The sequence below is a fragment of the Neomonachus schauinslandi genome, chromosome 13 (assembly GCF_002201575.2).
Source record: "Neomonachus schauinslandi chromosome 13, ASM220157v2, whole genome shotgun sequence".
In the NCBI taxonomy this organism is placed as follows: Eukaryota; Metazoa; Chordata; class Mammalia; order Carnivora; family Phocidae; genus Neomonachus; species Neomonachus schauinslandi.
The window spans coordinates 55,988,024-56,130,648 of NC_058415.1; the positions used below are offsets into that span (position 1 = coordinate 55,988,024).

At 44.2% G+C, this 142,625-nt stretch overlaps 5 protein-coding genes, 2 non-coding genes and 1 pseudogene across 9 annotated transcripts in view; 4 read left to right on the forward strand and 4 right to left on the reverse strand.

Annotated features, from left to right (window-relative positions):
• Positions 1-3,107: 3,107 nt before the first annotated feature.
• SPINK4 (serine peptidase inhibitor Kazal type 4) lies at positions 3,108-69,290 on the forward strand. Of its 2 annotated transcripts, XM_021691682.1 has the most exons (4): positions 62,312-62,366; positions 66,418-66,458; positions 67,839-67,951; positions 69,190-69,290. In XM_021691682.1, exons 1-4 carry the CDS (start codon positions 62,312-62,314, stop codon positions 69,233-69,235), a joined length of 255 nt encoding a protein of 84 aa, XP_021547357.1. In that variant the 3' UTR covers positions 69,236-69,290. The 2 variants fall into 2 exon arrangements, 1 of the variants encoding a protein (XP_021547357.1); XR_002480399.1 differs by lacking the exons at positions 62,312-62,366; positions 69,190-69,290 and adding an exon at positions 3,108-3,125 and having other exon boundaries at positions 67,839-67,879.
• Positions 40,513-40,619, reverse strand: LOC123326546. Its single transcript, XR_006541167.1, has one exon. It is a non-coding gene; the product is annotated as a U6 spliceosomal RNA (small nuclear RNA).
• LOC110581785 (60S ribosomal protein L12-like) lies at positions 47,980-48,495 on the reverse strand. The gene has a single exon (XM_044920583.1). The coding sequence runs from the start codon at positions 48,439-48,441 to the stop codon at positions 47,980-47,982; it is 462 nt and encodes a 153-aa protein (XP_044776518.1). The 5' UTR covers positions 48,442-48,495.
• Positions 69,291-73,706: 4,416 nt separating the features above from the next.
• Positions 73,707-85,824, reverse strand: BAG1 (BAG cochaperone 1). The gene is made up of 8 exons (XM_021691646.1): positions 85,733-85,824; positions 85,076-85,584; positions 83,346-83,474; positions 81,107-81,189; positions 79,259-79,372; positions 76,189-76,296; positions 74,962-75,024; positions 73,707-74,441 (listed from the first exon to the last, which is right to left on the reverse strand). Exons 1-8 carry the CDS (start codon positions 85,822-85,824, stop codon positions 74,352-74,354), a joined length of 1,188 nt encoding a protein of 395 aa, XP_021547321.1. The 3' UTR covers positions 73,707-74,351.
• CHMP5 (charged multivesicular body protein 5) lies at positions 85,752-99,952 on the forward strand. The gene is made up of 8 exons (XM_021691681.1): positions 85,752-85,999; positions 86,748-86,852; positions 88,144-88,190; positions 90,391-90,484; positions 90,618-90,689; positions 94,640-94,748; positions 96,405-96,517; positions 99,248-99,952. Exons 1-8 carry the CDS (start codon positions 85,931-85,933, stop codon positions 99,296-99,298), a joined length of 660 nt encoding a protein of 219 aa, XP_021547356.1. The 5' UTR covers positions 85,752-85,930; the 3' UTR covers positions 99,299-99,952.
• On the forward strand, positions 93,475-93,578 carry LOC123326519. The gene has a single exon (XR_006541142.1). It is a non-coding gene; the product is annotated as a U6 spliceosomal RNA (small nuclear RNA).
• Positions 99,953-105,277: 5,325 nt separating the features above from the next.
• Positions 105,278-105,485, reverse strand: LOC110581806 (annotated as a pseudogene).
• A 3,823-nt stretch (positions 105,486-109,308) lies between these two features.
• The window catches only part of NFX1 (nuclear transcription factor, X-box binding 1), a 72,888-nt gene continuing 39,571 nt past the window's right edge, over positions 109,309-142,625 (forward strand). The window contains exons 1-7 of one of the 2 annotated variants that reach the window (XM_044920798.1): positions 109,309-109,376; positions 113,324-114,325; positions 126,453-126,611; positions 129,635-129,712; positions 133,153-133,258; positions 134,984-135,055; positions 136,799-136,938. In XM_044920798.1, the coding sequence (XP_044776733.1) occupies positions 109,352-109,376; positions 113,324-114,325; positions 126,453-126,611; positions 129,635-129,712; positions 133,153-133,258; positions 134,984-135,055; positions 136,799-136,938 (1,582 nt within the window). In that variant the 5' untranslated portion in view covers positions 109,309-109,351. The remainder of the gene's footprint in view (positions 109,377-113,323; positions 114,326-126,452; positions 126,612-129,634; positions 129,713-133,152; positions 133,259-134,983; positions 135,056-136,798; positions 136,939-142,625) is intronic. The other variant, XM_044920797.1, reaches the window with a different exon arrangement.

Sequence of the window (142,625 nt, forward strand, 5' to 3'; positions counted from 1 at the left end):
CTGAGAAGGACTCACGGAAGTGCTGTTATTAATGTGGATGGAGAAGCTGAGGGCTCTGGAAGCCAACTGAAGTGGAGGGAATGATAGCAATAACTAGCATAGCTTGGGAGTTTATGCCAGTCAAGCACAAGCCTAATTGCTTTATATGCGTCGTCTCAATCCTAACAACACTTTCAAGTAGGTTCTTGTTACCATCTCCATTTCGCAGATGAGAAAACTGAGGCTCAGGAGTTGACTCTTGGCTGTGATCATACAGAATACTTTCCTCACTTGGCCCTGGACACCAGGCTTTCCTGATCTTCCTCACTTCACTAGTCACTCCTCTGTCTTCCTTATGGGCTTCTCCTTCTCTTCTCCAGTTGTTGAAGGCCCCAGGCCATAGTCCATGATGCTCTTTTCTGTCCGTTCAGACTCCCTAGGAGTGATTTATAATATCTGTATATAAATGATACAAAATTTCTGTCTTCTGCAGTTTTCCAAGGCCTCAGAACATAGCACATGATGTTCTTTTCTGTCTACACACTCCCTAGAAGTAATTTATAATAATCTGTTTGCTGATGATTGCAGAATTTCTATCTCTAGCCTAGATCTTCAGACTTATTTTCAAGTGCCTATCTTACCGGCATCTCAAACTCAATACATCCTGCCCGCCTCCCCGACAACCTACTCCCTATACTATACCCCACTCTCATTCTTAACCTACCTCAGAGAATGGCACCACTGTTCAGCCAGTTCCTCAAGCCAAAGCCTAAAAGGTGTCCTTGATGTGCCTCTCTTATGCTAAAATGCCATTTCCAGTCCCTCAGCAAGCCTTGTCAGTGCTACATTTAAATCATCAGAATTAACCACTTACTAATTCTGCTATAACTGTCTTGGACCAAGCTACCATCATCTTGGCCTGGGTTATAATGGTAGCTTCCTAATTGGTCACTCTGCTTTCACCTCCTCCCTGTCCCCTCCCCAGTCTGTTCTCCAAACAGCATCTAGGAAGATCTTTGTAAGCATAAATCAGATCGTGCCGTTTTATTCAAAACAAAATCCAAATGTGTAGGAGCCCTATCTAATTGGTTCCTATCTCTCTTCCCCACCCACATCTGTCACTCTCTACCATGTTCTACCTGCTTTAGCCACACTAACCTAATTCCTATTCTCTGGAATTTGCTTATTTCTTCCTGCCTCAGGGCCTTTGTACTTGCTATTCACTTAGTCTGAAATACTCATCACCCTTATTTAATTCAGATCTCCCAAATGTCACCTTAAGAGAGAGGTCTTCTCAGTCCATCCTATGTAGAATAGTCCCCCACCCAAATCTACTTAACCTGCTTGATTTTTTTCAGAGCATGTATCACTACCCAACACTATATTTATTGTTGTCTGTCTCCCTCACTAGAAGATCAGGTCCATGAGTGCAGGAACTTTCTCTCTTCACTACTATATCCTCAGCTCCTGGAACTGAGCTAGTACATAGTGGACACTGAGTAAATATTTGTTAAAATACCTGTTAAATGAATGCTTACGATCATCTTGATTATGTGGGAAGGGGAGAAGGGAAGAACTATTGCTAAGTTATTTTACTTTATTTTATTTTCTCTTATTTTAAGAGAGAAAGCGCGTGCACACAGGGAAAGGAGGGCAGAGGGAGAGGGAGAGAGAGAGAACCTTAAGTAGGCTCCACACCCAGCACAGAGCGTGACACAGGGCTCGATCTCACGACCCAGAGATCGTGACCTGAGCCAAATCAAGAGTCCGATGCTTAACCGACTGAGCTACCCAGGCACCCCGCTACGTTATTTTAACTTTATTATTTATTTATTTATTTTAGAGAGAGAGTGCATGGAGCGGGGCGGGGGGGGGGGGTTGTGGAGCAGAGGGAGAGAGGGATAATCTTAAGCAGGCTCCATGCCCAGCACAGAGCCTGACATGGGGCTTGATCTCACAACCCTGAGACCATGATCCTAAGATCATGACCTGAGCTAAAGTCAAGAGTTGGATGCTCAATGGACTGAGCCACCCAGGCACCCCATCCCGCTAAGTTATTTTAAACACATAAGTTAAGAGTTGTTCACCAGGGAATTGGTCAAGGTGAAGCTGATCTCAACAGCCTATGCCTAGAAGAAAATGCCTGTCCAATGAGTGAGGGTGGGTCTAAATAATCCCCCATCTGAAAACTGAGAGGAGGTGGAGATAGAGATACGTCTTCCACGTATCCATGTAATGGCCCAGAGACAGGATGGAGTGTAGGGAGGTTAGGGGTCACAGACTTATCCCAGGACCCTCTTTGTGGCCAGGAAGCAAGGAAAAGAAACACTTGCTGTTGATTCCTTGGGACCATGCAGAGCCAGTGAGGTTCCCACCAGCCTTATCAGCACCCCCACCACCATCTAGAGGTGCCTACAATCCGTAAATTTTTTGCTTCAGAAGGTCCAGAAGGTCAGAAACGTTCAGAACAATATTGTCCAGCTGTCCAAACAGGAACTGGTCTTAGAAACAGAGACAGACCCAAGGCAACCTTTGCCACCTCTTCCCCCTTTCCACTTTGTCAGGTGGAAACTAATCCGCATCAGAGGAGATACCTGGAGAGGAAGTTGCAGGGCTGACTGGCCAAAAAACTGGAATCTGGGTTTTGTAGTTTGCCTGTTCAGTGCTGATCTGCCCAGAGCCACCCAGTTCCTGCTTCTCCCTGCAGGCTACCTTCAGCTGGTTAGTGGCATTTCCTCTGCGCCCTTATTTGCACCTGTCAGTTTACATTTCTCTTTCACCTCAGTAGATCAGAAGGACATGGAATAGTGCCTGGCACGTGGTAGACCGTTATTTCAAGGATCTGTTGCTGCATAAGATAGCACCCCAAAACTTAGTGTCTTCAAACTAACAGTTTCTTTCTCCTCATCGTGTAGGTTGACTGGCAGTTCTGCTTCACATGGCCACAGGCACAGCTGGAAGTTCCAGAATGGCTTCCCTCACATGGCAGGCAGTTGGTGCAGGCTAGAGGCTGCCTTAGAATGGTCGTGGGTCAGGGGCCTTGGCTCTTCTCCACTCGGACCTCTCCATAAAGGCCTTTCACATGACTGCTTGAATTGCCTCACAAACTGGAGGGTGAGTTCCAAGAAGGAGCATTTCAAGACAAGGTAAGAAGATGCAAACCCCGTAAGGCCCAGCCTTCAGCATCACTCATTTGGGTATTTTAGTTAACTTATTGGGCAGTCTAGATTCAAAGGGAGTAGATGTGTCTTCCTCTTGTTGGGTGGAGGAGTAAAGAATCTTCAGCCCTCTTTTTTAAACCACTGCAGTTTGCCCAGTGGCCACAAATTATTTAGATTTCCCCCACATGTAGAATACATTAATCTCCTCCCAGATCCCCCAAAGGCTGAGCCTATTACGACTTCAGGCTCAGGCTCCAGGTCAAGAATTTCATCATCTGAATCAGGTCCAGATGATTCCTCAGGTTCAGAGTCCTGTAAACTATGAAACAAGTTCCCTTCATCCTCTTTCTGAGCAATTCAGTCCAAAAGCCATTAGGTAGGGATGAGCAAGGTAGGAGTCTAAACCTCATAGACAGTGTGTCAAAGCCCAATCAAATGAAGAGAGGATGGGGTGATGAGTGGGGAGGGTGGCAGCCTTAAGTAGGGTACAGGGTGCAGTGTGTCAAAGCCCAAGCAGAGTAGAGGGCATCCATGGGGGGTTAGGGTATTAGGGGTTTCTGTGAATTAGGGCAGCCCAAAACAGGGGGTTAGAGCCCAAGTGGGATGAGGAGATTGTTAAATACAGGGAGACTGATTAGAAGTAACTATATGGGGCGCCTGGGTGGCTCAGTTGGTTGGGCGACTGCCTTCGGCTTAGGTCATGGTCCCAGGGTCCTGGGATCAAGCCCCACATTGGGCTCCCAGCTCAGCAGGAAGCCTGCTTCTCCCTCTCCCACTCCCCCTGCTTGTGTTCCCTCTCTCACTGTGTCTCTCTCTGTCAAATAAATAAATGGAATCTTTAAAAACAACAACAACAACAAAACACTAAAAAAAAAAAAGAAGAAGAAGAAGAAGTAACTATATATATGGCTAATGAGAGTCACCTAAGTTTCTGACTGTCAGAGAAGGGAGTTACAAATATAGACAAGGACAAAACAAAAATGAACTCTTTGACACTTTATTGGAATTAGAGAAATTGGTGTGAATTCATGGTTTTCAATATATAGATAGATAATGAAATAAATACAGGGGTGTGTGTGTGTGTGTGTGTGTGTGTATTACATGTAAATATGAGTAAATACCTGGGAGAACTGCTGGGAGCAGAAACTTCCCAATAGCAATGAGCATATTTAACCCTCAAATCTTGGTTTCTAAAAATCATTTTCCAATAAAAGGAACTAGGTATTCTTGGAGAAAAGGCTGATTTCAGGAATGGACCAGGGATATTACAAGATGAGCCTAGAAAATCATGTACCAAAAAGTAAGAAGGGCTCAAAGAATAGTGAGTATGTGTCAAAATAACACACAAATCAGTTTGAAGGAGCTCCCATTGGCCAAGTATGGAACAATTTGAGCATGAAAATAAATATTGATAGGAACAGTTTACAGCCAATTGAACGAAATAAGAAACCATGAGTTCATACTGATATAAATAAAGAAATGAACATTTGATGAGTAACAAGATATTTACATAATTTCAAAGTATCTCCTCCACAAAATACTTACAATTTCAATGGGAAACATAGAAAAATCCAAATTTTGAAACATTCTAGAAAATAACCATCCTGAAATCTTAACAAATATCAAGTTCATGACAGTCAAGGAAAGACTGGGGAACTGTTCCCCACTGGAGGGTACCAAAGAGAAATGACAGCTAAATGCAACACTGTGATTCTGAAGTGGATCCTTCTGCTGTAAAATATTTTGAGGATGACCAGTGAAACTTGAATCAGGACTAGGGATAAGATGATACTATTGTATCAGTGTTAATTTCCTGATTTTGATGGTTGTATTGTGGTTATGTTAGAAATATACATATGAGATTTGGAGGGTAATATGACATCATGTCAGAAGCTTACTCTCAATCCCAAAAAGTATTTGTACTAAACTTGCAAGTTTTCTGTAAGTTATCTACCCTCCACCCATACATCCAATATACAATGGGAAGACCAGGACAGAAAAATCACAGTAGACACTCCCACTTAGAAAGGAGGTAATAATAGGCACTGGTCCTTAGGAAATCTGAGATCCAAGTGTGCGTGTCACCAAGTCCCCCTTCTCCAGAGGCAGGGAATGTGATAGCTCCCATTTCTACTGTTCTTCATGTTTTATGGTTGATTTCCTGCCCTGTCCTGATCATTCTTCTTTGACCAGGTTCCAGTCTGCCTATTTGCTTCATAAAAGACTAGTGCCCAGGGGCACCTGGGTGCCTCAGTCGGTTAAGCGTCTGCCTTCAGCTCAGGTCATGATCTCCGGGTCCTGGGATCCAGCCTCGCTTCGGGCTTCCTTCTCAGCGGGAGTCTGCTTCTCTCTCTCTCTCCCCACTGCTTGTTCTTTCTCTCTCAAATAAATAAATAAAATCTTAAAAAGAAAAAAAAAAGAAAAAGAAAGACCAGTGCGCAGGACTGGATGCAGCATTCCAGCTGGGGTCCAAGCGACAGAAGAGAGCAAGATCCTCAGTTGCCTTCATAATTCCAAATATCATACTTTCATAGATGCCTTCTAACACAACGTTTACTTTTTGATATTCATGTTAAACTAAAAGGCAGGGCTGAAAACAGAGCCCTGAAACAGTGGAAACACCCTACAAGTTGACTCGGATCCTTTAAATACAGTCATTGTGCCAGTCGGTGTTTTTGACTGCAAAACAGTCACTTACACCACGGCTTGGCCATGACCACCACTGCCAGTGAATACTCAACACCACCACTTCAAGACTGTTCAAGCTGCTGCTGCTGTCACCATGTATACTTTCCACACTACCCTTGCCTCTTAGCATCATCCCCTAAAAATTCAAAGTCCCTGGTGAGAGTGGCTGGGCCCAATTCACACGCTTCAGTCCTAGCTGCCAGGAAGTGAAAAGGAGAACCTTCTTTCTGCTTCCACGGTGGGACCCAGGTCATTACAGTCCTCCAATATTGTATTATTTTTAGAAAATTATTCCAAAAAAAGGGATTGCATATTGAGTGGACAAATATAATGGCAAAGGTTTACTCCAGTCATTTAGCAGGTTACTTTTCCTCTTAATTGTACTATCATCCAACTCATTTTTCCCATTTTATCCATAAGGATCTCATGGCAGAGATTGTTAAAGGCCCTGCTGAAGACCCAGTTTGCCAACAGACTATCAAGTACATCTCTGTGATCTGTCAGGTCAGGGACCTGCCATAAAAGGAAATTTGATTGCCCTGGCCCTGACTTATTCTGAGAAATCTCTACTTCCTTATATCTTTAAAAATCTATTCCTGGGTAAATATAGTTTGCAGAATCAACTTTTTCTCTTTGTAATGGACTGGTGTTAATTTTGTCTACTCTTTATTCATTCCTCCTTATGGTAAGAGAAGGTCCACTCTTCCACTGTGTGGTTGGGATAGGCTAACCTCAGAACTCAAATACCATATAATTAATTGGGATAGGGCTCCTCAGTGGACTTATATTTGGCCAATCAGAGCACTGTTTCCCTCTGGCCACAGTGACTGGTTCAGGGATTGACACACGGTCCAAGGAGGCCAAGAAACAAAGATCGCATCTTCCCTCAGGAATTCTGATTGAGAAATATTGAGAAATACTGAGAAAAAGTCTCTTCCTTTCCTCTGGGGTGGCCATCCTGGAGTTGCCAAGGGTATTAATATTAGTTTTCTAGGACTCTGTAACAAATTCCCAAACACTTGGTGGCTAAAAACAACAGAACTTTATTCTCTCACAGTTCTGAAAGCTAGAAATCCAAAATCAAGAGGGCAGCAGAGCCTAGCTCCTTCTGAAAGCTCTAGGAAAGAATCTTTCCTTGCTTCTTCTTGCTCCTGGTGGCTCCCAGCAGCCCAGCATTCATTGGTTTTTAGCTGCATCACTCCATTCTGCCTCTGTCTTCACATGGCCTTCTCTGTGTATGCTCCTCTTCTGTCGACGTGTCCTCTCCTCTTTTTGCTAGGACACAAATCACTGGAAATAGGGCCCACTCTAATCCAGTATGACCTCATCTTGACGTAACCAATTATATCTGCAAAGACCCTATTTCCAAACAAGATCTATTCTGAGGTTGTGGGTAGACATGAATTTGGGGCGTACACTATTTAACCCCCTACAGCTATCGTGGAAAGAGCCTGCCTGAGAATTAAGCCAATACGGAGGCAGGGATATGTGCCCTAGTATGGCCATATTTGATGGCCCCTGGACTGATGAATTACATGAGTTGGCAAGTTTCCCTTCTTTTCCTCAAGTCTCAGCTTGAAGTGACAGAAAGAAACTACCACCCTGACTTTTGCAAAATTAGAAAATCATTTGCACATGACCAATGTTCCAAACTTCTTCCTACTGCACGCGTCCTCCAAAAGTCTCTGACAGGAATTGTGCAATCCCACTTGGAAGTGGAATGGATTTACTTCATTTACTTCATTTGGCCAGGAAACAAATTTATTTTAAGCAGCTAGATGATTTCTTACAATGTATTCCACCATTATTCCTTTTAATTTTTATTATGAAAAATTTCAAAAATACACAAAAGTAGGAAGAATAGTATAATGAACCTCAATGTTTCCATCACCCCATGTTTGCTTCCTCTATACCTCCAACTTCCCTCCACCTCCTGTAGGATTATTTCAAAGCAAAACTCAGATACCATGTAATTAATTCATCTTCTTCAACCACTATTCTAAGTTTTAATCCCCTTATTACTGCATTTGAGGAGTTTTGTCCCTTGCAAGACAATGCAAGGCACTTTGAACATAAAAAGTGTATGCCAGACGTCTGCTGAATGGAGACCCTGCCATCAGAATTTCTAGTCTATTAGGAGAGATAGGACAAGAAGCTCCTCCAGTGCTTACCAGACTTTAATGAAAATCACCTGGGGAGATGTTAAAATGCGGAAGCTACTCAAATATGTGGGAGGGGGTGGGGAATTCTGCAGTTCTAATAAGAACTGCAATGCTGGGGCGCACCTGGGTGGTTCAGTTGGTTAAGCGACTGCCTTCAGCTCAGGTCATGATCCTGGAGTCCTGGGATCAAGTTCCACGTCGTGCTCCCTGCTCAGCAGGGAGTCTGCTTATCCCTCTGACCCTCCTCCCTCTCATGCTCTCTGTCTCTCCTCTCTCTCAAATAAATAAATAAAATCTTAAAAAAAAAAAAAAAAGAACTACAATGCTGTTGGTCTGTCAGTCTCACTTTGAGTAGCCAGATCCTAAACCATAAAACAAAGGAGAAAAAGACAGAGTGCTGTGTAAGGTAGAGGTGATGGGTCACCAGGCTTAAGAACTAGATTTTTGAATGGTTTACCACAGTTACCCAAATTAATTTTTACAATATTCAAGAGTGAGAATAACACTGAACCAAGCACACAGGGACCCACAAAAGAAATTTTATAAACTCTGCGAAGGGAAGGCACAGTTACCTATCAGTTCTAGGAAATCTATATGATAGAAAGTGAAAGTGTCTAGCCAGCTTCTGGTGACTCTTTTTCCAAAAACCTTGGCCCTCCTGGGACTGGTCCTCCATATCCATTTTTGTACTGCTTGAACCCACCTACCAGCCACAGCTGATTGGACCAGAGGTGAGCATCTGACCTAAGCTGGGCCAGTGAGAGGGTCTCTCTTGAGAATTTGGTTTTGAGATTCAGGATGGTCAGTCAGACCCTAGGTATGGCTGGAATTGAAATTATGTAAATATTCCACCTTCTGCCAATACATAGAGAAGCAAAGAAAACTGATTGAAAGAAAGAGACCACAAAGAGTACCTAGAAATGAAGAGAGCACTACCTACATTCCTTCGGCTTCTTGCCCCATTCTCCTCCCTCCTGAGGCCTAATAGCATTTCTGTGCCTCAGAACCCAATCTCCTTATACTGAAATCCTCTAGGTGTTGCATTAGTGAGTTTCAGATCTTTGCAACCAATGAGACTGACAGACATGCTCATGTAACAAGTGGGGACAAAGCCAGAGAGGGAGAAGGGTAGAGCTGCTGGGCCTAGGACTGCAGGTCAAGTGGGTTTACCAGGCAGGTGGGTAGATGAGAGGTCATCCCTGGCAGGAATGAAGTCTCAGGAACCAGAAAAGAAACTTCCTGCAGGCAGTGGCCTGGGCCCTGCCTCTGGCCTCCTTTGAGACCACCAGGTTCATGCTGCCTGTTTGGCTGCCACATCTCGCCTGAGAATTTGCCTCAGCCTTCCTGATTGTGTTTGGACTGGCCACACCATAAGGCACCTTGTTTCCACTAATCTTTGAGGGCTGTGGTGTCCCTACTGTAGAGCCCCTTGATGGTATAGTTGGTTCCTCCCAAGTGTCTGGGAAGAGCTGCTGCTGGCTGGTTGTTATTCTGCCCATCTTCCTCATCAGCATGCCACTCTGTGAATCTCTAGCCTGGGAGGTGCAAGAAGGAGTTTAGTCCTGAAGTCTGTGGCAATAATTCAAGCCCAGCCCTTTTGTTACAGATAGATTGGTAAACTTACTTCTGTTTGCCCAGGACCATCCCATGTCACAGGACCCAGTTCTGGAAAACCAGGGAGCATTAGTCATCCTAATTTTAAAGCCCTCGGGTCGTCAATGGAAACCTGTTTTAACACTGTGCCTTGAAAGCATCATCCCCAGCCCCTGGGTGGCTCAATTGGTTAAGTGTCTGCCTTCAGCTCAGGTCATGATTCCAGGGTCCTGGGATCGAGTCCCATGTTGGGCTCCTTGCTCTGCAAGGAGTCTGCTTCTCCCTCTGCCGCTCTCCCCACTCATTCTCTCAATCTCTCTTTCTCTCTCGCTCTCGCAAATAAATAAATAAAGTCTTAAAAAAAAAAAAGAAAGAAAGCATCATCCCAGTTCTGGTAACTCCAGACCTCCAAACCCCACCATCCTGAGGATTCCCACACAACTGGAATTTCTGAACTGCTTTCTGAAACCACTGCATCTCTACTTACACCCATAGACCATATGGCAAATTAAGAGCACAGATTCTGAAGCCTCCCATTCACTAATTGGGTGACCTTGGGTAAATTATCTAAACTCTCAGTGCCTCACTGGAAAGTAGTACCAATAATACTATTCCTACTTCATCGTGTTGTTATGAGAAAAGTGAGAATAGCGCCTGACTGTATCAAAGTTGACAATTATTATCATGCCCTTACCCCGAGCTAGTCATTGTCTCCTCCCACTAAGGAGACCCTCACCCCTGGGCATTCTTTCCAGTCTCAGTGGCATGGCACAGACCCAGACATAGGGCAGTGGGGGACCCAGGCTGTCTACAGAGGCTTCACCTGGTCCTCCTCTCCCTGGGCTCTGATGCTGGTCCTCAGATCAGGGTCTAGTTTCTCTCATTTCTGGGCACAGTCCCTGAAGGGGAATGCTCATGGGGCCCTTTAGAAGGACCTAGCAGAAAGGGACCAGGAAAGGACTTCAATGGCTTGGCTAGCCCTCTGGTGTGGACAGAGGATCCCCATGTCTCTGATCCCCTGGCACGGTGGTCAGCCTAGTCCCTCAACCTGCTTTCTCAGCAGCCATGCTCTCACACCTGTCAGAAATGAGAATTCCAGAAATGAGAGATTCCAAGCCAGGAGGGACATCTCCTGAGAACTCTGCACACAACTACAGAATGCCTTGAGAACATTTTGTGTGTGCGTGTTGGGGGAAATATAGGAAGTCCCTGTAGCCATCTATCCCACATGACCATTGACAACTGGAGGTAAGGTCTGTCTGCCCACAAAGGCACCTGACCCATGTTGATTTCTTCCCTCTGTTCACCACGGGAAGTGTATGCACCAACGCAGGCTTTGGATGTCACGACGAAAGCAAATCCCAAAGCCCCGGTGCTGGGTTTCAGGCCCTCTAAGGAGAAAACCCCAGGGGTGCATGGAGGTCTCACCACCTCCCCTTGGGCCAGCCATGCCAGGCCAGCTCTCAAAGGTCTCTTGTGACTGTCCTTTCTCTCATCTTTCCCCACTGTGATAAATGTCCTGGGATTAGCCCTTCTGTGTTTATTGGATGAGCAATTTGTGTCTGTCTGAAAAGCTATGTCTGAATAACGTTTGGCACGAGCTAAAGAAATGTGAGCCTCTGCATTCCCCTCCAGCCAGCTCTCTGGAGCCAGCCCGTCTCCTGCCAACAGGGTTAGACAGCTCTGCAGCTGGGTCCGCAGCCTAAACATGTTTGTAGGTGGAGAGAGGGGGAGTTGGTAGGAGGGGGAGGGAGGTGCCTGCGGTAGGACCAGAAACCCAGAGGGACGGAAGAGCAGAGCAACTTTAGCAAATCTGGTGATTGTTCTGGAGCCCCTGTAATAATTTGGGGACATCACAGATGCCCATGGTAGTCACCCAGGCCTGAGGACTGGAAAACCAGGGCCCCCTGTGCCACTCAGGAGCCTGGGTGATTACCTGGGCCCAGAGTCCCAGATGTGAACTACAGCAAGAGATACTCAAGGGAGTTCAGTGGGTAGCATGAGGATCCCAGGTCTAGAAAGGAAATTAGTGCTGTGTGCTCTTGAGGTTTGTGTGGGTTGGGGCCAGGTAGGGGGTGTTAGGGTATACTGAGGCTGTTTAAATAGGTCCTGACTCCATCCATTTGGGTCCTGAAACTGGGGAAGAAGCTTGCAGCAATCAGGCGACACAGTTAGGACCAAGAGGGAATTTGGCAGGTGTGGGTGGGTGTGTCAACAACCCCCACCCCCTCACTCCTCCAGCAGCCTTCTGCTGTTCTCCCTCAGCATTCTCCTGCTCTTCTCTTAGGGTGCACATCACTGCTCTCTTGTTCCCTGTGACTCAGCTCGCAGTCTTTCTCCACCTCCACCTCACTCTCCCCAAGTCGGTGATCAGACTGAAGGCAGGACATCATCCATGTGCCCCTAACAGCGAGCACAGAACTGGCCATCAAGGAGGCATCAAAAATGGTGTATTGAGTCTTGATTTTGGCTCAGGTCATGATCTCCTGGGTTGTGAGATTGAGCCCCACTTCAGGCTCCGCACTGGGCATGGAGTTTGCTTAAGATTCTCTCTCTCTCCTGCCCCTCCCCCTGCCTAAAAAATGGTTTACTAAGTAAAGGAAAGAAGGCAAGGCTGGGAGCTAAGACTTCAGTGGTCACAGACTCACAAGAAGATAGCAAATAACAAGTGAGACAGAAGTAACAATGCAGGAAATCCATTCAGGAGTGAGAACATGGCCACAATAACACCATCCTTGGAGTCTGGTCTGGGTCGAGGCTTATAGACTAAGTCATCTTATCAGGAAAGGCCCCTCGAGGCTCTTCTGTATCTGTACACTCATCTTGGTGTTCCACATCATTTCATCCATTTAGTTAATGTGTTTTGAATCCCTACCTGTATCATCCTCTGTAGGATACCATCTGTCTCCTCAAATAGAAAACAAACAAAACAGGACAAAAAAACAGGTGTACCCATACAAGGTAGGAGCAATCTATGCTCTCATGGAGGTGTAGAGAGAAGGTTATAAACATTCAGGGAAAAAAAAAAGAGGTTAATTTAACTTGGAAGAGCAAGGAAGTTTTCATGGGGATGAAGGAAATGCATTAGACCTGGACCTGGAATAGAATCTGCATATGTACCCCTAGTGTGCTGTTCATCCCCACCCCCTTCCCTGCTGTCAGTACTCACTCAATCTGGTGTCTATGGCAGATTTTGCTAACTGATTCTTTTACTCTTTCACTAAGCCCAGGTATAGCCACAGAATCCTTCTCAACACAGCAACATAGCCAGATGGTCAGAGCAGGCCCATGAGAGAAGAAAGGCATTTGTCATCACACCTTGGAAGGTGTATACTGTTGAGACATGCAGGGATCACCAACAGAAGGAACAGAGTGAGGAGGGGCACAGTGGTGGGGAGACACTGAATGTGTACAATGAAGGTGAGTGGGTTGAATAGGGAGCAGTGGATAATGTGGCTGAGATTATCTGGATTAGTATCTTGCCAGGTTAAGGAATGGGGGTTTCAACCTGCAGAAGGCAGAGGCAGAGGCTTGCACAACTGAGCTGTGTTCAGAAAGACAGTCTGGCAGCAGTGGACAGGGTGGACTGGGATGGGGAGAAGCTGGAGGCGGGTAGACCAGCCAGATGACTGTCCCAGGCAACCAGTAATGGAGCCTCCTGTGAGCTCTTGCAGCACTTGGCAAAAGCATCTGTTTAACACTCACCCTACTGTCTCTCTCGGAGCCGTCTTTTGACAGCTGGACAGCCCTACAAGCTGCAGGATCCTTGACATCAGGAACTGTTTACTGCCTCTCTGGGGCCCCAGGCCTGACATGGTTCTTGGCAGGTGCTCATTATATATTTGTGAATTACTCAATAGGGCAGTGAAAATAGGACAAGGGGTGTACAGAAAAGGGCACACATTTCTGGGATCACATCCTGTTTAGCAAGTACAGTTCCTTAGGCCTGTACATTGGTACAGCTGTCTTTTGATGTGCGTGGAGAAGTAGAAACACATGCAGGCAGCATGGGCAAGGAAGGAGTCACAGCTGACTCCAAGAAACTAGGAATTGCCTTTTCTCTCTCTCTCTCTCTCTCTCTCTCTGTGTGTGTGTGTGTGTGTGTGTGTGTGTGTCTTAGGCTTGCCAGAGCTTTTGGCTTTTTAGAGAGAGGTGGACAGACAAATGGGAGACCTCATAATCTTTACTGTCCTAAGGTGCCTTAGGAAGTATATTAAAACCCTTTTTTGGTGGCAAGTGGCAGAAGTTCAATCAAGCAAGCCTAGGAGGAGTGGGAAGCTTATAAGGTGCATTTGGGGACCACCAGAATGAAGGAGTCCAACAATGCCAGACTCTTTCCATCTCTAATGTCTCCTTCTCTCCACATGTCTGTCAGCCTCATTCTCACAACCTGGCTTCCCCCACAGGCTGGAAGCATGGCTGCCAGGAGCCTGGGTCTCACATCTGACAGCTCCCCAGCCAGAGAATCACTAAATGCTTCCTTTCTCATGTCCCAATTTCAGAGATCCCAGGAGAGGACTCTGATTGGCTTGTGTCGGGACCATGCCCCTGGCCTAACACCTAATGCATCAGCTAAGGAAGCAGGGTCATCTAAAAAGGAAAAAGCTTCCACCAAAACCTTATAGTTGAAGTGAAAAAGGAGTATTTCACAGAAGTGGAGCTAATAATAATAATCCTGCAGTGCCTGGCTGTTTCAGTCAGTAAAACATGTGACTCTTGATCTTGGGGTTGTGAGTTCCAGCCCCACATTGGGTGTAGAGATTACTTTTTAAAAAAATCCTGTCTGAGTAGGCATAAATTAATTCTTCTGCACAACAACCCCAACAGGTGTCACTGTTGTAGTCATTATTACCCTTGAGAATTATTACTTCAGGAAATCAAGGCACAGAGAGGGTAAGTAACTGTCATAGATCACACAGCTAGTAAATAGAGATGGAGCTGGGATTTAAATCCATTTAATCTAGCTCCAAACCCTATAACTTCCTATTATGTTATGTTGCCTATTCACTACAGAAGGAAAGAAAGCAAGGTGTTGGGCTGTGAGGAAGGAACCTTGACAATTTCTCCTGGGAAAATTCAAAGCCCAAGCTGAGGAACCTGTGAGAAGTGATTGGTCCAATGCCATGGGAATCTAGAATAAGAAACACCACCACCCATCTTAATCTCACTGGAGATATCTGAAAAGGACTGTTTCATTGTGACTTTTTTTTTTAAGATTTTATCATTTTTTAAGTAATCTCTACACCCAATGTGGGGCTTGAACTCACAACCCTGAGATCAAGAGCCACACATTCCACCGACTGAGCCAGCCAGGCACCCCTCATTTTGACTTCTTTTTCCCTCCATCTTTATTTACTTGAAGTAGAATTAGATAAAGCCAAGAAAAGCAAATGTGAGAACATTGAGGTCCCGTTTTCACCTATTAAAAATTTAAGCAGCAGTATAATAGCCATGCTGGCAAATGGTGGGAAGATGGTTTGCTTCTAAATGACTGGTGACTGGATAAAGTGGTCCAGCCAGTGGAGAACAATTTATTTGGCCATGGGGGTCAAGAGGTATAGAAGCTTTCTTTAACTTTGACCTGGTAACCTTACTCTTCAGAAACAGCTCATTGAATCACAAAATAAAACCCAACTAGTGCTGTGTGCAAGAGATATATCTAAAATAGTGTTCCTCAGAAATACTGAAAGTAAAAGAGTAGGAAAAAATAGAAAACAAGAACAAATGCCATACATGCAAATACACGCAACAAGAAAACAAAGGTTTTGGTATTAATATTAGACACGGTTGAATTCACAGAAAATCAGAAAATAAGATACAGGCAAAAATATTATAATGATAAAGGCAGAGAGCAACAATGAAGATCTGTCATAAATATTTATGCACAAAATAATGTAACATCAGAATTCATAAAACAAAAACAATAGGAAATACACGGAGAAATGGATATAAATACAGTAACAGTAGAAAATTTTAATTCACACCTCTTAGCCCATGGTCAATAAACCATACAAAAAGTAAAGATATAGAGGACTTGATTTGCTAAATTAGCAAGGTAGATTGAATTGAAGCTATCAAGCTCCATACCTTGAAAACCTGGAATTTGCACTTTGTTAAGTATCCATGGATCATTAACAAACAACCACACGTAAGGCCGTAAAAAACGAACAAAAAAACCTCAATACATTTCAAGAAGTAGAATGAATACAGATAACAGTTTCTTTTCACAATGCACTAAAACTAGGAAGTGATAGCAAAAACAGAAACTGTAAAGCAATAGAAAAGTTGAAAATTAAATAAAAAACAGTATCTGGGTGGAATATTATTCCGTGTTAAAAAGGAAGGAAATTCTGACACATGCTACACAGGACATTACATACACTAAGTGAAATAAGCCAATCACAAAAAGACAAATACTGTATGATTCACTTATAGGAGGTATCTAGAGTAGTCAAATTAATAGAAACGAAAAGTGGAATTGTCATTTCAAGGGGAAGCAGGAGGAGTGGGGAATGGGGAGTTGTTTAATGGGTACACAGTTTCAGTTTTGCAAGATGAAAAAGTTTATTTCGTATATTGCACAACAATGTGAATATACTAAACATTACTGCACTAAACGCTTGAAAATGGTTGAGATGATAAATTTTGTGTTATATGTATTTTAAGAAATTCCCTTAAATAATTCTCAGAGTGTAAACTATCTTATGAAAAAAAGTGATCACTCCCAAGAAAACAGTGCAAAAGACAGGTCAAAGGAATGAGTATTTTCATGGTTCCTGGCTACGTCTCACATAATCTTCAGGAGAGAATTCAGAGGGATAAATTTTGAACAGTGGAAGCCCTGAGACGGACATACTGTGTTTGAAAATGTTGGTTTTCTTCCTGCATTATTTAGCCAGCTTGTGTGCAAAGCCCTGTATTAAGACCTAGAGAGACCAGAAAGCGTGGAGTTTATCTCTACTAGTTTATCTCTACCACAGAAGCAAAGGCCCAGAAAACAAAAGAAAATTCTGTTCAACCCCACCAGGTAGTTCCAAGTAAAAGGAGAGGCAGAGGGAGTTCAGATGGCCAAAGATTAGGTTCTTCTCTGAAGCTGAAGCTGAGCCCTTCCTCACCTGAGCTTCGGATTGTGGCTTCCTTGTTGTGACCATAGGTAAATCATTTTACCTCTCTGAGAGCCCCCTTTCTCATCTACAAAATGGAACTGATAGTGCCACCTGGTTTTCAGGAGGAACAAATGAGGGAAGTGTGTGAAGAGTTTAGAGCCTCGCATCTATTGAGCACACAGGAAATGCTGGTTTGCTGCTGGCGCATGTATTTTATAGACGAGCAAGTGTCCTCCAACTCAGCTACATTACTTGTTCTCTTTGAGGGTTTTGATATGCCTGGTTCTTCCCTTCCTAAAGTTCTTCCAAGATTCTGACTACACACTTCTACATCAGGTTGTCAGCTCCCTGAGGAAAGAGACAAAGTTGACTCTCCCAGGTATCTTCAGGACCTAACACTTGGTCCAAAAAAAAAAAAAAGACTCTGTAGCTTCAAGCACCTCATCAAAGTCACAGCTGCTCTGGGGCACCAACCACTATGCCATGAATACCTGGGCCTCAACAAACATGGCAGATGAACACGTCTATGAATACTTGCTCGTGGTCAGCAGCAAGTCCATACCGTTTGGAGGTTTTCCTTCTCTCCCTGCACCTGGCAGATAGCATCCTTCATGCTTAGTAACTTAGTTTATTTTTTAACTAATTTATTCATCCATGGCAGTATGTCAACAATTAACAAAAATTACACTAGAGATCTGTGTAAAATGCAGTGGGAACTAGGAGGAGGCACAAAGCCTCACTGGACCTATCAGGGCAGGCTTCACAGAGAAGTAGCATGAGCTGGACTTTGAGTGATCTATAGGAAAAGGGCATGGGGGTTAATGAAAGAATATACAGTTAAAGAGTAGAGCTTGGAGCCCTTGGAGTTTTCTTGCAAGGCTGAGCAGCTGTTTCCCATGAGGCCATGCCCAATGGCAGGAACGCAGCAACTGTTAAACTCTAGAGGGCTCTCTCCATATCCTCTCACTGCCTCAGCCCTCCGGGCCTTACATCATTGGCCAGAGCTTTCCCCTAGGGAGAACCAAGCTCTGCCAGAGTCCCATTGTGAGCAGTAATGGAACAGAGATTAGGATCTGACTGAGTGATAGTCCTAGCTTTTCTATTCTTAACTCCTAGGCTTTTATGGAGCTCTGGGGGCTGAGCTGCTTTTTAAAAGCCCACACATGGAAAGCATGGTGGGTACAACTGGCTCACCATTAGGAAAAAATTTAAGTTTAGAGTTCCAAGTCATGGCTGACATTAGAATAAATTCCAGATGGCTGAAAGATTTGAATGTAAAACATGAAATCACAAAAATAGTAAAAGAAGAAAATAGATGAATATTTATAATTTTGGAAGGGAGGGGGAGTACGGAAGACCATTTTAAGTTTAACACCAAAGACAGATAATAAAAGATTGGTAAAAAAAAAAAAAAAAAAAATATATATATATATATATATATATATATATATATATTCATGTACAAGAAGACAGGCACGAAAGTAGAAATGTTAACAAAGAACTGCAATTTCAGAGTTAATGGGTATAAAGAAAAGAGGCCCTAGACCATTCCTTGGAGTGGTTAATTAGGAAAATGCATTTGGAGTATCCGATGTGGTTAATCCCTTCCTTCTCCTCACATTTGACTAATCAGACAGCTGCAAGAGGGATTTTCCCCAGACCAAACCATTAAGTATGGGCTCTTGGGCCAGACGCAAAGCCTTGCCCCAGACAACAACTAATGCCCAAGAGGGGAAGAAAACTGCTGTACTCAAAAGACAAGACAGGTCCTCTTCTTCCTTTTATACACCCCCACATCTCCAACCAACCAGCACATTCCACTCCTCCACGAAGTTACTACACGCAGCCTCAGTAAACAGGACAGACAAGAACAAGAATGCACAATTTAAAAATGAACAAATGTCTTAAAGTACTAAACATTTGAGAAAAGTCAGAACAATGAAACAAGGCCTTCAGAATCTATCATCAGGAACTCTAACATCCAAGAAACAGAGTTAGTAACTACCAACGAACAAGACTTCAGCTTAAGTGTAAATAATGTCTTCACAAGAAATATGAAAGGATATTTCATGTATTATAAAGATTTAAGAACTTGTTTTTCCAAATAAAAATTCAATGGGCTGAATCACAAAATAGATATCAATGAAGAGTCAACAACAGAGTTGAAAGGTCAAGTGGAGAAATTCTCCTAAGATGCAGTTCAAAGAAACAGAGGTCACAGGTATAAAAGAGAAATTAGAGGCAGTGGCAGGTTTGGCCCATTGACTAGAGTCTGCCAACCTCTGTTCTATGGCTCTCACTTCCCTCATTTGTAAAATGAGGGCAATCACTGTGCCAACTTCATAGGGTTGTTGCGGGAATTAAGTGGGGCAATGTGTCAAGTACTTTGCCCATTGCCTTGTGCACAATAAGCAGTCAATAAGTGCTAGTTATTATTGATTGTATTTGTTCGGATAGATGCTAAGAATGAAGAGAAGGAGGGGCGCCTGGATGGCTCAGTCGTTAAGCGTCTGCCTTTGGCTCAGGTCATGATCCCAGGGTCCTGGGATCGAGCCCCGCATCGGGCTCCCTGCTCCACGGGAAGCCTGCTTCTCCCTCTCCCACTCCCCCTGCTTGTGTTCTCTCTCTTGCTGTCTCTCTCTGTCAAATAAATGAATAAAATCTTAAAAAAAAAAAAAAGAATGAAGAGAAGGAGGTCACTGTGCACACGGCAGGCCCAAGTCTTAAAGGGACTTAAAGGACTTCATTTTATCATTTTTATTAGTCACTTAATAAAAATACCTCATGTTGGCATAGGGGAAAAAGAAGTTAGGAAGCACAGAAAATGGATCCAGAAGTTCTGTCATCCTATTTGATAAGCATTCCAGAATAAAAGAACAGAGGGAAGACCTAGGCCTAGATTAATTATGATGAAATATCAGAACACCAGATATAAAGGAAATGCCAAGCAATTCCGTTCCGTTCTCTTACATTTGTGAGTGCATTTTTCCAGGAAGAGGATCCGAAACACGGATCCAGTTCTTAAAAGAGCAACCAAAAAGGAAGTCTAAGAATTGCTGTCCTCTATGAAGAGAACGTCTCCAAACAAGGAGGCTGGTGAGAAGGGGCTTGACCCTTAATTAAGGTTGTTCTACATCTCATGCCTTTCACTCTTTTTTTCTTGCACACTTGCAGAAGGAAAGATTGATCAGCTCAAAACCAGACTGCCCTCAACTCAGCACATCATTATACTTTCTTCTCTCTGGGAGAAACATCCGCAAAGGTTTTCACTCAGGAATGTGTCTGGTTTTAAAAAGTCTCTAAGACTCAACAGTGCTGGTAACATTTCCTCCTGTGAACACCTTGCTGGGGAAATGGGAGGAAGGGGAGCCCTGCGAGCCCACTGCAGCCCTGCAGCATCGGGGTCCCAGAGACGTGGGCCTGCTCAGTAGGCAGCCCAGGTCAGGGGAGCTGGAGACCTGGATCCACACTTTCCAACTGTGTGATCCAGGCAAGTCACTTTTACTTTCTGAGCCTCTGTTTCCTGGTCAGTGAAATGGGAACACACTTGTTCTGCTTCTCGGGATAGTTCTGAGGCTAAGATTTTTACCAGTGAAGACTCTCTGAGAAAGCAAATTCTAAACTAAGAGTCACTGATGCAAATGCCTTTAACTTGTGAAGTGACCAGGGTATGACATGAGGGAATGGTGCAGACCTTGACCTAACAAACGTGTTTGGGAGCCAAATTTGGCCCTGGCTCACCAACTTGTGACCCTGCCTTAAACAAAAATGAGGGTAATTACAGCAAAGCAGCTCTCAAAATTGATGGAAAATAAAATTTTTCTCTACCCTGTTATGGGTTGCATTGTGCCCCCCCCCCAAAAAGATAAGTGGAAGTCCTAACCCCAAGTACCTCAGAATGTGACCTGATTAGGAAATAGGGTCATCACAGATGTAATTAGTTAACATGAGGTCATACTGGCATAAGACTGACTCCTTATAAAGAAGACAGCCATATGAAGACAGAAAGACACAGGGAGAATGCCCTATGAAGACAGAGATTAGTGATGCATCTATAAGCCAAGGAATGGCAGGATTGCTAGCTCTCATGGGAAACCAGGAGAGGGGCATGCAACAGATTCTCTCTCAGAGTCCTCAGAGGGAAACAACCCTGCTGACGTCTTGATTTCAAACTTCTAGCCTCCAGAACTGTGAGAGAATAAATTTCTGTTGTTTTAAGCCACCCAGTTTGTGATACACTGTTATGGCAACCCTGGGGGAAACTAATACACTTCCCTGAAGGAAACTTGAGTCACACATCAGGCTCCCCGCTCAGCGGGGAGACTGCTTCTCTGCCCCCTCCCCTAGCTCCTGTGCATTCTCTCTCTCAAATAAATAAATAAAATTGTAAAAAAAAAAAAAAGAATTTAGGATTAAATACCATTTTAATAGGGAAATGGGAGGGGAGGATGCAGGGCTCAGAGAATAAGTGATTTTGGGGAAAGTTGAATTGGCCCCTAGGAGGATAGGAGATGTAACAGTGTGTCACAGAGTTTGTCTATGTGTGGTGTGGGTTTCTAGCCTGCTCCCTTGTGATGAGAGTCAATCTTCCCTGCTTGATGAAACTCCCTGGGAGATTTATGACAACTGAGTTCCTTTTGGGGGATTTAGGCAGAGAAGGGGATTTCATTTGCTCCCTGCATTTGCTGTTTTTCAAGTACCTAGAGCTTAAAATAATCAACATACCAAAGTGGCATAATTTGGGGTGGCATGTCCTGAACTCCTGCAGTCCTATTTTGGGGTGGCATATTCTGCTACCCTTCAGCCTCTACCTTAAGTAAAGAGGAAGTATTCTGAGATTGTGAGAAATACATGTTTGCTCTGCCCTAGGTTAAAGTGGCTGGAAACTATATTTTATAATCAGCTCCAAAGCACCACTCGAAGATACTAGATAACGCGTTCAAGCAGGACTACCGCCACACACTCCAGCATGGCCATAGATAGGCTCCTGGCTCTCGAGGAGGCACTCTCTCTGAAGATCAGCACTTGCAGAAACCTAAGAGGAACCGCCTCCCGAAATTCTGGACCCTCAGCGCCTCACCCCAGTCCTGGCCCTGCCAAGGCTTAAGCTGGGAGTCCCACTGACTCATGCTGAGAAGGGACCAACGAGAACCAACAACCTGCATGCCAAATCAAGCTCTCAGGACATAAAATGAGACAAACTTTACCAGTGAAGTTGGAACTTCAGGATTAAGAACTCAGGATTAAGGGCACCTGGGTGGCTCAGTTGGTTAAGCATCTGCCTTTGGCTCAGGTCATGCTCCCAGGGTCCTGGGATCGAGTCACACATCGGGCTCCCTGCTCAGCGGGGAGACTGCTTCTCCCTCTGCCGCTCTCCCCACTCATTTCTCACAATCTCAGAATACTTCCTCTTTACTTAAGGTAGAGGCTGAAGGGTAGCAGAATATGCCACCCCAAAATAGGACTGCAGGAGTTCAGGACATGCCACCCCAAATTATGCCACTTTGGTATGTTGATTATTTTAAGCTCTAGGTACTTGAAAAACAGCAAATGCAGGGAGCAAATGAAATCCCCTTCTCTGCCTAAATCCCCCAAAAGGAACTCAGTTGTCATAAATCTCCCAGGGAGTTTCATCAAGCAGGGAAGATTGACTCTCATCACAAGGGAGCAGGCTAGAAACCCACACCACACATAGACAAACTCTGTGACACACTGTTACATCTCCTATCCTCCTAGGGGCCAATTCAACTTTCCCCAAAATCATTTATTCTCTGAGCCCTGCATCTTCCCCTCCCATTTCCCTATTAAAATGGTATTTAATCCTAAATTCTTTTTTTTTTTTTTTACAATTTTATTTATTTATTTGAGAGAGAGAATGCACAGGAGCTAGGGGAGGGGGCAGAGAAGCAGTCTCCCCGCTGAGCAGGGAGCCTGATGTGTGACTCGATCCCAGGACCCTGGGAGCATGACCTGAGCCAAAGGCAGATGCTTAACCAACTGAGCCACCCAGGTGCCCTTAATCCTGAGTTCTTTTTTTTAAAGATTTTATTTATTTATTTGACAGAAAGAGACACAGCGAGAGAGGGAACACAAGCAGGGGGAGTGGGAGAGGGAGAAGCAGGCCTCCCGCCGAACAGGGAACCTGATGCAGGGCTCGATCCCAGGACCCTGGGATCATGACCTGAGCCAAAGGCAGCCACTTAACGAATGAGCCACCCAGGCGCCCCCTTAATCCTGAGTTCTAAGCCACCTTGGGGAATTATTAATTTTTCCAGGGGTATCTCCCCTGTATATATATGAGATATATATATTAATAAACTTCGGTTTGCTTTTCTCTTGTTAATCTGTGTTTTATTACAGGAGTCTCAGCCAACTCAGAAGGATAGAGAGAAAATTATGAGGATGGGATCACTGAAACCCTACCCAGATGGAATTCTGGGAAAACTGGCAGAAGGGTAAGAGTTCTTATTAAAATCAGCTCTCCTGGATCTCTGTCTGTAGTGCCCAACTGAGAGAGGAGGGTAAAATTTTATCTTGTCCCTTCATCTTCAAATTCAGATTTGTGTGAGAAAAATATTTTTAAGAATGAATTCTTTGAACTGTGACTCTTAGGAATTTGGTTTTTGGGATACCCTTGGGTTATTTATCCTTTCCCTCCCAAGGACAGCTATTGCTTTCCTGTTTGTCTCATTTTATGTCCTGAGAGCTTGATTTGGCATGCAGGTTGTTGGTTCTCGTGCATACAAGTGAGTAGTTCTGGATCTTGTCAGGGTTGCATCTTTTGCACCCTCTTTAGGGATACCACCTGTATCCATGTTAAGTCACAAAAGGCTTATTAGTCTTGGTTTTGAGCCACTTGACAAGTATACCTTCAGTTTAAAAGAAAAAGGAAAAAAATAATTTATTTCTTTTTTAAAGATTTATTCATTTATTTTAGAGAGAAAGGAGGAAGGGGCAGAGGGAGAGAGAGAATCCCAAGTAGCCTGACTTCCTGCTGAGCAGGGAGCCTGATGATGCCAGGCTGGATCCCATGACCCTGAGATCATGACCTGAGCTGAAATCAAGAGTCGGATGCTCAACCAACTGAGTTACCCGGGCACCCCAGGAAAAAAATAATTTAAAAAAGAAGTTTAATACTGCCAGAAATAGTTACTGTTTGTTCCAGCTGATAATAATATATTGAAAGGATTAAGATTTTATTTATTTATCTGACAGAAAGAGAGAGAGAGAGAGAGAGAGAGCACAAGCAGGGGGAGGGGCAGAGGGAGAAGGAGAAGCAGGCTCCCCGCTGAGCAGGGTACCTGTTGCCAGGCTCCATCCCAGGACCCTGAGATCATGACCTGAGCCAAAGACAACTGCTTAACCAACTGAGCCACCCGGCTGCCCCTGAAAGGATTTTTAAGAGCTGTATGGTCAGAAAATTGGCCTAATTCGAAGCCGTACTCAGAGACTGATAGGAGCTGTTTTCCCTTGATCCTGTTCCTCTTATGGGGATTTCTCAGTCAACTGAAACCCTCTTCTCAAACCCCTGCTGACTACATGCTCCACCAACCCTACTTCCTTCATGTTGGCATGATTTTGCTGAGGATAAATTTGGAACTCCATTGGCTTCTTTGGAAAACTTAAGATTTCCCCAAATTGGCTCTTTTAAGACCTCTTCCTTCCCACTGTTCCTTCTTCCTTTTGCCACTTTCAATCTTCCATTCCATTCCCTTTAATTTTTTGACTCTGCCTACCCTGCCACACTTCTCCCTTCCCACTTAAGCCTTCAGCTCCCTATAGACACTTGAACTTTAAGCCCCCTACTCTCCATCAGGGGCTGTTGAGGGACCCAGAGACCCCCAAAAGCAACTACTTGAGGCTGAAAAGGAAAAAGGAGCTTTTGGAAACTGGGCAAGTGAAAATCTTAAAAGTCCTCTCCACAAATATAAGTAAAAACTTTTAGCCATCTGAGTGGATCCAACTGTTCTTTTAAATAGAATTTTTTTTTTTAATTTATTTATTTGAGACAGAGAGATACAGAGAGAGTAGGAGCAGTGGGGAGAGGCAGAGGGAGAGGGAGAAGCAGACTCCCCGCTGAGCAGGGAGCCTGATGCGGGGCTCGATCCCAGGACCTGGAGATCATGACCTGAGCCGAAGGCAGACGATTAACAACTGAGCCACCCAGGCGCCCCCCAACTGTTCTTTTATAAACTAGCAAGTTTTGTATTAATGTACCCAACATATGGCTAAAATTTTAATAAAAGCTATAAGATTTCTATGTATGTTTATGTATGTCTATATATGTATGTTAGTATATGTGGTATTTTTCTACCTCTGGACGATATTGTCAAATTAATTGTGAAAGAGCTCTATTTAATTGGCTTAATGAAAAGTAAGTGCTTATATAATTTTTTTTTTTTAAGATTTTATTTATTTATTTGACAGGGAAAGAGAGAGCACAAGTAGGCAGAGTGGCAGGCAGAGGGAGAGGGAGAGGCAGGCTCTCTGCTGAACAGGGAGCCAGATGTGGGGCTCGATCCCAGGACCCCAGGATCATGACCTGAGCCGAAGGCAGCCGCTTAACCAACTGAGCCACCCAGGCGCCCCTAGTGCTTATATAAATTAAACGTTCTCTCAGAGCAATATAGAAACTAACCCAAATGTTTTTTATGCACTTCCAACAGGTGTGAGGTGATATTGTGGTTTGTTTGGGTTTTTAAGATTTTATTATTATTTATTTATTTGACAGAAAGAGACAGAGAGAACAGGCAGAGGGAGCAGCAGAGGGAGAGGGAGAAGCAGGTTTGCCACTGAGCAGGGAGCCTGACATGGGGCTCGATCCCAGCACCCTGGGATCATGACCCGAGCCGAAGGCAGACGCTTAATGACTGAGCCACCCAGGTACCCTCATTGTGGTTTTGATTTAAATTTCCCTGATTAGTGATGTTGAGTACCTTTTCATGTACCTGTTGGCCATCTGTATTAATTCTTTGGAAAAATGTCTATTCAGATTCTCTGCCTATTTTTTGTCAGATCATTTGGGTATTTTTGGTGTTGAGTTGTATGAGTTCTTTGTATATTTTGGATATTTACCCCTTATCAGACGTATGATTTGCAAATATTTTCTCCCATTTAGTAGGTTGCCTTTTCATTTTGTTGATGGTTTCCTTTGCTGTGCAGAGGCTTTTTAGTTTAATCCCATTTGTTTATTCATGCTTTTGTTGCCTTTGCTTTTAGGGTCAAAAAAAAAAAAAAAGCCATCACCAAGACCAACATCAGAGAACTTACTGCCTATGTTTTCTTCTAGGAGTTTTATGGTTTCAGGTCTTACATTCAAGTCTTTAATCCATTTTTATTTCATTTTTGTATATGGTATAAGATAGTGGTCCTGTTTTATTGGCTTGCTCTTGATAAGAGATTGTGAAAGGTTTTTCTTTACCTTTTAAATAATCTGTCTGGGGGGCGCCTGGGTGGCTCAGTCGTTAAGCGTCTGCCTTCGGCTCAAGTCATGATCCCAGGGTCCTGTGATCGAGTCCCACATCGGGCTCCCTGCTTGGCAGGAAGCCTGCTTCTCCCTCTCCCACTCCCCCTGCTTGTGTTCCCTCTCTCGCTGTGTCTCTCTCTGTCAAATAAATAAATAAAATTAAAAAAAAAAGTTTTAAATAATCTGTCTGGAAAACAAAGATTCTGTGTTTAATCAAAATAATTTCCCATGCTTCATATCAGGTCTTTGATTACTTAAGAAAACTCTATTAAAAGTTTTTAATAGTTCTCTATTAAAAGAGCTAAGGTTTTTTAAAACTATGTAATTTTCTGTATTTGCCTTTGAAATCTTTAATAGTCATTTTGTCTAAATCTTTAATTATCACTTTAATTATCACTTAATTATTCTACAGGATTTCTGGAACATCTCAAAAGACTTGTTCTCTCTCCTTATAAAAAGAGAGATTAGATTTATCTGACATGTTATATTACACGGGAAGGATTGTCAAACAAGTTATATGCAACCTTCTTAGGTTATATTTGTATGGGTATATGTTATTAATGTAAGTGTTCTAGAAACTGTATGAAATTCCTAGAATCTGATACATCCTGGTATAATGTCATCGGTCGCAATTTTAGTTGTCATCTTAAAATGTTGTATGCCACAGAGATCATCAAATTTCCTTGTTAATTCTGTCTAAATGAACTATCATCAGATCTTTAATCATGACCATTTTTAAGTCTTTGGTCAGTCAGTTGTTTTTTTTTTTTTTAAGATTTTATTTATTTGCGAGAGAGAGAATGAGAGACAGAGAGCATGAGAGGGAGAAGGGTCAGAGGGAAAAGCAGACTCCCCGCCGACCAGGGAGCCCAATGCAGGACTCGATCCCGGGACTCCAGGATCATGATCCGAGCCGAAGGCAGCCACCCAACCAACCGAGCCACCCAGGTGCCCTTTTTTTTTTTTTAAGATTTTATTTATTTATTTATTTGACAGAGAGAGAGAGCACAAGTAGGCAGAGAGGCAGGGAGAGGGAGAGGGAGAAGGAGGCTCCCCGCTGAGCAGGAAGCCCGACGCGGGGCTCGATCCCAGGACCCTGGAATCATGACCTGAGCCGAAGGCAGCCGCTTAACCAACTGAGCCACCCAGGCGCCCCTTTCAGTTATTCTTTTACTCTGATATTTTCTAAAAGCTTTTGCAAGCAGCTATGATCCAAAAATGCTTTCTCTTCGGAACAATTCATGGAAGGAACTCTGAAAAGTCCTCTAGATTGCAGGTTTCTCATAACGTTAAGGTTATACCATTGACCTGGGTAAGAATTTCTAGAGCTCTAATGAAAAAACAAAACGATTTAAAAAACTGCTAACTCAGAATCAAGCAAAACATGAATTAATTACATGGGGCTGAATAAATTGATGAAGATGATTATAATTTTTATGACTTTTTATTTGAAAATAAATAATGTTTAATTATTTATTCTTTAATGTTCTTTAATGTTTTGCTTTCCAGATTTAAGGAGACTTCTCCTCTTTTTCCTTAAGTGATCTGTGACTGGCTGCAAGTTGGCAAAGTATACCTATGTAAAAAGAATTGAAGCATTTATCTTTTCTCCCTACCTGATCCTGACAGAATTCAGAAACTCTTGAGTGTTCTTATTTTCATGGCAATATGCCTATTTGCTTAAGTTCAGTAAGAATCTTGCAATAGGACACAATTGGAAATATTGCTTATTTTACCAAGGGTTTGACTGGAATGTCGTATTTGAGAGTGAGGAACACAGATTAAGATATAACCAGACAGCTTTAAGGCAGTAGGGTTGATTTTTAAGGGGCCAGTGCTTATTAAGCCCCCTTTTGAGAAACCACCTGGTACCTTGCTTTCAGGGTTTTCCGTCTTACCAGGTGAGTCCTGGCAGGCTCAGTCCCCTCAGGATATTTTCGGGACCTGAAACAGAGAAGAATTCATCCAAATGTATAGATATTCATGTGAAGTCTGATAGTGAGTTCTGGTGTGGCTTCCTAGCCTTGAGAGGCTTTTTTAAAAGTTCATTCTGAGATTCATTATGAAAGTTCCAGCAAAGCAACTTTTTAAAAAGATTTTATTTATTTATTTTTGTGAGAGGGAGAACACACAAGTGGGGGGTGGGGGGCAGAGGGAGAAGCAGGCTCCCCGCTGAGCAGGGAGCCCAACGTGGGACTTGATCCCAGGACTCTGGAACCATGACCTGCTCCAAAGGCAGACGCTTAACTGACTGAGCCACCCAGGCACTCCACAGATTGTGAAACTTCTTGAAGAATTTTCAAAGATGAGGAAGAAAGGGTAGCAGAATGTGCCATGCCAAAATATGATTACAGGAGTTCAGGACATGCTACCCCAAAATATGCTGCTTTGGTGTAATGATTGGTTTGAGCTGTAGACACTTGAAAAATAGCAAATGCAGGGAGAGTGTTCTCTGAATTTCTCTTGTCTGTCTAGAGACAAGAGCCCCCAAAAAGGAACTCAACTGTCATAAATCCCCACCCCAGGAATTTCATCAACTAGGGAAGACTGACTCTTGTGATAGGAGAAGTTAACACCACACTCAGGCAGACTTTGTCACAAAACATCCTATTTCCCATCTATTCTTCTAAAGACCCATTCATCTTTCCTAAAAATCACGTCCTCTCCCCTACAAGGCCTACATACCCCCTTCCCTTGTCCCAGTTAAGATGGCATTTAATCCTGAATCCTAAGCCACCTCAGGAGCTTACTCATCTTCCCTTGGGTATCTCCCACGTATACATGGGGTATCTCCCACGTAACATGAGGTACACATGTTAATAAAGTTCTGTTTTTCTTTTGTTAATCTATCTTTTCTTTTCTTTTTTTAAGTGGGCTCTACACCCAACATGGGGCTCAAATTCATGACCCTGAGATAATGAGTCGCATGCTCTACTGACTGAGACAGCCAGGCAGACCTAACCTGTCTTTTATTACAGGGGTCTCAGCCAAGAATGCAGAAAGGTAGAGGGGAAATTGTTTTCCTCCCTGGAAGGTTTACAAATTTTAATTCTCTCTCTCCCACTTACCTCAATCACTCCTATCTATCAATTACTCAGTTAGTTCTCTATCCTGGGTGCCAGGGATTTAAAAATTGAATGATACACCATAGGTGGGGGCAGTGGTAGATAGATACATTTAAAAACATTTTTAAGGGCGCCTGGGTGGCTCAGTTGGTTAAACGACTGCCTGTGGCTCAGGTCATGATCCCGGAGTCCCAGGATCGAGTCCCACATCAGGCTCCTTGCTTGGCAGGGAGTCTGCTTCTCCCCCTGACCCTACCCCCTCTTGTGCTCTCTCTCTCTCTCTCTTTCAAATAAATAAAATAAAAAATCTTTTAAAAAATTTTTTTAAAAAAAAAGGAAAGGAGGGCGCCTGGGTGGCTCAGATGGTTAAGCGTCTGCCTTCCGCTCAGGTCATGATCCCAGGGTCCTGGGATCGAGTCCCGCATCGGGCTCCCTGCTCCTTGGGAGCCTGCTTCTCCCTCTGCCTCTCTCTCTCTCTCTGTCTCTCATGAATAAATAAATAAAATCTTTAAAAAAAAAAAAAAAGGAAAGGAAAGGGGCACCTGGGTGGCTCAGTCGTTAAGCATCTGCCTTCGGCTCAGGTCATGATCCCAGGGTCCTGGTATCGAGCCCTGCATCGGGCTCCCTGCTAGGCAAGAAGCCTGCTTCTCCTTCTCCCACTTCCCCTGCTTGTGTTCCCTCTCTCGCTGTGTCTCTCTCTGTCAAATAAATAAATAAAATTAAAAAAAAAAAAAGGAAAGGAAAGAAGGAAGGAGGAAGGAAGGAAGAAAGGAAGGAAGGAAGGAATTACCATAAAGTATAATAAATGCTATTAAGAGACATAGGTTTAGGGGCCTATGAGAGCTTGGCAGAGTGGTATATCACTCAGATGACCAAGGAGATGAGATAAGAAGATGGTACCTACACTGCCTCTTTAAGAATGAGTAATTGTTGGGGCACCTGGGTGGCGCAGTCGGTTAAGTGTCTGACTTTGGCTCAGGTCATGATCTCAGGATCCGATCTTGGGGTCGTGGGATCAAGCCCTGAGACAGGCTCTGTTCAGTGGGGAGTCTGCTTCTCCCTCTCCTTCTGCCCCTCCCCACCTCTAAAATAAATACATCTTAAAAAAAAAAAAAAGAATTGTTAGTCAGATGAGAAGAAGAGAAGGATGGATGAAAGAGATTGATTAATAAAGCCAATTAGATCTTCAAAACAAAACAAAGAATGACACCCAGGTAGCTTGGGTGATGGGCAAATATGGTGCCAATTGACCAGAAAAGTGAAGGATATAAAAGAAAAGGGATTGATTAGGTCTTGGACATGCTGAGTCTTAGGTGCTTGTAGATATATGAGGAAAAATGACCAACAGCACTTCCAGAGTGTGTTCTAGGAGCCTGACTTCCAGGAGATATTAATATTGCAGGGAAAAAGGGAGCGGGGGTAGACTGTGGAAGGCTGTATTAGCCCAGCTTCCCTGGGAAACAGAGCGGAGGCAAGAATTATATGCTGATGCCTTTTATGAAGGTGCAAACCCTAATCCTCAAGAATGATGTAAAAGACATGAGGCAGGGAAGGACGAGAAACAATGCAAGATGCAGGGAGGAGCAGCTGGTGGGCCACAGAACTACACTGTTGGCTACAGTTCAAGAAAAGCAAAAGGCCTTGGGCAGTGGTAACAGAAACTGAGAAAGCAGATTGTATCCAATACAGATGCCAAATAAGTTTAAGAAGTATTGGGTATTACATGCCCTCTCTTGGAAATTTGCAATGCATTTTAGCACATTAACAGTTCTGGAAGTAACTTAGCAAGGAAATAAATTTCATTTTATTTAACACAGTATTTCCCAAACTTATTTGACCACAGAAGCTTTCCTTCCTGCCCTGCTCATCTGTAGAACTCAGTTCTGGTCAGCTGTGGATACTGCAGTCTGGAGCAAAGGAGATAGTACGGATTGGAGGTAGGGATTTGAGAAGCATATAGGTAGTGTTTGAAGGCCAGAGGATGGAGATCATCCAGGAAAAGTCTGTAGAATGATCCTAAGCCAGAGTCATGGGTTACACCGATATTAAGGGACAAACACAGGAAGAAGATCCCTTAAGAGAGAAGGAAGAAACATCAACAGAATTTGGATAATCAGAAGCTATCACTAGGTAAAGCAGAAAGGAATTTATGAATAGGTATAGGTGAGCAGAGGACACCCTAGGACCGAGTGACTCAAAAATCTATCCTGACCATCAGACACTACCCAGGAGCTTGTTAGACATGCAAAATCTGAGATCTCACTCCATATCTACCTTTTACCTGGATCCTCGGGTGATTCACATGAACATTAAAGTTTGAGACGCTCTGGCTTATAGCATTGCTGCAAGGAGTGGAGGAGTAGACTAAAATGGAGTTTCCGGAGATACCTGTAAACCCTCAGAATCACCATGCCTCTGCCATTGTAATTAAGAAAGAAGCCACAAGAACACTAGTGCTGCAGGAAGCTGCTGAACTAGGAAGCTGGTGATCATGAAACCAGCCGGCCTCTATCCACACCAGCAAAACTGATGCCTCACCTGCTGCTACTCCCCTCTTCGTTCCAGGATCAAGTCTCAGGTAATGTCATTGAATTGGCAGTTCCTAAGTCACATGTGGAGTGCCAGCTGCAAGGAAGTCTAGGAAATGTAGCTTCCCAGCCATAATGTCCTAGAAGGAAGTGGAAAGCATAAACCAGTCAACAGGATCCATCCTTGGAGGTGTCCTGGAAAGTATGACAGGTGCAGATAGCTATCCCCCAATATCTATTCTACCCTTCATCCATGGTTATAGGATCTTCAGCTTGGCGCATGACTGCCCAGAATAAAGACATCTCCCAGCCTCTCTGTAGACAGATATGACCATGTGACTAAGTTTGGGCCAATAATGTAATGGAAATGTCACAAACCAGCATCCAGGAATCTTTGAGAGACAGGAGAAGCATATCCTTTACATTCTTCTTTGTCCATCACTCTACCATGCTGCTTGGAGCATGAGAGGACATCATCTTGGACTATGAGGTTGAGGGCTAAATCCTGGGGTTGGCAGAGCTGAGCTAGAAGGAGCCTGAGTCCCTGAGGACTTCCTAGGTGAGATCACCATCCTTGCTCTGGTGACTTACCTTTGTATACATGAAAGTCTAATCAACCATTGTTGTTTTGGATCATCCCTGGAAGAACCTAATCATAGCCAGATGTCAAAAGCGCTGGTTCTTAACACTGGCAATTCATTGATTCCTTTGAGAATGGAATGAATGTCCTGGACCACCCCCCTAAAAAGATGCACATCTGTACAACTCTGTATAACAATTTCAAGGACTGAGTGATGTTTTTTCCTGAAGACAGTCTAAGAACTCATGGAACCCTGGTTAAGAACCCCCAGAGTTGAGATTTTTCAAGAAGAGAGGATTATAATCAAAAGGCAAATGGCTCAGAGTTAAAGTAAGAACCGAGAAGTGGTCTTGGTCCAGACTGTTGCTGCCACTGGTAGCAGCAGTTTCAGTGGGGTAGGGTAGAGGGGGGGCAAAAACTAGACTATAGAGTTCTGGGAGAATGAAAATCAAGAAAGTGGAGGCAGCAAGTATTGTCAACCATCTGGAGTAGCCTACCCCCGAAGGTGGTGGTGGCTGGGAGATGGTAGAGGTCATGGGCTCCAGAGAGGGTTTTCCTGGCTTTCCTCTGCTTCTAGGACCAGACCAGCCAGAGTGAGGGTGATTTGGGATATCCAACACTATTCCATGTTGCAGCCCATCTGGTAGCCTATTTTTTTTTTCACTGCCTTGGAAATGCTGGTCCCGTCTCAGAAAGGAGGGGAAAGTGGGATCCTGGGAATAGAAAACATTCCTGAGGGAATGAAGGCTAGAAGATGAATTGGGCTCAGCCAGAGTAGATGCTATTAAGTCCTTCCTCTTCAGACACTCCATACTAGGATGCCTCTGGGCAACCTTCAATGAGAAGGCTGTCTCCTCTGCCCCATCTCTTCCCACCTCTGGTGTTGCTGCTCTAGCGGGATCCCAGACCTGACACCAGTGCGTCCAATAGCCTCAGCATACCTGTGGAGCTAACATCAAAGCGAACACAGCTTGTCCTCTGGAGAGGAAAGGGGACCACATCATGTGTCCTTGTTTCTCTTCTTACCGGGAAGCTCTTCCATGCTTTTCTGCAATCAGACTGGCATTCCTGATGTGCCTCCATGATTTTCTCCCCCAGTACCTCATCAACCCTGCTCTGGGATCCCAGGCTTATCCTGTTCCTGCACCCTGAGCTGTTCCTCTGCATCACCCCCTGAATACACGAGTCACTTAGTCCTCTCTCTCCTTTACATCATCCTTTCAAATGATAGAACCACCTTCCCAATCAAAGATTTACTGTGCAAGCACCCTCCCCAGCTTCCTATGGTGGGGAAATTAGACAAAATCTAATCACATGTTGGAAACTGGAGACAGAAATGGCTCAGATTTATACTAGAGCTCCAGGGAACAGCACTGGCAGATGGGGCCTATCAAAGAGGCTCTGCTCCAAGTGGCCTACCTTTTATGGAGACCCAAAGTGCTCATTTATCTCCTATCTTGGGAGGAAATGAGGGTCTTCACTGGGGCCTTGCACTTGACAGCCAATTGCTGAGCCAAACTTGTGTTTTAGTAGCCCCTTGAAGGCCTCAGGCATCCAGGGAGAAAGCAAGGGTCCCAGGTCAGAGCCAGGGCAGCTCTCACTCTGTGGCTCCCACTTCCCAAGACATATTCCTGCTGCTCTGAACTGTGGCTACCTCCAGAAAGGAGACTAGGCTTACAAAGTGGAAATTGTAAAACAAAACTTGTAAACATCCCACCTGTACCCCTCCCACTTCCCACCCCTTGGGGCCCCAGTGTTTGAAAACAAAGCTTAGCGGCCACTGAAAGCCTTGACGTTACATAAGAACTGAGCCAAACAGGTGGGGCTGGTTCCTTAGGGCAGCCTCTTCCTCCTCCCCTGACCAGCATTTCCTGGGTGAGAAGGAAGAACTCAGCAAAAGGAATTTGCTTCCCCAGAATTTTAGCAAGGTGCTTAGAAAGAAATACGGGCTCTGACCTCTGAAAAGCCTGGGTCCCAATCCAATCCCTGCTACTTACCTGCCGTGTGACTTTCCCTTAACTTTTCTGAGCTTCCCCTTATTTTCTCAACTGTAAAATAAGGATTAGAATTCCCCTTATATAAGGCTGTAAGAATTAAATGAAATAATGTATGCATAGTTCCTGGCTTTTAAAAATTGTTACTAACCTGCTTGAAGATGGAGCCTCTACATAACTTGTTTACCATTTTCAGAAATCCTTTTCTCTCTGGTTTCAGTTTACCTTTCTCCTCTTTCCTCAATTCTTTCCCCAGTACCTGGAAAGATCTCCTAGGTCCCTATTATTCAAAGGTCCAGGACAAGAAGCCTCACCTAAGAGCTTGTTAGAAATGCAGAATCTCAGGCCTACCCCAGACCCTCTTGAGTCAGAATCTGCCTTTGAATAAGATACCTAAGTTCTTCTCTGTGCATGTAACAGTTTGAAAAGCACTTGCACTGGGTCATCTTTTGCTGCTTTTTTTTTTTTTTAAGATTTTATTTATTCATTTGAGAGAGAGAGCACGAACTGGGGGAGGGGCACAGGGAGAGGGAGAAGCAGACTCCCAGCTGAGCAGGGAGCCTGATGTGGGGCTCGATCCCAGGACCCCAAGATCATGACCTGAGCCGAAGTCAGATGCCTAACCAACTGAGCCATCCAGGCGCCCCATATCCTTTCTTCACAATACCAAATAGCACCGGATTTCAACACCACTTAACAGGAGTTTCCCTCCAGCAAATTTCATATTACATACTAAAACTTCTTTTTTTTTTTTTAAGATTTTATTTATTCATTCAAGACACAGAGATACAGAGAGAGAGATAGCATGAGCAGGGGGAGAGGGAGAGGGAGAAGCAGGCTCCCCGCTGAGCCAGGAGCCGGATGTGGGGCTCCATCCTAGGACCCTGGGATCATGACCTGAGCCGAAGGCGGACGCTTAACCATCTGAGCCACCCACACGCCCTTATATACTAAAACTTCTTAATTGGACACCTGAATAACAACAAATCATAACAGTAATAAAATATTAGTAACACAATTTAATATGTGCTTAATGCTTTGCTATTTACAACACACAATTTTATACCCACATAATCTCATCTGATTTCAGAATATGGGATAGTTATCCTCAATCAGAGAGTGTTTGAGTGAGTGAATGAATAAATGATTGAATGAATGACTTGGAAACTATTTAGTGAAGAGAAACTGAGTTATGAGAGGGCTTTTAGGGTTACACCAATGAGGACTTTTGTTCAGCCCTTAGTAAGAGAGATCCAAAACAACAGTGGCCTAAATAGGATAGAGGCTTATTTTCCTCTCACATGATAAACCATCTTCAGGCAGGCCAGGCTGGTATGGGGACTCTACAAGTCTCAGAAGCTGGAATCCTATCTTCTGCTCTGCCATCCTTAGCACATGACTTCAACCCACAGATGAAAATGACTGCTGGAGCTCTACCCCTCAAGTTCATGTCCCAGGGACAAATAAGCAAGAACAGGGGGAAAGGACAAAGAGGTGCTTGCTAGCTAGTGAACCCCTTTAAACAGCTTTCTAAAAGCCCTACCCAATCACTTCCACTGACTTCTCGTTAGCCATTGCCCTCTGCAAGGAAGGTTGGGAAATGTGATTTTATTAGCCAGCCACATTGCTGCCCTCAACATAAGAGTAAGGAAGGTGAGGATAATAGCTATTAGGGTGAAATCTAGCAATTCTCTACCAAAAGGGGAATGAAGGAAAGAGAGCGTTTTGTATTTCTCCCCTTGCAATATCTCAACAAGGAATGGAAGAGTCTGGACAAGAGGGGGTGGTCCCTGCTGGGCTGCTTTCAGGCAAAAGGAAAGAGTCTTCTTACCAGTGTATTAGCTGGGGGCCCAAAGTAGGGGTAGGTGAGAAACCAGGACCTTCAACTGAAGTGTTGCTGTGTCTCCAGAGGATGCTGACCTCATGATAGAGTTATCATTCATCCTCTTCTTCTGGACTGGGATGTTCTCCCTTCTTTACATCCTAATTCCCAACTCCTTCCACTCCATTCCTGCTCATTCCTTCAGTTTTCTGCTTGTATGTTCTCAAAATCTTGTTATATGTTCTCATAAACCTGGATTTTACCTGCATAGTACTTGTTCCAGGTTTACCCTGCCCTGGCCTTTTATCCCCCCTGCACGTATAAGGTCCCTTAGGGTAGATACTATGGCTATCCTATTCATCACTGGATTTCCAGCACCTTGCGTGGTACCTGAACATAGTAGTTGCACCAGAAGAATGCACTTGAATCAATAAACGTATCTGATAAGAAAGTTCATATTATTCCTTAGCTTTTTTGGATTGTAAATAACAAACATCCACCTGCACTATCAAGGAGACAGTTAATTATAATGATACGGAGGCATGTCACATAGACAAGGGACTAGATTACAGCCTGGCCTCAGGAATGGAGCAGAACCAGAAACTCAGATGCCCCTGGGAGTCTCCTCATCTTTTGTTCTCTCATCAGACCAGTTTCTCCTGCTTGTTACTTCTACACAGTGAGGAAAATATGGCTGTCAAGAAAACCTCAGAGTTATCTGTTATTGGACCAATCAGCTGGAGAGAAGTTAAGATAGCTCTTCCTCTCTCATCTCTATCTCTTCAAAATTCCAAGCAGAAAAATTATTGTTCCAGTATGGGTCAAGTGCCTGACCTGGACCAGTCAAGGGACCAGGGACCAGGGTCATATTGTAGAAACATAGCAGTTCCCACTGCAACCTTGTAGTTTGGGGATGGGAGAGTTGATTCCTGGAAGAGTGGTCTGGAGCAGACGAAACAGTGGATGTCCACTGGAGTGAGCATCAGCTCCCCAACACACACAATCCCAGCTCCTCAGCCACAAGTCCAGCATCTCCTTGGATTAATGCCTGTATCTCTGGGGCCTCCACTGGATCTTCAGGGCCATTGCCAGAGTTCTCTGGTAGATTCTCATATCTAGTTTCCAACTCTTCCTTCATTCCCTGAAAATCCTTCTTCCCCAACAATACCACTGTTCAAAGATACCACAGGCACTTGAGCTTCACAGGGAGGACCTTCTCAACAACCAGGAGAATCTGCTGAGCTGTCCTGGCTGCAGAAGATGGAAAATTAAGTTGGGAGAACTGTTGGGCATAGTCAGACCTCAGGTGGGTGCAGCTCTCTCCAGGATTTCTTCCAACCAGCACTCTACTTCTCCTCTTACATCTGGCCATCATGTAGCTATGAGGGATGAGCTTCCAAATCCATCTGACAAATGAGGAAACTGAGGCCCAAAAAAGGGACAGGATATGAGGGTGGTCATTTAGTGTCAAGACAACACTTGAACTTAAGTCTCTCTTCCTTATGCTTTTGATAGAGGGACTGGAAGAGCTTGACAACTCTTCTGCAGAATCAATGCTGTGTTCACTAGATATAGGCTACATTTCCCAGGCCCGCTTGCATCTAAGTATGGACCATATGACCGAGTTCAGCCAATAGGAAGAAAGTAGAAGAAAAGCCTGCCACTTCCACATTTGCCCATAAAATATCCCAGGTTATCTTCCACACCCTCTCTCCTCCATCTGTGTGAGTCTGAAAACAAAAGGTTCTGAGATGGCAAAGCCTTCTAATGGAGGAAGACCAAATCTCTGATTTCACTGCTTGGAGGAGAGCTGCCCAGGAGTCACCAAGATCCACATTGAACTTTACTGGAACAAGAAGTAAATCTTTACTATGTGAAGCCACTGAGATTTTAAAGTTATATATTATTATATATAGCATCCCATTCCCATCTTTGACGGAGCTCCTCTTCTCTGTGATGAGTTAGACTTTTTTTTTATTTTAAGATTTACTCATTTATTTGAGAAAGGGAGAGCACGTATGGGAGGGAGGGGCAGAGGCAGAGGGAGAGACAGTCTTAAGCAGACTCCACTTGGGACTCGATCTCAGGGCCTGAGCTGAAACTAAGAGCCAGATGCTTAACTGACTGCACCGCCCAGGTGCCCCTATGTTGAATTAGACTTGATCTCCTCCAGCACTGTCTCTGCCCTTTGACCCTGACAAAGACCCAAACTACAAAGGGGCAGTACAGCTTTGTGATAGGAACTCAGGCCTTAAATCCAGTCATATCTGAGTCTGAACCCCAGATCCCACCCCCGCGACAGACCCAAGCAGGTTTGTTCCTTTGAGCCTATTTCCACATGTGTAAAATGGAGAAAGTACCCAACGTGCCATTGTAGGGTTTAAATAAGATATTACATAATCAGTGGTTCTCAACAGAATGATGTCACAGAAATTGTAAGGTCATGTTTGTGGAACCCCCTTTAACTAGAGATGCTAGGTGTCCTGTGATGCTTAGGACAATCCTACACAATGACAAGCTGTTGCCCCTCCCCCACAGCTTTCATAAGGTCCACGGGACATTCACCTATCTGACTTTAGAATTACGTGAGCCTAGACAATAAACTCTGTTTTACAAAGAATCACGACATATTTTGGCATGGTTTTAGTATCTATTGAATGTTCCTGGAGTGTATTTGCCCGGTGTAACTGTCAGGGCCCTGACAGGAAATCAGCCCATTCAAGTTAAAATAATTCAGGGAGGGGTTGATTTGCAAAATGACTAATTACAAAGGTGTGGACAGGTGTGAGGAAGCCAGACAGGATAGGGCAGACACCAGCTGTCACCACCACTATATCCGAGGTGTGAGCAGAGGCGAGATCACCAGAACCTGAGAGGGGAGAAGTGTGGCTGAGAGTATTAGATCCCCCGGGCTGCTGCGACTAATCACCACAACCTTGGTGGCTTAAAACAACAGAAATCTATTCTCACAATTCTCAAGGCCAGAAGTCCAAAATCAAGGCAGCCGCAGGGTCACAGTGCCTCCAAAGGCCCTAGGGGAGAATCCTTCCTGGCCTCTTCCAGCTGTGGGCGGCTCCCAGCCTTCCTTGGTCAGCGGCATCACTCCAGTCTCTGCCTCTGCCTTTTTTTTTTTTTAAGATTTTATTTATTTACCTGACAGAGAGAGAGAGCACGAGTGGGGGAGTGGCAGAGGGAGAGGGAGAAGCAGGCTCCCCGCTGATCAGGGACCAGGGAGCAGGGACCCCCCCTTCCTGCCCCAAACGGGGCAAATATCCCAGGACCCTGGGATCATGACTTGAGCCGAAGGCAGATGCTTCACCAGTTGAGCCACCCAGGCGCCCCTCTGCTTCTGTCTTTACATGGCCATCTCCTCTTCTGTGTCTTCTCTTCTGTCTCTTCTAAAGACGCTTATTATTGAATTTAGGGTGATCACATCTCGAGAGCCTTAATTACATCAGCAAAGATCCTCTCTCCAAATAAGGCTACATCCACAGGTTCCAGAAGTTAGAATATGGACATTTGTAGAGGCCGATTTTAGGCAACACGCTTGAGCAATGGAAACCTGAGTAAGGTAAAAGGGCTCACAGTGACCCCTGGGCTGAATGCAAACAGGCCCAGCAGGCGACCCACTTCAAAATATCCACAAGCCCTAGCTGATCAATGGCCTGCTTACAACTGGGCACAGGTACCAAAAAAGGAAAATTCCATATACCCCATACCTCCTCACCTTACCCCCCTTAACGACAGCCCCCCACCACTGCCTCCTGGCAGACAGCCTCTCCTCTGCTGCCCTTGCAGTGTAGTCAATAAACTTCTATCTCCTTTGTTTGGCCTGGGGTGAATTCTTTCCCTGCCTGTGCCCGCCTCCACCGTATCAGGTCGCTCCACAGACACAGCTTTGGGGGGCTTTCATTCAACCCACAATAGCCATCTTGAGAATAGCAGCAGCCTTAGGATGAGGGATATAGACAGGAAGATAGGCAGAAAGATAAAAACCCCAATCTCCCTTCCCTCCCTCACCCCATCTCCTGTCAGTACTTTCATTGGCCAAACCCAGCAGGAAATCAGAGGGCATGAGTGTGGCTCCCGGGGCCAAGAGCAGGGAAGAGAAGTGGGGGAGAATGGATCTGGAGGGGCAAACAAAAGACGGCAGGGCACCATGTTAATCGAGGGAGACTGGGCTCTGTTTTATTTGGAACTTTAGCAGGAGAGGTCGCCGCTGCAGAAATCGTAATTGATTGGCAACAGTGCTGCTAGTATTGGAGCCAATAATGTAACATATCTGTATCAGGATGTGTTCATAGTTGTTGCCCTTTCACAGGGAATGACTACTTCCTTATACCTGCCAGTCGTCCTCTATGCAAGCGTTTCCGTCTTGAACGCCTCACAGATCTGCATGTTGTCCTTGCACAGGGGCCGTGCTAATCTTCTCTATGTCGTTCCAGTTTTAGTATATGCGCTGCCCAAGCAAGCACAGAATATATATTCTTGTATTTTAAATACCTTTTATTTCCTCCTTTAAGTTAATTGTGGCATTTTTTTTTTTTTGGTTTAATATTATGAAACTGTGATGCGGGTTGGTTATATTATCTATGAATGCTAAAAGTGGCATTGAAAGGGCGCCTGGGTGGCTCAGTCGGTTAAGCGTCTGCCTTCAGCTCAGGTTGTGGTCCTGGGATCGAGCCCCACATCATCACTGGGCTCCCTGCTCAGCAGGGAGCCTGCTTCTCCCTCTCTCTCTGCCCCTCCCCCTGCTTGTGCTCTCTTGCTCGCTCTCTTGCTCTCTCTCTCAAATAAACAAATAAAATCTCAAAAAAAAATAAAGTAAAAATGGCATTAAAAATATTATTGGGTTGCATAAAGTTGAGAGCTACAAGGTGTAGGGGACTCATAGTGCCAACACATTAAGTGCTGGATACATAGTACCTATTGGCATTAAGGCTATGATCCGCTTCATCACCTCCAAGCACAATTGGATTGAGGACCCTAGAGACCAGGCCTTCTGTGAGTCACTAGGCAAGGAGAGGGCCTGGAGCCAGTCCCCTGGAGGTGGTATGACGTAAGCCTGGGTCCTGAGAAACCCTGGCTCCGACACCACAGTTCCCTTCCCCAGAGCAAGATGTCTCCAGAGGAGAAGATTCTTTCTCCTGAGCCCTGGAAGCCCTCAATGAGCTACTTGAGCATATCAGCATCCTGGGCTTTCCCACAAAGCAGGGAGCTGTGAGGGAGGTGGCTAGGCCTGGCTCCAAAGCTCAAACCAGACAATCCCACCAAGCTGACGTCAGTGGGCTGGCTGGCCAGGGGATGGCAGGGTGGGGCTGGCCTGGGAGCCTAGCTGTCTCACCCCCAGGGGAAGGGAGGAGATGAGAGAAGAGGGAGGAGGGGAAGGAGGGAGGAGAAAAGCAGGAAGGGGTGGGAAGTGAGCCCAGGGAAATCTGACTCAGGCCTGTCTGGACAGCCATAGGGAGGGAAAATGGAGTACATGATACCTCCTTGCTTGAAACCTGGCATTCAAGACCCCTGCTTACATCTCCATCCTCATCTCATGCCATTCCCTGCCATGCAGACTACTTATAGATTCCTTCAAAGGCCAGGCTAATCCACGCCTTTCGTCATACAGTTCATCATACAGCCTGCTTCTCCCTCTCCCTCTGCCTGCCTCTCTGCCTGAATTGCCTTTTTCTGGCTCACCTAGCTCAAGGCTTCCTTGAAAATATCACTTTCTCCATTAAGTATTCCCCAATCCAGACACAATTACTCTTGTCTCTGCGCTGAGATCTATAGATGTCGAAAGTAGACTAGAATTACCATTTATTAATTTAGTGCAGTGTTCCCAGACTTTAGCATGCATCAGAATCACCCGCGAGGCTTTTAAAATGTGGATTGCTGATTTCTAAGTTTCTGATTCTAATTCTGGTGTGGGGTGGTGTGGGAGGAGGTAACTGAGAGGACATGACTGCTAGTTGACCCTCAAGTAGGACCTGGGCAATGGGGGGCTCCTCACCCCCTCCCCTGTCCTTGGGATGTACATTCTGCCTACTGTTCCCACAGTGGGAGCATTCCAAGGATGTAGCTTTGAGAGAGTAAGGTGTTGTTGAGACCACCTGGACTGAAGACATGGCTGAACCCAGTTAAGGCTTCTATATAAACTTTTAAGATTAGGTGGGTGGGTGCAGAGATGTACTTCTCTTGTGGCCACAAAAGCCAAGTCTTTTAAGTAAGTTCCCTTGCTTATTAACCTGCCACCTACCAATCTGGAGTGGTCTGCCTCTTTCTTTGGTCTCTCTCTCTCTGCCTTCTGTGTACGGCGCCAGTTTGTGAACCAACAGGTGAGGTCAAGAATTTTCATTTCTAGTAAGTGATGTTGCTGGTCCCAGGATCACACTTTGAGAACCACTGGTTTAGTGCAAGAAATGATCATTCCTGGGTATGATCAGTGCTTATTTATGAATTCATTTGGTGAATGTCTCCTATAGGCCTGCAACATGCCACACATTGACTACGTGTTGAGTATTCAGGAATAAGCAAAGCAGACATAGAACTTACCCCCATGGAGCTTCCAGTCCACGGGGGAAGACAGGAAGCAAATAAACATACTATTAAGTATATAATAACAAATTGTGATAAATGCCGTAAAGGAAAATAAGAAGAATATGATGAAAAAGAATAATAACGGGGCACCTTGGTGGCTCAGTTGGTTAAGTGGCTGCCTTCGGCTCAGGTCATGATCCCAGAGTCCTGGGTTCAAGCCCCACGTCAGGTGCCCTGCTCAGCGGGGAGTCTGCTTCTCCCTCTCCCTCTGCCTGCCTCTCTGCCTACTTGTGCTCTCTCTCTATCTCTCTGTCAAATAAATAAATAAATAAAATCTTTAAAAAAAAATAAAAATAAAATAAAATTTAAAAAAAGAAAAAGAATAATAACTAGAACCTATTTCAGACAGGGTGATCAGGTAAGGCCTTTTGGGTAAAAGAGACATTTATACAGGCATAACTTAAACACTTATTGCACTGTATTGTTATCTATTTTTTTAACTTTTTTATTGTTATGTTAGTCACCATACATGACATCATTAGTTTTTGATGTAGTGTTCCATGATTCATTGTTTGCATATAACACCCGGTGCTCCATGCAATACATGCCCTCCTTAATACCCATCACCAGCCTAACACATCCCCCCACCCCCCTCCCCTCTAAAACCCTCAGTTTGTTTTTCAGAGTCCATCGTCTCTCATGGTTCGTCTCCCCCTCCGATTTCCCCCCCTTCATTCTTCCCCTCCTGCTATCTTCTTTTTTTTTTCTTAACATATATTGCTTGTTATCTGTTTTTAAGTTGTTCAGCTAACCACTAGACTATGTGCACCCTGAAAGTTAGAATCTTGTGTTATTCATATTTGTGCCTTCACTATGCTGCAGAGTAGGGCCTTCACAGATAGCGTAAAATAGATGGGACGATGGAAGGATCATTGGAAGGATGGATAAATGATTGAATAAACTGTCAGATGTATGTACATATGTATGTATGCATTGATGGATGGACAGATGGATGGATGGATGGATGGATGGATGGATGGATGGATGGACGGATGGATGGATGACTGTCTCTGGCAGTAACATGGAGAACCAGGATTCCTGCTGGTATCAGTGAGACAGGAGTGGAAACTAATAGAAACCTAGCTGACTCCTTTGCTATATTTCCAAACCTTGTCTATCATTTAAGGTGACCACCAATGGCCCCTCGTCCGCAAAGCTCCCTTGATTACCATTGCTGAGCCCCACCCCCCACATGAATGAGTCACTGTCACCTCTTGCATTCCCACACAGCCCACACTGACTTCAACACACACAACGGCCTCATACTCGCCATCTGCTCACCACCTGCAAGCTTCTCAGGGCAAGCCATGTTCTCTGTGTCAGTTTTAGAAGGCAAAGGGAATGGGAGAGGAAAGAAAAGAAAGTTTTTCTCTAACCCCCGGAGCCAAAGAAGGCACGGAGCTCAGATGGGGTGAGGAGATTCCTGCTTTGATAATTTACCACATGACTTCAAAATAGCACTTTCAATGACACATTTCCTCTAAATATGTGTCTTAGGCTCCTACGAGGAGCACAGTTTATTTAAAGACTCAATTTGAGTCAAATAAGGAGAAGAAAAACACCCAGGGTCCCTCTGGGGTATTTAAAAATGGAAAGTGGAGAGAAAACTATATACAGACCAATTCCTTCCCTCTGAAGACTCTCCACCCAGGGATGAAACTTGACCTTCTTCACAGGCTTCAGACTGCCATATACTTGCGTCCCTTCTCATCAAGGCTCACGGCCACCAAGCCCAGTCCTCCCACACCAAAGACACTTGAATTCAGAAAGGAATTTCCAAAGGAGTTAGAGGTGGGAGAAGAGCTCCCCTCCATCTAAAAGAGGACAGAAGGAAGAATCTGGGACATGAAACTCCCCAGAGACTGAAATAAAATTTGTCTCAATTGTGAAGGACCTGAACAGATGACTCCCAGAAGAGGGCAAGAGGATTGAATATCTCTTGTGAGCATGAATATCTAACATTAATATTAACTAAAGAAACGTAAAGAAAGCAAGATTTCATATGTATGTGGGCATGTGTGTGGCACGCACGCGCATGCGCGCACACACACACACACACACACACACACATTAAACCATAATACCCTGTGTGAATCAGGGTGTCCTGAAATGGTCTCAAGTGGAACTGTAATTGGTACATTTCTGAAATCATTGGGCAATAGGTCTTAAGAGCTAATAAAACATTCATGCTTCCCCTCCACATACACACACACCCAAAGGAAGATGTGATTTGACATCAATTTATTTCCAATTCTGATCATCTATCCTAAAGGAATCATTTGAAATACAAAAACAAACAAAACAACAGCAAAAAGAACACTCATCACAAATACTGATCACAAAGATATTCATCCTTATGTTATATATAATAGTGAAAGACTGAAAAATGCCTGTTAAGTCCAGCAACTACAGAATGGTTGTTGGTTAGACATTTATAGAATGTTATTTATCCATGCCCAATTACATATTCTGCAGAGTTCTTCCTTGGGGGATGCGCTGGCAGCAATAATTGTCTGGCGCGCAGGCTGCAGGTCCTTTAGGAGAGCACCCTGATTGGTCCCCCAAGTCCAAAACCTGGTTCTCACCTTCTCAGGATCAGAACCTGGCTCTCTTAGTGCACCAGCTAGTAGCAGAGTCTTGGTGACAGACTTTCACTAATACCACCCAAGGCTTATATAGCCATCAAAGGCCGATCTATTAGATCACAGTGGATGACATCCCTTTCCAAACAGCAGAATATGTGTATCCACTGCCAAAATCTGTCCCTCAGCTGATAGTGGGGTAGATGGTAAGAAAAATCAGATTACTTGGTGAGCTGCATGTCTGAATAAAAGGAAATGGGTAGTCTTGAGGAATATTTTTCAAGCCATGGTGAAGCTTGGTGAAGTGTCTCTGATCTAAAGGACAGACAATTTCTCTAGTGACTGAAACGCTAGTTTCTCTTCCTGGGAGAGCAGGGGCTGCTCGGTGACCAGTTTGCTTTCTTGCACCTGCCTTTCCACGCTCACTGCTTCTCTTTCTATGAATGCGGTTCCATTCTCAGCAGAAGTGACTGACCAATCCAGGGTGACACCATCTCAACCAATCATCCTCCCTTCTCTGGGCATACAGACTTGGGATTGTGCTAGTTATTAATCTGTTGCCCCTAGGCTCCATATTTAGCCTTCATTGTCTACTCTACAAAAATAGAGTAGAGCATCTCAATATTTTTTCTTTGCTAGCTGACAAATGTAAAGCTTTGACAGTAGAAGTTCCTGGAGAGATATTGTAAGAGGAATTTTCTTTCCTGATTGAGGTGTGTTCTGTTCAGCAAGCCCCGTGACCCCGGGGCACCTGACTCAGACAGCGTGGACAGCTTCTCCAGTATCCAGCTCCTGCAGGGCAAGTGACTTCTCTAGCATCAAGTTCCTGCAGGACCAATGGTGTCTTTAGCATCAGTTCCTGCAGTGCATGGTGGCTGGCATCCTCCAAAGGCCCACAGCTTTCCCTGGCACTCTTCTCCACTCCCTTTTGTAGAGCAGCAATTCCAGTGAACACATCCCAAGCAGGTTCTGCCAGTGTAGCCCCAGTGTGCGGTCTCTACTGACCACTGAACCACAGCCACACCCTCTCCCATAAGGTTTTATTATTTATTTATTTATTTATTTATTTTTTCCCATAAGGTTTTAGATCACCGCCCTGGGAGTGGGGGTGGGAAGCCCTGCCCTCGACGCTCTGTCTCAGCTCCAAAGAGAATTAACTAGGACAATCTGATTCTGAGAGACATTGCAACTCCTCTCATGATATATTAATTTCATTAGAACATTTCGAGTTTGAGAGATGTCCCCTTCTGAAACATTACTTATAAAAGTGAAAATGAAAACTCAAAAGTCCAATAATAGATACATTTTGAAAATTATTAATGTGCTTGTTTCTTTCGCCTTTCCCCTCTTCTGCACAAAGCAGGTGGGGTGGTTATCTCCATCTGCCCCTTCAAATCTGCTGTCCACCGTCTCCAACCTGCTCTGTGTGCTGGGAGGCTGACCCCTGTGGGCTATTTATTCCTCTGACTTCCAGTTCAGTTCAGCTAATGGGAGGCACTGGGAAGAGATCTGAGGGCAGGTGGAGAGATGTCAGAGTGATCACTCCCCTGGCTCCCTTTCAGCCAGACCACAGGGAGCCAATAGCTGCGATCCTTCACCGAAATTCCCCTTGGACAGTCTCTCTCCTGCGGGTAGAGCTTTTCCTGTTTCTCCCTCAGGACTAGGAGCAATGCCCTCCCACATCTCTAGTCCTGAGTGCTTTGTGGTTTCTTGTTTGTTATCTTAGCCTTGCTGGCACCTTTGTAAATGGTCCCCCCATTAAACTCTTCAGTGACACATCGAATAAACCATGTGTTTTCTGCTGAGACCTTGGGGGATTCAGCATCCATGAGAAGGAGAAGAGACCAGGGATTAGAATTTATTACAGAAGGCTTGCAAAGAGAAAGACTGAGGTTTCAGCCCTGCAAAATAGAATCATGTAGTAATAAAAAGCCTTAAAGGCAGGCTGTTTACATTATTTCTTAGGGGTGCCTGAGTGGCTCAGTGGGTTAAGCATCCAACTCTTGATTTTGGCTCAGGTCATGATCTCAGGGTCGTGAGATTGCTTAAGATTCTCTTTCTCCCCCTCTGCCCCTCCCCCCCTTTATTTCTCTCAAAAAAAAAAAGTTATTTCTTTTAGAATATTTTTTAGTTTGACCCATGGTTAATTTTCCCTGTTAAGTGGGTGCACGTTGTACAGGAGGCTAGAATAGCTAAAGAATATAGAAATCACAGTTTTTCTGCACATTCCCAGTTGAAGTGTGATATAAATCTGTCACCACTACAGGGACATGGTTAACTAAATGATAGATGGATAGGATGGAATATTAATGATAACAGCAAATTTTGATGAGTAAAAGCTTATAATATACTGCCAAGTGAAAAAGGCATGAAACTTATAGTCATTTTGATCTCAACTATGTTAAATATGTACACATATATGCATAGAAAAAAATAATCAGAAAAAAACAAATCAGAAAAAAAACAAACTTATAAGGAATACACCAAAATGTAAAGATGTTGCCTTTAGGTAGTGGGATTAGGGTTGGTATTTTTTTTTTCCTTTATATTTCTCTTTATTTTCTAATTTTTCTGCAATGAGCATGAATTATTTTTGTAGCCAGAATTTTTTTTTTCCTGGTCATCAAATGATCCACTATTGAAATATTTTCCTTTGTAGTTTTTAACTAGCTGGGCATTCCACTGTACCACTGTTGATGTCATCTATGATGTCATGAGGGTGGTGGCCATCAACATTGCAGCCCACAGATTGGACAGTCCCCAGGATCTCTTTAATGGTTCCAGAGAGTTGTCTGGCTAAAGATCGGTGTCGCATCTGTCGGGCGATATTGACAATCTCATCAAAAATGATATTTCCACCGTGCTTAATGTTTTTCTGCTTCTTTCTGTCTCCTGGCGGTTCCTTAAGGACTTTGATAATCAGGGCAAAGGCAGAAGGAACCACTTCAGTCTGCACCTGTCTGTTCTGAATGGTCTGTTTCACTGTCATCCTCAGACCCTTCCAATCCCTGGTCGCCTTGGCGATGTCATCACCATCCTTTTTTGGAGACAGGCCCAGGGGGCTGATCTTCGGGGCCAGGGCAGACGTGGCACCGACTTCGCCACCGGTGCACCTCAGGTACATGACTTTGATCTCACTGGGGTCGAGCTTAGGCGGCCTGGTGGAGTTGGCTGGTGTGCGATGACTGAAGACAGTTACCTGGCCTCCTCTGAGCCGAAAGCCAAAAGCTGTAGCTAGAATTTTATTTGGTTTTTTAAGAGAACACATACATCATGTTCTACTCACACTATTAGAAACAAATCAGACTGACCCTGGCAAGTGCCAGCCAAGGAATTTCCCTCCAGATATGCCTTGGCCTGATTAGTGTCAGGAACCTCAGCAAACAACTCTCTGAGTTAACTCTTTCTTCAGAGAAGAGTAGGAGGTGGTGAGGCAGGGACCGTTCTGATGAGGTCTACCTGTAGGAATGGGGTTGCTATAATGGATCCAATTGTCCTGAGTACTTACTGTGGATATATGGGAAGTTTTTAGTCTTCCAGTCAGGGTTAGGTTGGGCCAACTCTGTGGGCTGCTGAGAAATAAGCTGAACCAGAACTAGCCCTGTCCTTGAGGAACAAACATGGGACTCTATGCCCAGTGACATGCACAGGCCACGAACGTTGTCCTTGGAGCTCGGAAAACATAATCGGGCCCGCTTACTCAGGACTAGGTAGAGACTTGTAAGCTGATGTCCCTTTTCCCACCCAGGTGAATGTGGTCCTGCCTTTGGGCCTTCGCGTGGGCCTTTCTTTCTTCTAGAAATCCCATCTCTGTCTACTAGATTCCTGCGGACTTACCTTTAAGTATCTAGGTAGAATAGCAAGAAGACTTCATCCTGGTGGATCCAGGCCTTGGCTGCTCTGTGCTGACCCTCTGAAGGGTCCAGACAGGCGCCCCCTGCTGGAGGATGCGTCACACGTGAGACCTTCTGGAGCAGGGCAGGAAAGTATGCTGAAAGGCTATGCTGGTATTTCGATACTTCGTTTTGTTTTGCTGCTGTAGAGGAGAAAAAATCATGTTCTCTCTATCCTTCAGAGTTTTTAGCTGAGACCCCTGTAATAAACGACAGATTAACAAGGGAAAAAACCAAGTTTATTAACATGTATACTTCATGTGTACATGGGAGATACCCAGGTAGGGAGATGCCCAGTAAGTCCCTGAGGTGGTTTAGAATTCAGGATTAAATACACTCTTAATAGGGAAAGGGAAGGGGGAATGTAGGCCTCGGAGAGGAGAGAAGATGATTTTTAGGAAAGATGAATGGGCCGTCAGAATAGATGGGAGGTATAAGAGTTTGAGACAAAAGTCTGTCTTCTGGGTGTGGTATTGACTTCTAGTCCCCTCTCCTGTTACAAGACAATTTTCCCTGGTGAATGATACCTCAGGGGAGGGATCTGTGATAAATGAGTTCCTTTTGGAGGATCCATGTTGAGGCAGATAAGAATTTAGAGAAAGTCTCTCTCTACATTTGCTGTTTTTCATGTGCCTACAAGTCAGCGTAATCAAATACCAAAGCGGCATGTTTCGGGATGGCCTGTTCTGCCACCCTTTGTTGTGGTTACTGATGCTGTGGTTTTCAGTTTCCCTCCCCCTAATTACCCCCCACCTAGGCTAGGCACCGTCCACCCATCAAAAGCCAAGTCTGTGGGAAGAGTGTTCCCCCAGGTCCTCACCAAGGCCTCTGGCCGAGGCCCAGCCTGCCTGCATTCTTCCTGTGGCCTGCAGGGCTCATGCCAGCAGTGCCCAGGGCCAGACCCAGACAAGGGCATGACCTGTTAAGGGGGGAAGAGAATCTAAAACTGGACTGGTTCAGCCTCTGGGTGCACTTGCCCTGAACATCTTTGCTTTCTGATGGGTCAGGCTGCCTGCCATCAATCCTCACTGTACCTCCTCCCTCTACCAGTGTTGGGGATCAAGAGGAAGAAGGTAAAAGTTCTTCATACAGGGCCTGAACACTAGGCTGTGTGGCTGGCCATTTGCCTGGTCCAGACCTGGTTTCTCTGGGAAGAGAACGGGAAATATCCTTTCCCCGTTTGAACCCTGCTCATTCCCTTCCTCTCAGTCTTTGCCATTATATCTACCCAGTTGTGGCAGATATCTAGGCGTATATATATATATATATAATGAGGTATGGCCTCATTATCTGTTCTTGCTCCCTGATGACATCCTGCCGCTTCCCCTGGTGAATCAGTCATTGCTAGGTGATGGCAAGGAGAGAAGAGAAGACACTCGTTCCCCATACCAGTCTTCCCTTCCTAGTCGTCTGTCTGGCCAGGCCTGGAAACCACTAGGTCAGCCTTTGGCCAGGGTACCACTCAGAAATACATTTGGTTCTGTTGACATTCTTATCCAAAAGTGTGCTCATTTTAAGGCAGCACTTCTCAAGCAGTAAAGTGTAAAAGTCAAGTATCTGGGGATCTTGTTAAAGCGCAAGGTCTGGCTTGCTAGCTTTAAGGTGGAGTCTAAGATTTTGTCTTTCTAACAAGCTCCTGATACTGCAAGGATGTAAAAGGGACCCAGTCTCGTATTCTAGGCTTAGTGAGGTATTGCTTGGTCTGTGAAGATTATCAGAACTCCAGTGTCAGAATTAATCACTGAGTTCCATTGTTTCCCCCAACATCTGGCTCAGACCTTGACATATCTTCTGACAGTCTGACTTGACTCATCTGTCCCCCTGCTAGCCTACGGGTCGCTGGGACAAGTAATCTTTGTAGCCCTATTACCTAGCATGGTGGGTGCCCAACAGTTTTTTGAATAAATGAAGGAACACATTAGTGGCTTTTGAAGGCAACTTATAAAAAATGGAGGTCGTTAATAGCTAGGACATTTCCTAAACTGTGTTCCTTGAGATACCAGTTCTGTGGGGGTGTTAAAAGATGTGGTAGGTGTGGTAGGAAGTTTCTGTAATCACTTAAACTGGGAAATGCTGGATTAAAAATAGACATCCGGGGGTGCCTGGCTGGCTTGGTCAGTAAAGCATGCAACTCTTGATCTCAGGGTTGTGAGAGCCCCACATTTTTTTAAAAATAAAAATAAAATATTTTTTTAAGATTTTATTTATTTATTTATTTAGTTAGTTAGTTAGTTAGTTAGTTAGTTATAGCAAGTGAGCAGGAGGAGGGGCAGAGAGAGAGGGAGAGAGAATTTCAAGCAGTCTCCATGCTGAGCATGGAGCCCCATGTGGGGCTCAATCTCACGACCCTGAGGTCATGACCTGAGCCAAAATCAAGAGTCGGATGCTCAACTGACTGAGCCACCCAGGCACCCCTAAAAATAAAATCTTTAAAAAAAATAGACGGGGCGCCTGAGTGGCTGAGTTGGTTAAGCGACTGCCTTTGGCTCAGGTCATGATCCCAGGGTCCTGGGATCGAGCCCTGCATCGGGCTCCCTGCTCAGCGGGAATCCTGCTTCTCCCTCTCCCACCCCCCTGCTTGTGTTCCCTCTCTCGCTGTCTCTCTGTCAATTAAATAAATAAATAAAATCTTTAAAAAAATAAAAAATAAAATAAAATAGATGTCTGAAGAGCTTCTCAAAGCCTTTAATATATTGATGGTCATTGCCAGTGTCCAAGAGAAGGATCCAGTAGGCAGCATTACCATTACTTATTTGACCTCAGAAAACTTTCCTCAGAAGCATCTTATAGGGCTAGTGTGCTGAGGAATATACTTGTGACAGTCGTCACTCTGGGTGTTCATCTAAGGACTGTAGATAAAAAATTACATGGGAGATCTAGAGAGAGAATAGGTCGTCCTGAGAAGAGAGGATATGAGAGCCAAAAAGAGAGACTGAATCATCGAACTTTTAAGGTCTTATCAGCCACTGTGGGACTGTCCTTCCTCTTCTGGATTCCCAGGGAGGGAACTCCCTCTTCCTTCTCTGATGCACTAGAGTGGCTGAGAGGGAGGCTAGGAAAGCTAGAGAAAAGAGAACCTGGATGACTGCTTGGAGCTCAGTCCCCTAAAAGGCGAAGGGCTTCAGTATCTCCAGAAAGAGCTTTACTGCAGCCAAGATGCAAGGGGGCAGGTTTTAAAAGGGATCCCATACAGCAAGTCTGTGGCTGAGATTAGGGTTGAAATAAACTGGAAAGAAAGAAAGGAAGATCCTAGAAAAAGGCCCCAAGTGAATCCCAGAATTCATTTACCTTAAAATAGTGGATCTCAACTAGATGCAACTTTGTCCCCATCATTGGACATTTGACAATGTCTAGAGATGTTTTTGGTCATCACAACTGGGGAGAAGTGCAGCTAGTGAGTAGTGACCAGGGATGGTGCTAAACACCCTCTAATGCACAGGACAGCTCCTGATAACAAAGAATCAGAAGGCCAAAATGTCATAGTTCTACTGTTGAGAAGCCTTGCTTTAAATGTGGTTCTGAAATGTCACCTTTAATTTAAAATTTAGGATGTTGCTTAAATTCAGCTGTTTTACAGCAAAGAATTGGGGAAAGTTTATTTGGTAAAAGAAAATCCATGATGGGTGCCTGGGTGGCTCAGTTGGTTAAGTGACTGCCTTCGGCTCAGGTCATGATCCTGGAGTCCCGGGATCGAGTCCCACATCGGGCTCCCTGCTTGGCAGGGAGTCTGCTTCTCCCTCTGACCCTCCTCCCTCTCATGCTCTCTGTCTCTCATTCTCTCTCTCGCAAATAAATAAAATCTTAAAAAAAAAAGAAAATCCATGATCATCAATGTGATGGTCCAAATCTTAGTCAACAATACTATTTTGTAAGCTTAAATCATATCACAAATAAGAATATATGTTTTGCAAGGAGCTATAGAAATAAAATGACCCATAACAAATATTTCCCATAATTTAAAAGTTTAAGATGTTGCTCAGATTAACCTGTTTTAACTCCAAGAATTGGAGGGAATTTACTAAGTAGAAGGAAATAAAGAGATACAAATAATTATTAAGAGTAGAGGTGAGAAGGATCCCACTCCTGGCTATGCAATTAGAGAAATTCTTACGCAGGTGCATGAAGAGACATGTAAGAGGATATTTTATCACAAAGTTATTTGTGATTGTTGGAGTGCTGGATGCAGTGAGGCATCCATCACTGGAATATTCTACCGCAGTAAGGAGCAATGAGCCAGATATACACACAACGTAGATAGATCTTTAAAACACCGTGCTGAATGGGGGGTGGGAAGGGAGAGTAAGGAACAGAAAGAGACCTCCAACAGGATACTATTGATTGAAATTAAAAATACATGCCCACAAAACAATGCCTCATGCTTTCAAGAACACTCACAAATAGAATGATTCCCAAATCTTAGACATTACACAACCTTTACGGTTGGACTCAGGCATTAGGCACCACTGCCACCTGGTGGTAGCAACTCAAAATTGAGGCATAATTCAGGTTGGTTTTTTAGGTTTTGTTTTGGTTTCGTTTTTTGTTTTCTGTTTTTTAAGGATTCCACTTGCTCTAAATCTTTGCCAATACTTGATATTGACTGTCTTTTTTGTTTTAGCCCTCGGCGAGTGTGTAGTGATATCACAACATAGCTTTTTTTTTTTTTAATTTTATTGAAGTATAGGGACTCCTGGGTGGCTCAGTTGGTTAAGCATCTGCCTTCTGCTCAGGTCATGATCCCAGGGTCCTGGGACCGAGCCCCGCTTTGGGCTCCCTGTTCAGCGGGGAGCCTGCTTCTCCCTCTCCCTCTGCTGCTCCCCCTGCTTGTGCTCTCACTCTGTCAAATAAATAAATAAAATCTTTTTAAAAAATTTTATTGTAGGGTGCCTGGGTGGCTCAGTTGGTTAAGCGACTGCCTTCGGCTCAGGTCATGATCCTGGAGTCCGGGGATCGAGTCCCGCATCGGGCTCCCTGCTCGGCAGGGAGTCTGCTTCTCCCTCTGCCCCTCCCCCCTCTCATGTGCTCTCTCTCATTCTCTCTCTCTGAAATAAATAAATAAAATCTTTAAAAAAAAAATTTTTATTGTAGTTGACACACAGTGTTACATTATTTTCAGGAGTGCAACATAGTGATTAAACAATTCTATACATCATACTATGCTCACAAGTATAGCTACCATCTGTCACCATACAACCCTATTACATTATTGACTATATTCCCTATGCTATACCTTTTTTAAAAGTGTTTTTTTTTAAGTAAACTCTATGCCCAAAGTGAGGCTCAAACTCATAACCCCAAGGTCAAGAGTCATGTGCTCTACCGACTGAGCCAGCCAGGTGCCCATCTCTGCTACGCCTTTTGTCCATACGATTTATTCATTCCGTAACTGAAAGGCTGTATCTCCCAGTCCACTTCACCCATATTGTCCATCTCCTCACCCCTCTTCCCCCTGGTAACCATCAGTTTGTTCTCTGTACTTATGGGTCTGTTTCAGTTAAGGTTTTTTATTTTTTAAAAAGATTTTATTTTTTTCATTTGACACAGAGAGAGAGAGAGCAAAAGCAGGGGGAGCAGCCAAGGGAGAGGGAGAAGCAGGCTCCCTGCTCAGGACTTGATCCCAGGACACTGAGATCATGACTCGAGTGGAAGGCAGATGCTTAACCAACAGAGCCACCCAGGTGCCCTGCAGTTAAGGTTTTTTTAGGATATAGTTTATTTCCTATGAGATGCACAGATATTAAATGTTAAATTCCTTAACTTTGGCAATTGTGTACATCAGTGTCATTATCACTCTAAACAATGTAGAGAACATTTCCATCCCTCCAGAAAGTTCCCTCTACCCTTTCCTACACCTTACCCTAAAAGCAACCACTGATCTCTTTCTGTCACTATAAATAAGCTTTGCCTGTTGTAGAACTTCGTGTCCATGGAATTATACAGTGCTCCACCCACATCTCCTTGGCGCTCACCATTCCTGTGTATACCCGCATTTCCATCCTCAACCCCTGCAATCCTTTGGCTGCGGGCTTTCTCTGGATGCTCGGAGACATGAGAGAGGCAGCCCGGGAGTGCCATAGTGCCAGGGAGTTAAGGACCTCGCTCTCGTGTTCTCAATCGGTGACCGATGGGAGTTGGTGGCCATACACCCCAGCTCCCTCACCCCTCAGTGGGGATAACTGAAAGGAGTTCCACACAGTGTCCCGTCCATCCCTGGTAGGACTGAGGCCTGGTTTCCCAGTGATAACCTCAGTGATGCACACTATTGTTTCTCTTGTCTCCCCGCCGCACTATCCTGACTCCTCTGCCAGTGCTTCCCGGTATCAGCTCCAGGAAAACTGCTTGGAATTTAATATCTCAGGGTCTGCTCCTGAGTGAGTCCAACATTAAGTTAACTACATCCTCTTCTGGAAAATTCCCATTTTCTGCATAAGTTGGCAAGAATCTGTTTCTGTTGCTTGCAAGTCATGGATCCTATCAGAATTAACAGTGGTCTGAGGGGATGTGATATTGCACTTGGCCATAAGAACCTATAGTCTTTTTTAAAAATTTTTTTAAATTTAAATTCAACTTAGTGGGATGCCTGGTAGCTTAGTCGGTTAAGCGCCTGCCTTGGGCTCAGTTCATGATCCCAGAGTCCTGGGATCAAGCCCTGCATCGGGCTCCCTGCTCAGCTGGGAGCCGGCTTCTCCTCCCTCTGCCTGCCACCCCATCTGCCTGTGCTCTCTCTCATGCTCTCGGTCAAATAAATAAGTAAAATCTTTAAAAAAAAATTTTTAATTCAATTTAGTTAACATATAGTGTATTATTAGTTTCAGGGGTAGAATTTAGTGATTCATCAGTTGCATATAATGCCCAGTGCTCATTATATCAAGTGCCCTCCTTAATGCCCATCACCTAATTACCCCATCCCCCCACCCACCTCCCCTCCAGCAACCCTCAGTTTGTTCCCTAGAGTTAAGAGTCTCTTATGATTTGCCTCTCTCTCTGCTTTCATCTTATTTTATTTTTTTTCCTTCCCTTCCCCTATGTTTATCTGTTTTGTTTCTTAAATTCCACATATGAGTGAAATCATATGGTATTTGTCTTTCTCTGACTGGCTTATTTCACTCAGCATAATAGTCTTTTTTCTAAAGACCATCAGAGCTTTGAAATGGGAAGAAGAGGGTCTCATGAGCCTTTGTCTTTCATATGTAAGCTCAGAAAACTTGAGTTCTGAGCTATGCCTGTGTGAATGGAACTCCTTGGATGGCACATGACCAGAGAACACCAGGTCTCTTGTGACCCCAGGCCACTTAAAGAGTGAGGACTGACCTAAAAATTCTTCCTGGTGGATGATCATCAAGCCAGGATCCCATACACTGAGAGAGAAGGCAGTACTGAGTCACTGTGAGTCCTGCACATGGGCTTGGGACAGCTTTTGGACTGAAGCACCACATCTAGGTCTTGGAGGAGATGCTGATTTCTTGGGGACCCTGACAGGTGGGCCAAGAATTAGAAAAATTGGTCCTTGGAATAGAGTGCCACCTCTGTTCCCATATGGACACAGCATAGAGTGGTCAGTGGCTGGACCCACTGGGCCAACTGGAGCCCAGCCTGGTCCTCAGAGCTCTCTGAAGCCCTTGAGCCCAGCTGACAGAACCTGGAACTGGGCTCCTTGCTGTCCTGAAGTTGCATCCAGTCCTGGATGTATTCATATAGTCAACACACAGGTGCCAGGCCCTGCAAAGAGCACTGGGGATATGGGGTAAACGGGACGTCCTCCCATTCCTCTCTGTAAGGAAATATAGGACATAGTCACATAAGCAAGAAAGGACCATGGGACATTATACGTGCTGCTGGGATAGATGTCTGTACAGATGAGGGGCCCAAACTGGGGAGGCTGAGCACCCAGGAAGAGAGTCCAAGGGAGGTGGTAGAGGAGCATGCCAGGCAGAGGTGCCACATGAGCAAAGGCTTGGAGGAATAAGAACCTGGTGGGTGGTTCTGTCTGATGGAGTTCAGGGTTAAGTGGTCGGAGATGAAGGTAGAGAGGCCAGCAAAGGCCCAGTCATGGAAGAACGTGTATGCTGATGAATTTGGTTTTCATCCTTGAGTCAATAGAGATCGAATAATATTAATTGAATGGACTAATAATAATTGAATAATATTAAGCAGTGGATCATGTGGTCATTTTTACATATCAGAAAGATTGCCCTGGAAGAAATATGGAGGATGAGTTAGAGGAAATGTAGAGGAGGTGATAGATATGAGAGAGGGGGAAGAGGTAAAATCAGAAAGAATGAAGAATTAAGGACGAGTTCAGGGGGATGCCCAGGTCCGCCAAGGGCACCTGGATGATAGTGGCACTGTCCACCTGGATGGAGGCACGGGGACGTAGGTCATCTCTGGGTGGAGAGGAGATAGCAAATTGACTTTTGGACATATTGAGGGAGGGGTGCATGGGCTATCTCTATTACCATTTCCTTTACTGTCCTGACTACAGCATTTTATAAGTGCCTTCGTAAATTTATAAATGCTCAGTGTCCGTGTGCCCATTCCACCTCCCCACTACTTGTGAACTGCAAGCTTCTTGAGCATAGGGACCCATTTACCCCTCATCTCTGTGGTCCCAGGACCTGGCACAATGACTGGTGCCCAACAATAGGTGCTTAATAAAAGTCCGTTGAGGGCGCCTGGGTGGCTCAGTTGGTTAAGCGACTGCCGTCGGCTCAGGTCGTGATCCTGGAGTCCCGGGATCGAGTCCCACATCGGGCTCCCTGCTCAGCTGGGGGTCTGCTTCTCCCTCTGACCCTCTTCCCTCTCGTGCTCTCTGTCTCTCATTCTCTCTCTCTCAAATAAATAAATAAAAAATCTTAAAAAAAAAAAAAAGTCCGTTGAATGGTAGGGCGGGTGCCCCCACAGAGGAATGACTTCAGTTTGTTGCCATCACTGAGTCCTCCTTGGAGTCAGATCCCAAACAAGTAGATGAAATCTACCTGTAAAGGAGTAGAGGGGTGCCCTTTCCTTTCACTGCCATTGTGTGGGGGCCCTGCAGTTTGTACCAGGCAGAATGGGAAGCGGCCAGACCTGGGACATGGAGTCAGGTGGCTGAGGAGCCCAGGACAGGACGGGCTGTGGAGCTGGCTTTGTCCACACCAGGCCTCCTGGGATTGGGTGCCCATACCTGGGCTGCTCATCGCAGGTCGATGGGCAGGTGGGGACACTTGAGGTTGGAGGAAGGTGGAGCAGGATGTGGGCTGAGGGGCCAGGAAAGATGGTCCAGGGGCAAGCTGGCCATGTTGGCCGTGCCATCTGGCAGGCCCAAGACCTGCTTGAGGTCAGTTCATCCACCTTAAACCAAACAAGGCCATTGTTTCCTCCACCCATCAGCAGGACTGGTGACTCAGCTAATGGATCCTGCATTGTCGTCATCAAGGAGGGGCTGTATTCCATGGGCATCAATCCAAGACTTAGCAGGAAGAGTGAAGGCTGCTGGGCGAGGCTACGAAGCGTTAGCATGCATGTCCCAGCCCTCACTCTGACCTGGGGCAAGACCAGCTCCCCTGCCAGAGCCCAGTTTTAGGGCATCTCTGTCTTTATCGTATTGATCCCAGCACTTGTGTAGGTGCTTAGGGCTTTTAGTGCTTGGCCTCTGCTCTGCTTCCAGGAATCCACGCTCAAGCTGCTTCCTTGGCATCACAGTGTCTGCACACATCTCACCCCACACTCTCCTCTTCGGGGTCCTCACAGCTGCCCTGGGAGTCAGGCTGGTGATGTACATGTCAGCGGGCCCATTTCTCAGATGGGAGAACATGCACAAGCCCAAAGGGAGGAAGGGATGCACTCAAGTTGACCCAATGAGTTGGTCTGGCCTGGGATCTGAGTATGAGCTGGCCCTCTCCTCCTGCCACTCACTTCCATGTTCATTCTCCTCTAACCACAATGAACTCCTTGGTATTTGCTTCCTGAGCATACCAAGCTTGCTTCTGTCCCAGGGCCTTGGCCCTGCAGTTCCTCCTTTTGACAGACCCTTTCCCCAGATCTCCGCAGGACTCAGTCCTTCTTGCTTGCATGATTCAACAGCTGCTTAGGAAGCAGAACCTGTATACTCAGTGGGAAGGCAAACAGGGTCACAGAGAGCTTCTGGATTGCACTGCTGGAAGGTGGGATGTGGGGCGGGAAGCAGCGATCTGATCTCCCTGACCGTTCCAGACTCACCACATGCCCCTCTCCACTCGCTGACCTCACTTTAGCTGCATTGGCCTCTCTGTTTTCCTGGATGTGCCAAGCTTCTTCCTGCCTCAGGGCCCTCACACATTCTGTTCCCTCTGTCTGCGACACTGTTCCACTCTGCTATAGCCTGCCCCACGCACTCACCCCTTGGCCTTCATTCTCCGATCCTCCCAAAGCACCGAGTGTGTCTCATTTGTGGGACTTACTCCAGTGGTGATGGTAACAGTTCTGCTGCTCATTTGGTAGCAGTCTCCCACTTGATGACAAGCTGCTTGAGGGCAGGAATTTGTCTGACTTATTCTCTGCTATGCCCAAACACATGGAGCTTAGCTGCATATTAATCTCCTGTTGAGTGAATGAATGGATTCCGGACTAATGAATGAGGTTTATTTGGATACACTGATGTTCATAGGGGTGCTGTCCAATAGCAGTTGGATATAGGAGTCAGGCTCATATTTTGGTGGGAGGACAGATTTGAAGTTCGTCACTATGAGTGAATCTAGGAGGTGCTTGTGCGAGGAAAGAGACTTTGGGTAGGGAGCATAGTAGGTGGGCTTGACGCCCCACAGGCTGCCCTTGATTTTACTCTGAACTTCAAAGAATGCAGAATTCAAGCTTCTTGATCCCTTGAAGCAGCTAGAACCATCAGCAGACATTCCTGCCACATTGATAAAGGTCTAAGGTCCAAAAACAAGGGAGGTGACAAACTCCTTTGTTTCCCCCTGTCCCCTTCTCACTCTCACCTGGATCACAGGCAGACAGACCTGGGAACCAGATGAGAAATGCAGAGAGGCCCAAGAGCTTCCTCAGGCGGAAGGGTGGGGGCAGGCAAAGGGCTGGACCTACTTAGCCTGGAGGTGCTCACCTAGGGTTCATGCAGGTGCAGGAGGCGAGAGACAGAGCTGGGAACCAACCCCCCACCCGACCCCCTGAACCGGCAAGGAGTCTCGGGGAAGTGGACCTCTTGTATGAGGAAGGACTCAGTTCAAGGCCATTTAACAATGAAACTGGTAGGTAGTGAGCTCCTCATCCCTAAAGGTTGAATGACTTCGTGATGGGGCTGCTGTAGGAAGGTTTGAGAGAAAGATGGTAGACAGGACCTAGATGACCTTTAAAGTTAACTCCCCACACTTTATGAGATGTTTTTGCTTTAGGGCAGGAAATCATCGTTAAATATTTGCTCTGCCTGGCTAAGCAATGAAAGGATAGCTGCCACCTGCCTCAGAGGCAGTCCTGTGAGTTTCCTGAGGAGGGGCAGGAGGATCTTGAAGCTGAGTCACAGACCTGAGGCTGGGCTTGGCTGCAGATCTGGGGCCTCTATCAGTTTGTAGGGCTGACTGTCTGGCTGGCTGCCTAGAGCCCCCAAAGGGGCTATTCTTGAATAAGAATCCTTCCCATTGACTCATTTAACTTACAACTTACCTGTAGGCTTGAAATCTTTCAAAATAAAAAGAATTTTAAAAAACATTGAAACTTTGATTCATGTATTTTGGAAAGAGGCTCAGCGTCTGTAGTAATAAATTCTCCCCAGGGAAATTGAATCTGTAGATGCAGCTAAAAATCACTAATCTAAATTAATTAGAGAAATGCATATTTAATTAAAATTTTATTATTCTATTTATAAATCAGAAATTCTTTGAAAGCAGATAACCAAATATCTCGTTCATATATATTGTATCAGTATGGGGGAGTTTTATTTTTTATTTTTTATTTTAATTTTATTTATTTATTTTTTTAATATTATTTATTTATTTGAGAGCGAGCAAGAGAGAGCAAGAGATAGCACGAGCAGGGAGGAGAGGGAGAAGCAGACTCCCGCTGAGCAAGGAGCCTGATGTGGGACTTGATCCCAGGACCCTGGGATCATAACTTGAGCCTAAGGCAGACACTTAATGGCTGAGCCACCCAGGTACCCCTGGGGGAGTTTTATATACTGATTTTTCTTGAAAAGAATCTTGTCTGTATTTAACCCATTACAATGCAAATGGAATAAAATACATGCAAAACATGAGGGCATCTTCTTCTTTTTTTTTTTTTTTTTATTTTAGAGAGAGAGTGTGAGGGGTGGGGGGAGTGGTCAGAGGGAGAGGGAGAGAGACAATCTCAACCAGGCTCCATGCCCAGCGTGGAGACCAACATGGGGCTCAGTCTCACGACCCTGAGACCATGACCTGAGCCGAAACCAAGAGTCAGATGCCTAACCAACTGAGCCACCCAGCTGCCCTGAGGGCATCTTTATGTTTTATTTTGCTCCCCGCCCCCCGTATCAATTGTGCCCTTTCATGGTGGGAAAAGAAGAACGAAAAGAACCATTTTCATTTATATTTACACCTCACTTCATCCTCTGCAAAATGCTTTCCCATCTGCTGTCCCCACTGTCACTTCCCAGCAGCCCCAGGAAGGAGGGGCTGATCAGGACCTCCACGTGGTGCAGGGGTAAACGGGCCTCAGGAAGGAAAGCTTCTTTGGGGCCGTCGCAGTTGCTTGGTGGCAACGACAAAGGAGCCCATGGCTCCAGCCCCTCTTCTCTGCCTCACCCCCTTCCAGTGGCCGCTTTTTTTTCTCTTTCCTTCTGATCTTTCTCTCCTCTTTCTGTCTCTCTGACTTGGTGTCTCTGTTTTTCTACCTCAGGTTCCCTCTCCCTCGTGCTCCAGCCCTGACTGGCAGCAGCTTTGGAGGTTGTCCAAGCTTTGCCTCACTCTGGAAACCTGCCAGCTCCACAGGCACAGCCCCAGGCCCCCACAAGCTCAGCATCTCTGGTGCCACGGTGCAGATACTACTGTGGATGCCGCTCCCAGCCTCCCCATCTGGCCCTAGATAAGATAAGGGTGGGGATCAGCCTTATAAACAGGCCCCGGCTGGCTTGGACCACATCAGCCCAGGATCAGCATGGCCATCCGCCTGTGGGTGGTCGCCCTGGCCGCCCTCCTCATTGTGGACAGGGGTGAGTGGACAGAGCCTGGATTCTCTGAGGCTTGGTGTTGGTAGATGGGCCTGTGGTAGGGGCAGAGACAGGGCCTGGAGCACCCTGTGAGGCCTCGGTTTTCTGCCTAACCCTTCTTTCTGTACCTCTCCACTGTGGTGGGAAAAGCCCTGGGCTAGGAGAAAAGAAACCTGGGTTCAAATCCCGACTCTGGCCCCGAATTGCAAAAGCCCCTCCTCTCTTGGGGCCTCTGTTTCTCCAGCTGTAGCATAGGAAGTCCTAGTTCAAAGCTGCTCTAAGCGACTCCTCGGCGAGAGATGTGGGGAGCAGCAGGGAGCAGGCCTATCTCGGGAGAGACAGATAAGTCTGCTGGCTGCCAGGTGGTGGGTGCTGAAGGAAGCCTGGCCTGGGTCCTCTGAGCTCCTGTCTGCTGTGACAGGCGATGCTTGTGGGACTGACAGCAGCTGTGTGAGCCAAGGGTAGCCCTTGTCCCGGGCCAGACACATGCTGGAGTGGGGCCTTCTCAAGGCCTGGAGCATCTCTGTGGCCTCACACTGACCATGTATCAGACATTGTTCTGGGCCCTTAAGATGTATCAGTGAGCAAATAGAAAGAGAACTACCCTGATGGAGCTTAAATCCAGTGGGGTAGGTTGGAAGGGAATGGACAACAAGATAGGTGCAATGTTAGAAGGTGATAAAGGCTAAAGAAAAAAATATTGGGCAGGGTGAAGAGAGGACTGCCACGTTAAATCAGGGGGTTCTCGGGCGCCTGGGTGGCTCAGTTGGTTAAGCGACTGCCTTCGGCTCAGGTCATGATCCTGGAGTCCCGGGATCGAGTCCCGCATCGGGCTCCCTGCTCGGCGGGGAGTCTGCTTCTCCCTCTGACCCTCCTCCCTCTCATGCTCTCTGTCTCTCATTCTCTCTGTCTCAAATAAATAAAATCTTTAAAAAAAAGAAAAATCAGGGGGTTCTCTCCTAGAGCAAGGCTTAAAGGGGGCAAGTGAGTGAGCCGTGTGGATATCTGGGAGAAGAGGGTTCCAGACAGAGGGGACTGGCAAAGGCCCTGAAGTAGGAGCATGGCTGGAGTGTTGGAGGTACGGTGAGGAGGCCAGTGTGGCTGGAGGGGAATGAGAGGCAGGGTGCAGAGCAATGGTAGAGGAGATGACAGAGGCAACTGGGAACTATACTGGGTAAGGCCTTGAAGGCCAATGTGAGAACTTGGCTTTCCCTCTGAGTGAAATGGGAGACACTAAAAAATTTTGAGCAGGGGTGCCTGGGTGGCTCAGCTGGTTAAGCGTCTGCCTTCAGCTCAGGTCATGATCCCAGGGTCCTGGGATCGAGCCCCGCATTGGGCTCCCTGCTCGGCAGGAAGCCTGCTTCTCCCTCTCCCACTCTCCTTGCTTGTGTTCCCTCTCTCGCTGTGTCTCTCTCTGTCAAATAAATAAAAAATAAAATCTTTTAAAAAAAAAAGGAATTTTGAGCAGAGTTGTGTGTTAAAAGGATCACTCTAGTTGCTGTGTTGAGAACAGACTAAAGGGAGAAGCAGGGAGACTACTTAGGACCCTTCTAGAAGGCCACTGACCTCATGGCCAGTCCCACTCCCATTTCCCTAGCTGAGGACATAGTCCTAGGGGCTGGGGCAACAGAGAATGGGTCTGGGGGCTCTGGCCCAGCTAACCTGCTTACTCCCAGCTTGGCATCCATTCCCATTCCCTGAGCAGTTGTCCCATTGGGAACACTGAGGAGGCCTGTCTGGAAGACAGTCCTTGTGCCCATTTCAGATTCCTGCGGGGGCTGAGTGAGGACAGGGTTCAAGGGCAGGCTGAGAGTAAATGCAACCTTTCCCCACATCCTCCAGGAAGAAGCTCTGATACCACAGGGTTCTGCACTCCGCCTCCCCACAATGCACTTTAGTCATCAATTCCTGAACACCCACTATGTTAGGGGCATTGCCACATGGGAGCAGAAGCATAGGAGCCCCAAGGAACTCAGGTCCATGAGAGGCAGGAGTGACCCAATGAGTGGGACAGCCTGTGGTGGTATGAAAGAAGCTGCTATGTTTGTGCCCCCAAAATTCATATGCTGAAACCCTAATCCCCAAGGTCATGGTATTGGGAGGTGGGACTTTGGGAGGTGACTAGGTCATAAGGGTACAGCCCTCATGAACAGGATGAGTGCCCTTATAAAAGAGACCCCACAAAGCTCCCTTGCCCCTTCTACCATGTGAGGACACAGTAAGGAGGCACCAGCTCTGAAGCAGGAAGAGGGCCCTCACCAGACACCAAATCTGCCAGCACCATGACCTTAGACTTCCCAGCCTCCGGAACTGTGAGAAATCAATGTTTGTTGTTTATAAGACACCCAGTTTATGGTCTTTTGTTCTAGCAGCCCAAATGGACAAAAACTGGGGCGTAAATCCAGGTCTGCTCGGGAAACCCTGGGGGACATCAGGGAAGGCTTCACTGGGAAGTAGCATCTGAGCCCTGAAATGATAGAATCAGTAGAAGGGGGATGAGGACGTTTCAACTAGATGGAAACAGGATAAGCCAAAGCAGAGCCTGTCCTGAAGAATGAGCAGACAGGAATAGCAGAGGCATAGGGACATGGGGAGTATCCTAGGAAGTGAGTCCAGGAGGAAGTTTTCAGTCAGCTCATGCAGGGCCCTAAACATAAGATAAAGGAGCTTAGCAATTACAAGGAGTCGTGGAAGGCCTTTATATTTTTTTAATGCTTTTTTGTCCCCTAACAGCTATGTACCATGAAATAAATAAATCTATCGCTCAATGAATTTTGACAATGCATGTACCTGTGTAACCCAAACCTCTATCAAGATACGAAACGGGGATGCCTGGGTGACTCAGTCGGTTAAGCATCTGCCTTCGGCTCTGGGATCAAGCCCCACATCAGGCTCCCTGCTCAGTAGGGAGCCTGCTTCTCCCTCTCCCTCTGCCCCTCCTTGTGCTCTCTCTCTCTCTCTGACAAATAAATAAATAAAATCTTAAAAAAAAAAATACAAAACCTTTCTGGGGCACCTTGCTGGCTGTCGGTAGAACATGCAACTTTGATCTCAGGATTGTGAGTTCGAGCCCCATGTTGGGTGTGGAGCCTATTTTTTTTTTTAAAGATTTTATTTATTTATTTGAGAGAGAGAGAGAGAGCATGAGAGGGGGAGGGTCAGAGGGAGAAGCAGACTCCCTGCCGAGCAGAGAGCCTGATGCGGGACTCGATCCCGGGACTCCAGGACCATGACCTGAGCCGAAGGCTGTCGCTTAACCAACTGAGCCACCCAGGTGCCCCGGGTGTGGAGCCTATTTAAAATAAAAATTAAAAACCAAAACAAAACAAAAACATTTCCAACACCCCAGAAACTTCCCTCATGCTGGTCAATCCCCTCCCTTACCCCACTCTCGAGGCAACCACTGCTTTTTTTTCCCCACCATAAATTAGTTTGGCCTGTTCTAGAATGTCACATAGAAAGCTGTATTTATCCCAGGCTGCCCTTGACCTTGGCCCAAGATGCCCCTTCCATGTAGTATGTTCCTGGGTAGGGGATGCGACCAGGTGAGGCACTCTGTTCTCTGAGAGTAATTTCTAGGAAGGGACTCACTATGAGTGGCCAGTACTCCCGGCAGCTGAGGAAATGAGCACCCCAGTCCTGCCTGCGGGTGGGATGTGGGGAGCAGACCATGGCATCCACCACTGTCTCCTTCTCTCCCCGTTACACAACAGTGATAGAGCTGTGAAGAGGAGTTAAGATCATGTGTTCTCAATGCCTGGTACATACTAACTGAATTATCTTATTATATGGGATATAACAATCCCAGTGGGATCTGACTAATAAGATCAGGCTGGACTGTCACCTCCCAACTCTAGATTTTGTGTCTCTGTTCTAACAACCTAAAGTCACATCAGCTTTCTGGGATTCCCCACAGTCTGGTGATTCAATACCTCAATGCCTCTCAGAATTCCAGACTGTGCAGGAGCTGGAACAGGTCTCCTGAAACAGTCCTCAGATGCCAGACCTGCGCCTAGAGCCGCCATCACCTAACTCTTGCATTTTTGCCTTTCAGAAGTGCCAGTGTCGGCGGCAAAACTCATCTCCCCAAGGATGGTAAGGCAGCCGCTTCCAGTTTGGGCCCCAGGGTGCTGTCGTGGCCTTCCTTCTGCATCCATGCTAGGAAGCCAGCATTTTTCTTCTGTATACTCCCGCTCAAATAACTGATGGCTCCAACGTGGCTAGGGTGCCCTCGTGAGCCTGCATGCTCCCCAGGTTAGCCCTTCCAGGCTGAGTTGGCCCAGCCCCTTTGCCAAGGTCTCAAACTTGGCTTCCAGGACCTCAAGAGATCTGCCCCAACCTGGTCTCCAGTGAAATCCCCTGCCCAGGCTCAGCAGGACTGAGCATGCTCTCTGCTTTGTGTAGTAAAGATGGACAGGCCACGGGGTTCAGGCCAGAGGTACCCTGGTCCCCCTGGTGTGTGCCAGCCTCCCCCAACCACACCCCATCGTTCATCCATCCCTTCACTCTGGAGGACAGACACCAAGTTGTCCCTGAACCCTGGCTCCACCTTGGCCCTGGGTCTGATGTCCCCAGGGATCCCAAAGCAGTGGTGCTGGCCTTCCTGAGACCCTCAACCCAGCCTTCACCAAGGTGCACAAGGAGGCTCAAAGCCACCTTCCCATCCAGCAGCCTAGCATCTTCACTGTCAGCCCATCAGACCCCGGCCTATTATTGTGCCAAAGAGCCAAGTACTTCTACATACATGATTTCAATTAACCCTACGTGAGAAGAATACTATTATTCATTTACGGTGTTTGCAGAGGAGGAAACTGAGGCTCCAAGAGTGGAGACAGCTCTCACAACTTCACACAGCTCATCAGTGCAGAAGTCAGGCTCTCGGTCTTGTGACCACCGCCCCAGGCTGCCTCTTTCACCCCATCCTGTCCCACGCTCCGATCCCAGTCCTGACCCAGCTTCCACCCTGACCTCAGGCCTGCCTTGAAACTCTTTCAGACTAGCCTCATTTAAGACCCAAGCCTTGTTCCATTTCTCCAGCCTTCCCGTACCAGGGGCCTGATGGGTCATGTCAGCCAGGGTGAGTGGAGGAGCCCTCAGTGAGGAGGGGCCCCCTGGGAATGCTGGTGGTTCTGTCTCCAGGGGTCCTCATGAGGACCAGCAGCAGCGGTTCTAGTTAGACCCTCTGAGAAGTGTGTGAACCCGTCCTAGGAGCTTGAGGGCATAAACTCACCCGACACACAGACATATACCTGGATGCCCGCACACTTGGGTTCAGCAGACAGATACACACCTGTGTACACAGCCACAAACATACCAGGGGGCCCTGAGTGGTTAGTTTCACGCCCACTGGACCAACACTGGGGCCTTCTAGAATCTGGCTCTTCCCTGGGGCCCCTGACTCCAAGCAAAGTCCCTGGGTCCCTCCTTGTTGCCTCTGAATCTCTGAGTGCCGTCCCCACTTCCTCTCTGTCACAGCCCATCTGTGAGCACATGGAAGAGTCTCCTGTCTGTTCCCAGACATCCAACCTGGTCTGTGGCACCGATGGTGTTACATATAACAATGAATGTCAGATCTGCTTGATCCGGCTGTAAGTTCACCCCACTCCTTCCCCTCAGCTTGCTTGGGTGGGCCCCACTTCCGGTACTTTCAAGTGTGAAAGGAGCAAGACTTGACCTGCCTCTTCCTTCACACACCTTGGACTGAGAAGAGTCCTCCGACATTGGCCCTAACATAATGAGCACAAGTATATTTCAAAGAAAGCACATGGTTCTAAGTACAAAGCCACAACTAGTAGGGGGTTGGGGAGGGTGCAGAAACCCTGGGTTCTTTCCCTCGTTCTGCCCTTGACCGACTAGGTGACTTCATTTGTTCATTTATTCCTCCAGCCAACAATTATTTATTGAACATCTACTATATGCTAGGCACTGGGCATACAACAGGGCATAAGCTAGACAGCAACCCTGGCCTTCTGGGGGCATATGGTTTAAGGAGAAAGCCAAGCTAATGGTCCACCAACTGTGTAGCATAGAATGCTCAAGGCTCAGATGGAGGCACCCAGGGTTCTGTGAGTGCAGGGCAAGGACAAGGGCAGGGAAGACTTTCCAGCTCAGCTCTGAAAGATAAGTTGAAATTAGCTTGGAAAAAAAAGGAAGAAGGAAAGGTAATTCCAAGTAGTGAAATGAGTTTGGAAAGGTCTAAAAGGGAAAGAAATGTTTGTATTTGAGAAAATATAAGAAATTGGATATGCTGGAGTATAAAGTTTAAAGACTGAGTGGGGAGAGGCAAGAAATGAGTCTTGAGAGGTGAGAAGGGCCAGAACGTGACTTGGTATGTCTGATCACCTATTCGATCTCCTTTCTTCATTAATAAAACCCTTGGGCTGGGCCAGAACTAAGCGAGATCATGGAAGAGAAGACAGTCTTCAGAAGCTACAGCACTCTGGACAGAGAGGCAGGAGAGCGACAAGACACTTTCCTAACTTAGCTGGGAGGCAGTGAGGGTCTAGGTGATTTGTGGAGCAATGATGTCTGGTGGAGGTGTGGCTAGAGTTCAAGACAGAGTCAGGGCTGGAGACAGATTCAGCAGCCATCAGACAACATCAGACATCCCGGGAAGCTCAGGTCTCCCAGGGGAGGGTGTGCAAGAGGGAAAAGCTATGGAAGGTGTGCCCAGGGACCCCCAGGACGTGCCCTGTATCTACAATGGGTGGGGGAGGTGGGGAGAGCTCAGCAGAGTGTCTGGATAGACTGGGCCAAGCAGGGTCCCTGAAGGGTTTGTTCCAGTCCCTGATGAGATGGGCCTCATCTTTGTCTCCTGTGATCCTAGGAAAACCAAAGAGGACATCCAGATCCTGAAGGATGGCAAATGCTGACCCCCATAGCAGCCTCTTAAGTCATGAAGCTTCAGGCTAGAGAACAGTTTTGGGAGTGGAGGATGTGACATGAATAAAAGATCTAGCCCAACTCAGCCAAGTGAGCCAGTGTCTTTGGGGACTCTGGTGAGGTGGTTGGTGGTGGGTGGATGTGGTGGGGATTTTGCCCTGACCTCCCTATTTTGAATCTGATGTCTTCTCCATCGCTCCAGTGCTCCTCAACCCTGTCACATGCTCCCCTAGAGGTCCCAGGTCTCTTCTGCTTCTTGAAGAGGTCAGCCCCTGTCCCCAGCACACTTGTCTGCCCCAGCCTGTTTGTCAAGAACCTAGGTGACCTCTGTACCTTCTGCCATTGTCAGAGAGCAGGACCAGCCTTTGGGAGAGTCCTACACCCCTCATGGCCTTCTCCTTGGGTTGTACCAGCACCCCAAGTCTTATACACACACACACACACACACACGCTGATACTACTGTAGCTAATATTTAGGTAGTGTACACAGTGTATCTGAACTACTTGTTAAAATACTGACCTAGGTCGGTAACAGTTAAAAACAGCTGCCCCAAGCCTTGAGTGTCCCCCTGCACCTTGGCCACCCACAGCAGGATGACGTCCAGACCCTGCTCTGTTCTTTTGGTCACCATCCATTCTGACTGTTAATGCTGGCATTGGCCACAAACCCAGGCATACAAAGCACACATGTGCCTATAACAATGGCCCACAAAAACACACAGCATCCAGAAATCCCACCATAGAGGCCCTAGCCTATGGTCCATGTCAAATAACCCTCTTTTGGCCAAAGCAAATAGAAGGAGCCACTTGATAATGGTGGCAGAGGAAAAGTGTGTGGAGAGGGGCCTGGCCAGCAGAAGCAGAGCCACATGGACTCAGATTCCCGCTTCAGGGTGGGCAGACAGAGCAGGAAATGTACTGTGGGAAAACACACTGGGAAGAAAGATGGGGCGGGGAAGGCAGGAACCAGCATTCCCCAGACAACTGAACCGTGGATGTGGGCAGAAACTTGCTGATAGATCTGCAGGTGGAAGGTCATCTATGGGCTCTGCTACTTACTGCTACTGGTAACAGAAACTTTTACTCCTCTCCTGCATGGGAATGATGCAGTATTAAGTTTGGCGGTGAGAAACCCAAATGCCAAAATAACAGTGGCTGAAACAGTTATTTCTCCCACACAGAGACCTATGCAGCATGCTAACTTCATGCTCTTTATATATTGTCACCCTGCTGTCAATATATAAAAAGTGGGCAGTGTACATTCCCCTTCAATGTACAAGACAGCTGCTCTAACTCCAGCCATCATGTCTACATTCCAGTCCACAGAGAGGTAAAGAAGGGCACTCGACTGCCTCTGAAGATGCTTCCCGTAAGAGGTACATACTCTGTTTACATCCCATTGCCTAAAATGTAGTCTCTTGGCCACGCTAGCACAAGGAGACTGGGAAAATGGTTATCTGGTTGGCCATGTGCTAAGCTGAAAATTAGTTCACTTATAGGAGGAGAGTGAATATTGGTGATCTCTAAGCCTCTGTCCTAAGTGGGAAGCCCCTCTTACACACAGGTGGCACAGCTCCAGCCAAGCTTCCTGTCGGTGACACTCCCCTCCCAGGCTTCCACCCATGATGAGGAATCCCAAAGATTACACCTGAACAATGTGCCAGGCGCCAGGCACCACTGGAAGAAATACTTACTTCCCCACGTTACAGATGTGGAAACTTGGCCCTGTCTCTGGAAGCATAACTGTGGGCCCCTAAAGGCCCTATCTATAGCACATGACCCTGCTGCCCTGGCCATTACTGATCGGCCAAAAAATTCTCCCCCAGGATTTTTTGAACAGCAAATAAGGAAACAGGCAGTTCCTCTCTGGTAGTGAAGCTGCAAGATGTGTGAAGTGGGGGCTGACAGCCATGTTTCCTACTTTGTGGAAGAAGCAGGATTGAGAGAATGATGCCGGCATACAAAGAAAGAGATGCAGAGAGCGATTCAAGGCTGTGTTTGAATTCCTGAAGCCCAGCTGCCCTCGAACATCCCAAGGCTACATGGGATAACTTGACATCCTGCCAATAAATTTTCTTTCTTTCTTTCTTTCCTTTTTTTAAAAAAAGATTTATTTATTTTAGAGAGAGTGTGCAAGCGGGGGGAGGGGCAGAGGGAGAGAGAATCTCAAGCAGACTCCCTGATGAGTACGGAGTCTCATGCGGGGCTCAATCTCACGACCCTGAGATCATGACCTGGGCCAAAACCAAGAGTTGGATGCTTCACCGACTGAGCCACCCAGGCACCCCAGTAAATTTTCTATTTCAACAATCTCTTTGGAATTTGGTTTCTGGTGATTTCAGTTAAAAAAGTCCTGACTACCAAAGGAAGAAGGGCATCTCAGAGAAGATAACCTTAATGCTGAGTCTTAAAGGGTAAGTAGAAATCGTTGACTAAACAATGTGTGGGAGAATTCTTCCAGCCCTGTGAGGCTGAAGGATGTTTACAGGGTCACAGAGCCCCATTGGCTCCCCTTATAGTAGGACTGGCCATGTCTCAGGAAAGTGGGCAGCGAGGAGTGTTCTCTCCCCGTTCACAGGCAGGGACACCCTGTGGATGTGCAGATCCGGGGGGCGGGGGGGCGTTGTGCACACATGCCCAGTTGCCCATGCTGTAGGGCCTCTCTTCTCCACCCTCAAATCAAACAATGGTTGTTGATGCTGTAAATTCCAGTGCTGACGGAGTGCAGCTGTGGGAATTTCATTGTAGATGTGTGCGATCGACATTCATTCATTCTCCAAATATTTATTTATTTATTTATTTATTTTAAAGATTTTATTTATTTGACAGAGAGAGACACAGCGAGAGAGGGAACACAAGCAGGGGGAGTGGGAGAGGGAGAAGCAGGCTCCCCACCGAGCAGGGAGCCCGATGCGGGGCTCGATCCCAGGACCCCGGGATCACGACCTGAGCCGAAGGCAGACGCTCAACGGACTGAGCCTCCCAGGCGCCCCTCTCCAAATATTTACTGAGCACCTATTATAAATAGACAATGTGCTTGAAATATGCTGTTACAAGACAAAGAAGCCCCTTAACCCAAGAAATTTAGAGTCTAGGGTTAGAGGTAAATATTAATCAAATAATCCCACAAATAACTCATGGTTTATCATGCTATTTATCATAAAGAAAAGTTATGGCAAATTGTGAAAGGATATCACCTGGGGGGTCTGATATGTTCTCTGACAGTAGATAAGGTTTCTCCATGAAGAGACATTTGAGTTAAGTTCAAGGGATGAACAGGAGTTACTACCTAGGAAAGGGGTGGGGGAGAGATGGTGAAGAGCTGTCCAAAGAGACGAACAGCATATGCAGAGACCCGAAGGCAGGAGAAGGCACAGAGCATCTGGAATCCCAGCGTGCGGAACAGCACACAGCAAACAGGCCAGTGACCGGGGATGAAAGGGAGAGCACTGAAGGAAAGGACTCTGGCCTTTATGCACAGGGGACTGATATGCTAAGACCTGTACTTTATGACCACCCCACCTGTTCTGTAGAGAAACTGCTCTGCAGAAGGCCAGACGGGAAGTGGAGACCAACAAGGGGGAGGGAGACGGATGAGAGCGAGCGAGCCCATGCTGTGGGGGGAGGCAGTAAGTGAAGAGCGTGGGCTCTGAATCAAACCACCTAGCTTTGTATCCTGGCTTTGCCACTTAGGACCTTGAGAAATTACCTGAGCTCTCTGCTTCCTCACCTCTAACATGGGGACAGTATCTGTCTGCCTCCTAGAATGTCTGAGGATTAAATGACTAATATACCTGAAGAACTCAGAACAGTACCCGGCACACAGGGACTTCTCATTACGTGTTTTGGCCCAACACCACACAGCTACCATACAAAAACGATCATATAAATACTGAACTGCTGATTCAAGTGGGAAGTGGGCCGGGCTAGGCTGAGCCTCATCCACGTGTCCACCCCTGTCCTAGGTCACACCCGCACAGGCCTAAGTTCCTGGGGCTTCAGTGACTCCCTCTCTGACAAATAAGGTCGGCCTCAGAGTGGCCTATTGGATGCCTGTCTTCTGGGCACTGTGTGAAAAAATGGGGTGATAGCAGTTGACCCGGTTACGAGTTCTAGCATACAGGGCCACTCTTGACTTTATTCAACACAAATTACAGCTAGAACCACAGAAGGCTTTTGCTTCTCATATTTCATCAAAAAAAGTTCATTCTTTTGCTTGCGGACGTGTACATAAACTGCTTTTTAAAAAAAATAACAGTGGAGGGGGCCACAAAACAAATAGGAACAGCCTTGAAGGAAACACTGACCTCAGAAGGGTACAATGAACAGAAATGCCTTTGAGGAACGCCTTAGAAGTTTATGGTTGCCTTCATCACCTGCCTCCCTGTGGTTCCTCTCTCTGTACCCCCAAGCCATACTTGTGACCTGGTTTCAAGCAGAGATTCAGTCATCACTAGGTTCTAACCTTCTAAAGATTTACTTAAGGACAAGGAAGTCCACGCATCAATACGAGCTCCATCCCAGGAATGGGCCTCTGAGATCTCATGGCCTGTGGCTGGGCAGGGTCACTGGGAGATGAGGTCAGGGTCTGTAAACCAATCACCCAGCCACCTGTTCCAGAATTCGGTTACAACGAGGGATACTTGGACTATCCTGTGTGCCAAACATCTGTTCTGAGCCACTCCCAACATTCCTGACTAGCTGTAACTTCCTGGTGATTCTGGGTTACATCGACAGGCTACGGAATCACAAGGGCAAAAAGGCCTCATGAATCTGAAGACAGGGGTGGCCTATAAACCCAGAATTACTCCAACATTAATGAGAGGTCTCGCCAGCCCGAGGAAAGCACCCCAAGGTCGAAAGAGCTGGGAAGATGGGCAGGGGAGGCCCCCTCCAGACAGGGTGGGCTGCTGGACGGCACAGCTGCACGGAGACGGAAAGAGAAAACAGACAGGAGCTCCACTGCGGACTGCAGACAACACTTGTTCACTGAGAACAGGGGGAGCGTCCCCAGCAGCCCTGGAGAAATCAGGTCACTTCAGTCCCAGAGAGGGCAGAGCTGGGGGAGCTGTTCTTCAGGGCAGCCCCGCCTATCGCTGCCTCACCTCACTCGGCCAGGGCCAAGTTCGTGGACTGTAGCCGCTCTGTCTCCTGGCAGATGTTCTGCTCCACCATGTCACACTCAGCTAGGAATGCCTAAAACAGGAATGCAGGGCAGTGAGGGACCATCTGGGGCCAGCCACTCCCTGCCCATGCAAGGCTCTTTGCTCAGCCATTACGGGGAACCCGCGGGTGACCAACTCAAAACGGGTTGTGGAGGGATGGAGCCAACCTGGGCTCCCAGGTAAGGGGAGGGAGGCAGAGGGCAGAGTAGGACCAGGCTTTCTGACAAGCCCCCAGAAGGGTGGTGAGAACAGGAAGCCTCGCCACTGTACTGCACAAGTTCAGGGAACAGTGTTCACATGAACAGTGCCTCCTGGAATTGTGTAACATGGCCATCATAACTGTTCTCTAGCCACCTTCCTCCTCAATGAGCTTACATTCAAATGTAATTACAGGGATATGAAAGGAGCTCTTCTCTTATGTTCTGGGCTCAGGAAATAACAACCAAAAGAAAGTCCACATCACACATCACACCTCTACCCTATCCTACTCTGCACACATAAACACACACACCAACACATTAAACTTTGTAATGCTTCACCACACAACTCACCTGAACCCTTTTCACCAAACCCTTCCTTTTCAGTCTACTGTCCTTGAAATTTTCTGGCAGAATCTGTGGAAGAATAAGTTGACACATAAATAATCTCAATAAAAGTGACATAACAACATGACAAAATACCCATAGTACACCAAAGTGAATGAGACGTGCATGTTCAGGAATGTATCCTTGATCTGTATCCTACATGGCCCTTCCCATGGCTCTCACCCCTATTAAAGCTCCCTTTGTTCTCATGGGAGAACATGTCTGCGCCATGGAAACTGATCTGTAACATGGACTTTGTCCTTTCTCTATTTCCTATGTACAGATACTATGTCCTGGCCATGCCATGAGCTCACTGTGCTTCTTTACAACTACCCTCACTCCCCCCGAATCCCAGGCAGAGTGGGTGGCTCAGATGGTTAAGCGTCTGCCTTCAGCTCAGGTCATGATCCCAGGGTCCTGGGATCGAGCACCGTGTCAGGCTCCCTGCTCAGCGGAAAGCCTGCTTCTCCCTCTCCCACTCCCCCTGCTTGTGTTCCTTCTCTCACTGTCAAATGAATAAATAAAATCTTAAAAAAAAAAAAAAAATGAGGCATCAGGGCACCTGGGTGGTTCAGTCATTAAGCATCTGCCTTTGGCTCAGGTTGGGGATCCCAGAGTCCTGGGATGGAGTCTTGCATGGGGCTCCCTGCTCAGCAGGGAGTCTGCTTCTCCCTCTGCCCCCCACCCCCGCTCGTGTTCCCTCTCTCTCAAAAATAAATAAATAAAATCTTTAAAAAAAAAAAATGAGGCAGCCGGCTAGAAATATCATTACTGTCATTCTGTAAAAGGGAACGTGGGAGTCAATGATTCTCAACAGTCTCACAAGAGCTGGGTCTGACTGACTTCTGTACAGGTAATGAGCCCAGTAATAATCAGATAATCAGTCACATGAGTATCATGAAGCCCTGTGTTTCTCTAACCATAAAATCATGGTCCATTTGGGTCCCACCTTTGTGAGGATTACATGCTTTTAGCATACATAAATAAAAATGACAAAAGCCCTATGTTGGTGCAATGTGAGTGCCTAAAAATCCAGAACTATCTTGGTCTTTCTGTGTATCCACCAAGGACTGAGCACTGTCTGGCACATAGCAGGCCCTCAGTATGCTCAGACAATAAGAGTGCATTACTGAGTGAACATGACTGAAACGTAGTCAAAGGAAACTAGTTCTTCTCAGCTCAATATTTACTTACCAGTGTGTCAATCTCTTCCAAGATCTTCATAAATTGCTCAGTTGTGGCTTTTACTCTCCTATCAAGTTTGCAGAGAGCTTCAGCTTGCAAATTCTTGGCCAGAAAACCCTGTGCAGGAATAATGCATTATTGCAAGAGTTCCTTGAGGCTGACAGAAAACTCCAGGCTGAGGCACTAATGAAGCAGCCACACCCTAAGCCCACATTCCCCCAACAGGTTGGGCCAGACCTCAGACCCACAGCTTCATCTCTTGGAGAAAAGAGAGCCCCCCCAGGCACTGTAATAGGCTGTAGGCCACTCTAGCTCACATGGCCCACGGGGGCTGCTAACGCTTCCTGGGGCCTGGCTCTGGCAAAGCCTCCAGGCACCAGAGTATAGCCACACACAAGAACGCAGGGTGTAGAGTCCAATAGGCCCAAGCATGAATTCTGACTGCCATTTACTGGCTTGTGATCTTAAGCAAGTTACTTAACTTACCTGAACCTTAATGTCCTCATTTTTAAAATGGAGATTATGATACCCACACCCCAGAGGGTTACTAGGAGGATAAAGAGGAACATAAGTAGACTCTTAATATAATTCCTGACACAGGCATGCGCTAACAAATGGCAGCATTTACATTGTTTTTATTAAATTGTCTTGTTGTTTATTCACATTGCTTGGCCTAGAGACCAGTTAGCTGGTGACAATGGGTGGACAGCTGGGATCTCTGAGGATGTTTATCGAAGACGTAGATTTGACCACATGTAGTAAAAGCTTTAAACATTAGCCAGCAACTCCAAGTCAAAGAATTTATTCTACCCCCAAAAAATGATCAGAAATGGTCAAAAAAGATGGGGCGCCTGGGTGGCTCAGTCGGTTAAGCGACTGCCTTCGGCTCAGGTCATGGTCCTGGAGTCCCGGGATCGAGTCCCGCGTTGGGCTCCCTGCTCGGCGGGGAGTCTGCTTCTCCCTCTGACTCTCTTCCCTCCTGTGCTCTCTGTCTCCCATTCTCTCTCTCAAATAAATAAATAAAATCTTAAAAAATAAAAATAAAAAATATGGGCGCCTGGGTGGCTCAGTCGGTTGAGCGACTGCCTTCGGCTCAGGTCATGATCCTGGAGTCCCTGGATCGAGTCCCGCATCGGGCTCCCTGCTCGGCAGGGAGTCTGCTTCTCCCTCTGACCCTCCTCCCTCTCATGCTCTATCTCATTCTCTCTCTCAAATAAATAAATAAAATCTTTAAAAAAAAAAAGAAATGGTCAAAAAAGATTTATGTCCAAGGATGTCCAGAGAAGCATTAATACATAACGGTAAAATAACATTAGATAATGAACAACAGAAAATTGGTTAGATAAACCATGATACATTCATATATGTTACAACACCATGTAAGTTTTGAAAATTATGATCTTTTTTTAAAGATTTTATTTATTTGGGGCGCCTGGGTGGCTCAGTCGTTAGGCGTCTGCTTTCCACTCAGGTCGTGATCCCAGGGTCCTGGGATGGAGCCCAGCATCGGGCTCCCTGTTCCACGGGAGGCCTGCTTCTCTCTCTCCCACTCCCCCTGTTTCTGTTCCCTCTCTCGCTGTGTCTCTCTCTGTCAAATAAATAAATAAAATCTTAAAAAAAAAAGATTTTTATTTGAGTGAGAGAGTGAGTGTGAGCAGGGGAAGGGGCAGAGGTAGAAGCAGACTCCCCACTGAACAGGGAGCCCGATGCAGACGTTTAACCGACTGAGCCACACAAGTGCCCCAAGTATGATCATTTTTAATGACACAGGAAAATGTTCAGTTTTATTATCCTATAAAAGAACAATTTACAAAGTGTACACAACACTGTATCACCTTTTTTAAGATGCAAAAACATATTCTAGTCTTTAGTATTAGTTATCTTTTGAGTCAGGACCTTATAGGTATTAGTGCCCATATGTTTGCCTAAAAGTTATACAATTGGCATGTATTACTTCTGTAACTAAAACAGAAACCTACATCTATTAACATTATAAACTGAGGGGGAAAAAAATATGTGGTTTGAGGCTAGTTCACAATCCTCAGCATTTTTTTGTTTTTGTTTTTTTAAAGATTTCATCTATCCATTTGCAGAGAGAGAGAGAGCACAAGCAGGAGAAAGGGCAGGCAGGGAAAGAGAGAAGAAGGCTCCCCACTGAGCAAGGAGCCGACATGGGGCTCGATCCCAGGACCCCAGGATCATGACCCGAGCTGAAGGCAGCCACTCAATGGACTGAGCCACGCAGGTGCCCTCTTACTTAGTTTTAGTACTCCTTCTCTAATACAAGGAATTGCCTAGGATGACCCCCTGCTAAGATCAAGCTCAACTTGGACCTTTTATGCATCAACAAAATGTTCTTTGTCTTGCTAAACACATTATAACAGCTGGGCCTGAGAGAAGCTACCTGTTCTATTTCAGACAATACATGACCCTGGCATGGCAGGTGCTCTCCTAGGAGCACAAACGGATGCTGGCTGGGGTTTGAAAATGGCAATGATGGGCGCCTGGGTGGCTCAGTTGGTTAAGCGACTGCCTTCGGCTCAGGTCATGATCCTGGAGTCCCGGGATCGAGTCCCGCATCGGGCTCTCTGCTCGGCAGGGAGTCTGCTTCTCCCTCTGACCCTCCCCCTCTCATGCTCTCTCTCTCTCTCTCATTCTCTCTCTCAAATAAATAAATAAAATCTTTAAAAAAAAAAGAAAAGAAAAGAAAATGGCAATGACAATAACACTTATAAAGCACTTAATATGCGTCAGACTCAAACTACATCATTTGTTTTTAGTTTGTTTTTTTTAAGTAAACTCTATGCCCAATGTGGGGCTTGAACTCACAACTCCGAGATCAAGAGTCACGTGCTCTACCGACTGAGCCACCCAGGTGCCCCTCAAACTGCATCATTTAATCCTCACACCAACCCTAAGAGGAAGTACCATCGTTTTTCCCTTTTTGCAGATGTGGAACTTGAGACAAGGCAAACTTGCCCACAGTAATAGAAAGGGTAAAGCCAAGACGTGACCAGGGAATCGGACTAGAGAGCCTGCCCTCACAACCACACATTTGTATCTCCCCAATGAGAGTGACCTGTTGGATTCCAGTAAGCTCTTTATTCAACTCTTCCAGATGGTCAGCTATCTTCTCCACAGATCTCTCCAAATCTTTCAATTTCTTTAGTTCAACCTCTTCCTCTGGACTGTTCTAAAATGTTTAAGAATAAAATGAAGTCAATAATCACCAAGAACAGTAGCTTCTGATTGGAAAGAAAAAAAAAATCTGACCACAACTGGGCTAAACCACTCACCTAGAAAAAACAGCCTTAACTCTGCTGCTTCTTGGAAAGCAAGCTGGAGGGTTACACATGAAGGTTTTCTACCTACAACTCTAGACTAGAGAGAAGATACTAAGAAAACATTCTGCAAGGACCCAGACAGCTTGGGAGCCAATCTAAGTGCCAGAGTCAACCTGAGCCTGGGGCTGACTCCAGACTGAAGCCTCCAGGAGGAACAGATGACAGTGAACACCTACGAGGAGTCCAGAATGGTGAGACAGGTGGAATTCTACCATTCTTTTAAATGAATTCCTAAGTGTCACCCACAACTGAGCTCTCCCATTTATTAAGATGATGACAATGATGAATACTTTTGTTGAGCATTCTCTCCACTACACTAAAACTACTTTATCTGGACTATTGTTTTAAGCCTTACTACAACCCAGTGAGGAAGGTAGTGTTCTAGATGATGAAACTGAGGTTTAATGTAAAGTAACCTAAGGTCACACAGCCTAAACGAGGTGGAACGGAGACTTGGCTTCACACATCCCAGGGCAGCTCAAATTAGGGGTTCTATAATTTCTTCAAACTCAACCCTTAGGTTCTGCCCATTGCCCAGAACTATTCTCCCTGAACCTTAAGAAAGAAATTTAGAATATTTCCCCTTCTATCGTCTAAACAATAGGTAGTCAGGGCCAGCAGTTTCCTGCTTTTATACTACCCAAAATTGTTCACATTCTTCTTTGTGGCCAAATCCTGAGTGCCAGACTCCTGGCTGTTCTGCGGCTGGACTAGATCTTCTTTGCCTCCACATTGCTAATCTTTGCCCTCTCTTCACTCTGAATAAGCCACCTCACTCAAAATAAGGAAACTTCCTATAACCAACAATTTCACTGTGTCACAATGCAGGGCTGGCCATAACCCTCTCTCATCACCCCAGGGGCTACTGTCCTCACCAACTGGCTCTTTTCCTCCCTCGGTTCTTTTTTTTTTTTAAGATTTTATTTATTTATTTGACAAAGAGAGAGCGAGAGAGGAAACACAAGCAGGGGGAGTGGAAGAGGGAGAAGCAGACTTCCTGCCGAGCAGGGAGCCCGACGTGGGGCTCGATCCCAGGACCCTGGGATCATGACCCAAGCCAAAGGCAGACACTTAACCAACTGAGCCTCCGAGGCCCCCTTCCTCCCTTGGTTCTTTAGGCTGAACCTTTCTTTTGACCAAAGAAGGCTTTCCCTTGTGGAAGATTTTAGTGGAAAGGGTGTTTAAAGCGAGAGAGACTCATGAAATTTGCAGAGGACTTATTTTAAAAATTTACAGACTTATTTTAACAAAAGTTTCTCTTGCAAATCCCCTCCAAGTGAATAAGGTCTGACTCAGGTACCATTTTAACCAGATTGAGATCCACCACCAAGACAAGAGCTACATTATTGAAGTAGCATAACTGTTCATAATTCCCAGAGCAAAAGTCATAACCCACCGGAGCCGGAGGGCATGAGAATAACAAACCTGGCAAGCCCATCAAATAAATGGAACTACATCTGTCTGGAGAGAGCTATTTCACTAATGTAGAATCTGGGTTCCCAATTTGGCCTTCTAAATGGAAATATGTATAGAAGACCTTAGTCATTTGATTCTGGGGTATTCCGGTAGAAAAAGCAATTTACCTTTTTCCCAATTAACATGACTCGGCAACCATTTTGTATTCCGAGTGCTGACAATGGCTTCTCCATTTCCTTCAGAGATTTTCCTGAAAAGAGAAGTTATGCCAAGTGGTAACAACTGTACAACATTGAAAACAGATTTCAGCAAGGTTACAGGAAATAGACAAGTGTGTTCACTAATGAGAAGAGGATAAATTGGCATAACCTTTTCCAAAGGTGTCTTGATCCAGTAATTTCATCTTGGATTTTATCCCAAACAAACAACTGGACATATGCCTGCACAGTAAGTGTTATAAAATAATCTTCAATGCAACCTTAATCATAATAGTGAGAAACTAGAAAGGGACAAACATTTAGGAACAGGGGTCTAATTAACTATACATCAGTACAATAGAAGATTTTGTAGGCATTAAAGCTAATTTTTTCAGGAAATTTCAATGCCCCAATAAATGCTGATGGCTCAGTTTTATAAGAAAAATGTTATAAAAACTGTATAGTCAATATAATCTCAGTTTCGTCAACTAAACACACACACACACAGACACACAAATAAAAACCCACACTTCTGGGGCGCCTGGGTGGCTCAGTCGGTTAAATGGCTGCCTTCGGCTCAGGTCATGATCCCAGGGTCCTGGGATCGAGCCCCACATCGGGCTCCTTCCTCAGCGGGGAGCCTGCTTCTCCCTCTCCCTCTGCTTGGCACTCCACCTGCTTCTGCTCTCTCTCTCTCTCTATCTCTATCAAATAAATAAATAAAATCTTTAAAAAAAAAAAAAAACCCACACTTCAGGATGCCTGTACAAATGGATAGAAATATGCTGAAATGTAATGAGGGATTTTATCCAGGAGAACATTTTCTTCTTTGTGCTTTCCTCTATTTTGAAACATGGACTTCTACTGCCTTTTATAATTCCGTAATAAAATAGTTGTTGTTTTTTTTTTTTTAAAGGTTTTATTTACTTATTTGACAGAGAGAGACACAGCAAGAGAGGGAACACAAGCAGGGGGAGTGGGAGAGGGAGAAGCAGGCTTCCCTCGGAGCAGGGAGCCCAATGCGGGGCTCGATCCCAGGACCCTGGGATCACGACCTAAGCTGAAGGCAGACGCTTAATGACTGAGCCACCCAGGCGCCCCCATAATAAAAGTTTTAAAAAGAAAACACAAGGAGTTGCTCTATGACATATAAATAAAAAATGCTTCCCATCACTAAATTCTTTTTTTTTTTTTTTAAGATTTTATTTATTTGAGAGATAGAGAGCATGAGCAGAAAGAGGAGCAGAGGGAGAGGGAGAAGCAGGCTCCCCACTGAGCAGGGAGCCCAGACACAGGGCTCAATCCCAGGACCCTTGGGCCATGATGTGAGCCGAAGGCAGACGCTTAACTGATTGAGCCACCCAGGCGCCCCTCCTTCACTAAATCCTTTGACTGGCACCAAATGGGATAAATTTGGCCCCATCAGATACCATGATAATGAGTTCCCATGGGAATGGGAAGAAAGAGTGGGTCCTAGCAGAAATCAGCATCATCCACTGGGCTTGCCACAACCAGGCCCCTGGTAAGTTTGTTCAACATCTCTGTGTCAGCACTATGCTGAGCATTAGACACAGCAGTATCTTCCCTCAAAGGGTTAATTATTCTAACAGAGAAATCAGATGTTCAGCAACTATGAAAACAATTATTTAATAGTAATTTCAATACAAGTTATGCAGAAGTGGTAGGGAGTTTGATCTGTACATATGATGGGAAGAGGATCTAAACTAACTTCGCCACAGAAGACTACCCATGTGCTTTCACCACAAATGGTAAGACTGCTGCCATCCTCATGGGACTTGAACTCTAATACCTGTCCAAGTGTTTGAAAGTGTCCTGTAGGGGCGCCTGGGTGGCTCAGTTGTTAAGCATCTGCCTTCGGCTCAGGTCATGATCTCAGGGTCCTGGGATCGAGCCCCACATCGGGCTCCCTGCTCGGCGGGAAGCCTGCTTCTCCCTCTCCCACTCCCCCTGTTTGTGTTCCCTCTCTTGCTGTGCCTCTCTCTGTCAAATAAATAAATGAAATCTTTAAAAAAAAAAGTGTCCTGTACGTAGTGGGTCCTCAATAAAATGTGCTAAAGGAATGGATGAATAAATAAGCAAATAAGAATTATCCCAGTTTAAAAACTAAGAGTTATCATTAGGTAAGGTTAAGTAGTTTTAAACAGGCTCTTTAGCCGTAAGGACTCAAAGCTGGAAGAGAAATGCCTACCCTTAAATATAAGTTTCTGAAAAGGCAGTGGGACTCCTGTGGCCTCTTCAACAACCTGGGCCAGGTCTTGGACAACTGGCTCACTACAGCCCTGCTGTGGGGTAACATGAAGATCGTGCTTCTCATTGCCTGGGGAGAGAGAAGAGTGTTCAGTGAAGAAAATTCTTTTACATAAACTAATACAGACTGACACTTTATTATATTTATTTACCCAGCCTTCAAGGCCCAGTTCATCTGTCACCTCCTCCAAACAGCCTGTCCCGCCCATCTTCCCAGCTTCGTCTGGTGACCCGTCCGGAGGATTTTTGTTTCCTCTCTAATAATAACTAACAATTTAGTGATATCAGCTAGCGTTTTAAGCACTTAACATGCGTAAAGGTCTGCTGAGGCTCAGAACAACCCCATGAAATAGGTACCACCTATATTAATCCCCGTTTCACAGATAAACAAACTACGTTCAGTCCAGTTACGACCTGCCTATGGAGACTCAACTGAGGAGTCAGAACTTGGCTTCAGATCTGATTCCTAAGGCCATGCTTTTCATCAGAAGCCATCTGCTTCCTGTGGCCTAACTGCCCTGTACTCTGTAATGTTCTTGTCTCCTTTGCTGTCATGAGTAAGGGATTATTTTTTCCTCTAAGTCTGTCCCACTGGGCACGCCTGGGCACATACATGGTTGGTGCTCAGTAAATAGACAACGAGTGAGTAAACTCACACAGCAAAAAACTTCTTTTTGAACCAAAAATGTCAATTCTTTAACAGGTATGTGGACAGTAAGGAGATAGCCCATGCCCAGTGCTTATGCCAAGCCTTGAGCCTGCACAAGAGCCACATGGAGTTAGTGGGACAGGTGCTACCAACTCTACTTCACAGGGATGAAACCAGAAGCCTAGAAAGGAGACATCCCAAGGTTACTCAAAACTGAAGGATCTAGAATACTGGTCTTGAGATTCTGAGGCCCTGGGGTCTCCCCTAGTCCTGAAGAGACTTTATAGGCTCAGCTCTTGAGAGGACTGACTGTTTAGATTGATGTCAACTCCGGGCGCCCGGAGGGCTCAGTTGGTTAAGCAACTGCCTTCGGCTCAGGTCATGATCCTGGAGTCCCGGGATCGAGTTCCACATCGGGCTCCCTGCTAAGCGGGGAGTCTGCTTCTCCCTTTGACCCTCCTCCCTCTCATGCTCTCTGTCTCTCATTGTCTCTCTCGCAAATAAATAAAATCTAAAAAAAAAAAAAAAAGAAAAGTTCCTTTAGATTGATGTCAACTCCAACAGTAGACAGACCCAAAGGGTGCCCAGAGCGTATGCTTGGAGCCACGGCCCACTCAAACAACGGGCATGAGTTTAGGCTCGGCACACACATAGGTGTCCAGACACACAGCAGTCATACGCCACACGGCCAAATACAATCCTGATACAAAGACCCCCAATAACTGCGCAGGCACACACTAACACATACAACCAGGACGACGACATGAAGCATGGACATCGAGGATAAAACAAATGGCCTGAGTCAAAATACACTGGCCACTGGAAAGGCGTCCTGATACAAGACCCGAACAAAAGCCGGTCCCAAACACAAACAAGACCCCACACTTCCGGACGGCCAGGACCAACACAGTTAACACCTGCTTTTGGAGGACTCGTGCCCAAACCCACAGACCCCCGCTGGACTTTGGTAGCCCCGCACCGCGCCCACCCGGCACGGAGCCCACCCGGTCGTCCGAGCTCACTGTGGGTGACGGTCACGATGAGCCCGGCTGCCGCCATTTCCTCGCTCTGGACCACCTCTTCGCTCCGGGCCACCTCCTCGCTCAGGGCCACCTCTTCGCTCTGGGCCACCTCTTCACTTCGGGCCACCTCTTCGCTCCGAGCCACCTCTTCGTTCCGGGCCACCTCTTCGCTCCGGGCCGAGCGAGGCTGCACTTTCTTCACCCGCGGCCTGCGAGCGCCGCCGCCGGCGCCCCTGGTGGATCTGGCATGCCCGCTGGCCGCACTCCTGACTGATGATCGCTGAGAGGGAGGCGGACCGCGCTCGGCCTGGGGCACCGACTGGCGCGGCTCCCGGCCAGGCCGAGGGCCGCGCCGCCGGGGACCCAGCCGCCCCCGGTCGCCTCGCGGTCTCCCCGCGCCACCGCGCTCCGCCAGACCCGCGCTTGTTGACCACCCAGCGGTGGGCGCTGAGCTCAGCGCTTTGCAACCAGGGCCGGCTACTTCCCCGCCCTTCCCCGCCCCGCCCGGCCTACCGGCCCCGCCCCTCAGAGCAGGCCTGGCTCTGGCCCCGCTGTATTCCGCCGAAGCAGCCCCGGCCCCACCCACTCAACCGAGGCCCCGCCCCACTAACTGGAACCCCGCCCCACGCCCTTCACCGAGGCCACGCCCCTGCTGACTGTCGGCCATCTCCACCCTCCCGGAGCTCTCCTTCCCCGGAAGGTCGCGCTGAAAATCCGGAAAAAGGATCGGGTAACTCCAATAGGCACATTGCGCTTGCGCGGGAGGGGGCCGGAAGTTAAGGAGGAGGCGGAGGTGCCTCTGCTTCCGTTTCCAGTCTTGCTCCAGTGTTTGGGTTTTCTTCGTGGCCGCCCAAGATGAACCGATTCTTCGGGAAAGCGAAACCCAAGGCTCCGCCGCCCAGCCTGACTGACTGCATTGGCACGGTGGGCACTTGACCACGCATAACTAGACTCAGGGACTCTGACACTCCCGACCCCGCCCACCCTCGGCTCCAGGCTCCTACTCCTCCATTCCATTCTCGGTTCCGGACACCTCGGCCCTCTCCACCTCACCTTCGTTCCTGTTATCCAGGTCATTCCTGACGCCACACACCAGGGACCCCCTAACCCTGCTTGCACGCAACCCCTTCTGAGGCTTGCTGCCGTGTTTACTCGCTCTTTCTGTCTCCTGCCCCAACCAGCCATAGGCCCACATCCTTCCCATTCGTCCAGCCCGACCCTTTTCCCCTCTTATTTTTCATCCCTCTCCCACATCAGGATCCTCAACTTGATATCCTAGGTCAACATATACGTACCCCAATCCTGGATCTCAGTAACAGGAAATTCAGAACTCGCCCCTCACATTAAGCCACCACCCTCTATCTAAACGAATAGCATTAGATTTACAGCCCTAGCCCATTTCACACACCTGGTTGAGCCCCCAGCCTGACTAGTCTCTGATTGTAGGAGAATGTGGATTCAGCCCGGTGATTTCCAAATTCTTTCTGCTCAAGCACACTTGAAAGGGGCCCTAGAATATGAGAATCTGAGGGGTGGAGTATAGTTTATAAAAGCCTCCCAGTGTTTCTGACTAGTAATCTCCCCCTGGTTGGGAACCACTTTCCCACCCTTCTTTCCTCTCCTGCCCCTTCTCATGTAAGTGTATTGTCCTAACTATGTCTGTTTTCTCAAGGTGGACAGCAGGGCAGAATCCATTGACAAGAAGATTTCTCGACTGGATGCTGAGCTCGTGAAGTATAAGGATCAGATCAAGAAGATGAGAGAGGGTCCTGCCAAGGTAAGGTAGGCGGCAGCTGCAGAACGTGCTGCGACAGCCTAATTTGAGCACCTATGGAAGTAGGGCCCAGTAGTAGTCTGGTAAGGAGAAAACATGTGAGGGTGTATCCTTCAGGGAGGAGGGTTTGCAGCTTGATATGAGAGGAAGGCTGGGGTTTAGTCTGGTGGAGAAAAGATGCTGATGACTGGTCCAGAAGCATGTACAGGGGAATTAATACATTCTGCTGAGAAGGTGGCAGTCTCAGAACAGCATCTGGAGACCAGCATTCTATTAATAACACCATCACTATCTACTAGCTGTGACTGTCATAAAGTCACTTAATACCTTATTTTCCTCTTCTATTAGGTAGAAACAGAGATTACCATATTTAAGTGCATGAACTGTGGATATAGAACTACCTTCTTTTTTCCCCATCTCTGTAACTTATTAACTATTTGAACTAAGTTACTTAGCGTCACTGAACCTCAGTTTCCCTATCTGTAAAATGGGGATGACACCTAATTTATAGGATGAGGATTAAATGAGGTAATTCATGTGACCTACCTAGCACTGTGTCTGGTACATAGAAACATTCATAAATAATAAATGTTAGATATTATCATCATCTGTGAGTAATATCTGCTTTTCCTTCTTCATTGGAGGAGACAAATACAATGATTTATAGAACAGTATAGAAAGGGAAGTGACAAGAGGCTTTTCTCAGCCATCTTAGTTGGATGGCATGGAATGAAGAATGACCAGAGGCAGGAAAGCTCATCTAGACTTGAGATGAAAGCCTAAACCATGGTGGCAGTCAGGAAAATGACAGGAAAATCAGTTTGCAAGTGAGTTCTGAAAATCAGTAACAAGATGACTGCATGAAGAGACAAGAGGAAATGTAAGGTTGATATAAAGGTTCTTAACCAAGTGAGAGATTGGAGGGACCATTGTGAATAATATTGGTGAGAGCAGGTTGAGGATTTTGGGCCTGTTGAGTTTGAGTGGATAGCAAGAAGTCCAAGTTGGGAATCTCCCTAAGGCAACTGGATGTACAAATAGGCACTATTATGGGTGGCCATGGAGAGACAATGCACTAAAGAGAATGCAGTTCAGTACCCTGAGATGTGGGATTCAAAGACAGAGACAAGATGAGGCTTAAAGACTATGCTTGGGAGGTGAAGAAGAGTCCAAGAGCCACTCTGTCTATGACTTTGAAGAAGAAAGTAGATATGTAAGTCTGAGATATGGGAGATTTCTTTTACTATATGTGTGTTTTCTACTTCTTTTAAATAAAATCTGTTTTTCTCCCCAGAATATGGTCAAACAGAAAGCCTTGAGGGTTTTAAAGCAAAAGCGGATGTAAGTTATAAGTGTAACCTCCTTTCCTCCAGCAGGTTTAACTGAAAGGGAAATGGTCTTATATTCTTCAGTTTTTCATAGTATTTTATAAGCATTCTTGATTTCGTTGCAAATTTCATTTACATATCCGGTGAGCTGGGTTTTTCTCCCCCTGCATGTTGAGCACTATCTGTTACAGCACTGTCCATCTGAACAGAACTTTTTGCTATGATAAAGATGTTCTGTATCTGTGCTGTTCAATACAGTAGCTCTTAGCCACGTGTGGCTCTTGAGCACTTGAAAAGTGTTTAATTTTTAACAAGTAGCCATATGTGGGGGCGCCTGGGTGGCTCAGTTGGTTAAGCGACTGCCTTCGGCTCAGGTCATGATCCTGGAGTCCCTGGATCGAGTCCCGCATCGGGCTCCCTGCTCGGCAGGGGGTCTGCTTCTCCCTCTGACCCTCTTCCCTCTCAGGCTCTCTGTCTCTCATTCTCTCTCTCTCAAATAAATAAATAAAATCTTTAAAAAAAAAAAAAAAACAAGTAGCCATATGTGGCTAGTGGCTTCTGTATTGGACTGCCCAGATCTATAGGTTCTCCCATTATTTATTAGAGTATGCCTTTTTGTTTGTAAAATTGAGAATCCTGAATACCTGTTCCCACCCAACCAGAATAGATTTAAGGGTCCTTAATTTATTTTAGGTGACTATGTCTCAGTGTTTGAGCAGAAGCCAAATAGCATCGTTGGTGCTTACCCCTGTGGGCTGTCCAGCTGATGAGACCTTCTGCAGGGTTGTAGGGGTCAGATATAAGCAGCCTATAAGGAACCAGAAATGTTGTTGATATCTCTATTTTTATTTTTAAAATGTCTTTTTATCAACACAAACAATGAATCATGGAACAGTACATCAAAAACTAATGATGTAATGTATGGTGATTAACAACAATAAAAATTTAAAAAATAAAATAAAATGTCTTTTTATCAGATACCACCTTCCTCCTTTTAAATTAGACAAAATTGGGGGAAAAAAATGATAGTTGTGAGAGCATGGTAAAACTGTTCCTTCTTAGTAGGTAGCACTGCAGTTTTTAAGTAACTTTTTTTAACAAAAGGAATGTATATTCATCATAGACGCTAGGAAAATACATAAACATGAACAGAAGAAAAGAACAGGATACCAGAAATAACCATTTTTAGAATGCTGATTTCTTAGTTTCTTTTCTCTGCTTGTGCATGCATGGAATCTGTGCATATAGCTTTTTAGAAGAAAAATTGTATTGTGTAAATATAGGTTGTCCCTTTCCACTTCACATTATATCATGAGCATTTCTCTCCTTTTATACATTTTTTTTCCCTTTTATACATTCTTTGGAAACTTTAATGGGGTGGTGATAATTCTACCACCATTTGCCTACACCATGAATTGACCAATTTTCTTCTGGTTGGATAGTTAGACGGTTTCCAAATATTGTATAAAGACCATAGGGACATAAGTCTTTGAGGTAGTATTATACTTTGATATAAAACTTTATTTTAAAAAAAGCATTTTGGAGGGCACCTGGGTGGCTCAGTCGTTGGGCATCTGCCTTCGGCTCAGGTCATGATCCCAGAGTCCTGGGATCAAGCCCCGCATTGGGCTCCCTGCTCAGCGGGGAGCCTGCTTCTCCCTCTTCCACTCCCCCTGCTTGTGTTCCCTCTCTCGCTGTCTCTCTCGCTGTCAAATAAATAAATAAAATCTTTAAAAAAATTTTTTGAGCACCAGGTATTACATCAGGCCCGGTGAATTACTTAATTATGGATATAAGATTAATAAAAAATAATACCTATCCTCAAGAAGTTCAGTCTACTGAAAACCAGTTTAGTTATATGTATGAAGAGCCTTAAAAATCGTCCTACCCTTTGCCCCAAGAATTCTACTTTTGGGGATTTATCATAGGAAATCATTTGAAACATCATAAAGACATATTAAGAGTATGTAGTAACATAGAAAACAGCAAAGGCTATAATATTAAGTGGAAAATAGTCTCGTAACTAAGATACAAAGACAAAAGACTGGAGGGGTACATCAGATGATATTTGTATTAGAGGGATTACATTGCTTTTGCCAGTTTTTCTGTGTATTTAATTTTTTAAAGAAAATTCCTATTTAATGTTGGAGATACTTTCTCCCTGAGGATTTCTGTCTGGCTCACATTTACCATTCTTAATTGATTCTAAAAAGGTATGAGCAGCAGCGGGACAATCTTGCCCAACAGTCATTTAACATGGAACAAGCCAATTACACCATCCAGTCATTGAAGGACACCAAGACCACGGTATTTCCATAGCACCTTTTCCCATGATTTTATTTTATTTTTTTACTCTTTTGTTCTTTTCCAATAGTATTTAAAAGACAATTTCACCAACATGGCTTCTTAAGACATTGTGTTCTCTCTTATCTTTTTTTAGGTTGATGCTATGAAACTGGGAGTAAAGGAAATGAAGAAAGCATACAAGCAAGTGAAAATCGACCAGATTGAGGTGAGATGTGTACTGGTTTCTGCAAGAATGTACACTAGTTTTGGAAAGAATCCAAATGAATGTGTATGTGATGGAAAGAACACAGAAGACTGATTCAATCTTGAGCTTGCCATTTACTAATAGAGTAGCTTTGGGAAAGGATACCAAATGACTCTGATTCCTTGTTAACACAAGGATCCTAATGCCATATATGGTTATGGTGAGGATGAAATAAATGAGCTGGTGTGTCTGTGCACACAATACCTGGCACATAATAGACACTCAGTAAATAAGCCGCCAGTTTCCTGTTACTTCTAACTCACTAAATGATTTTGAGTCTGTTTCCTGAATTGTAAAGTAGTGATGTTGCGACCCATCTCCCAGGATTGTCACGAGTGTTAAATGAGGATGTATATGTCAGGTGTTTGACACAGTTCCTGGAGTAGAGCTGGTTCCCTTTTCTAGTAATTCTCTTTATATATTTAATAATAATGTCATTAGATTCTTAGAATTAACATGTCTTTTGAGATCGTGCTTTAGCTGGGAGGTGAACCCTAAGCACTTGGCTCCTCTCACCTCTGTCAGGTGAACAGCCCAGATGGCAAGCAGAGATAGCAGAGGGAGTGAGCGGTGACTGGTCAGAGGAAAGAGGCTTTTCTGCCAGTATGGTGGTATTCCTGACTTTATCACGCCACTCCACCCTCCCCCCAACCCCCAGTAGAATGTCTCTTTCTATGAGGGCAGGGACTTGATTTTGTTCACTGTTAGGCCTTGAACAGTGCCTGGCCATAGTTGGTGTTCAGAAAGTTTTTGATGGATGATGAACAAATGAACAAGAAACTATTAAAGGAGCTAAAGCAGTCCTGCCCGATTCAAGCCATATTTGTTGGTTATTTACTATCTTCCTGGCATTTTACTGCCTCTGAAGAGTATTCTCCAGGAGTGTGGATCTTTAGTACAAGTGAGGACATTCCTCCCATCGGACTTTTCTCGAGCACCCCTCCTTGGACTGCCCGTGGCTGTCTCTCTAATCCTGCACCAGTCTCTGCTCACAGGGAGTTAAGCTCAGTACCATCTTCCAGGACATTGACTGAGAAAATGTTCCAAGTAAATTTGTCTTATTTGTACAATACTATTTAGTAATATAATGAAACTGAATTTTGTTTTCTGTTTATAGGGTTCCTTATGTTTTAATTAGAGCTATTTAATGTCAAAACAGAAATTGTGGTCTTTCTGGGGGTTTTGTACGTCTCTCCATCTTTTATCTGCAGTTGTCTGTCTGATTCCCTATCTAATTATCCTTTTCCTGTCTCCTCGTAGATATGCCCATATGGCAGGTGGAGAGCTTCTTTCTTTCCCTTTTGGCCTGTGTGTCTGTCTGTGTCTGTTGTCAGTTGGGCTATCTATTTTGAATCATTTGTTTTCCTAAAATACTTCATAAAACATTTTCATTGTTTTATAACTCATTTTTTTGTATTTTGCCTATGTTCTCTGTTTCTAGCCTTCCTATTTTTTCAGTTTCTGCACATCAGGTCTAGTGCTTGTGTTTGTTTATATTACTTTTGTGTTGTTTATCCAATATTGAACCCGTTAATTCTTAGTGTGATGATTGTGTGTGTGTGTGTGTGTCTTTCATAGAGTCTATTTCAAGGAATCCTATCCATAAATGATTTGGGGAGACTTGTCTTGATATATGATTCACGGCAGAAACTTGACTTGATTAGCTTACTCTGTGTTTTCACTCTCTTTTAGTTTTTGTTTCAGCCAGTGCTTCTCTGTACAGCGGAATGTCACATACGTACAGTGTGGTATTTGGGCACTGAAAATACAGAAAAGCTTAATGTTTTCTTTTTTTTAAAGTGTTTTTCATTTTACTCTCTGTGTTGTCTTCTTCACCTTTAAATGGAAAAACAAACCTCCACTTTGGGGGCCCGGAGGAGTTCTCAAATGTTTTGCATTGTTCTAAATATTCTGAAGGATAAATGGTGCCAATTTGGACTTTCTGCATTATCAACAATAGTCTGTTCCCTTTCTGTGGAAATTTAAGTCTATGACGAGCACATTGTTACTCTGCATATCCTTTTTTTTTTGTAAGATTTTTTTTATTTATTTGAGAGAGAGAGCATGAGCGAGAGAGCATGAGAGAGCATAAGCAGAGGGGGAACTGGAGAGGGAGAGGGAGAAGCAGACTCCCCGCTGAGCAGGGAGCCCGATGCGGGGCTCGATCCCAGGACTTCAGGATCATGACCTGAGCTGAAAGCAGATGCTTAACCGACTGAGCCACCCAGCGGCCCCTCTCTGCATATCCTTAACACAGTGGAAGATATGTAGTAATAAGTGCTTAGTGTTTTACATGTATTATTGCAATAAAGCCTTACAAAACCCTCTGAGGTATGGCCATTAATAATCTCATTTTGCAGATGAGAAAATTATGGCTTAGGGACTTTCTCATTAAGTAAGGCAAAATTCGAGCTTTTATATGTCTGATTCCAGAGTCTGTGCTCCTAACCATTATACTAGCTGCCCTATATTATGCTGTAGCACTTCTCAGATTGGTTTTACATTATTTCTGGCCTTGTAGTCTTCCAGTTAATCATGGGTAGATCATTCACAGATGACTTACGCTCTCAGTCAATTATTTTCACCAGCCTGGTTTCAGATATCAAGCCTGTCCTGATTACATTTCTGTTTCTCCATCCAGGGTGGGCCTAGTAGAACTTTTTGTATCACCCAGTTGTTTGCACTACTGTTTTTTTTCCCTACACAGTGTAGTCAGTCTTTAGCTGACTTAAGAAGACTAATTTGCGTGCTCACTTCGGCAGCACATATACTAAAATTGAAACAATACAAAGATTAGCATGGCCCCTGCACAAGGATGACACGTAAATTCGTGAAGCGTTCCATATTTTTCTCCCACATCAGGCTCCCTGCTCAGCAGGGAGTCTGCTTCTCCCTCTGACCCTCCCCCCTCTCATGCTGTCTCTCATTCTCGCTCTCAAATAAATAAATTAAATCTTTTAATAAATAAATAAATAATAAAACTTAAAAAAAAAAAAGACTAATTTGCTTGTCTCTATTACCTGCTTTTCTCCATAAACTAGGAAAATGTTGATAGTGTAGATGTTGCTGGATTTAATGTTTTAGGTAAACTTTCTGTAATGACAGAGAGCTGATGGGCATCTGTTCTTGCAATAGGACTTTGGATTTCCATGAGGCACCTTACATTCAATGCAAGGTCACCAATTTAATTCTTTTTTTTTAAGTTCATTTCTATTTTTGTAGTAATCTCTATACCTAGGGTGGTCTTCAAACCCACGACCCCAAGATCAAGAGTCGCATGCTCTTTGAGCCAGCCAGGCGCCCCAATTTAATTCTTCTTTATTTTTGAGTTTATATTTTATTACCAAAAAGGAGGATTATGTGGGTCATTGGCATTCACAGTTACTTTTAGGGGAATCTTCAGTTTTGTGATTTTTAGATAGTTCATTAAGCTCTCTTATACTTTTTTTTTGCTTTATTATTTTTTATTATTATGTTATGTTAATCACCATACATTATATCATTAGTTTTTGATATAGTGTTCCATGATTCATTGTTTGCGTATAACACCCAGTGCTCCATGCAGTACGTGCCCTCTTTAATACCCATCACCAGGCTAACCCATCCCCCCACCCCCTCCCCTCTAAGGCTCTCTTATACTTTTAATTGGAAGGGGCATTCAGGAGTTAATTCAGACCCATCCTTTAGAGGAGCACCTGCTCAGTTGTTGACTAAAAACAATCACTAGGCAAGGACTGAGGTAAGGGAAGGAAACTAACAATTGTTGAGAACTGGTATGTGCTTGGCATTTTATGTACATTATCTTTTTTTAAATTGCTTGTTTCTAAGATTCAGAGGAGAGAATAGGGTGGGGGGTGGTTAGAGGAAAATAGTAAGAAATGAATGAAAGCTGTCATATGTATTTCTGTAAGGACTTACAAGACCAGCTAGAAGATATGATGGAAGATGCCAGTGAAATCCAAGAAGCGCTGAGCCGTAGTTATGGTACCCCAGAATTAGATGAAGATGACCTGGAAGCAGGTATGTTGTGGGAAAAGCAATTAGGAAAGAAAAAGTTTTAGAGTCTGAAATGGGTGATTTCCTGGTACCTTTTCCCAAATGCTAGAGAAATTCCTGCGAGGGTTCTGTGAGAGTTAGTTTATGGTACAGTCTCTGGGCAAAGAGCTTGTGAGGCAGGCATGTCAGATTTGCATCCTCCACCAACAACTCTGGGAAGGACAAGCTACAGAGGAAAGTTGGGGCAAAGGTCTCTGCTGACCTGGTACTTGGTATCTAATTATTGCCTTTCCCTGCCATTTTTCTTTGGATTTTGTTCTCCCTATTATTGGAGTCCTCTCCCTCAGAACAGCAAAGCAGATCAAGAAATAGTCACTGGCAAGTACTTAGTGTGCATCTACCATATGCCAGGTACTGTGTTAGATGCTGGGGGTTTAACGTTGAAGAAAGCGGATACAGTCCCTGCATTCATGAAGCTTCTCTAGCCAGGTGTAAGAAACTGCTTGTTTCAAATAATTAATAGCAAGAACTGTTGGGAAGGAGAAGTATGGGGTACTGTGGAGCGCATAGCTGGGGAATGTAACCTACTTGGGAGTGGAGACAGGCATGGGTCCTGAAGGATGAGTAGGGGTTAGCAGGAAAAAAACGGGAGGGGTTGTTAAGTGGTCTCAGGGAGAGGAATCTTTACCCGAAGAAAACGAAAACACTAATTTGAAAAAATACATACACCCCTATGTCTATTGCAGCATTGTTTTTAATAGCCAAGATATGGAAGCAGCCCAAGTGTCCATCCATAAATGAATTGGTAAAGAAGATGTGGTATATATATACACAGTAGAATATTACTTGGCCATAAAAAGAATGAAATCTTGCCATTTGCAACAACATGGTTGGATCTAGAGGATATAATCCTAAGTGAAATAAGTCCCACAGAGAAAGACAAATACCATGATGATTTCACTTATATGTGGAATTTAAGAAACAAAGAAAAAGATGAAAAAACAGTCTTAACTATAGAGAACAAAGTGCTGGAGGGGTGGGGAGGGGATGGAAGAAATAGGTGAAGGGGTTTAAGAGTGCACTTATCCATGATGAGCACTAGGTAATGTATAGAATTGTTGAATCACTATATTGTATACTTAAAACATTAATTTCTTTATTTCCTATCCTGAGTTTCCCCTGATGAATCTCTGCCTGCTATTGTCATTTCTCTTGGTCATTTCCAACTCACTTTACCGTAGACTTGTTTTTAAAGCCTGATTTCATGTGATGATCATCAGTATATAACAATCTCTTGCTTTCTTTCACTGCCTTCTTTCAAGTTCATCAATAAATGAGAGAAAATTTTGTATATTTGTTATTGTCCAAATTTTCTAATTTGAATTGGCCAAGCGATAGCTCTAGACTCTTCTCATGAAGACTAGGACCTTGTAAACCTGTGGGGAATGGTTGTTTTGTTTGTTTTAGTTTGGTTTTTGTTTTTCATAGATTTTACCACATCAGTTCCCTTGAAAGTTTCTTATAATGGTCATCTTTTATTTTGAAAATAGAAATTAATAATCCTTTTCTCTTTGTTTTAAAATTTTTGTCTTATAACAAATAATTTATCTAACTTTCTTAACATTAGCTGCCAATTTTCTTGTGTAAATTTTAGTGAAATGTTGACTTTTTCAATATCAGAGTTGGATGCACTGGGTGATGAGCTTCTGGCCGACGAAGACAGCTCTTACTTGGATGAAGCAGCATCTGCACCTGCAATTCCAGAAGGTGTTCCCACTGACACAAAGAATAAGGTGAAAGCTTTTTCTCTTTCTGTTAGCTAAGCAAAATGTAAAGGTTTTATGCTTAATCACCAGTTTGGGAATCTACAAGATAGTCCTTAAGTTAGAACAAGGAAAGATTGTCTCAGTCATTATTTTGGGACCCCTTGCTAATATTAAACTGTGGACAGGCTGTGTACATTGTGTCACGGAGGCCCAGGAGTATTTTTCTACATTAACAATTTGTATAATTTAATTATGAACTTGTACTAGGTTCCATTTATAGGTTTTAGATAGCATTTCCTGGAAAAGTATCACTAACACATGCATGAACCATGCTGGGCAACAGCATGAAAGAAAGTTCTGTCCTCCATACACACTGCTTAATTGTAGGGTGGATTTTTTTTTAATAAAGATTAATAATTTAAGTATAAGACTTAATATAGAAAGATTCTCACTTAACAAGGTAAAGAATCAGGATACCTGGGTTTAAGTCTCAGCCCCGCCACTAACTGACTGTGAGAGTTGGCAAATCACTTAACTGTTTTGAACTTTTCTGTTCCTTGTATCTTTAACATGCAGATAATTATAATTATCTCACATAATTGTTGTATAGACCAAGTTAGATCTTGTATGGCGAACTGAAAGCCCTATCCAAAGCCACGTGGTTGTCATTATTATAAACAGATAAAATTTTGTTACTTATGAAATCCTGTTCACTCTATCTTAGTTCCTCGTGTAAATGTCATTTTTTTTCTATTGCCATTTATCCTGTGTTTGCATTATCTCCCAACATGCACATTGAGTGTGCAGAACCCTTGAGTGAGAGCCAGTCTTCTCAGCTCTGCCTTTATTCACTGTATGACTTGGAGCAAATAAAGAAAAAAAAAAAGATTTATTTATTTGAGAGAGAGAGAGCAGGGTAGGGGTGCAGAAAGAGAGAATCCCAAAGCTGACTCCCCCTCAGCGCAGAGCTGGACAACCCTGAGATCATGACCTGAGCTGTAACCAAGAGTCAGATGCTCAGCATCCAACTGAGCCACCCAGGCACCCCAACTTGGAGCAAATTAGAAATCCTTGTTTTCTGTCTGAACTTCATCAGTTTTTCCCACCTATGAAATGTAGGGAGCGAAAGGTAGGGAGTAGGTAGTTTCTCAGGTCCTTCTAGCTAATTTCTATGAATGTGCATCTTCCCCTACTGTACCCCTCCTTTCCTCCTTGAGTCTAGGGTAATCTTACCTTTCTCTACTGCCCATTCTACCCCACCTCACCACCCCTGCCTCTGACCATTTCAAGGTTCCAGGCACATAGGTTGGTTTTTTTGAGCATACCTGAAATAATTTTTTTTTTTAAAGATTTTATTTATTGGGTGCCTGGGTGGCTCAGTTGGTTAAGCGACTGCCTTCGGCTCAGGTCATGATCCTGGAGTCCCGGGAACGAGTCCTGCATCGGGCTCCCTGCTCAGTGGGGAGTCTGCTTCTCCCTCATCCTCCCCCATCTCATGCTCTCTCTCTCTGTCTCATTCTCTCTCTCAAATAAATAAATAAAATCTTAAAAAAAAAAAAAGATTTTATTTATTTATTTGACAGAGAGACAGCGAGAGAGGGAACACAAGTAAGGGGAGTGGGAGAGGGAGAAGCAGGCCTCCCGTGGAGCAGGGAACCTGATGCGGGGCTTGATCCCAGGACCCTGGGATCATGACCTGAGCCGAAGGCAGATGCGCTCAACGATTGAGCCACCCAGGCACCCCTACCTGAAATAATTTTTATTAATGCTACCTACCACAACTCACCTTGTCAATACTCTGTAGCATCTATGTTTCCATCTTCTATTTGTCACAGATTCCTGAGTTAAATGTGCTGTTGAGGTATAGTTTCTTAATTGATAGTGGTATCACTGCCTATAAGTTTGTAGTAAAGTACAATGTGGAAGTAACTGCCTGTCCTAGGGCACTGCTCCTTTAAGGACTGGGAAGCTGCAGAAGGTAGTGGTTCACTTTAGGAATCAGAGTGAAAATGGGAATCTGGAGGCAGGGACTAACTCCTCAGCCTTTCCTCCCAGACGTTCCCAGCTCCTACTTCCCCTTCCTAGGTTAACTCTTTTTTTTTTTTTTTTTTAAAGTTTTTTTTTTTTTGAGGGCGCCTGGGTGGCTCAGTTGGTTGAGCAACTGCCTTCGGTTCAGGTCATGATCCTGGAGTCCCTGGATCGAGTCCCGCATCGGGCTCCCTGCTCGGCAGGGAGTCTGCTTCTCCCTCTGACCCTCCCCCCTCTCATGTGCTCTCTCTCATTCTCTCTCTCAAATAAATAAATAAAATCTTTAAAAAAAAAAAAAGATTTTATTTATTTGAGAGAGAGCACAAGCAGGGGGAGTGGCAGGCAGAGGGAGAAGCAGGCTCCCCGCTGAGCAGGGAGCCCGATGCAAGACCTGATCCCGGGACCCTGGGATCATGACCTGAGCCAAAGGCAGCTGCTCAACCAATTGAGCCACCCAGGCACCGCCCCCCGCCCAGGTTTACTCTTAAGTGTCTGTTTCTCTCACTCTTCATTTACCCTGCAAACAACCACCCATTTTGAGCTTTTCCAGTCTTTTCTTGGTTTATCACGTCCCCCTTTACCTTTCATGAAAATGCCTTCTCATCTTCTCGGGGATTTTGATGTTCATTGGTTAAACACTCAGAAATGAGTTTTGACTACTAAATATTTGTAGTCATTTGTTTTATCAGTTGAAAAACAGTGGCACTGAACATTGCTTTCTTTTCACAGGATGGAGTCCTGGTGGATGAATTTGGATTGCCACAGATCCCTGCTTCATAGACTTGTGTCATTCAAGTACATCATGTAAAATAAACACATATTGTGGGACTAGGAAATATTTATCTTTCCAAATTTACCATAACAGATTTAGGTTTCTTTCCTTTCTTCAAAGGAAAGTTTAATTATATTGCTCTTTCATTTTTTTCTGTAAAGAGATTCATTGTTTGGGGGATGCTTTCTTCATACTAAATTTTTATTTCCTTTCTCTTATGAAAGACTAACTTACTTACAAGTATCAGTGACTATGTATGACTTGTTTTCATTTATTAATAATAATTTGAAATAAAACCAAGGAAATGGAATCTTGAAATTCTAAGATCGTATAACTCCACAATCTGAAATTGACCTGACAAATTGATAAGACAAAGATGAGATTATTGGGACTGTTCATTCTATGATTCAAAACTATTTTCTATTGTGGTATTATAGGTTGGTTAAAGTGATAGCCTTTTTTGATGGGTTTTGTTGTGTCTTGTGAGTAAATCATTACTATGTCTGATACTGGAATGAATTATCACTACTGTATCATGAGTGGATATTTTGACTCTGTGGTTCCCTCAGTATTACAGCCTGACTTGTAATCAATAATGACTATTTCTTGATATTTAATGTATAGGACATTTATTTATACTCAATAAATATTTTTCAAAAGGATGTAATTTTAATAATATCACTTCAGCCTAAAGCCTCTAGTACAGAAAAAAACTTAATATAATTTTAATGTTGATTCACCTAAAAACTCCACTACAGAAATCAAATTTAAGTGCTAGCATCAGAGGAAGGAACAAAGAACAATCCAGGCCTGGTTTCTGGTCTACTGTCTAATTTCTAAGCAGCCTACTCACTTTGTTAAACTTCTGTTTCCTTATTAGTATAATCATGCTTACCTCACAAGGCTTTTGTGAGGAATAATTGAGGTAATAGTCATGAGTATAGTTGACCCTTAAATAACACAGGTTTGAACACAATACACTTCTACATGGATTTTTTACAGTACAAGATTGTAAATGTATTTTCTCTTCTTTGTGATTTTCTTAATAATATTTTCTTTTCCGTAGCTTACTTTATTGTAAGAATACAGTATATAATATATATAACATACAAAATATGTGTTAGTTTTTTTATGTTATTGGTGAGGCTTTTGGTCAACAGTAGGCTATTGGTATAGTTTGGGGGGAGTTAAAATTTATATGCAGATTTTCAACTGTGCCCTATACCCCACATTGTTCAAGTGTTAACTATACTTTGCAACTTGCTATTCTCATATGAGGGCTGTTAATAACAACAAAAATAGGAGCTTCATTCTTTTCTTGGAAGGTGCCAGAAGTGCTACAGCCAGTCCAAATTCCTGCCCAATTTCAGAGTCTTTAATGATCCATTAGTGGGGACTAATCTCACCCTCTCAAGAAACCTTCCAATGGGATCGAACATTGTGCTATTCATCATTACCTTCTTGAAGCTGTCCTTGGCTTCTCTATAATTTCTCACTCAGCTCTTTAAATATTTCTTCCACTACAGTTTCAATCTTGGATTTGAGATATATCAAAAGATATATTCTTGAAATATATCACACCCAAGATTTTAAGTATTACCTGTGCACTAAGGATTCAAAATAACTGTCACTAGCCTAGACCTCTTTCTTCATTCTTCTTTTCAGTCCTGGGCATTCCTAATTAAATGTCCCACCATTACCTAAAATCTGACATCCAAAGTAAGCTTATTATCTTGGGATTCACTCTTGGCAAACATTCCTGCTCTATTTCTTATCTTGCCAATGTTATCAGTGTCCCATATATTGCCAATTTTAATGGGTGATACTTTGTCCTCCAACCAGACCTCTTTAGTGCATTGGATACCAGTGAGCAATCATTCTAACAAAATTTCTGCCTTGGTTTTTGTGACAACACACTCTGGTTTTCCTGTTACTCCTATTTTCTCTAAGACTCCCATCTGAAATCCTCATCTCTCCAACTCTGTAATGTTGGTGCTCCTCAGGATTCTAACCTTTATCTACCATACTTCTTTCTCTGATCACTTATATTTACTGAGCTCAACTATTCTCATGGCTTTAACTGCTGACTTCTAAATGTATACTTCTATCCCAGATCTTGCCCCAGAGTTTCAGAATCCTATTCACATGCAGCTGTTTGCCTAGCAATTAGTTGGATGTTCCCAAAGCCAGCAAACACTTGATATTCAAATGGCCAAGACAACCATTATCTTTCCCTCAGACCTGAGTCTCCTGTTTTCCCTGTCTCAGCTAATGGAACCATTATCCTCCATCATTCAAAACAGAAAGCTCTTGAGTTATCCTTGATGCCTACATTTTGCCTCACCCTACACATTCAATTAATCATCAAACACTGCTTTTAACTCTAAGTGTATTTTGGGATTAATGACTTGCTTTCTCTTCATGCGTAGTTTGACTTCCTTGAGCCCATTCATCACTTAACAGCTATATTTATCTTTCTAAAATACAAATCTGACCTAATCACTACTTAAAGTCTTTTATGGTTCCCTGACACCTCCAGTAAGACATACAAAGCTGCCTGTGACTTGGCCTCTACCTCTCTGTAATGTTTTATTGCTTAGTCTTTTCAGAACAACATTCTTTGGGGTACCTGGCTGGTTCAGTCAGTAAAGCATGTGACTCTTGATCTTGGGTTTGTAAGTTTGAGCCTATGTTTGGTGCAGAGATTACTTAAAAAATAAAATCTTAAAAAAAAGGGGGGGGCGCCTGGATGGCTCAGTTAGTTGGGCATCCAACTCTTGGTTTCAGCTCAGTTCATGATCTCAGGGTTTCGGGATTGAGCCCCACATCGGGCTCCATGCTCAGTGGGAGTCTACTTGGATGTTCTCTCCCTCTGCCACCACCCCCCCCCATTCATTCTCTCTTTGTCTCATGAATAAATCTTAAAAAAAAAAAAAAAAACTTCGCTTCCTTTTTTTTTTTTTAAGATGGAGAAATTTTCTTTTTAAGTTTTTATTTATTCATTTAAGGAGTCTCTGCACCCAGTGGGGAGCTCAAACTCATGACCCTGAGATCAAGAGTTACATGCTCTTTTCACTGAGCCAGCCAGGTGCCCCAACATTTTCTTTCTTTTACAAAACTGCCTCCCCCAATATAACCATATGATTATTGCAAAAATACCAATTAGAGTAGCCCTACCCTTATTCTTCCAAGCTATGAGAGTGGGCTTGTGACCAGGCTGTGCCTGTTGGAAGTTCTTCCCTTGAATTTTCTAAATGGAAACTTAGGGGAAATACTTTCTTCCCCTACTCTCCCAAAGTCTTTGTCAGTATGAGAAGCTTGAGATGTTGAGGCCAGAGAGGAGACAAGACAAGCGGCCGAATGAAAGAATCCTCATGGCACTGAGGCCTGACTTCTGGTCTTTGAGACCCCCAGAGTGCTCCAAGTCTCTGCAACTCTTCCTTTAATTCTGTGAACTCTCTGAGAATTCTGCCAGCAAACCCCCTTTTCTGCTTAAACTAGTTGAAGTTGGGTTCTTGTCACTTGCCAATAAAAGTCCCCAAAATTTCTCTGCAGCCTCTCTCTGTGCTATATCCCACTTTTCATTGTTAGGCTGCAATGATTGCTTCCAGTTCCCCCATTTCCACCATAAAGTCATGATTCCCTGCTTCTGACCATACCTTTCCCTGGAGATTCCTTAACACCTTTATCATTCTGCTAATTCTTGCTGTACTCAGAAAAGACCAAAGGCCAGGCCTTGGTCTATGTCAATCTTAGTGAATTTAAGGAAAGTGGAGAAGATGAGTCCTGTGATAGAGTCAGTCCCAGGCACAGCATAGTCTTTGATGATCACTCCTATAGCTGCCACCAGTCAGTATCTCTGAAGCAGAGTTGAGTGCAGGTGGTCTCCTTGAGTTGTAATCTGTCAGCTCCAGCAGTTTAGCAAGGGTGGAGGAGATCAGATCCAGTAAGAGAGTAAAAGCTTGGCACTTCAACCTCTATTCATCTCCCATAGCTTTCCTTTTATATTTTCCTACCCCCATAGATTCTAATATAATAGATCTGAATATGGTGTGAGCACTTGGATTTTTAAAAGCTCCCCAGGTAGTTTTTATATGTAGCCAGAATTAAGAACCACTGCCCTAGGATGCCTGATCAGTTTGACTCCATTCTCATGGACAAGCAGTCTGGGCTGTTGCCATCAATTTCTACAAATGGAGAGCTAGGCAGTGATTGCCCTAAGGCAGTTTTCATCCAGAGAATGAGTTGGGACATATTCCCTCCTCTTCTATTTTTAGGGAGAGTTTGTGAAGGATTGGTGTCAATTCTTTGAATATATGGTAGAATTTACCAGTGAAGCCATCTGGGTCTGGGCTTTATGGGAAGCTTTTTTATTATTAATTAAATCTCTTTACTTGCTATAAGTCTATTCAGATTTTTCTATTTTTCTTGAGTCCGTTTTGGTAGTTTGTGTGTTTCTAGGAATTTGTCCATGTCATCTAGGTGATCTAATTTGTTAGCATAAAGTTGTCCATAGGATTCCCTTATAATTCTTCTTATTTCTTTAAGGTCAATAATAATGTCCCCTCTTTGATTCCTAATTTTAATAATTTGAGTTTTTTTTCTTTTTTTTTCTTGTCAGTCTAGCTAAAAGTTAGTCAATTTTGTTCTTTTTATTTCGTGAACTACTTTGTTTTGTTGTTTTCTATTTTTATTTCTGTTCTAACCTTTATTGTTTCCTTCCTTCTACTTGTTTTAGTTTAGTTTGCTCTTCTTTTTCTAGTTTCTTAAGGTAGAAGTTTAAGCTGTTGATTTGAGATCTTTTTTTTAATTAATAAACTTTATTTTTCGGAGCAGTTTTGAATCACAACAGATTTGAGCAGAAAGTACGAAGAATTCTCATGTATGCCCTGTCCCCACACATGCACAGCCTCCCCTATTATAGACATCCCACACCACAGTGGTACATTTGTTACAATCCATGAGCCTACACTGACACCTTTTATCACCCAAAGTCCATAGTTTACATAGAGTTTACTTTTGGTGTACTTTCTATGGATTTAGATAATGTAACCATCATTGTATCATAAAGAATAGTTTCACTGCCCTAAAAGTCCTCTGTGCTCTGCCCATTCATCCTTCCCTTCCCCCTGAGCCCTGGCAACCACTGATCTTTTTACCATAACCATAGTTTTGCCTTTTCCAGAATGTCATATAGTTGGAATCATATATAATATAGCCTTTTCAGATTGGTTTCTTTCATTTAGTAATATGCATTTATGTTTCCTCCATGTGTTATTCATGGCTTGACAGCTCATTTCTTCTTAGCGAATATTACAGTGTCTGGACTTATTTATTTTTATTTTTTTTAAGACCTATTTATTTATTATGGAGGGGGGATGCAGAGGGAGAGGGAGAGGGAATCTTAAGCAGACTTCCTGCTGAGAGTGGAACCGGATGCCCAGCTCAGTCTCACAACCCTGAGATCATGACCTGAGCTGAAATCAAGAGCTGGACGCTTAAGCGACTGAGCCACCCAGGCACCTCTGGACTTTTTTTTTTTTTAAAGATTTAAATAGAGGGGCGCCTGGGTGGCTCAGTCGTTAAGCGTCTGCCTTCGGCTCAGGTCATGATCCCAGAGTCCTGGGATCGAGCCCCGCATCGGGCTCCCTGCTTGGCGGGAAGCCTGCTTCTCCCTCTCCCACTCCCCCTGCTTGTGTTCCCTCTCTCGCTGTATCTCTCTCTGTCAAATAAATAAATAAAATCTTTAAAAAAAAAAAAAAGATTTAAATAGACTTTATTTTTATAAGTAGGGCCTTACCGAGTAGGGCCTTATACACCAATATATGTGGTCTGAGGATGTCACCAAGGAGAAATCGAGAGGTCATGATTGCAGAAGAGGTAATTGAAGGACACGATCCTGGGAAGGCCGTTCAGGAGTGCAGCAGACATGATCAGGAGAGGCCAGGGGTGGTCAGGTCACAGGGTGAGGGACAGGACAGCCCCCTTCACTCCCGTTTCTTGTAGCACTCCAGATGTGACAGGACCCAGCCTGATGGCAGGAGGAAACAGGAAGCAGGAGGTGAGCCCAATGGAGTCATCCATGGTCCCGAGCCCCTCCCGCAGTGGCTTGGAATGGATCTGGGCATGCTGCACCGGGAGCCACGGGGTGAAGCCTGTGAGGCCCCTCAGCAGCTGCGGTATAGGCACAGACATGACCGCACAGAGAGGCTGCAGACAGTGACCAGCAGTAGTAGCCCAAGGTCGGGAAGCCAAAGTAGTGGCGCCAGCCGGAAATTCCGGCGCCGGGGAGTCCCGGCACTTCTTTTTTAATGCAAGTATGTCGTAAGTTTTGGTATGTTGTATGAAGTACCGTTTGTATAGAAAAGGCAGGATGGATGTTTGCTTACTTACCTTTTTTATAAGCTTTGAAAATAATGAGAAGATTCCCTAGTATGCCATTCAGTTCCAAATTTATTCTTTTTGCCTGCTCTGTGAAATGATTTGCACCCTTTTAAATAGATCCTTTATCAGCTGGCAGATATTAAGATGTGTCAGTAGAGGGCACCAGAGAGATATTGTAGGAGGAAAAGGTTTTGTTTCCTGTTGTAGTGTTTCAGTTAGTCAGGCTTTTGTGCTGTGCGCGGCTTCTCCAGTGTTTGGCTCCAGCAAAGTACAGGGCTTCTTCAGCACGTGGCCTTTTCAGTTTATGGTAGCTAACAGCCAGAAACTTCTCTTGGCACCCCTTCAGGTGGTTTGTAGTAGAGTGCCTCTTCTGAGACACCTCCCCACAAATGACTTTCCCCAGTACCGTACAAGGTAGATTTCTGGTAGCTTCTGCTATCGCAGCACCACAGCCACTTCCCTGCCATCTAGTGAGCCACGGGCACATCCTGTATGACAAGGTCTGCACGTCAGCTCTGGGGTGATCTTCATTAGACAGTTTATCTCAACCCTAGAGGTAGTGGCTGTTCCTTATATTGCTAATCCTATTTTATTTTAGAGTTCTTTTTACTTCTTTATTAGTCAATCCCCTTATTACTCCAATGCTCTGTTATAGTTAATAAGTCTTTAAATAAATAAAATCTTCTCTGTTCAAATGACTGTGGTTCCTTTCTCCTGATTGAACCCAGACTGATATATCTGGTAATTTCGAAAGGTGACTGTATGGTTGGTTGGTTGGTTTGATGAACTGATCTGTCCAAATTAAGGATTTATGTTCGGTAAAGGACAAAATAGACCATGGAAGAAGAAAAGACAACTGAAATGTATAAAGCTGACAAGGAATTGATATCTGCAATATACAAGAAACCATAAGCAAGAAAAATAGAGCAACCCCAATAGAAAAAAATAGGCAATGGGTGTGAATAAGCAGTTAAAAAAGAAGAAACTCTCAAAAGGTCATTAAGAAATGTTCAGACTTGGAGTGCCTAGCTGGCTCAGTTGGTAGAGTGTGTGACTCTTGATCTTGGGGTTATGAGTTCAAGCCCTGTGTTGGGTGTAGAGATTACTTTAAAAGAAATAATAGGGGCGCCTGGGTGGCTCAGTCGTTGGGCGTCTGCCTTCGGCTCCGGTCATGATCCTGGAGTCCCGGGATCGAGTCCCACATGGGGCTCCCTGCTCGGCGGGGGGTCTGCTTCCCCCCCCTCTGCCCTCTTCCCTCTCGTGCTCTCTCTCAAATAAATAAATAAAATCTTTAAAAAAAAAAAGAAAGAAATGTTCAGACTTATTAGTAATCAGAGGAATGAAAATTAGTTAAAACATCACACCTGTTGTGTGATGAGATATCATATCACACCTGTTGGCATGGAAAAAGTTTAGAAGCTGGCCACTGGTTATATCTCAAATATACCTCATATCTGTCCTCTTCTCTCCATCTCATTTGCTGTCACTCTAGCCCAAGGCCACCATCATCTGCATTAGCCTAATACAAAAATGTAACTGCTCTGCCCACTTCTATTCTTGTTGCCCACAATTCACTCTTCCTTTGGGCAGAGGAGAAATCTTTTACCTGTAGATCAGATACCTACCACTTGTTTGCTTAGAACCCTTCAATATCTTCCTACTACTCTTGGAATAAAATCCATTATCATGGCCTGCAGGTGATTTGTGTGATCTCCTTACCTACCTCTTCAATTTCATACTGTGCCACTCTCCTTTCTCACTATTGTCCAGCAGATATTTTAACACCTTGACTACTTCAAGGTCTTTCCTTCCTCATAGCCTTTGCACATTACTATTCCTTCTCTCTGAATCTTCATATAGTTAGCTTTTTCTCATCTTTCCTTCTACTCAAGGAAGCCTGGCCATCTTCTCTGGAGCAAACCCTATTAAGTATCACTGTTACCCTGCTTCTTTCTTTCATAATGCTAACATAATTTGAAATTATTTAAAAATTATTAATTTGTAAATATAAGTTTTTAATCTCCTCTACTAGACAATGCAATTCATGAGCGTGGGGACCATGTTTGTCTTTTTCACCATTTACTTCCAGCACTTAGAGCAATGCCTAAGAGTATGCATTAAAACGCATGTGAATAAATGAATCTATTTCGTGTTTTGGGGGAAGGCTGGACCAGTGAATTAGGTTACAAATGCACATGCTTCAGGGTTAAATGTGTTCTATTTAGTAATGCAATAACAAAACAAACTCCATACATCCATTTAAAATTTTGTTACTTTATTTTTTTAAGATTTTATTATTTATTTAAGAGAGAGAGAGGGGCGCCTGGGTGGCTCAGTCGTTAAGCGTCTGCCTTCGGCTCAGGTCATGATCCCAGGGTCCTGGGATTGAGCCCCGCATCGGGCTCCCTGCTCAGCGGGAAGCCTGCTTCTCCCTCTCCCACTCCCCCTGCTTCTGTTCCCTCTCTCGCTGTGTCTCTATCTGTCAAATAAATAAAATCTTTAAAAAAAAAGAGAGAGAGAACATGAGCAGGAGGAAAGAGCAGAGGGAGAGGGAGAAGCAGACTCCCCCGCTGTGCAGGGAGCCACACGCAGCACCCTGGGATCATGACCTGAACTGAAGGAATTAACTTATTTACCCCTAACCGATAGATGAGGAAACAGACTCTGTCACATTGCGAGTTCGTGGCAGTCTGAGAATGGAAACCACCGATGTTCGGCTCGCGGTCGCTCCTCTGCCCCAGAACGCGCTAACCCGCCACGCATCGAGAGCCCGCCACTGTCACGGGCGCTTTAACGACTGAGCCACCCAGGCGTCCCTAAAATTTTGTTACTTTAAAAATTATTGGTGCTTCCAAACTTTCCCCCTTCCGTTCAGTATCCATCTGTATCTTATCGTCATCTGCCCATTCAAGTCCTTTACCATTTCTTTCTTTTTTTTTTTAAAGATTTTGAGAGAGAGAGCATGAGAGGGAGGAGGGTCCGAGGGAGGAGACGCCCTGCTGAGCAGGGAGCCCGATGTGGGACTCGATCCCGGAACCCTGGGATCATGACCTGAGCCGAAGGCAGTCACTTAACCAACTGAGCTACCCAGACGCCCCTTTACCATTTCTAATATATGGTTAATCGGGTTTTCTTCTGGGGTTTTTGGTTTGGTTTTGGCTTACCATTTTCTGATTTGTAAGCGTTCTCGGTGTATTAGCCCTTTATCTTTTTTTTTTTAACGCGTATTTTCCCTCAGGTTCCCTTTTGACTACCTTAGGGTTTTTTCCGTTGCTTTTTAACCCCAAAGCCAAACTACTCTAGGTAGAAGGTGACCTCTGACTTAACTGCGGAAGGCCAGGTGAAGTTGGTTGGGTGCCCGGACAAAAGGGCATAGTAGCAAGAGAACACCGTGAATCTCAAAACGCAAAACAATGACTCCGCACATTCCAACCGGCGCACGAACGTGACCCTAGCCCCACCTACAACCAGCCTCTAGTCTCCTCCTCCAGGCCGGCGCCTGGCGCTTGTGTCTGACGTCACGGACGCACCGCACAGTTCACTTAGGCCGCGCAACCTCCGTGGCCGTCCCCCCGGCGCGCAGTTGCGAGTATTCTTGCGGCGCCGGAAGTCAAAGGCACGTGACCGGGTGACAGCCCTCTCTAGGTTGCCGGGCTCGCTTTAGGTGTTGGCACGGGATGGCGGAGGCGCCTCCTGTCTCAGGTACTCTCCCGGCCGGTGCGGGACTGGGCCCCTCTCGGGGAGCGGAAATTGGGTCAGTGGCGAGTCCTAGGGCTCCGGCCATTCATATCGCGAGAGCGGCGCGTACTAGGGCTCGGGATAGTGGCTCGGAAGGGCCAAGCCACGCGCGTCGTGGGTACCGAGACCTCGACCGTCCTCCACTGGGTTGTGAAACCCCGGTTTCCAGGGATAGCGGGTTTGTCCCGGCGCCCAGTGAATCGATGTGGGCGTCTCGCCTGCTGCGGTACGTCACGCCTTCAGCCCGGCCCTGCTAGTGCAGAGGCCGCACTGATCTCCAGCAGGCGGGCGTCGGCCGAGTCACCGCCCATGACGGTGACGGGCTCTCGATGCGTGGCGGGTTGGCGCGTCCTGGGGCAGAGGAGCGAGCGCGAGCCGAACATCAGTGGTTTCCATTCTCAGACTGCCACGAACTCGCAATGTGACAGAGTCTGTTTCCTCATCCATCGGTTGGGGGTAATTAAGTTAATTCCTGTGAAAGCTCTCACCCTGTACGGTACCTGTTCTATAATTGTTAGCCCACTTCTTTTGGAGTTGGTTCTATGTGTAGAACAGCTTCATTTGGCTGTTAATGTGGCATCCATTTCCATTTCCTTCAGGGGGTACTTTAGGTCTTTGTTCTCCAAACTTTTTGGGCAGAGACCAAAAAGAAACATTTTACATCTGACTCAGTGCACACGTGTGTAAATATAAAAAAGAACCAAAAGTTTTAGGACGTAATGCTTTTCCTTACTAATTGTAGTACACTCTTATTTTCTGTTTTCTTTGAAAAAATACTTGTCACAACCCACTACGTTGATTTGATTTCAGGACCCACTCTTTCTGAAAAATAGGACAGCAGTTTGCAGCATGTGATTTGTAAACAGTCATTGATTTGAGTCTTAGTTCTGCCACTTACCAGTGTTGGGGCACCAAGAAGAGTGTATGTGTGTTTGTGTACTGGGTGGCAGCTAAAATGTACTTGTTACTGTGGGTCTTGGTCAAAAAAGTTGCATTTTCCAAACCCTAGTCCTGATTTAGGTTTTAAATCTTGTGGGATGGGAACCTTTTTAGGTTAGTTCGGTGTTTTGTTATTCTCCCACCCATTTTTTTCCCCAGATCCTCTAAACTGGATCCATTGATCTTCCCATCCTCAGGCTCACTTCTGGCCCATTTCTACACCCTTCAATGTTTGAGGCAGGATTGGGTGAGGCCAGTTGTGAGTTACAGTTTTGGCCTCCTTTGTTCCCCAGGTTCCAACCTCCTCCCCATCTATTCCGGCAAAGTTCCCTAGTCCAAGACCTTTCCAGTCCCTCTCCCTTTCCTTAGTTTGTTTTTGCTTTGGTTCCCATTCCGTACTCTTATTTCAGCATAATCTTTAGCCCACACCTCCATCTCCACTCAGGGTTTAGTTCTCTTGCCCATTCCTGTCCTCAATAGCAGACAGGTTCAGGGATATCTTCCTGCCCATGGGCAGACTCTCCAATGCCAGCTTTATTTCTAGACTTCATAATCTCATGGATTTCCCCTTATTCTTCTCCACTCACCTGTTGGACATTTACTATGCTCCTATGTTATCTTCGATCTATCACTTGTATCCTATTTACTGAGTAACTTCTAGCTACTTAAAATACTAAAGAGAAAAGGGGGTGGTGTCTCAGATGCAGATTCCTGATTCATGTACCCTTTTTCCCTTCCTCCTACCTCTCAAGGATCTTTCTGAGGGCATTACCTACTACCTCATGTCTAATGGAACCATACTGTATATGAATAGGTTAGGCCCTGTCTAGACTCTCTAGTTGATCAACTCCTTACTGCTTGCTGAACATGGAACACCTTCTTCCCATCCTTTACCAGGCTATTCTGGACAACTTTACTGACTTTTCTTCTGCCCCTCTCCAACTTTGTTTCTTCAAGGAGAGGACTTTATAACACCCACTCGGTCTAATCTACCCATTCCCACCTTTATGTTCTTTCGTATGTTTCTGGAACATCTCCTTTGCCACCTTCTGAATCTGTCTAATCCTCTTTGTTTTATAAGGCTTTCCACCCCATCCCCAGAATTGCCTGTGTGAAAACTTTCAGGACAGATCCTGGATTGAGTGAGAGGTTACCCTATGACCTTTATGATCTCATTCAGTTCTTGAGTATATGTTTCTGTGGTACTCACTGCCCAGCCTCTGACAGTGCAGTGTAAGAGTGTGGTTTTTAGGGCCATATAGCCTGGGGTGGAATCCTGAGTCTGCTTTGGAACACCTCTGTGGCCTTTGGCAAATAACTTTCTCAGTGTCTCAGCTTTCTCATTAGGAATGTAAGGATTAAATGAGTTAACAGATGCAAAGTGTTTAGAATAGTGCCTGGCACATGCTAATTACCTAATAAATGTTAGCATTTATAATTAAACCTGAAACCGACAGGCTCTGCACTGCACCCATCTGAGGTCAGGTCTGTGTGTTTTAGATAGTCTGTAGTCCTAACAGCAAAAATAAAGCACCATTTTAACCACTGTATATATGTTACTAACTTGCTTTATTCTTCATAGCAACTCTTTGATGTAGGGATTGTTACTTTCTCCATTCCTTATAAGAAAATTGGGGTTAAGTCATTTGCATAAAGACGCAAGTGATGTGCAGGGACATAAACCCATGTCTTCCAAGCCCTATTGATTCATAGTACAGTTGACCGTTAAACATCATGTGGTTAAGGATGCCAATCCCCCGCACAGTGGAAAATCCATGTATAACTTACGATTCCCCAGAAACTTAACTACTAACAGCCTACTGTTGACCGGAAACCTAACCAGTAACATAAACAGTCGATTAACACATGTTTTGCCTGATATATGTATTATATACTGTACTCTTAAAAATAAAGTAAGCTAGAGTAAAGAAAATGTTATCAGGAAAATCATGAGGAAGAGAAAATATGTTTACTGTATCGTAAAAAATTCACATATCAGTGGACTTGTGTAGTTTAAAACTTGTGTTGTTTAAAGGTCAACTGTATAATCCATGTGCTACACATAATTCTGACTTTCCTACTAATTAGTTTTGTATCCTTAGGCAAATCATTTAGTCTTTGGGCTTCAGGAACAAAGAAGCACATTGGGGGGAAAAATGAGTGGGTTGAAGAGGCATATGCTTAATTTTTGAGACTCAGATTCTGGACTATATTATAAAGGTTACATATGGAAAACCTAAAGTATATTCCTGGGTGGGGGGAAGAGATGGGAACTAATGTGCTCATTAAGTTTATCTGTATGAAATCTTAATTAAATTTCACAATAGCCCTTTGAAGTAGTATCATCTTTTGTCATGGATGAGAGAATGAAGGCTAAAAGCAATCAAGTGATATCCCTAGGCTCATATCATAAATTGGAGGGCCAGACTTCAAACTGATTCTGGCTGACTCCAAAACCTGTTTACTTGATATTACCCAGTGCTACCTTAAGAGTTTTGAAAGACCACATGGAACCTGCTGATTGATTCTCACCTCAGAATTGTTTGCTGACCTGAAATGTTTTGATAAAATAAGTGCATGTATAAATAATGCCTGATTAGGATGCCTGGCTGGCTCAGGAGGCACAGCACGGGACTCTCAATCTTGGGGCTGTGATTTCAAGCCCTATATAGAGCGTGGAGCTTATATTTAAAAAAATAAATAATAATAATAATAATGCTTAATCACCCAGGTGAGGAGTTTTACTTAGTAGTTCTTAGCAGTGGCTATTGGTGAGGTTACTGGACATGGAATGGTCAGTGTTCCACAAGCACCTTGAACCCATCACATTCACAGGAAACATAGGCCTCACTAAGAGCCTGTTTTATACAAGTCCTTAGGAAAATAATATTTAGATAGTGGCTTAGAGTCTTCTGGGCTTCATGGGTGATGATTAATTTCTTCACTGGCATGTCTATTTTCTTATGTTCTAGGTACTTTTAAATTCAATACGGATGCTGCTGAGTTTATTCCTCAGGAGAGAAAAAATTCTGGTCTAAATTGTGGGAGTCAAAGGAGACTAGATTCTAATAGGATTGATAGAAGAAATTATAGTTCACCACCTCCCTGTCACCTTTCCAGGCAAGTCCCTTATGATGACATCTCTGCTGTTCATCAGCACAGTTATCCTTTGGGAGGCAAACCTAAAAGTCAACAGATTTCTTTTCAGTCCTCTGCTTCTAACAAATCACTCAAGAGCCATGGCCTTCAGAATCAACCTTGGCAGAAATTGAGGAGTGAAAAGCAGCATATCAAAGTCAAGAAAGTACAGAATCTCGCTGACCAGACCTCAGATGCAGCTGGCTTAGAAAGTGTGGCAAGGTCAGAGAGTGGGACAAACCCCAGAGAACACAGCCCTTCTGAGAATGAGAAGGAAATTGTTGGTGCAGATCCCAGGGGAGCAAAACCCAAAAAAGCAGCCCAGTTTGTGTACAGCTATGGTAGAGGACCAAAAGTCAAGGGAAAACTCAAATGTGAGTGGGGTAACAGAATGACTCCAAAATCCGAGGATGCTGGACCTGAAAATACCAAACCTGTGGGGGTTATCCACCCTGACTCTTTGGATACATCCTTTAAGAAAGGAGTATTGGATGGGTATGCGGCCAGACGCAATGAGCAAAGAAGATACCCACAGAAAAGGCCTCCCTGGGAAGTGGAAGGGGCCAGGCCACGACCAGGCAGGAATCCACCAAAACAAGAGGGCCAACGACATACAAATGCCGGACCCAGAAACAACATGGCCCCCATTCCAAAGGATAATCCTCATGAAAGACCAGCAAAATCTGCCTGTGACAATGGGAACTTGGCAGTCGTCAACAAGTCTTCCAGAAGGGTTGACCCAGAGAAATGTGCTGTAAGGAGGCAGGAGCCTCAAGTAACATCTTTCCCCCGAGGCAAACAGAACCACGTGCTAAAGAATGTGGAAACACACACAGGTAAATCTACCTAGAGGGTAGAAGTGTTTTGTTTTGTTTCGTTTTGTTTTTTAATAGATAATACACAGAGTTCAGGAACCAGAAAGTATAAAAAGGTACACAGTGAAACATTTCTCTCTGTCCTTGTTCATCATCTGCCTGGGTCCTGCCACCACTTGCTTCCCTCCCCAGTAGATAGCCACTTACTTAGTTTTTATATATCATAAGCAAATTCAAATAGGGAACTTCTTTTCTTAACAAACAAGGAATTTAGTAAGGGTTTTTTAAAATGCAGATATGGGTCTTACAGATGTTTGGTTACAAGATTTTTTTTTTTTTAAATCTTGAAAGCACAAGTAGGGGATGATAACATCTCCACTACCTCTCTTCGTTCCAGCCTGCATCACCTCTTGTCTGCTTATCTGCAAGAGGTACTGACCACTCTTGCCATCTTCACTTTCTCTTTCTCAGTCCAGCTGTCACACTAGCGTCAGAGAGTGATCTTTCTAAAATACACATTGAACTGTGTAGCTCCCCTGTTTATTTATTTATTTATTTGACAGAGAGAGAGAACAGAAGCAGGGGGAGTGGGAGAGGGAGAAGCAGTCTTCCCGCGGAGCAGGGAGCCCGATGGGGGCTCGATCCCAGGACCCCGGGATCATGACCTGAGCCGAAGGCAGACGCTTAACGACTGAGCCACCCAGGCGCCCCTCCCCTGTTTATTTCTCACCACATACAGATTCTGGGTTCTTCCTTACCCGGGCACTCCACCTTATGCTGCTTCAGTCCCTCACCACATTTTATTCTCTGTACTCTATGCCATTTCATCTTTCCCTGCTGTTGCGTATGTGGCTCTCTTTGTCTAGAATGTCTACCACTGGGGCGCCTGGGTGGCTCAGTTGGTTAAGCGACTGCCTTCAGCTCAGGTCATGATCCTGGAGTCCCAGGATCGAGTCCTGAATCGGGCTCCCTGCTGAGCAGGGAGTCTGCTTCTCCCTCTGACCCTCCTCCCTCTCATGCTCTCTGTCTCTCATTCTCTCTCTTGTCTCTCTTGTGGCGCTGCAAGAATACTCGCATCTCTTAAATAAATAAATAAAATCTTAAAAAAAAAATTAAAAAAAAAAAGTTTAGAATGTCTACCACTACATTCACTAATGAATTCTTACTCATTTTTCAACAGCTAGTTTAGCGACATGTCCAGGACACCTGTTCTCACCATTACAGATGGCATTAATCTTTTCTTGCCCTGTGATACGTCTTTCCTTTACATACACATGCTTCAGTTAGAGCAATTACCACTGGAAGCCATCATCATTTATGTGTCGGTGCCCTCCACTAGTCTGTAAGCTCCTCGGAAGCAGAAACTATATCTTTTTTCATTTTTTGTAAAGGTTTAATTTATTCATTTGAGAGAGGAGAGAGAGAGAGCATGCATGTGTGCACAGTGGTGGGGAGGGACAGAGAGAGGTAGAGAGAGAATCTCAAGCAGACTCCCTGCTGAGCACAGAGTCCAGTGTGGGGCTCGATCTCATGACCCCAAGATCATGATATGAACCAAAATCAAGAGTCCCACACTTAACCAACTGAGCACCCAAGCACCCCTCTTTCTTCATTTTCATATCCCTCTTGCTTATCATAGCTCTTAGAACATAATAGGTACTCAGCTCTGTTGGAAAGTTCTTCCGTCCATTGAACTGAAAACTTTCCAATAAATACTTTCTATACCCTGGTTCAAGTTCTGCCCTCTGAAACAACACAGCAACCAGTCTCTCTCCTCATAGTTTCCCTCCCCCTCGTCTCAAATCAACTTTATTGCGGCATTTGAAGACACTTCTCATTTTGCCCTGGGTATATGTTTCATCTAGGGTGAACAGCTTCCTTCCAGTAGCTCTTCCTCATGGACCTTCACCATCTGGTCTCCTTCCAGTTTAATGTACATAGCCCAGCCTAACACGTGAAGTCACCTCCTGCCCAGGCCTGTTTTTACACTGGCTTATAGTTCTTCTAGTTCTCATTTGCTTCACTAGGCAGTTCTTCCTCTTGGGACCTCAGCTTGTATGTGAACCAAGGTAATGTTATACTAGGGTTGTTCTTGAATTCTTAAGGCTGGTTAATAGTTTCCTTTTGCTTCATAACAAATTACCACAAATGTAGTGGCTTAGAATAGCACAAGTTTATTATATTACAGTTTCTTTGGGTCAGGAGTCTGGTTATGGGTTAGTTCTCTACTCAGAGCTTCAGAGGACTAGAATTTGGCCAGGGAGGCAATCTCCTCTGAGACATAGGATTTTCTTCCATGCTCACTGGTTTTTGGTAGCATTTAGTTCCTTATGGGTGTAGAATGAGGTCTTCCATATTCGTGCTGGCTATTGGCTGGGGAGCACTCGCAGCTCTTAGAGGTTACCTGCAATACCCTACGACATGGCCCTCTACACAACATGGTACTTTTCTTTTTCAAGGTCTATAGGAAAATATGTGCTACAGATTGTTCAGATCTCTCTGACTTCTTTGATCCCTAAACTGTTTTTAAAGCGTTCGCCTGATTAGATCAGCCCCACCCATACGCAAGGGAAGGAGATTATACAGGGTACGCACACCTGTATGCATGTGGGAATTTTAGAGGCCATCTTAGAATTCTACCTAACAGATCTCTCTTGGCCTCACATCCCCACATATTTTTGAGAACATTTTATTCATATTTATTGAATAAATACTGTGTACAAGCACTGTTCTCAGCACTGGGACTACAGTATTGGTGAGATTCACATTCTGGTAGGGAAGGCAGGCAGAAAGCACTTAAACCAATATTTAATATGTTAGGTGGTGAGTAAGGACTAAAGAGAAATACAAAGCAGGTTAAAAGGATAGAGTAACAGGGGCACTTGTTTAGCTAGGTTGGTCTGTTCTGTTTGATGAGACACTTGAATAGAGACCAGAGGAAATGCAGAAGTGCACCATGTGGCTCTCTTGAAGAGTTATTCCAAACAGAGGGAGAAGCAAGTTTAGATTCAGGTGGGAGGGGGACATTGTGAGCAACGGAAGAGGCGGGCAGTAGAGGATATCAGAGAAATCACAGGGGCTGGATCATGTGAGGCCCTTGGACTTGGTTCTGATTAAGATGATGAGAAGCAGCTGGAGGTTTTGGGGAAAAGGGATGACATAATCTTACTAACATTCTAAAACGATCACTCAGCCTGCTGTGTGGAGAATTGGCTCTAAGTAAGCAAGGGGACAAGTTAGGAGGCTGTTGCAGTAATTCACATAGTTGATGATGGAGACTTGGACTAGGATAGTAGTGTTGGAAGAGGTAAGAGTGTTAGACTTTGGATATATTTGGAAGATAAAACTCAGGATTTGGAGATAGACTAGATGTTGGCTGCAAGAGAATGAGAGGGTTCAAGGACCAAGCCAAGGCTTTTGTGCCTGAGTAATGTAAAATTAGAATTGCTGGGGTGCTTGGCTGGCTCAGTCGGTGGAGCATGCAACTCTTGATCTCTGGGTTGTAGGTTCAAGTCCCACATTAGCTATAGAGACTATTTAAAAAATAAAATCTTTAAAAAAAGTAGAATTGCCAGGTACTGAAGTGATAAAACCTGGGAGAGGAAAAGGTGTTGTTTGTTTTGAAAACTTTTTAGTTTGACATAATTTTGGATTTATAGAAAGTTACAAAGATAGTACAGGGAATTCCCATATATCCTTCACCCAGCTTTGTCTGATGTTAATATCTTACATAACTAACTCTGGTCCTTGGTCAAAACCAAGAAATTAACACTGGTATAAACTAAACTGTAGACTTTATTTGGATTTTGCCATTTTTTCCACTACCATCCTTTTTTTGTTCCAGGATCCAGTCCAGGATACCACGTTGCAATTAGTCATCATGTCCCCTTAGTCTCCTCCCAGTCTTTCTTAGTCTTCTTGTTGGAAAAGTTTTCTTAGACTTTCCTTGTTGGAAAAGGTGTTTTTGGATATGTTTTGTTTTGTCTACTCCTTGTTTAGAAAATTTTGATTATTTGGTTAAGTAGGGAGTTAAAAATTCAGGCAGAGATCTGGACCGGAGATTTAAATTTGGGAACTTTCAACATGGAGTCCTCTAGCAGACTAGAGGTCACCTAAGGTGTGAGTGTAGTCAGAGAAGAGAAGTTTGAGGGTAGAGCCTTCCTATACCTCAGTGTTTCAAGGTTGGAAGGTAGGGACCCAGCAAAAGAGATGGAGAATGAGTAGGAATTGAACTAGGAAGCGAACCATGTTTTTGCTTAAAGAATTTATTTATTTATGTATGTACATATGTATGTATGTATGTATGTAGGCATAAGCAGGGGAAATGACAGAGGGAGAGGGAGAAGTAGGCTGTCCTCTGAAAAGGGATCCCGATGCAGGGCTCGACCCCAGGATCCTGGGTTCATGACCAGAGCCGAAGGCAGACACTTAACCAACTGAGCCACCCAGGCACTCTGGGAGTGAACTATTTTTTTTTTTTTTTAAGATTTTATTTATTTATTTGACAGAGACATAGCGAGAGAGGGAACACAAGCAGGGGGAGTGGGAGAGGGAGAAGCAGGCTTCCCGCCGAGCAGGGAGCCCGATGCAGGGCTCGATCCCAGGACCCTGGGACCATGACCTGAGCCGAAGGCAGCCGCTTAACGACTGAGCCACCCAGGTGCCCCGAAGTGAACCATGTTTTAAACACCAAGCTAAAAAAAGAACTCGGGCGCCTGGGTGGCTCAGTTGGTTAAGCGACTGCCTTTGGCTCAGGTCATGATCCTGGAGTCCTGGGATCGAGTCCCACATCGGGCTCCCTGCTCAGCAGGGAGTCTGCTTCTCCCTCTGACCCTCCTCCCTCTCATGCTCTCTGTCTCTCATTCTCTCTCTCGCAAATAAATAAAATCTTAAAAAAAATAAAAATAAAAAAAATAAAAAAGGAACTCAAGGAGAAGGGAGTGATCAGTTGTGCCAAATGCTACTGATGGGTCCAGCAAGAGGACAACTGCATATTGGTCGTTGGATTTGGTGGTGTGAAGGTTATTGGTCTTGATAAGAGCAGTTTTGGTGGAGTGGTGGAGATGAAAGCTTGATAGAATGGAAAGAGAGGATCACCCCAAATATAAGTCTCCATGGCTGCTGGAGAGTGGTCTTTGCTTACTCTCGTTCTGTACTGAAACTAGCACTGCTCCTGTTCTGCCAAGCTGTCTGGATCCCTCATTCTCTGGTAACAGGATCCCCTATATCCTTAGTCAGTTCCTGCTCTGCTCCTGCTCTTTTTTTTTAAGATTTTATTTATTTGACAGAGAGAGACACAGTGAGAGGGAACACAAGCAGGGGGAGTGGGAGAGGGAGAAGCAGGCTCCCCGCAGAGCAGGGAGCCCGATGAGGGACTCGATCCCAGGACCCTGGGATCATGACCTGAGCTGAAGGCAAATGCTTAATGGCTGAGCCATCCAGGCACCCCTCTGCTCCTGCTCTTAATTAATCTGTGGGCTTCTCTAAGTTCACCCCTTTCCTTACAGTCTGTTCAGAGCATGCTCTTTTCCTTTATCCCGCTTGCCTTAGTTTCTGGAGGACGGGAAGAGCATGCTCCTCTCCCAATGTCCTTTCTGAACCATTACACTTCTATTTTGTATCAGAATCCCTGCTCCTTTGAACCTAATGCTACATCACTTTTTGGCTACATCACCTTCTGTCTCTTTATCTTTGTCATGTATTAGCCTCCAAATCTCCCAGCCCTAGCGTCATTTATTAAAGCCTCCTGCCTATATCTTTCTTCTTCTACAGTGGTTCTCAAGGATGTACATCTCTGGATGTACTTCCAGACCAGCAGCCATCAGCAACACTGGGGAACTTGTTAGAAAAGCATATTCTTGGGCCTCACCTCAGACTTAACAAACAAATTCTGGGAGTAGGGCCCAACAATCTTATTTTTTAACAAGCCTGCAAGTTACTGACTTGAGAACTACTGATTTACCATAAATCCTGCTATTATTCTGCGAGACTTTAGTGATCATATGGATTATACCATCCTCACGTTCTTTGATCTTCTCAACCACAGTGACTGACCTTCACCTTCATTATCCCTCCACACCCCCTACTACTTTCTGACCATAACCTCCCGTCCTTCTGGCACTCTCAGTCTGTTCCACCCACTAACTGTATCGTCAGCTGTCTATCCTTCTTTATTCCCTCTTCAGGCTGGGCCTTAATGTAATTTTAAAGTATTATCCTTCTGCCAAGCCATTTGGCAGAATCCCCACCCTGGGTTGATGCTGCAGTCTACCTTTTCTGCTCCATCTGACTAACAGAATGCTGTTCCAGGAAATCATATGATAGTATAGATTTGGTGCTGCTGCAGATTCACTCACCCTCTCAGGAAAGTCTTCCTGATCACCCTGTTTAGAACTCTAGTATTTCCCCCGTCACCAGCATTCCTTATCCTTTACTGGTTTATTTTTCTCCGTAGCACTTATCACTATTTGATACCACTATTTTTTCATATAATTTCAATAATTTTTCATTATTTGTTTATTGTTTACCTTCCCCTACTAGATAATAACTTCCTAAGGGCAGTAGATTTTTGTCTGGTTTGTTGACTGTATATTCTTAGTGTTTAAACAATGCCTGGCACACAGTAGGTTCTCAGTAAATATTTTTGATTAGTGATTCTCCAACTTCAGTTGACTTTCAGTACTGCCCATTTCCCCTTACATGACCTTGGTCAGCTGCCCTTCTCATTTTCATCTAAGACTACTCCAAATCTTTTCCAGTCTTATTCAGACCTTCCTGCCATTCGTCTCCCTCAAACTCAATGGACCTCCTTGCCTCCTACTTCACAGAGAAAGGGGAGATCATCAGGCATAATTTTCTCAGCTTTTTGCTCCCTTAAATGCGAGCTCAGAGACATCTGTGCCTAACCTCCTTTTCGTTCATTCATTCTGAAATCTCCTTTGTTTTCTTCCATCAGCCTTTTCACATCTACCATTCCAAGTTCTCAGCCTGAAGCTCTCTTCCCAAGTCTGTCACACACTCCAAAAGGAAAAACTGCCCTTGTCATGTGCCCTCCTCGCTGCCCCCCGCCCCCAGTGTTTCCTTTCCTTCCATTCCAGTTTAATCAAGAGTCACCACTCTTGTTTCCTTTTCCCTATTTTGATTCACTTCTCAGTCCTCTGCTATCATCACCACTTGCCTCTCAGCTACTGATAGGTCATTAATGCCTTCCTATTTGCCACCCCCAGCAGACAGATGTATTTCAGTCCTTACCCTGGGTTTCCCTTTGAGTCTGATGTAAAGGAGTCTTTGTTGAAATGTTACTTCCTTGATACCACACATTTCTGGTCCTCCTTGTTCTCCTTGGCTGTTCCAGCTTGTGTCCTTCAAGTTTCTCTTCCTCCACCTCTTTCTTAAATGTTGGTGTTTCCCAGGGCTTTATCTTAGCCCTCTGTTCTTCTTACTTGATAAGGTCTCATTGGAAGATTACAACTGGTTCCGTATCTTTCAGCCACTGCCTCTGTGCTGTGCTGACTTCTAAACTTTTACCTCCAGTCCCTAAGCTCTGCCACAAGCTTCAGACTCACATAAATAAATGTGGTATCTGATATATGCTTCAGACTCAGCAAAACCATCTTTTTTTTTTTTTTTTTAAGATTTTATTTATTTATTTGTCAGAGAGAGAACAGAAGCAGGGGGAGCGGCAGGCAGAGGGAGAAGCAGGCTCCCCGGTGAGCAACGAGCCCAATGCGGGACTCAATCCTAGGACCCTGGGATCATGACCTGAGCCAAAGGCAGACACTTAACCAACTGAGCCACCCAGGCGTCCCTCAGCAAAACCATCTTGAACATGTTGACCATGTTTGTATTGTATTAGCTTTTTTTTTAAAGATTTATTTATTTTTTTTAGAGAGAGTGAGAGAGAGCGCAGGCAGGAGGGGCAGAGGGAGAAAGAATCTCAAGCAAACTCCTTACTGAGCGTGGAGCCTGTGTATTAGCTTTTTAAAAACAGCTGCCTCACATTTCATGAGGTAACTTAATAAAGTCGCTTTAGTAGGTAATTCACCTTTAGTCCCAGCATCTACATAATAACCAGCTTTAACCTTTTGTTCTATTTTCTTATAGAATTTTCCAGTGCTCAGTTTTACATTGTTTAAATCATATAATATAAACAGTGTTCATCTTTTTGCTTACTATAATGTGATATTTTCCACTCATTAAGAAATCTTTGCACTGTATTCTAAATATATAATATGGAATAAAATAGATAAGCATTAATATTTAAACAATCTCCCATTTTTTATCTAATTTTTATTTTTGCTGATATATTTTAAGATAAATTCCAGATATCAGATTATTTTTAATGTACATCTATTTTTTAGTGTATCATTATTTTTAGTGTACATCTATTTTTTTAATGGCTTTTTTTTTTTAAATCACAGTGTGCTCTTGGATTTTTCAAATCAGTATTGCTTTTGGGGTTTTTTTTAACAGTTATTTACTGGTGCATCTGAAAAGTCTGTAGTCAGTTAACACTTCAGTCAGGTCTTTTCCAATTATTTCAGTGGGTGCATCACCCTCTTTACTGACATGCTTTCAAAGTACAAGTATGGAGTAGACAGAGTCATGACTGAGAAATTATGGGGAAACTCTAGTGGAAGAGGATTTAGGATTGAAGAAGAGCCGGTGGTCACGCCAGGGCTGGCAGCCAGCAGACAAGAGTCTTGGACCTGAAATGTTATAGTTTACCAGCAGAAAGCTATTCCGGGACAGTACCATATTTTACATGTGTTACACATGTTTTGATAAAACCGAAGCATTGTTGGTGAAAGGATTATACTGTTTCTCTTTCTAGGTCTTTCTGGAACCTTTTGCTATATTTTTATTTCTTTTCATTCATTCATACAAGTATCCTTGAGTGCCCACTACGTCCCAGGCAGCCCTGTAGGTAAAAACCTCAGCCATCAAGGAGTGTACATTCTGTGTATAGAGTTAGGAAATAAGATGAAAAAAGCAAAATATATGATATATAAGATAGGATATATAAGTGACGTGGAGAAAATAAATGATCTGTAAGATTCAAATTGTGTGGAGAAAAATACAGTATGGAAAAGTAATAGGGAATGTTGAGGGAGTGGGTTACAATTTTTTAAAATATGGCCAAGGCCAGTCTTCTCATTGAGAAGATCACATTTTGAGTAAACACCTGAAGGCGGTAGGGGACTGAGCTATGCCACAGTCTAGGGAAAAGTATTAGGCAGAGGGAGCACCAAGTTGTAAAGACCCTCAGGCAGAAATCTGCCTGCCGGTCTGGGGCCAGGAAGGAGGTCAGTGTGTTCTTAGAGTAGTGACTTAGGGAAAGAGGAATAACAGGTGAGGACCGGGAGTGATGAAGGCCTTTGTAAGAACTTTGGCTTTTACAGACAGGTGATGTAGAAACCATTGGCAAGTTCTGGGCCTGAGTGGCATCATCTAATTTGCATTTTAACAGGCTCCCTCTGGCTGCTGTGGTGAGAATAGACTGAAGGGGGCAAAGGCAGAAATAGGAAGATTAGTTAGGAGGCCATTTTAATAACCCAGGTGAAGAGATAGTGGCTTGGGCCATAGTAATAGCAGCAGGGGTTGGATTCTAGATGTATTCTGAAGGTAGTGCCAGCAGGATTTACTGTCCGATTCAACATGGGATGTGAGAGGAACAGCGCAGAGGGCTTAGTAGAGCTTTGTGGGTTATTCAAAGTTGGCAGTTGTTCCCACATTGCTATATGTATGTGCATACTAGTGGTCAGTTTCACTGTGACTGGATTTAGAAACATCACATATAAAACAATATTAACAAGCCATAAACTTAATGAATAAGAGAAACAATACAATAAAAAGACAGCCTTCAGGGCAGAAATCAAAACAGCAGTCGATCATAGGGTTCTCATGTATGTTCCCAACTTCACTTACTTTTTTGTGTCCTTTAATTCTCATTTCTGTCCTAGAATAGTCAATAGGCATTTTCTACAAAATTTATTCCAAGTGTAATTCTCACAAACTATTCCTCTGCCACAGTCAGGCTCTTGTATGTAGATGACTCACTCATAATCTCACTCTTTACTGAGCTCCCTCTTACTTACCCCTTCAGAATCTTCCACACGTAGCATGCTAAATGGTAGGAAATGTAATTAACTTTGTTATTCAGAGACGTTAACTGATGCAGAGTAGGGTATCCCTGCTTTTAAGAAAGAATCTAAGTCTGGTTCTTTAGTTTTTTAAAATATAATTCAGTTTTTGATGTGTTTATCGGTTATCTAAAGTGAGTAGATTTCCCCTTATCAGCCACACAAAATCTTTATTCCAGGCTTTCATCAGAACAAAAGAGCTATCTCAAAAACTACTGAAGCCTGAAACTTTCAAGGGAGAGAGGTTATAGAACAGACTAGATGATACTCATTTATTTCTTCATCCATTCATTTAATAAATATTTACTGAGCACCTGCTAATGGCCAGGCATTGGAAATAAAACAGTGAGCAAGGCAGACAATGCCCTGGCCCTGCCTCACAGACCTTATAGTCCTTGTGTTCTGTATTTCTTTTGCCATTAAATTGGGCAAACAGAAAGTAATCTTAGGAAAGCTAATATTATAAAATGATTAAAATATGAGCTTTGTGACCTTAGGTAAGTGATTGAACCATTCTGAGCCTCAGTTTCTTCATCTATAAAATGGTACCTATATTACAGCCTTGTTAAGAGAATTAAATATGGGGCGCCTGGGTGGCTCAGTTGGTTAAGCGACTGCCTTCGGCTCAGGTCATGATCCTGGAGTCCCTGGATCGAGTCCCGCATTGGGCTCCCTGCTCGGCAGGGAGTCTGCTTCTCCCTCTGACCCTCCTCCCTCTCATGCTCTCTGTATCTCATTCTCTCTGTCTCAAATAAATAAATAAAATCTTTAAAAAAAAAAAAAAAATTAAATATGTGTAAAGTGCTTTAGCACAGCATTTATTTAAGGTTAATTATTTTATTCTTAAAGCCTATTTGGACCCAATAACAAATGAAATAGTTTTATGAAACAAATTCTAAAAGTATGGACTGAAAGGGGTGCCTGGGTGGCTCAGTTAAGCATCTGCCTCTAGCTCAGGTCATGATCTCTGGGTCCTGGGATTGAGCCCTGTGTCAGGCTTCCTGCTCAGCTCAGTTAAGCATCTGCCTCTAGCTCAGGTCATGATCTCTGGGTCCTGGGATTGAGCCCTGTGTCAGGCTTCCTGCTCAGCAGGGAGTTTGCTTCTCCCTCTGCCCCTCCCTTTCCCCCTGCTCATGCTCTCTCTCTCAAATAAATCTTGAAAAAAAAAAAATATGGATTGAAAAAAGAAATTCACACACACACACACACACACACACACACACACCCCATGGATTGAAAAAAGAAATTCACACACACACACACACACACACACACACACACACACACACCCCGAGAGCACCTGACTGTACCTCAGATCTAGAAAGGCTTTGCTGAGATCGTGTTTGAGGAAAGTCTGGAAGTGGGTGAAAGTATTAAGGAATCCATCTGGGAGGATTCGTATGACACTGATCTCCCTCACCAGATGCTGGGTGGGCTTCTGGAGCCAGGGTCTGTCTCTCCTTTAGTCTAGTAACCCTACCATGGGATTATGGTAAACACCAAGGATATCTTTGTTGAGTAGATCAACTAGAGACTTTCATGGCAACTACTAGAAGAGATGTTACCACCCTGGGTTGTTGGAACCTGTCCAGGCCTAGGTTTCTTTCACCTGACCACTGCAGCTTCATGAGCCCCTTCCTGAATCCATGGATCTGAATCAGATTCAGAGGAGGCAGGGCAAGGTGCTACAGTTGTTGCTTCTGAGGATGCTTAAGCTGTGTTATAAGGGGCATTTGGCTACTCTGGTCAATTCTTGGGCAGTTTCTTGGCAATGTTTCCTCAATTGTGCGAATCCCCACCTGAATGTCCACTTCCTAAGTCTTCTTCCTCAGCATATTCCTGTCCCTTCTTGTCCCCAAACACTGAACAACCACCTTACTTAGAATCAGACATACTTAAAACCTTTGTGTTTGGATTCTTCCTTCAAATGCCTTGCTGATCCTTGGTTGACTAAAATAAGGAATGTTTTTCTGTGTTTGAATTAATTCATTTGGTTTTTTAAACAGGTTCTCTAATTGAACAGCTAACTACAGAAAAATACGAGTGCATGGTGTGCTGTGAATTGGTTCGCGTCACAGCACCAGTGTGGAGTTGTCAGAGCTGTTACCATGTGTTTCATTTGAACTGCATAAAGAAATGGGCACGGTCTCCAGCATCTCAAGCAGGTCAGTCATTTCTTTCTTCTGAATAGTTATTCTCACTCATTTGATATATTCAGGTTTTAAACTTAGCTTTTTTTTTTTAAGATTTTATTTTTTTTCTTTTATTTATTTTTATTTATTTATTTGTCAGAGAGAGCGTGCACACAAGCAGGGGAAACGGCACCAGAGGGAGAAGCAGGCTTCCCGCTGAGCAGGGAGCCCAATGTGGGACTCGATCCCAGGACCTTGGATCATGACCTGAGCTGAAGGCAGACGCTTAAGTGACTGAGCCACCCAGGCGTCCCTAAGATTTTATTTTTAAGTATACCCAATATGGGGCTCCAGCTTACAACCCTGAGATCGAGTCATACTCTCCACCGACTGAGTCATCCAGGCACCCCTTAAACTTAGGTTTAAAAATAACTAATTCCTCTTGAATATTTTATCTGCGCTGTTGCCTTGAACACGTTTTAGATGACTAGTATGAAGCTGTAAATCTTTTTTTTTTTCTTTTTTTTTTTAAAGATTTTATTTATTTATTTGAGAGAGAGAATGAGAGAGAGAGAGCTTGAGAGGGGGGAGGGTCAGAGGGAGAAGCAGACTCCCTGCTGAGCAGGGAGCCCGATGCGGGACTCGATCCCGGGACTCCAGGATCATGACCTGAGCCGAAGGCAGTCGCTTAACCAACTGAGCCACCCAGGCGCCCAAAGCTGTAGATCTTAAATAAAGAACTAAGGGGTGCCCGGCTATCTCAGTTGGTAGAGCATGCAACTCTTGATCTCAGGGGTGTTGAGATCAAGCCCCATATTGGGCACAGAGCTTACTTAAAAGGTAAAAATAAAATAAAATTTTTATTTATTTATTTATTTTAAGATTTAATTTATTTATTTGGCAGAGAGAGAAAGCAAAAGAGGGAACACAAGCAGGGAGAGTGGGAGAGGGAGAAGCAGGCTCCCCGCTGAGCAGGGAGCCCAACGCGGGGCTCGATCCCAGAACCCTGGGATCATGACCTGAGCTGAAGGCAGATGCTTAATGACTGAGCCACCAGGTGCCCCTAAAATACAATTTTTAAAAAAAAGGAAATTTAAAAAACAGCTTAACATAACAATATTAAAATATATTTGGGATATAACAAAATCAGTCACATTTATTGAAAATGGTAGCTTTTATCCAAGTAGCAATTACAGAAAACATTTCCTGTATAGTTTGCTTTAGAAAATTTATAGAAAGCAGTTATTGGGGTGCCTGGCTGGCTCAGTTGGTTAAGCAACCAACTTGTGATTTCAGCTCAGGTCACGATCTCATGGGTTGTGAGATCGAGCCCTGCAGAGTTGAGCCTCTGTGCTCAGCGTGGAGTCGGTGGAGTCCTCTTGAGAGATTCTCTCTCTCCCTCTCTATCTCCCTCTGGCCCCCCTCCCCCGCTTGTGCTCGCTTGTGCTCTCGCTCTTTCTCTAAATAAGTAAATAAAATAGCCACCTGGGTGGCTCAGTTAAGTGTCTGACTTTGGCTTGGGTCATGATCTCAGGATCCTGGGATCTTGCCCTGCCTTAGGCACTGCACTCAGCGGGGAGTCTACTTGTTCCTCTCCCTCTGCCTCTCCCCCTGCTCATGCACACACTGTCTCTCTCAAATGAATAAATAAAATCTTTTTAAATAAATAAAATCTTTAAAAATTTCCTTAAAAAAAAATAACATGTTTTCTGATTTGTGACTCTTCTAATTTAAGGCATCTGAGGGTGCCTGGCTGGCTCAGTCGGTAGAGCATGCAGTTGTTGATAGCGGGGTTGAGGGTTTGAGCCCTATGTTGGGTGTAGAGATTACATAAAAATAAAGTCTTAAAAAAAAAAAGACATCTGGGTTTTCCTGAATGTACTCAAATATTTTATCCTCTTTTTTTTTTTTAAGATTTTATTTATTTGACAGAGAGAGACACAGCGAGAGAGGGAACACAAGCAGGGGGAGTGGGAGAGGGAGAAGCAGGCTCCCCGCTGAGCAGGGAGCCCGATGCGGGGCTCGATCCCAGGACCCTGGGATCATGACCTGAGCCGAAGGCAGACGCGTAACAACTGAGCCACCCAGGCACCCCCCTCTTTTTTTTTTTAAGCCAAGATTTAGATGATGTTTACCTTAATTTTAGAACCACATAATGAGGGGCACCTGGGTGGCTCATTCGTTAAGCGTCTGCCTTCAGCTCAGGTCATGATCCCAGGGTCCTGGGATCGAGCCCCATGTCAGGCTCTCTGCTCAGCGGGAAGCCTGCTTCTCCCTCTCCCACTCCCCCTGCTTGTGTTCCCTCTCTCGCTGTGTCTCTGTCAAATAAATAAATAAAAATCTTTAAATCTAAAATCTTTTTTTTTAATATTTTATTTATTTGAGAGAGAGAGAATGAGAGAGAGCACATGAGAGGGGGGAGGGTCAGAGGGAGAAGCAGACTCCTTGCCGAGCAGGGAGCCCGATGCGGGACTTGATCCAGGGACTCCAGGATCATGACCTGAGCTGAAGGCAGTTGCTTAACCAACTGAGCCACCCAGGCGCCCTAAATCTAAAATCTTAAAAAAAAATAAAGCCCCGATGCGGGGGCACACACTTAATGACTGAGCCACCCAGGCGCCCCTAAATAAAATCTTTAAAAAAAAAAAAAAAATAACCACATAATGAATTGATAATCATGTGAAGCGATGGAGGTGTTAGCTAATGTGACAGTGATAATCCTATTATAGTTTATAAATGTATCAAGTTAACATGTTGTACATCTTAAACTTAGTGTTATATGTCAATTATATCTCACTTGACATTAAAAAAATGGGTACCTGTTTGATTACTATATTTAAAGTCCTTATATATAAGTCCAAATGCAGTATTTAAGCAGAGCATTCAGTATTGTGAATTTGTTTCTTAATATCCTGATATCCTTAATATCTGATATCTTTAACATGAAATGACTACTGCTGCTATAATATTAAGGCTTCCTTTAGGTTTAAATTTTTAAAAATTACATGTACTTTTGTAAGGAAATTATTTTGGTTTCCTCTCCTTTTTCTTGACAGATGGCCAGAGTGGTTGGAGGTGCCCTGCCTGTCAGAATGTTTCTGCACATGTTCCTAATACTTACACTTGTTTCTGTGGTGAGTTTTTTTTGCTTTCACTTGAGTCTCTTCCACTTCATGCATTGTAACTCATTTTCCAACCCAGAAGAAGTGATGTACCAGGCATATTTTAGAAGTTCCTAATAAGACTTCAAGGTTCCAGGAGTTTACTGACATCATCTGCCTGTGGTCCATCACACAGCCAGAGTCACAGGCCTTTGTGACTTTTGGCAGGCTTTTCTGGACATGGGCCTTCTCATCATGCCCACCAGGCTCATGCTACTTCTGAGCTGTGGTGCTGGTCTCCGTGATCTTTTTTTTTTAAGATTTTATTTATTTGACAGAGACAGACAGAGTGAGAGAGGGAACACAAGCAGGGGGAGTGGGAGAGGGAGAAGCAGGCTCCCCGCTGAGCAGGGAGCCCAATGTGGGGCTTGATCCCGGGACCCTGGGATCACGACCTGAGCCGAAGGCAGATGCCTAACGACTGAGCCCCCCAGGTGCCCATGGTCTCCATGATCTTACCTTTAGACCAGAGATCTTACCTGACCAGATGGTGGAGGCAGGCATAGACATGGGCTCCTTCTCACCCTTAACTGTAACAGCTTTGATATTCCAGATTTGGAGCAGTATGAGTAAAGTGTTGAAAAGTACTTTATTTTAACCCAGGAAATCAGTCATTGGGGTCTTTATAGTAAAGAAAGATTTTCTATAAACCAGCATTACAAACTCTATCCTCCCTCTTTGTGGAAAACTTCTTCCTGTTTTTTAATAGCTCAATTCCCCTATGTGTTAAGAAGAACTTTCTTCAATCCAGATGCTCATTCTTGCTGCTAGTCTATTTTCTGCATGTTTTTTATTATTTTTTTTCTTTCCTGCCTTTTAATGGCTAACCTTCATCTAGTTGTTGATTTTTCAAATTTTGTTTAACTGTCTGTCTCCCTTCTTGAACCATTGCATTTTTGCTTCTTTCTTTGTCACCTTGCTGCATCTGTTTTCAGAAGTCATCAGTGGCCCATACCTGACCAAATCCAGGGCTGATTTAGAAGTTCTTAACCTTTTTGGCAACACAGTAGCCCTTGGACCTTTTGGCCATTCCTTTCTTGAAATGACTAGCTCTTCCTGTTTATTTCTGTAGGCTTTAATTTGCTCATATTTTCTCTTTCCCATTACTTAACTAGCAGCTTTCACTGAGAGTTAGTCTTGACCATCAAGTCTTCATCAGTCTCTTGGTGAATTCAACTATGTTCTTCCCCATCTTCTCTTTAAATCTTCATCACTGACTCCTCATCCATTCAAGATCAGACCCCAAACATTGTTTTCCAAAGGAAGCCTTCCTTTCTTATCTCCTCTCCCACTTTGGCCACTCTTTTATTTGGAATCTGCTGGTCTTTTATGTTTTATTGCCACAATCTGAGCCTTAAAAGATAGTAAAATAGTATTTGTTGAAGGAATGAATATTTTGGAATGTACTATTGGAAAGGCAACCTGAAACTGGAAGCAAGAGATCCATGTAAAACTATACAAATAGGACCAACACCAAAGCTTAATTACCTTATTTTAAAGGGTTTTTAAACATAAAACACCACAGTGGAATTAAAAATCTTGTTAAAGCCTTCACTGACAGATCTCAAGTGAAGAAGAATAAAAGTATATAATGAGTGTTAGAGTGGGAGAGAAAGGAAGGGGGTACAAGATTTCAAAGGTAAACAGGAATTAACAGCAGTGGGAAAGGGAAGAACCTAAATGTGGCTCCAAAGTTTCATGCTTTTGGAAATGATGATACCAAGGGCAGAAAAAGGCAGGTCAAGAGAACCAGGACTGATAGGGACAATGAGTTCAATTTAGAAATGTTGAGTAAGATGAGTGAACAAGGCATCCAGTGAGAGGTGTCCAACAAGGAGTTAGGAATATTTAAAGATTTTTTTGTTGTTATTATTTGAAAGAGAGCATGAGCTGGGGGAGAGGCAGATGGAGAAGGAGAGGCAGACTCCCCGCCAAACAGGGAGCCCGATGCAGGGCTCGATCCCAGGACCCTGGCTGGGATCATGACCCCAGCCAAAGGCAGACACTTAACCGACTGAGCCAACCAGGCGCCCTGGGAGCTGGGAATATTTAAAGAGAGATCAGGACTTAGAGATGATAGTTGCAGTTGAGAGTAGTGGATGGAAGGGCAAGGAGTAAAAAGGGTCTAATGCAGAGCCCTGGCAGAAAGAAGAAAAATAAAACATCATTTAGAGTCAGGGAAAAGAGGTGGAGCCATTGAAAGATGGTAGGGGGAACCCAGGGCATTGTATTATAAAGCAAGAGAGCACAGAGGCGGGGAAGTTTTTCTAATAGTCTGGAGTTGAGATTCTGGCAAATAGACAAGAGTAGAAGTAGCAGGAGAGTTGAGGTGAGATACACTGTGTAGGGAAATAGAGAAGATTTGGTGATTAAGTAGATTATGGAAAGAAAAAGAGGAGTAGGGGATGACTCTAGTTTTTGAGTCTGTGACTCCCGACAGTGATGGTGTTACTGACAGAAATAGGAAACACTGAAGAAGGAGGGGTTAAAGAGAAAAGATACTAACTTTGGCTGTAAATGTAGACAGTTTGGGGTGACTGTAATACCTCACATGGAGATGTTCAGCAGATGGGTTGGACAGAGAGGGCCGGAACTGAGGATTCAGGGCAATGCAGAAAGTGTAGATTTGGGGGGAAAAAAGGAAAAAGAAAGAAAATGTAGATTTGGGAATCACAGGCCTTTAGGTACAACGAACCTCTCAACATGAATAAGGTTTCTGAAAGAAACAAGATAGAAAAGCAGAGCCCAAACACTGGGGACAGGCCATCACTTAGGGTATAAATTGCCCAAGTAAAGATGAGTTCCTCAAGGGCATGGAGGAGTCCCGTGCCTCAGTTTTACAGTTCCTGCCTCTGTGCTAAGTTCATGGAAGATAGTCACTAAAGATTTTCAGAGACACCCTAATTATAAAATTATAGCTCTCTTCTGCCTACTTCATAAGCTTTAGATTTGGCAAGTTCCTACTGTACAGGGGATTTATGTCCTTTCCATCTCTTACTGCTGCCCCACCTCCCACCCCATTGTTCTCTTCCCTTATTTCTTCTTTCTCATCCTTATGGCAGATATTCCCATATCTGTTCAAGGGTCCATTTACAAAAGATTTACCTTGTAGGGTTTGTTTTTTTTTTTTTAGATTAAATATGTTGGTTAGGCAAAGTGGCATTTTCATAAGTAAAAATGACTTATTTCTCTTTTCCAGATAATCCAGAATTTAGGATTTATCATACTCAGTGAAGCTTTTGATGAGTAGCATTACAGTCATCTTTTTATTTTAGGATGTGGGATAATGTGTTTGTCAAACTAATGAAAACCACACTGAAGTTCATGCTGTCTAGCTATATTATACTGTTTCATTAAAGTATAAGATGTTGTTGAAGTTTATACCATTGACTCTCTGATCTGATATGTTTTAGGCAAGGTAAAGAATCCTGAATGGAGCAGAAATGAAATTCCACATAGTTGTGGTGAGGTTTGTAGAAAGAAACAGCCTGGCCAGGACTGCCCACATTCCTGTAACCTGTAAGTTGGAACACTAGACCCCTGGAGATTCCTGGTAGACACACTTTGCTCATGGCTCTGAGTACATATATCTGGTGGTTAGCATGTAACAGGATGGGGTGAAGGGCAATATGATTTCAATTTACTGAATACTTACCCTGTGCCAGGCACTCTGCAAGAGTTAACTCATTGAATCCTTACAACAGCCCAGAGATGTATAGATATTTATCATCTCCATTTTACTGATGAGGCTCCGAAAGGCCAAATATCTTGCCCAAAGTCATAGTGCTAGGACATGGTGGAGATGGGGTTTCCACGATACTATACTGGTAGCTTCTAAGAAGAAATATCCCCCAGTGATATCCAGGTCCAAAAGAGTGACTAGGACAGACTTCTGTCTGTGAAAAGGCAATTGTGTAGTGTCCTGTTGCACATGTTTTTAGGATGCGAATCCTTCTGTCCAGTAAGTAGCCAGCTTTACAATGTATCTAGTCAACTTCTAAATAAGAGGAATACCCAATACTAACAGTTGATTAGTTACAAATAACAAATTTCTACAGCTTTGACTTCAGACAAATGTTTAATTCCTGGGGTCAAGTCACTTAACGGTTGTGTGACCTTGGGCAAGTTACTTCTCTAAGCCTCACTTTCTGCATCTGTAAAATAATAATGATACGAACATCAATATTTATCTCATAGAGTTCTATGAATATTAAATTAATGCATCTAAGAGGCTTGGTACAGAGTCTGGCATATGGTAAATGGTCAAGTAATGGTAACTTGTTTTTATTACCCAAATCTAAAAGTAAAACAGACTTCAAAGTGTTATCTTGGTGCTTGTGCTGCATGGAGCAGGGGCAAATGTTGGGCCAGAGGCCTTGTGGGTCAGGATGTGGGTTGCTGCTGGGGAATTGCCCATGGTAGGAGAGCTGCCCAGACAGGGATACAGAGCCTGGCCTGCTGCCTGCTGGGCATTCAGCCCCTAACCTTCTTTTACTGCTTCTATAGGTCCTTCCTCAGAACCCAGGGACTCATCTGTTTTTGTTTTTGTTTTTTTTAAAGATTTTATTTATTTATTTGAGAGAGAATGAGAGAGAGAGAGCACATAAGGGGGGGAGGGTCAGAGGGAGAAGCAGACTCCCCGCTGAGCAGGGAGCCCAATGCAGGACTCGATCCCGGGACTCCAGGATTATGACCTGAGCCGAAGGCAGTCGCTTAACCAACTGAGCCACCCAGGCGCCCGACTCATCTGTTTTTAAACTGTTCCTTCCCTCAGTAGGCATTTTAAGTAAATTTAATAATAAATTAACCCTCTGCATGAACTATCTTTCTGAAGTCTTTAGCAGAAATGGCCCCCTGTCATGACTACCAGAGAACATCAAAAGTGATGCAGATTAGGTGGTCAGCATCACATCTGAAGGAAAGGAGGCCCTAAAACATCTCACTAAGTGGGCTAAGACCATATTTGGAAACGTTATCTTTGACTGTCAAAACCAAAGAAAACCAGTATTTTGACTTGGGCTTTACTTTTCTGGTTAAGTATTCTAAGATGATAATGCCATAAATTCTGTATGAAAACATTGTTGGTATTTTTGTTTAAATAGTTTAATCAACATTAGGCAAATACTAAAACATTTCAGAGTAGGTTTATTTGTTGGCACATTCACAATAAAACCCAGTAGGAGCAACTTTGTTCAGGTTTGGATACATGAGTATCATTTATTCATCTAAGCCTTTCTCTTTTAGTCTCTGCCATCCTGGACCTTGCCCACCCTGCCCTGCCTTCATGACTAAAACATGTGAATGTGGACGGACCAGGTAAAGTTAGAACTGCTCTCTAAAGACTTCAGTGTCCACTTTGATGATTTATGTGTGAATTTCTAAAGTAAGAATTAGTGAGTAGATAGAAATAAGTGGTAGGCATAAATAGTATTTTTTTTTTTTTAAGATTTTATTTATTCACTTAAGAGAGAAAGCACAAACGGGGAGAGGCAGAGGGAGAGGGAGAAGCAGACTCTCCACTGAGCTGGGAGCCCGAATGGGGCTCGATCCCAGGACCTGTAGATCATGACCCGAGCTGAAGGCAGACACCCAACCATCTGAGCCACCCAGGTGCCCCTAAATAGTACTTTTTTGTAAATAGTAGTTGACTCTGCTGCCCTGATCCTGTTTTGCAGTCTTATAAGTGATTAAGAAGTTATTTGCATGGTGAGATTATCCATTTCAGCTGAATGCCAAGATGACAGGGACTTTTTTCTTAACCTGTCTGTGGGTGAAAGAATCAGGATTAAACCCAGGCCTGTTAAGGTTCAGGAGACAGGGACCATTTACCTATACCTAGCATTATATCTGGCATCTAGGAGGTTTTCAATGAATATTGTTTTTGTTTTTTTTTTTCAATGGATATTGTTAAATGAAAAAATAAGTGACCCCAGAGCCCATCCTCTTTTCATATAATACAAGTTCTCCGTCATCAGGGCAAGAATCACTGTTAGTTATGAAATGTTTCTGAGGCTCAGTAAGACCCAAATGATTTTTGAACCACAGGACAAAATGGGATTGAGCCAGTTTTCAGTGAATCACATTTGTCTGAACTTACAAGGACAGTGGTGTGGCCTGAGAGTCACATGTAAGGGCTCTGGGTCAGAAAGACCAGGTCAGATATGGGCTCTGCCACTAATTAGTTGTTGACCTGGGCAAGTTGCTTGGCCACACTGAGCCTCATTTTTCTTATCATAAAATAGAAATAATAGTGTTCACCTCCAGGGGTTGCTGTTAGCCATGATGCTGAGCACTGGAAACTGATTGTCTGTGTATGTAACAGTGACTTTTTAAAACAAAATATGTAGTTGAGATTAAAGTAGGGGATAGAATAAAACTCTTCTTGCAGGAGAGTAGACTCCAAGCTCTAAACCATTACCGGAAAGAGACCTGAAGATAGTTGTCTAAAAGCACTAACTTCATATCCTTTTCTAGGCAATAAGTCAGCAAAATTAGGATGCTTATTGGAACAAAGCCAGAATGATTTTCCCATCCTGAATCAAAGTGACATACAGTATGTTCTTAAGTATTATAACTGCATAAAATGCTGGAGTACCAGATCCCATGAGAATGCCATTGTACTTCCATTCTTAGTATATACATTATAACTAACCTTCCCTGCCCCGGCCCCCACCCCCCAAACTTTCCTGCCTCCATCTGTAAGATACTGTGGGAGCTCCCAGCTCTGTCCCCTCCTGCATGCTACTTCATGGGAACTCAGTGAAGAAATCTACAGAGAGGAACTTCGTTTCTTCACTGGTCAGAATATAGGGGAGAGAGAGCAGGATGGGAAATAAGGAAAGCAAAGCAGGGGAAAAAAGAAAAAGTGGAGAGGAGGAGAATAATTAAGGAAATAAAGATTGGAGGGGGTAAACAGAAAAGTGACGGAAATGGGGTCAAGAGAAAGGTTTCATAGTTCTGGGGGGTTAAGTTTGGGCTTCATTGTTAGTTTAGCTATCCAACAGGAACTTACTGTCCAGCATCAGACTAATGCTATGTATACATCTGTTTTCTTTCCAGGCACACAGTTCGCTGTGGTCAGGCCATCTCAGTCCACTGTTCCAATCCATGTGAAAATCTTTTGAACTGTGGTCAGCACCACTGTGCTGAGCTATGCCATGGGGATCAATGCCAGCCTTGTCGGATCATATTGAACCAGGGTAAGTGGTGGGCGCACCAGTCAGCAATACCTGTGTATTTTCTGGAACCTTACTTATAGTTGTCTTGATGACATGGATTGGTCTTAAGCCTATAGTTACAAGGTCTCTAGTAGCTCTGTACCTTGGGCAGAGAGAAGTGGAGATACATTAATGCTTAGATGGTTTCAGTGTTTAGTTTTAGTGTTTAGTTTCATAATACCAGTATAGGTCATTGTCCTACTATAGAATTTGGACAGTAGATTTTAAAATGCTGTTTAAAAGTATTTGGGAAATTTTTTTAAAAAGTAACTTCTTGAAAAGGATGTAGGAGGGGTGCCTGGGTAGCTCAGTTGGTTTAGTGTTCGACTCTTGAGCTCAGCTCAGGTCTTGATCTCAGGGTTGTGAGTTCAAGCCCCACGTCGGGCTCCACACTGGGCATGGAGCCTACTTTATTTTATTTATTTATTTTTTTAAAAGATTTTATTTATTTATTTGACGGAGAGAGACACAGCAAGAGAGGGAACACAGCAGGGGGAGTGGGAGAGGGAGAAGCAGGCTTCCCGTGAAGCGGGGAGCCCGATGTGGGGCTCGATCCCAGGACCCCGGGATCATGACCTGAGCTGAAGGCAGACGCTTAACAACCCAGGCGCCCTTTGGGGCCTACTTAAAAAAAAAAGGGGGGATCTGAAAAGGCCAAAAAAATCTTGAGAAAGAATGAAGTTGAAAGACTTAAACTATCTAATTTCAAGACTTATAAAGTTACAATAATCATGACAGTGCAGTTATTGGTGTTAAAGGTAGACTAGTAGATAAATGAAGATAATAAAGTCCAGAAATAGACCCACATATGTACACTTAGTTGATTTTCAACCACAATGTTAAGTTAATTCAGTGGGAAAAGGCGAGTCTTTTTACAAATATTGCTAGAACAACTGGATGTATGTATACGAAAAAACAAACCTCAACCTCTGTCTTACTCTTTACACAAAAATTAATTCTACGTGGATCACGGACTTAAATGTAAAACCCAGAAACATAAAGCTTCCAGAATAAACTATAAGAGAATATTTTCACAACTTTGGGGTTAGGTAAAGATTTCTTAGGACAGAGCAACAAAAATACTAACCATAAAAAAAATTTTGATACATTGAACTTTAATCAAAATTAAAAATTTCTGTTCATCAAAAGATACCATTAAGAAAATGAATAGATCAATTGCAGATTGTATCCAGAATATTTGAAGTATTTCTACAAAACAATAAAAAAAGAGGAACAACCTAAACAATGAGCAAAAGACTTGAACAGATGCTTCACAAAAGAAAACATAGGGGTGCCTGGGTGGCTCAGTCGGTTAAGTGTCTGCCTTTGGCTCAGGTCATGATCTTGGGGTCCTGAGCTCGAGCCCTGCATTGGGCTCCCTTCTCAGCAGGGAGTCTGCTTCTCCCTCTCTCTGTACCCCTCCCCCAGCTCGTGCTCTCTGTCTCTCTTTCAAATAAATAAAATCTTTAAAAAAACAAAAAAGAAAACATATAAATAGCCAATAGACATGCGAAAGGTGCTGTAAAGGAAATGTAATTAAATTAGAAGGAAATGTAAATTCAAACCGTAATAAGAGTAATATAGTATAACCACTTTAGAAAACAGTCTGGTAGTTTCTTAAAAGGTTAAATGTAGAATTTTACCATATGACCCAGCAACTCCACTCCTAGGCATATATCCAAAAGAGATGGAAATATATGTCTGCACAAAACTTGAAGTGCATGTGCATAGCAGTACTATTCATCATAGTCAAAATGTGGAAACAATTCAAATGTCTTATCACCTGGGGTGCCTGGGTGGCTCAGTCAGTTAAGTGTCTGCCTTCGGCTCAGGTCATGATCCCACATTTGGTTCCCTGCTCAGCGGGGAGTCTGCTTCTCCCTCTCCTCCCTGCTCATGCTCTCTCTTGCTATCTCTGTCACTCTCTCTCAAATAAATAAATAAAATCTTTAAAACAAAACAAAACAAAAACAAATGTCTGTCACCTGATGAATGGATAAACAAATATAACCATACAGCAGATTATTATTCAGCCATGAAAAGGAATGTAATATTGATACATGCTGTGAAGTGGATGAACCTCCAAAACATTATGCTAAGTGAAAGAAGCCAGCCAAAAAGAAACACATACTGTGTGATTCTTCTGTTTTTACAATAGCCCCTGATCTGCAGGGATCTTGGGCTATCATGTATTGGTGCCCTGTAGAGTTTTGTTTCATTAGATTTTACCTTGGTGTGATGCTATGGATCTATGTTCGCACTTAAAATATGTAACAACCCTATGAAATGTTTTATGTTGTGTACTATGAGGATTTCATGTAAGGAACTGTGCTGTGTGTTGTTACTCAACTGTTCTCTTCGTGGGTCCTCTTGGGGGAAATTCCTGTCTGGCCTTATTTCCAAGAGAAGTTGTTTTTCCTCAGAGATGATTGATCTTTTTACCTTAGGAACCCTGGGTAACAGACCTAATGTTTGTCTTTATAGTGTACTTTTTTAAGCTATGATTTATTCTATATCTCTGCCATTGTTCTACTTTTCACATCTTTAAATTTATGTTCCTTTGTTATATTTCATATATCCTTACATGCTACCTCAAATCCATTTGAGATAAGGCAGGAGTTAAGTATACACTGGCAGTTTGGTCTTAGCAGTATAGACTGTGGTGTGGGTGGGTCCCTTTGCGGACCATATTTAGCTCTGATTCATATTGTGCTTTTTCTCAGCTAACTCACCCACGTCTTTTTTATACAAATTTGTATGGATCCCAGTCTCTGCCTTTCTGTTTTTGTGTAGCTGATTTTTCAAACCCAGATGAAAACTTTTTGTCTGTCTGCAGTAAATATCTAGGAGACTCTTATGGTCGTGAGTATAGCTTATTTATCCTCTTCATTTGTAATTCTTCTAGGATCCCTCTTTAGGATCTAGAGATTTAATAAGCATTCCTCCCAGGGGTTCATTCATGTGTTGACAAAAATGCTGAATAGGCTAAAGCTGGCAGCAGACCTTCCAGACTGCCTTTGGTTCCCTAATAATCTTCAGCCAGCAATGACCACCCAACTCTTCTGTCACCAGCTCATATTGCTGTGTCTCTTGTGCCTACGCATATATAACAGGGCTATTTAATGTTGTACTCAGGTTATTTCCTGATTGATCAGGGGCTCCATTTTGTTTTTATTGTCATAATTTTCTGACCCTTGATTCTTTTTTTTTATTGAACTGAATTAACATAGAATGTTTTGTTAATTTCAGGTGTACAGCATATTGACTTGACAACGCTATCTCAGTGCTCACCACAATAAGTGTAGTCACTGTCACCATATATTGTTATTATAGTATTATTGACTCTATCCTCTATGCTGTCCTTTTCATCTCCATGACTTATAACTGGAAGTTTGTACCTTTTAATTCCCTTCGCCTGGTTCATCCATCCCCCTACCCACTTCCCCTGTGGCAACCACAAGTTTGTTCTCTGTATTTAAGAGTCTATTTGGTGTTTTGCTTGCTTGTTGATTCATGTGTTTTGTTCTTTAGATTCCACATAAAAGTGAAATTATATGGTATTTGTCTTTCTTTGTCAGACATACTTCATTTAGCACAATACCCTCTAGGTCCATCCATGTAGTTGCAAATGGCAAAGTCTCATTCTTTTTTTTCTTTTTTTTTTTAAGATTTAATTTATTTGAGAGAGAAAAAATGAGAGAGAGAGAGAGAGCATGAGAGGGGGGAGGGTCAGAGGGAGAAGCAGACTCCCTGCTGAGCAGGGAGCCCGACGCAGGACTCGATCCCAGGACTCCAGGATCATGACCTGAGCCGAAGACTGCCACCCAACCTCTGAGCCACCCAGGCACCCCGCAAAGTCTCATTCTTTTTATGGCTGAGTAATATTCCAGTGTGTGTGTGTGTGTGTGTGTGTGTGTGTACCCATACATACCACATCTTCTTTTTTTTTTTTTTAAAGATTTTATTTATTTATTCATGAGAGACAGAGAGAGAGAGAGGCAGAGGGAGAAGCAGGCTCCCAAGGAGCCGGGAGCCCGATGCGGGGCTCGATCCCAGGACCCTGGGACCATGACCTGAGCTGAAGGCAGACGCTTAACCATCTGAGCCACCCAGGAGCCCCATACCACATCTTCTTTATCCATTCATCTGTTTGGACTCTTGGGTTGTTTCCATATCTTGGCTATTGTAAATAATGCTGCAACAAGCATAGGGTGCATGTATCTTTTGAATTAGTGTTTTTATTTTCTTTGGGTAAATACCTAGTTTTGGAATTGCTGGATCATGGTATTTCTGTTTTTAATTTTTTAATTTTTTGAGGAACCTCCATACAGTTTTCCACAGTAGTTAGACCAATTTATATTTCCACCAGCAGTGTACAAGGGTTCCTTTTTCTCCACATTCTCACCAACACTTGTTAGTCCTTATCTTATTTTATTTTATTTTATTTTATTTTATTTATTTGAGAGAGAGAGAAAGCCAGAGAGAAAGCATGAGTGGGGAGGAGAGGGAGAAGCAGGGTCCCTGTGAGCAGGGAGCCCAACATGGGGCTCAGTCCCAGGATCATAACCTGAGCTGAAGGCAGATGCCCAACAGACTGAGCCACCCAGGCGCTCCATCCTTATCTTTTTGATACTAGGCATTCTGACTGGTGTGAGCTGATATTGTGGTTTTGATTTATGTTTCTTTGATGATTAGTGATGTTGAGCATCTGTCAGCAGTGTGTATGTCTTCTTTGGAAAAGTGTATATGTGGGTCCTCTGCCCATTTTTAACTGGATTATTTGTTTTTGGTGTTGAGTTACATAAAAAAAATTTTTTTTTAAGATTTTTTTATTGAGTTGATAGAGACACAGCGAGAGAGGGAACACAAACAGGGGGGAGTGGGAGAGGGATAGGCAGGCTTCCCATATTTTGGTTATTAACTCCTCGTTAGACATCTCATTTTCAGATATCTTCTCCTATTCGTTAGGTAGCCTTTTTGTTTTATTGATGGTTTCCTTTGCTATGTAAAAGCTTTTTATTTTGTTGTAGTCCCAGTGGTTTATTTTTGCTTTTATTTCCCTTGCCTGAGGAGACCTGTCCATAAATACGTTGCTAAGGGCGGTGTCCAAGAGATTACTGCCTATGTTTACTTTTAGGAGTTTAGTGGTTTCAAGTCTCTCATTTATGTCTTTAATTCATTCTGAGGATATTTTTGTGTATGGTGTAAGAAAATGGTCTAGTTTCATGCTTTAGCGTGTAGCTGTTAAATTTTTCTAGCACCATTTACTGAAAAGACTCTCTTCCCCATTGTATATTCTTGCCTCCTTTGTCATAGATTAATTGACCATATAGGTGTGGGTTTATTTCTGACCCTCGATTCTTTTGTTCACAGCTGTCTGCTCACATCTCCAAAAATAAAAAAAAAGCACCTGTGTTCTGTCTGAGCAGAAACTTAGCAAAGAAAAGCCTCCTTGCAGGAATTCCCAGTTACTAGGGTTAATTTACCAATTCATTGATTCCATAAATACTGGTTGTATTTCCTACATCTGTATTCATCCAATAAATCTTTATTGAATAAATGAATCAGTTTTAGAACAGGGGATGAAACTGCAAATGTACTTACTGGAAGATGGAATGTAGATTTTAAAAATCAAAAGTCTTGGTTAGGGCTTTTATTGATTTGAGGCT

What these genes read in the sequence shown, in the direction of transcription:
- LOC110581785 (XM_044920583.1), bottom strand. Translation starts at nt 48,441, where the DNA reads ATGTACCTGAGGTGCACCGGTGGCGAAGTCGGTGCCACGTCTGCCCTG.
- SPINK4 (XM_021691682.1), top strand. Translation starts at nt 62,312, where the DNA reads ATGGCCATCCGCCTGTGGGTGGTCGCCCTGGCCGCCCTCCTCATTGTG. An exon ending in CCTCCTCATTGTGGACAGGG is followed by an intron (nt 62,367 to 66,417) that starts GTGAGTGGACAG and finishes TTTGCCTTTCAG; the next exon opens with AAGTGCCAGTGTCGGCGGCA. An exon ending in CAGATCTGCTTGATCCGGCT is followed by an intron (nt 67,952 to 69,189) that starts GTAAGTTCACCC and finishes CTGTGATCCTAG; the next exon opens with GAAAACCAAAGAGGACATCC.
- BAG1 (XM_021691646.1), bottom strand. Translation starts at nt 85,824, where the DNA reads ATGTGCCTATTGGAGTTACCCGATCCTTTTTCCGGATTTTCAGCGCGA. An exon ending in TGGAAGAGATTGACACACTG is followed by an intron (nt 75,025 to 76,188) that starts GTAAGTAAATAT and finishes ATTCTTCCACAG; the next exon opens with ATTCTGCCAGAAAATTTCAA. An exon ending in GTTTGGTGAAAAGGGTTCAG is followed by an intron (nt 74,442 to 74,961) that starts GTGAGTTGTGTG and finishes TTCCTGTTTTAG; the next exon opens with GCATTCCTAGCTGAGTGTGA.
- CHMP5 (XM_021691681.1), top strand. Translation starts at nt 85,931, where the DNA reads ATGAACCGATTCTTCGGGAAAGCGAAACCCAAGGCTCCGCCGCCCAGC. An exon ending in TGACTGACTGCATTGGCACG is followed by an intron (nt 86,000 to 86,747) that starts GTGGGCACTTGA and finishes TGTTTTCTCAAG; the next exon opens with GTGGACAGCAGGGCAGAATC. An exon ending in TGAAGATGACCTGGAAGCAG is followed by an intron (nt 94,749 to 96,404) that starts GTATGTTGTGGG and finishes TTTCAATATCAG; the next exon opens with AGTTGGATGCACTGGGTGAT.